General features: G+C 37.4%; 8 protein-coding genes and 1 pseudogene across 11 annotated transcripts; 5 read left to right on the top strand and 4 right to left on the bottom strand.

Moving 5' to 3' along the window:
* Positions 1-7,769: 7,769 nt before the first annotated feature.
* fech (ferrochelatase) lies at positions 7,770-26,179 on the bottom strand. Its single transcript, XM_088070954.1, has 11 exons — positions 25,952-26,179; positions 23,890-23,980; positions 22,132-22,251; positions 19,856-20,004; positions 18,155-18,289; positions 17,430-17,536; positions 16,851-16,949; positions 15,522-15,629; positions 13,028-13,192; positions 11,676-11,735; positions 7,770-9,040 (listed from the first exon to the last, which is right to left on the bottom strand). Exons 1-11 carry the CDS (start codon positions 25,989-25,991, stop codon positions 8,903-8,905), a joined length of 1,212 nt encoding a protein of 403 aa, XP_087927080.1. The 5' UTR covers positions 25,992-26,179; the 3' UTR covers positions 7,770-8,902.
* Positions 26,180-29,338: 3,159 nt separating this feature from the next.
* Positions 29,339-42,698, bottom strand: nars1 (asparaginyl-tRNA synthetase 1). Of its 2 annotated transcripts, none has more exons than XM_088071329.1 (15): positions 42,546-42,698; positions 40,606-40,688; positions 40,376-40,441; positions 39,719-39,811; positions 39,542-39,631; positions 38,218-38,296; positions 37,676-37,746; positions 36,511-36,597; positions 35,140-35,361; positions 33,764-33,963; positions 33,422-33,557; positions 32,545-32,658; positions 31,817-31,948; positions 31,560-31,691; positions 29,339-31,158 (listed from the first exon to the last, which is right to left on the bottom strand). In XM_088071329.1, the coding sequence occupies exons 1-15, from the start codon at positions 42,565-42,567 to the stop codon at positions 31,027-31,029; spliced, it is 1,659 nt and encodes a 552-aa protein (XP_087927455.1). In that variant the 5' UTR covers positions 42,568-42,698; the 3' UTR covers positions 29,339-31,026. The 2 variants fall into 2 exon arrangements, with proteins under 2 accessions (XP_087927455.1, XP_087927454.1); XM_088071328.1 differs by having other exon boundaries at positions 42,525-42,693.
* A 2,034-nt stretch (positions 42,699-44,732) lies between these two features.
* LOC148186230 (E3 ubiquitin/ISG15 ligase TRIM25-like) lies at positions 44,733-45,527 on the bottom strand (annotated as a pseudogene).
* A 1,460-nt stretch (positions 45,528-46,987) lies between these two features.
* txnl1 (thioredoxin-like 1) lies at positions 46,988-51,837 on the bottom strand. The gene is made up of 8 exons (XM_088071295.1): positions 51,559-51,837; positions 50,353-50,449; positions 50,089-50,262; positions 49,597-49,719; positions 48,731-48,800; positions 48,450-48,622; positions 47,358-47,462; positions 46,988-47,259 (listed from the first exon to the last, which is right to left on the bottom strand). The coding sequence occupies exons 1-8, from the start codon at positions 51,654-51,656 to the stop codon at positions 47,230-47,232; spliced, it is 870 nt and encodes a 289-aa protein (XP_087927421.1). The 5' UTR covers positions 51,657-51,837; the 3' UTR covers positions 46,988-47,229.
* Positions 51,838-53,703: 1,866 nt separating this feature from the next.
* On the top strand, positions 53,704-89,762 carry atp8b1 (ATPase phospholipid transporting 8B1). The gene is made up of 30 exons (XM_088071525.1): positions 53,704-53,993; positions 65,445-65,626; positions 66,431-66,528; positions 69,509-69,622; positions 69,717-69,815; positions 70,679-70,740; positions 70,822-70,894; positions 72,047-72,117; positions 72,772-72,854; positions 73,858-74,016; positions 74,200-74,288; positions 75,002-75,192; positions 75,324-75,408; positions 77,040-77,163; positions 78,715-78,758; positions 78,917-79,073; positions 79,232-79,420; positions 80,273-80,385; positions 80,560-80,724; positions 81,028-81,139; positions 81,805-81,880; positions 82,297-82,429; positions 82,571-82,699; positions 83,348-83,504; positions 83,596-83,819; positions 84,773-84,856; positions 85,751-85,996; positions 86,478-86,616; positions 87,034-87,164; positions 88,140-89,762. Exons 2-30 carry the CDS (start codon positions 65,464-65,466, stop codon positions 88,371-88,373), a joined length of 3,744 nt encoding a protein of 1,247 aa, XP_087927651.1. The 5' UTR covers positions 53,704-53,993; positions 65,445-65,463; the 3' UTR covers positions 88,374-89,762.
* Positions 89,763-91,972: 2,210 nt separating this feature from the next.
* On the top strand, positions 91,973-94,925 carry LOC121965781 (E3 ubiquitin/ISG15 ligase TRIM25-like). Its single transcript, XM_042515904.2, has one exon. It carries the CDS (start codon positions 92,110-92,112, stop codon positions 93,790-93,792), a length of 1,683 nt encoding a protein of 560 aa, XP_042371838.2. The 5' UTR covers positions 91,973-92,109; the 3' UTR covers positions 93,793-94,925.
* A 604-nt stretch (positions 94,926-95,529) lies between these two features.
* Positions 95,530-98,540, top strand: LOC121959497 (tripartite motif-containing protein 16-like). 2 transcript variants are annotated; one of them, XM_088071527.1, is made up of 2 exons: positions 95,847-96,029; positions 96,077-98,540. In XM_088071527.1, the coding sequence occupies exons 1-2, from the start codon at positions 95,978-95,980 to the stop codon at positions 97,540-97,542; spliced, it is 1,518 nt and encodes a 505-aa protein (XP_087927653.1). In that variant the 5' UTR covers positions 95,847-95,977; the 3' UTR covers positions 97,543-98,540. The 2 variants fall into 2 exon arrangements, with proteins under 2 accessions (XP_042364764.2, XP_087927653.1); XM_042508830.2 differs by having other exon boundaries at positions 95,530-98,540.
* Positions 98,541-99,738: 1,198 nt separating this feature from the next.
* LOC121959537 (uncharacterized) lies at positions 99,739-118,739 on the top strand. 2 transcript variants are annotated; one of them, XM_088071492.1, is made up of 5 exons: positions 99,739-99,915; positions 104,601-104,684; positions 115,777-115,798; positions 116,377-116,464; positions 118,058-118,739. In XM_088071492.1, the coding sequence occupies exon 5, from the start codon at positions 118,269-118,271 to the stop codon at positions 118,722-118,724; it is 456 nt and encodes a 151-aa protein (XP_087927618.1). In that variant the 5' UTR covers positions 99,739-99,915; positions 104,601-104,684; positions 115,777-115,798; positions 116,377-116,464; positions 118,058-118,268; the 3' UTR covers positions 118,725-118,739. The 2 variants fall into 2 exon arrangements, with proteins under 2 accessions (XP_087927618.1, XP_042364832.2); XM_042508898.2 differs by lacking the exon at positions 115,777-115,798.
* On the top strand, positions 101,177-104,277 carry LOC121959536 (tripartite motif-containing protein 16-like). The gene has a single exon (XM_088071491.1). The coding sequence runs from the start codon at positions 101,494-101,496 to the stop codon at positions 103,174-103,176; it is 1,683 nt and encodes a 560-aa protein (XP_087927617.1). The 5' UTR covers positions 101,177-101,493; the 3' UTR covers positions 103,177-104,277.
* Positions 118,740-128,750: the final 10,011 nt, after the last annotated feature.

Below are 128,750 nucleotides of genomic sequence, written 5' to 3'. Positions count from 1 at the left end.
CACACACACACACACACACACACACACACACACACACACACACACACACACACACACACACACACCGTTCGTCCTGAACAGCCCTTCCCCCACTGAGCTGGCGGGCCACCAGACAGGGAGAAGACAGTAAAAAGAAAATATTTCAAAATCATCCGAGAACAAATTGGAAGATGAAAAAAGCAAAAAGGAGAGGTGTGAGAGTCAGAATAGAGAGAAGACAACAGGAGGGATAAAAAAGAGGAGAAAGGAAGAAGTGAATAAGGAGGTCGAGAGAGGAGAAGAGGAGCGGTGAGACGGGACGAGGAGGAGCTCAGACAGAGGAGACAACAGCAGAGGTCTTTCTCAGTCTGTGTTCCTGGAGGTCAAACCATCACCAGGATAAACGCTGGTGTGTTTTTGTAAATGATGAAATGTAACATTTGGTTTTATGCAGCAGATACGTTGAAACTTTTGCTTTCTTTAAGCTTTGGTCAGCACATTTAGGCACAAAAACCACTTGGTTATGGTGAGGAAAAGATCATATTTTGGCTTTAAACACCCATGATTGGTGGTATAAACGGAGTTAAAAGCGTAGCTGGAAACAGAGTCAGCTCAGGAAAAAATAAAAATAAAAATTTGGTTTTCACTACTAGAAATGAAGTGATGACACGTTATAACAGCATCCACGTTTGGTTGTGCAATTAATGCAGGAAACACAGCAATGGCATACGAAAGAACATCTAAGTTTGGTGACATACTTGTCACTTGAAACTCAGCAACGGCTCCCTAAAAAAAACACCCATATTTGGTGCTACAATCGCAGCTGTAAAACAACAGTTCACTAAAATACACCAATGTTTGGGGAAGAAACACAGCTTGAAATGCAGCAATGGCTGGCTAAAAAACAGCCTTGTGCTCACTAAAAGGCACCGTTGTTTGGTGGCACAAATGCAGCTGGAAATGCACTGACTGCTCGGGTTCCAGAGTGTCATTTTTGGAAAACGTAACCCCTCCTGACGCCGTGTAAACTGGCAACACGCCAATCATTTGAGTACGGTGACGTTACGATTGCACTTTGCACGTGTGCATGGTGGTACGGCGTTTTCGGTTGTTTTTGCAGATCCATGAACACAAAGATCGTTCTGACAATGTTATCAAATGAACGTTGATTTTTTAAAACATGAGGACAAGCATTTAAAATTTGAAAAAAAGATCTAAAACATGCCTGGACTTTGACATGCAGACTGTTTGAAGTGTAACTGAACAGAGGTCACAGTGAGCGCAAACAGACCAAAAAAGCAGCAAGCTGACCTTTGATTTTCAGTTTTAGCACACAATAAATGTACAGGTGTGTGATCACGCAAGAGCTCAAAGACTGCAGACCAGAGGAGGGGTGAGGAAGAGAAAAGAGGAAAATAGGAGAGGAGAGGAGAGGAGAGGAAATAAATCAGAGGAGAAAAGGAGAAGAGAAGAGGAAATAAGGAGCAAATGAAAGAGGAGTGTTTATTTTCAGGCAAAGCGATTTGATAAATATATGTTTGGTAATTTGATTTGCAATAAAGCCCTCAGAAGGCGCTGGATACTTCCTGAACCTCCCACACTACAGGAGTGCATAGATATAATAAATGATATTTATGTTATAGAAAATAATCCTGTACGACATATGTAAGACCTTTACGGACAGATTTTGTAGAGGTATTGGATAAATGACTTTAATTTGTTGTTTTATTCTTACTGCTATTCTGTTTTCCTCCTCCCAAAATATTTTACAGAACCTTTACATGCACACTTTATCTCTCCCAAATTGTACAAAGTTCTTACATTTTAGAAAATCTACACAGTAGGTGAAATTTAACTGCCTCGATTTAAGTTCTGTAGCATAAATAGCTGTCCATAAAAAAATAAAAAAGAAAAGAAAAAGCTCAAAGGGGACAGCGAGAGAGAAGATACTATGAGATCTGGAGGAGGAGACAAAAAGAGGAGAGGTAGGAAATGACAGAATATCTCTGCGGAGGAAACCGAGAACAAGAGGGAAAAACAAAGAGACAAGAAAACAAGAGGAGAGGAGGCAAAGATACAAGAGGAAAGGGAAGAGATGAAAGGAGAAAAAAGGTCAGGGAGGTGGACGAGAGGAAAGAGAAGGTGAGGAGAGAAAAAAAGAAGAAATTAAAATGAAAGGAGAGATTGCAGCTGGCTCAGATGCAAGGGGGAGGGAGAAAAGGGGAGGAGGCGCCCAGCCCGGCGCCCTCAGGGGTTATTGGGTCGTGGACAGCCAATCTCTCTCAGCTTAATCAACAGCAGCAGAGGTGATTGCAACACCGCAGGGGACTGCTGGGAAAAAAAGATGGAGGGAGGGGGAGGAGGAGAGGTGGAGGGGGAGAGAACGAGATAGGAATGAATGTGAAGGTGTGGAGGGGAAGGAGGGGAGTCGGAGCTGGAAGATGAGGAAAAGATTGGAAAAGGAGGAAAAACAGGGGTGAGGACGGGAGAGGAGGTGGAAGAATAGGCAGGAGGAAGGAGGAGGACAGAAGATTGGAAAAGAAAAGAGGGTGAGGAGGGAGAGAGGTGAAAGAAGAGGTGGGAAAACGATGGGATAAAAGGAGGAGAAAACAGGTGAGAAAATAGAGATGGGGAAGAAATGAGTGAAGAAGAGGAGTGAAAAAGATGAGTTAAACCCTCGAATGTCCTCAAATCCTAGAAATGTCCTAAAAATTGAGAAATGGAGTAGAATCACAGAAATGTCCTGAAATCCTAGAAACGCCCTAAAATCCTAGAAAAGTCCTATGTCTGAGAAATGTCCTTAAATTTGAGAATTGTCCTTAAAATGTGAGAAATGTCCTTAAATCCTAGAAACGTCTTCACATCTGGGAAATGTCCAAAAATCTGAGAAATGTCCTAAAATGTGAGAAATGTCCTAAAATCCTAGAAACATCCTAAAATCCTAGAAATGTCCTAAAATTTGAGAAATGTCCTAAAATTTGAGAAATGTCCTAAAATGTGAGAAATGTCCTAAAATCCTAGAAACATCCTAAAATCCTAGAAACGCCCTAAAATCTGAGAAATGTCCTAAAATCTAAGAAATGTCTTAGAATCAGAGAAATGTCCTAAACTCCTAGAAATGACCTAAAATCTGAGATATGTCCTAGAATCTGAGAAATGTCCTAAAATTTCAGAAATGTCCTAAAATTTCAGAAATGTCCTAAAATTTGAGAAATGTCCTTAAAATCTGAGATATGTCCTAGAATCTGAGAAATATTCTAAAATCTGAGAAACTTCATAAAAACACAGAAACATCCTAAAATCCAAGACACGCTCTAACATTCTGGAAGCGTCCTAAAAACTAAAAAATGACCTAAAATCCCAGAAACCTCCTGAAACAAAAATACTCTCAACATCATCAACTTTCATCTAAATTTGTATTTCTGGGCTTCATGAAGAAACCACACAAAAGCCAGCAGTTGTTTTTCTTTTTTTAAATAATATTTTATTTTTAGGAAGACTCATCATTATGTGTAATCGCACTGCTAATACCATGTCTCTCAAATATTTAAAAAAAAAACAACCTGTTTGAACAGCGGAGATAAGATGGTTTTTGTGGTCTGGAACAAATAAAAAAACAAAAATAAATAATTCCAAACAACAAAAAAAGACTCCAGAGCTGCAGCAAAGCTGTAGCGCCTTTTTTAAATGTACAAACTCTGCATAATGAATTTCAGATAAACACACACACACACACACAGAGCAAACCTCTTAACACACGGAGGATTATTAAATAAAATGAGGAAATGTGTTGCTGGAGGAAAAACCCGCCCAACGCAGACGTCAGCACGCTCCTGCTGTGACCTCAGTTTGCCGGTTAGGTGAGTTTGGGTTTCAGAGGAATTTTAGTTTCGTCTCGCTGATTTGTTTGATGGTATTTTATAAGAGCCAAATCACTTTAGCTCAGTGTCTGTGGGATCAGCCAGCAGCTCTTGTTAACACGCAGCATTAAAATATTCCTCTGAAAACAAACGCAGCTCTTTCAAACCTGTGGAAGAGCGCTGAAAGCAGCGACGCTGAGTGCGCTGCCGTACGCATCGCACTGCGGAAGCAGAAACATAAACCAACCAAATCTGTGCAACTCATGCAAGCATCGCTGCCGGGTACCAATGGTTACAGCACATTTCCATTTTCAAAACATTTAACACAGAGGTGGAAATTTGAAGTACTTGTATGACGTCTAATGAAGCTACACATGAAGAGAAAAAGAGTTTTAATTTTAACGTCTCTCTTTCATCATGGCCCAATGTAGGACTGAAAAAAAGCTCCAAAAGCGAGACGCTAAAGGCCCCAAATGTCTTCAAGGAGTCTTTAAAACTGAGCAAAATGGCTTGATTTCTTCCAAAAACACGGGAAGAAGGCAGTGAGCAACTTTTTACTAAGAAATTACTTAAAGTTAGGAGAATAATTAAAATTAAAATTAAATTAAAATAAGCACACCAAAAAAGAAAAATTAATTAAATTTTAATTAAAAATAAATTAATTTTTTTATGTAACATGATCTATAAATATCTCATTACAAGACATTTTTTCTGTTTTGGGAGTTAATATCAAATTATCTTCCCAAAACTTATTTTCAAGTCAAGAAATTGCCCAAAAATTAGCAAGAAATCAGTAAAAAGTTACAAAAAACTAATTTTAGAAAGTACAAACAAAGACCAAAAGAGGCAAGAAAATGACCTTAAGAAAGTGTGAAAATAAAATAAAATAATTCTTTTTTTTCTGTAACATAATTTTGAAAATATAATACAATTACAAGAACTATAAATATAGCTCTCTAGACATTTGTTTCCTTTTTTTGTTAATATCAAATTATGTTGCCCAAGCTAATTTTCAAGTGATTACCTTTTACAAGTATTTATTTATTTATTAAATTTTCTTGGGATTTCCGCTCATTGCCGTCGCTCATTTCTTTCTTTCTGTATTTCTCTGAAGAAATCAGGCCAATTTGTTCAGGTTCCAAAGAGCTGAGCAGTCAACGAGAATGTGCGTGCACAATACAGCGACCCATAATGCCACACCCTAAACAGGCCGTCTGCGGTCATTTTGACCTGAAAAGCTGCTTTGCTACAAGCCGATTGGCCAATTAAACACGTGACGTGCTTCACGTTCTAAAACCAGCCGCCTGTGATTCGACTCGGTTGCGGGCGACAACGTCACATTGCTGCAACTTTCCTCTTTGCAACGTGGGAAGGAACAGCCGCCGATGGCCGAGATCACAGCAGCAACACGTGAACACAAATTTTGGGGCGGATTTTTCCCGTCAGCGTTTTGGTTAAGCGCATGTTAAAAAAATGAACATAAAGCACAAGTTCAGTATTCTAGTCAGCCAGTGTAAAAGGCACATTATCATGGCATAACAGGACAAGAACTGGAGATGAGGAGCAGGGTCAGAGGTCGAGTTACTGCCCTTTTTTGTCATTTACACATTTTTCGGGAGTGTCATTCAGACTGGGACAGCAGATAGGATCAAACTTGTGGATTTCAAGACATTTTCTGGAGCTTTAGCACCTGATGGCGAAAAATACATTTAATTAATGACTAACTACATTTCACATTAGTAACTGCATTGTGATCAGGAAGGTGTGAGGGGATGGAAATAAACTGCATTGAGGTTTAGGCAAAAACGAGGCCATCTACATTAAAACCACTTATTTGTGCTACTTCTCTCCACATTTTGTTTTCTAAAGAACATGAACTGCATCTTGCTATTAAAAGATAATTCCAGCATCTCTGTAGTTTTAGGCTCTTTTATGCTTTTCCCGCAGCCCTCGACAGTAAATTTTCTGCTCTTTTCGCGAGTATAAAGATATAATATCTGAAATAAATGTAAAAGCATTTCGTCTCATCCCTTCAGATTGAAACTGCGCGGCCTATTCGGTGTGTTCGCAGCAGTCAGCAAAGGCCTTTTCTGTTCTTTTACTAAATATGTTTGGAAATCAAACATCTGCTTTGATGCTGATGAATCGAAGCATTAGATCATTGTTGGTAATGAACAGTAGTTTCTGCACAGAATTAGCTTTGAAGCTCAAAGTGAGACGACTGAAAGACGAAACTACAGACGTCCCCGCGCTGCAGCTGGCTGGGAAAATGAAACATTTTAGGAAACTGTGCCGGCAGGTTTTGAAATCTGTCCACGAAGTCTAAAAAACTGGAGTCTGATCTCAACCGAAGCCTGAAAACGGGTCAGATCGAGCTGAAAATGTGCATTTAACATTAAATAAATGTGCAGAGCGCTCACTTTTTAAATATGATACAAAGCTTTGTGGGGTTTTTTGGGGTTTTTTTTTAACAAGTGAAGCAAAAGTTTCTTTGGGGAAAGACTTCTGTCGTGCTTGTACAGATTTAAAAACCAGCAGCATTTGTTCCCATCAATAATATCAATCAAAAACCCCGTGATGGGTATCATTGGACACACTGGCAGCTTCCTCCTCCTGCAGCTGGAATACTGCGGGACGTTTCGGAGGTGTAAACTTAAGCAGGAAGCTGCACTCTTCATTGCGTTTATTGTATTTTACAGCAAAAACATAACACGCCTCCTTTATATTCATATTGATTAACTGAGTCATTTCCTCCCAAATTTAAAAATTGTTTGAGTCCATTTGTTGTGAGAGACAACAGTTTTCCCTTTTTCACTTTTTGAGTTTTCAGCGGAGGCAGAGGCTCAAAATGATTAATATTTCAGCGAACAAAAAGCAAAAAAAAGAGTATAAATTAAACATATTCATGAATTTGTACAGAAACGAACTTGTAAACCATCTCACGATACTCCGAACATTATTTCGCCCTGAGAGGTCCCGACAGCATACACTCAGAAATCACGCCTTCGCTCGAAGCTTTTCGTTATCCCTGTAAAGCACCAACACAGAACAGATGCAGGATTTAGGATAGTTTTTAACTTTAACTCTTTTGAATCCCTAAAGCAGACGCGTAATTCCCTCTAAACAGCTTTTTTCTCTCGGTATAAAGGGTAAGTTTGGCATTTTTCAACCTGGCCAATTTCTCGTTTCTAAGCACCTAATGGAAAACAGTTTTTGGAAGTTGGTCCATTGTTGAGCGAGAACGCTGCAGCCGGCGGTTACGTCCACTGAAAGTGTTTCTTTTTGCCACTGACAGACTGTTTTTAGTGTCTGGCAACATTTTGGAAAGGATCTCTACAGCGACAGACCTTTTTTTTTTTAAACAAGAAACAGCCGCGATATCGCAGTCGTCAAACCCGCCAGACTGCATTTAAATAAACAGTATTTTAGTGTGTACAGAACCAGCATCTTTTCACCTCTAACTGGGTGAATTAAGGGTTAATTTAAGTTGGTGATTGTTGGAACAGTTAAAAGACGAACCAAGGCGGCTTTTGTTAGTTTTATCGCGGTTCTGTTGCCTTTTTAATGAAGTGTGTTTTAAGATGATGAATTAACTGTTTTTTGCAGCGGAGTCTGGTGATTTCACGGCTGTTTCTGGTTTTAAAAAAAGGATCTTACTGTTTAACCCTTTCAAGCCTGAGCAAATCCGCTTAATTTCTTTCACAAACATGGAAGCAGCTTCAGGATAAATGACAGAAAAAATAGCAAAGTTACCAAAAAGTTTCTTGAAACTAAGTAAAAAAACAAAAAAAAACAACAAGGAAATGACCTGAAAAAGTGCTAAAAAATAAAAAAAATCATATACTCTGTAATATGTTTTGAATAAATACATAATTCTAATAATCAAAAATATGAGTTATGGATATTTTCCCTGTTTTTTTTTTGGGGGGGGGGCAGTTTTATAATATATATTTCCTCTCTTCATTTTTCATTTTTAAACTTTTTTTTCTTTTTCTTTTCTCTTGTCACCTTTCTCCATTCTCTTGCGATTTGCTTATTGCCTTTTCGCATGTTTTTGAGGAGAATTAAACCTCTTTTTTCTCTGGATTTAACGGTTTAAAATGCTTGTGAAAGATGTCTGAATGTAGCACAAGAAAAACTGATGTCCATCCAGGTTTCAAAGGGTTAATAAGAAGGTCTTTCTCTGTAGGGACCTTTAATGTTGGTGATATTTAAATAAATATCTGAGCCCGTCAGTGGCAAAAATCACTTTTAGTGGACAGAAACTGACGGTTCCCTTCAGCCTCTTTTTCGGCTGCTCTCGGTCACTACTGGACCAATTTAGAAAACGAATTAGTCACTTAGACACAAAAACGGTTAAAAATGCCAGTCACCCTTTTAGCTCTGTGGTATCAACCTATCAGGCAGCAGCGTTCTGAGCAGCACCAGCCTCCTCCAATCACATTGCGAGGATCGCAGCAGGATGGGCGTGACGTGACGGGTGAGAAGGCTGAAGGAGAGAAGCAGCCGACCGATCAGATCCCTTGTGTGTGTGGTGTCGTCGTTATTCGTTTAGCACCAGCGAGAGGAGCAACAGGGTCTCTGACGGGGGTTTGCAGGGGCAAAGCAAATGGAATGTAACCAAGGGAGCTGAAATAAACAAAAATAAAACTAGTGCAAGGCTTTTTCCTGTAGCGTCGATGTGATGTGAGCGAGCTCCGCAGAGTGTCGGTTATTTAAATCTGGTCACCAAATGGCGTCTGCAAAACCCCAAATAAGGACGTTTGTTTATTTTAAGTTAATTAATATTTAAGTGCTGCTAATTTGTGCCTGGATGTTATTTTTCTCATAAAGTCAGGAACGTCTCGTGGTTAACGCCTCGCGTGTAAATACAATAAAACGAACGTCAAAATGATTGTGCAGACAACATTTGGTCTTCGTGTTTTCTCTGTAACCGACACTCTGGGTGCAGAGACGGTGTGCGTTTATGTGTGTTAATCGAAGAAGGCCTTAAGTTTCTTCACAGGTAGCATCGCTGCAGGAAGGGCACCAGAGTGTGTGTGAGTGTGTGTGAGTGTGTGTTTCTACGAGAGCGTCTGGCTGGCGAAGAAAGCCTTGGTTTCTCCGCAGGTGGGGTTGGTGCACAGCGGGCAGCGCAGGGTCAGCTGACGGGAACAGGGCTGGTTGGACTTCAGGTGGGACTGGACCAGGTCTGCCAGAGCCTGGACAGGACAAAAGACACACAATCAGTACTGAGACAGAGATGAGGACAGACAGTCTGCACCTTTACATGATGTTAGAAAAAGTTCAATTATTTAAAACTTTACTAAAAAACACATGTAAACGCGTCAGTACGACTGAAATCAGACTAAAGCGAATTTCTAGAAATCGGATAAAAACACCAGATAATGTGATTGGAGGTCGAGCTTTTCCGTCATGTAAACACCTCAGTTGGACTTAAACTGGACTCTGTGTTGAGTGTGTTCTTAGTCACGGTGTCAGCCTCCTCAGGGGTTCGAGATAGGGACTGTTCTTTATTTACAAATGTGAAAGGGGTGCTGCAAAACACGCAAGACATGTTTTTCTCTTTTACTTACTCTTCTGTGCCCAGCTGGACCTGAGTGACAAGTTTCGTTCTTTTCATGTGTGTACGTATATTGAACGACAACAAAATGAACATTGATTTAGTTAAAATAAAAAAGCCTCCCCCCCTCCGCTGTTAAAAAAAGTACAGTCCCATAACAGCGGCACTGAAGCTAACGATGTCCTGCTGTGGACGGGGACACAGAAGGACACACTTCAGAATAGATATCAGAGTAAGTGTCCACATACTTTTTAGTCCTTCCTTGTGGTACCTTTACTTTGTGTTCTTTAGTGTTTTGTATCGCTTATTTCCGTTTTGTATTTTTGCTCTGTGTTGTCTGTAACTTCTGCTGCAGCTGTCTCGGGTTTCTCCAGTTAAATAAATAAATAATAATCTGAGAAAATTAAATTCAAGTGCAAGAATGTCTAAAAGAGGCGTGAGCTGATTGTAAAAGATAGCAATTCATCACCAAATAAAGTCCTGACATCAGCGGCGCTCTGCAGCAAAAACTCTGATGAATGTATTTTTCTTTATTTTCCAGCAGCTGCTGCTCGCAGACGGCAGCAGACTGATGCAGCTCACTGAGAAACTAAAACCACACCGAGGAAACCATCCTTCAGTAACTACCAACTAATCATCCTCTGGATATTGATTTATACACTCTCTCACACACACACACACACACACACACACACACACACACACACACACACACACACACACGCAGACTCTCAGAGACTTGGCGAGGGGTCTCTGAGCGCGGCGGGTTTGACCAGCCAGCCAGCCGGGCGGTTCAGTTCTACTGTAGTCAGCTCTAAAGGTTCCCATTGATCTGCCCCCTTCCTTTAATAAACCCTACACACACACACACACACACACACACACACACACACACACACACACACACACACACACAGCTGGAGGAGTCGACTGTTGTGAGAAAGGTTGCAGGGTTGAGGATGAAGGGAAGGAGGAAGGAAGGATGGATGGAAGTGAGAAAGGAGACGAGGAGAGAAGGAAGGAAGGAATCCATTTATTGACCGTCTCCTGCCTGGAGTTCACTTACTTCACAAAACCTTCTGCGGCCGCCTCCTTTTCTATTATTACAGTCCTGCCTGCTTTCCTGCTGACTTCTCTGCTCTTATATTTCTGCCTATTTTTTAAAAATCCAGTCGGTATTTCTCATTATTAACATCTTATTTTATTTCCAGGCAGCGAAAAGCTTGACATGAAATGATTTGAGGAAATAAGCAGATTTGGAAAATTACTTTTTGAAAGGGAAGAGTGCTAAGGAACACCCCTGAACCTTAAATTATATTTATCATAATTACAATTTTTTAATTATTTTTATATAATTGTTACTATTTTTAGGTACTTTTTCCCAAGTAATTTTTTATTTGGTATTTATTTATTTTTTTTGCACTTTTTTTGGCTAATGTTTTTTTTTTTGGTTGTTTTTTGCACTTGTTGCTCATTCCCTTCCTGTTTTCGAAAGAGTTCAAACCAATTTGCTGAGATTTCAAAAGTATAAAGGGCCAACATTTACACACAAAAAAATACTTTTACAGAATTATTATTTTCAGGCACTGAAATTTCCTTTTTTGGATTATTGGGGGTTTTTTTGCGTAATTTTTTTTGCACTTTTTTGGGGTAATTTTTGGGTTATTTCTCCTTACAATGCTCATTTCCTTCCTAACTTGTTTTTGAAAGAATTAAAGCCACGTTGCTCAGATTTCAAAGGTATAAAGGGCCAACATTTTCACAAATAAACAACCCAAAAAACATTTAAAAACAAACATGAAAGCTGTACATTTTTGATTATTAGTACACACTGTTAGTTTTATATTTTGAAGGCTTTTAACACATTTTTTTATTATTTAGGACAAAAAATAAAATAAAATAAAACAAAATATTTCATACATCATATTTATTTTATGCATATAAATCTTTGAGAAATTATATTTCACCCCAGACACAGAATTATGTAATGTAAGTTATAATTTATTTATTTATTTATTTTTTGTAGGATGTGTTTCATCCAAATTTTTATGAATGGGCGTTTTAGACTTTGCCCCCTTTATACATTTCATTTGTCCTCTATAATATTCTGTGATGGTTACCAACTTTTATGTCAATATTTCTGATGTTTGTAGAGATGAGTCAGCTCCGTGTGTGTGTGTGTGTGTGTGTGTGTGTGTGTGTGTGTGTGTGTGTGTGTGTGTGTGTGTGTGTGTGTGTGTGTGTGTGTGTGTGTGTGTGTGTGTGTCACGTACCTTCATAAAGAGAGGGTTCCCGTTTAATGACTCAGCTCTCTTGAGGTTCTCCACTCCACACTGAAGACAAACAGAAAGACAAGTTGTCACAAAACAAACATCCAAACACAACAACCCTCATATGAACTTCATCAAACAGGTTATGTGCAAAAAACCCTCCAGATAATATTCATACTGAACAATATCCCTGAATTTAGTTCAGCAAAATGATAAATACAAACCTTTATTTAATCATGAAAGATAAAGATCTCACTCTCAAGAGAGGTGTGAGTACATATTAAAAAATGTCCAATTTAAAGTGTACAACATAAATTATTGCAAGTAAAATAATATAAAAATAATTTTAAAAAATACAATCATGCAATATAAAAGAAAAACAAGCCAATTTCACAAAAAAATAATCATAAAAAAATAAATTAAAAAAATAAAAAATATATTTTTTATTTTTCAGGCTAATTTTTTCAACAGCAGGACATTTTTTGAACAATGAGCAGATTTTGGGGTATTTTTTATCATGAGGTAAAAGCCTGGGAATGAATGGGATTTTGAAATGATGAAAGAATGAATGACGTGAATTTTTTTGTCAAGCTTCTCACAAATGTACAACTACAAACAATGGTGTGTGTGTGTGTGTGTGTGTGTGTGTGTGTGTGTGTGTGTGTGTGTGTGTGTGTGTGTGTGTGTGTGTGTGTGTGTGTGTGTCTTTGTGGCACCAGTCACATTGATTAGTGGTCACCTCACTGGTGCCTTTACACAAAGAGACAGACACACAGGAAACACGACTGCAGCTGACAAATACACTTTTGCCAACTTAAAGGAATATTTCACCAAAAAATGACCATTTAGCTGCTGAAGCACTTTGTAAACAAGTGTTTTTAAGGGTGCTGTATAAATGAAGTTATTGTTATTATTGATTTATATCTCAATTTCTCACCCTTTGTTACACTAAATTCGTGAGGAAAACTACTTTTTCTCAAATGCCTGCACGATGAACCAAGAATCCCAAAAATGTGAACATTCTCTATTAATTGAAGATTTAGGGGCAAAACTATATATAACTATATATAAACTATATCAAAACACCAGTTTACAAACTCGCACAAAACTTTTACAGCATAATCCAAGGCCAGTTTATCTAGTTGTATGCTCAGTACTTCACAAACACACATTTTCATAAAAAATTATTACTTAAAACACTTCTGCCTACATGTAACAAGCCCTGAATGTGGTTTAAGCGTAAATACATGACATGCATTTCCAACATGCCAAAAACAAGCCCAACAAAGTCCTCCATCTCAAACGTTAAAAGCAGCCTGGAGCTGCTGGAGAAGTTAAGTTTTGCTCGTGCTTACCTCCTCCCCCAGCACCTGTCCGTACTCGATGTCCAGCTCGTGTAAAGTCTCTATGTGGTCGGAGGTGAAGGCGATGGGCACCAGCAGGATGTTCTTCTTCCCTCGCTCACACAGACCTTTGATCACTTCGTCCGTCTGAGGGCCGAGCCACGGCATGGGCCCCACCTGAGAGAGCAGACACAGGACGTGAAAACAGCTCAGTACAACCACGGTGGAGGTGTGCAGGCGTTTGTGTCCAGGTATTTCCTAAAATTCACACCTGAATGTAAAACAAGCGTGTGATGAAATCAACAAAATTTATGTCTTAACCCCTTTAAAACCTGAGAAAAGTGGCTTGATTATTTAAAATAAAAAAAATTAAAAAACAGGACATCAGAGAAAAAAAGCTAAGGAACAAAAACAGGAAATTACCTGTAAAAAATGCTAAATAAAAACTATATATTTAAATATTTTTATATTAATCATCATTATTATTATTATTATTTATTTATTTTTTACTTACATTTTTTCATAGATATTTATAATAATTTTTCTTTTCTTGAATTTGAAATTGATTTTTTTTCTCTGGTTAGATAGTTATAGTTATAGATAGTTAATTTTAAATAGATCATTTTCTAATGATTTTCTCTCACTCTCTTTGTTAGCTAAATTTCAGGTTATTTTCATGTCACCTTTTACTAATTTCATGCCCTTTTTTCCTCATGTTTTAGAAAGAAATCAAACCAATTTGTTCACATTTCAAAGTCTTAAATGCTTATTAAAGATGTCTGAAGGCAGCACAAGAGAAGTGATATTGATGCAGATTTCAAAAGATTAAAGATAAAATTCAGACCAAAATAAATATTTTTCCTCTTACTTATAGTAATCTAGTGATCTTTTGTTATGTTTTTTAAATCTTACTGTTGTTTGTTTATATTTCCTTTTTTATTTCTCTATTTTAGGATGCCTGTCAACATCAGGAAGGGACTACCGATGAAAACGAGCACCGCAGCTAACTCGGCTTCATTTCCATTTGTTTAAATATAAATTAATGTACATTTTCCCTTCTTAAATAGATGAACTGCACACTGCATTGTAAATATGAGTCGCTGTGACCTGAAGGTTAAGAGTTTTGAGGTTTCCTGCTCTAATATCACTGCAGTATTAAACAGTCAAGTGGCTCCATCTTGTGGCAAACAGAGAAACATAAAACTGGCAGCACTGCTGTTCTCACACATCGTTACCAACGAATTTTCAAAACTTTACCGTCACTTATCCATAATATTTCACCCCATTTCCATGACTTTATTTAAGCAGTTTAAAAAGGGTGGGACATCATAATGATACAGCCATACATGCCAGACAGCAGCACAAAAAATGTTAGAGGTGTGAAGTAATGAGTCTGAAACGCAGAAGTACGGTTGTTTTTGCACTTCTGGTTCCCTCGTCTCAAAGTCTCTGGGTTTTTTGAATGGGTTTTTGGTAAAATGCCTTAAATAAGGTCTGTGGTTGACACAGGATAAAGGTATTTAGACGTTTTGTTCTGCAACATAAAGTACATCCGTAAACCCAGATTTTTGAACTTTTAAGGTTTTACGTGTCTTAAAAAAAGCAGACTGCAGTGTTTGTCGGGGACGTTAGACGCCATCACACTGACACACAAACACATTCAACCCACTCGCCACCTTTACAGCTTTACGGAGTCGCACTCAAACTTGTCGATTTATCTGTTTATAATATTTTTCAATTGTGTGCGCTAAATCAAACAACAAACAAACTGTGGAAGTATCATAAACTTGTGTTCGTCACAGAGCTTATTTTTGCCCATAATTGAAAATCCAATATTGTTTTTGACGAGGGAATTAGTGTGATGCCAACTTCCTGTTTGGCGTACAAAAATATGTCATCCCTTCACAGCTCTGTTGGCAGCCTCCTCTTTCTCTCTCCGAATCACTGGCTGCAATCCTTACTGGATATCACATATATGAAGACGTCAGTAGCAAAAATGCGTAACGCCGAACCATCAACCGTCCGTGTTTAGGCGTCCCTTGTTCACTAAATGAAATCATAATTTCTTCATTTTCTTAAATTGTAGATTCCTCTTTTGCATATTGACGTCAGCACAATTTGATGCGTGTTTGGATTACAATTTTGACAACTTTGCACTCGGAAAAAATCGTAGCACTCACTCACAAACTGATTGTTAGAGTGGCAGTTGTTTGGGCCGCTGTTGTTCACGATCAGCAAACAGCCACTAGATGGTCCCACAGCTTTATTTATATTTATATAGTGACACGACCGGTTATTGCCTAATAAATACGCTTTAATTTGATGGATCATTCACTCGGGCACTTGATGTGCTCCCTGTCAGGACCCAGATTTGTGAGCTTTGTGTGTGTGTGTGTGTGTGTGTGTGTGTGTGTGTGTGTGTGTGTGTGTGTGTGTGTGTGTGTGTGTGTGTGTGTGTGTGTGTGTGTGTGTGTGTGTGTGTGTGTGTGTGTGTGTGTGTGCTCACCCTGGACTGCCACACTAGTCTGTAAGGGTTACAGTGTCCCAGTCTCTCCATGACTCTCTGAACTGTGGCTCCCACCTCCTGAGGATACGGGTCGCCTCTGTTTACAACCTGCATACGAAACACGAGCAGCAGCGTCAGCAGCCACACGGACTTTTTTCCTCTTCATTTAAAAAGTCGACATTATTTTACAAAGACAGTGATGTTTCAGAAGAGACTCATATGCAGGTGAACGGCCCTCGCATACAATCACAGTGGACAGTTTTTGATAAATGGTGGTGGTTTTTTATTATTCAATATTTTTTTATATTTGTAATTATTTTTTACTATTATATTGTTCTTTTTATCCCGTACTATAGCTGCTGCTACTCTGCACATTTCCTCATTGTGGGACTAATTAAGGATTATCTCGTAGTAAAAGAGAGAAGTAACAACATAAAGAAAAAAAAAAAGACGCCTTTAAGAAGCATTAGCAGTATTTCCACTACAGTCATCGGCAGAAGTATTTGTCCACTTGTAGTAGTACTACAAATAGCAGCAGTAACAGTAGTTTTACCAGTAACATGAGCTGCGTTTACATGCACACTTTTTCTGATTGAAATCGATCTGACTGAAGATTTCGGGGTTAACCGTTTACACGGGATGTCCTCTGATACAATCTGATGTTTTCGTGCACCGATGCGTGTAAACGGTGCAGCTGCGTGACGTGACAGTTATCCGTTATTCATTTTTCACTGCGAGAAAACGCACTTGTGGCGTGAGAGCGTGTTGAAAAGTGTCGACTGTGTGTGTCTCGTGGTCAACGTGCGTGTTTCATGAGCTCTGTCTGTACCTGACACGCCAACATATGATTCGCTGATCCCAAAAAATGCCTCCAAAAGTGTATTAACGCAAAGGAATCAACTTTTTATAACGTGCACAAACTTAGTGTGCAGTCAACAAAAATACAGCGACCCACTTCCCCCTCTCTCCTATCCACCCGACACATGAAACTAATAAATAATAATATCCCAAAAATATAAACCATCTCAGATCAATATTAATATTACAAAATTATTTCCCTTTTTGAATGAATTCATGGCTCCTACACTGTTCTCCAAAAACAAAACATTTCCACACTGATGATTTACTCCGAGTAAATGGCGTTCTCCTCACCTGACGCTGCATGACAGTGACGCAGAATTTCAAAATAAGAGCGTGTGTGAAAGAGTATTATATGGATCGATGTTTAGACTTTGCACCAATGTTACATGATCATTGCTCATTTAATCGACCCCTAACTGACGTCCTTTTTTTACATAATATTAGTGAAGAGTACCTCACGGTACTTACAGCCATGGGGAGCGAATGTGCCGAGAACAGAATGACAACATCGTCTCTCTTCTCTTCTGGAAACTTCAGCAGCTCGTTACTGACGTGTTCTGCAAAACACTGCACACACACACGCACACGCACACGCACACATACACACACACACACACACACACACACACACACACACACACACACACACAGAACATTTGTATTTTATGTTGTTTTTTTCTCCAATTTTCTGTTTTACTGAAAAACCAAAACCATCATTTTCCTCAGAGCTTCTGACAGTGCTCGCTGCTTCCCACCATGAATGCTTCATGCTGAGATCTAAAAATACAGTCAGCTGTTCGTTGCTATGATTACCAAGCAGTGACACTTTCAGCTCATTAGTTGTCATGACAACTTTTTTGCCCTTTTCAATTAATGTTCCAACATTTGTTGTTTTTGTGCTCTGAGAGGAGGAGGAGGGGCCTGACGGGTAATGCTGTTTCGCTGTGTGTACGTGTGTGTGTGTGTGTGTGTGTGTGTGTGTGTGTGTGTGTGTGTGTGTGTGTGTGTGTGTGTGTGTGTGTGTGTGTGTGTGTGTGTGTGTCTGACCTCCACCAGCAGAGGGTGTGTGGGCCAACGGTCGATGACACTCCAGCGCATTTTTGGCCTTTCGCCTCTGTTGCTGTAGTAACGGTAGATGGCGTTCAGACTGCTGCCTGATTACACAACAAACAAACAAACAAACAAACAAACAAACAAACAAACAAAGACATTAATGTTATAAACATGTCCTGAGCTGTTTACAAAGATTTAAAAAAAGGGAGAGAAACAGATTTATTTCTTCTGTCTTTAAGAGTTTTAAAGCTTCAGTACGATGTTTGATCCATCAACACTGACTGTAGTTTTGTTTTTGTCAGCGACGCCATAAACAACAAAACAACATAACAATCACCTCTAATAAACAAAGATGCTGTCAAATGGCATCTTGCAAAAAACACAAAGAGTGTGTGTGTGTGTGTGTGTGTGTGTGTGTGTGTGTGTGTGTGTGTGTGTGTGTGTGTGTAGGAGCCAGTGTGTTTATCAGAGGGGAACAGGGTGGATTGCACTCTGGGTGCGGTCACACTAACGGTCACTTAAGTCTATTTTATCTCACAATTTTTCTTTTTCTACAAAGATTTAATGAATTCAGCACATATAGTCTTTGGAAACGTGTTAACTTCGAAACAAAATCACTGTATCATGAAGCAGCTGTGCAGAGGATATTAAATTTGTCTGTTTTTAATTGCGTATTATTTGATCTCGTTTCCTGTGTCCGTGCCGTGTGTGAGCGTCACCTGTGGTGGAGCAGCTGTACTGCGGGTACTGTGTGAAGGCCACAGCTCTCTCCACTCCGTCTTTCTCCATCTCCTCGATGGCCTCCTCCGTCAGCGGGTGAACGTACCGGAAACCGATGTAGAACTTGTGAGGAGCTGACGAGACATACGGAGTCAATTACTGCCGACCACGTCATATAAAGTCATTACTGTTTGAGAAAAAATGGTTATTAAAAAATACAAATATGATCTTTATTGCCATTTTTACACATTTTTATTTTATCTTTACAGTTGGTGTCAGTTATTATTATTATTATTATTCATAAGAATTGGAATTTTCAGTTGCCAGAGACGATATGATTGTTTGTTTATTTGTTGTTTGTCTAACAGATATGTGTTTTACATTTACACTTGTTAAGTCTTTTGTATATGTTAAATCAAAAAATTTAAAATAGTGTTCTATAAAATATATATATATACAGTATATATATAATTCGTATATCATATTTAAAAAAAATGTTTAAAAAAATGTATAATGTATGTATAAATACATAAAAACATAAATAAACTGGAAACAGCTATCAACCTCTTGTTTAAACACTGTTAGCATTAAAATGCAGCCCATCTTTTTTGTAGCTTCCATGTTGTTCCCACTTTCGACCTCGAAGCAAATAAACACAACCAAGCCGGAAGAACGACTTCCCAACTCGGAAACTGCAACGCAGCAAAAAGCCTGATGCACACCACTTAAATGAAAAATGTCTTTTAATCTGGAAACCGAAGCAAAGTGGAAAATTACTAAAATCTAATTTCATGCTTTTTCTGACTCTCTGAGAAGCTGAACACTAACACACACTAACACACACTAACACACACTAACACACACTAACACACACTAACACGCTACATGTGCTCAGTCTTCAGATGGCAGTTTGGTTTTTTTTATCAGTGAGGTGTGTGCAGCCATGTGACGAGACACTCCTCCACTGTGTCACTATCTGCACTTCACACACGCTTTGCTGCTTAAAAGTCCAGCAGCTGGAAACACAGCGGCTCTTTTGTCAGACTAAAGAAATGTTTACGTGATGCGTCTTCCCTGATGATTCGTACCTAATCTAAAGCCCGTGAGACGCTCGGACCTCTACGTCCTCCTGCAGTCTCTGGGTTTAAATGCAGAGTTTGACAGACAGGACCGTGCCTCTGAAACATGGATTGACATCCTTTTTTTGTCGTTTCTTCACTTAACCCTTTAAAATCTGAGCAGATTGCTTTGGTTTCTTTGGAAAACATAAGCAAACAAGAAATTGGTAAAATGTGAAAAGAAAACAACCTGAAAATGAGTTTTTAAATAGCGAGAAATAGAGAAAAATATTATTACAAAAAAGGGGAAAATGTCCAGAAACCTATATGATTATCATTATATATTTAAAATTATATTACAGAAAATATATGTATATATGATTTTTATATAATATATAAATATATATATGGTTTGTTTCAGCATTATTTTTCATTTGATTTCCTTTATTGTTGATTTTTTTAAACTTTTCTTTTATTGCTAATTTTCAGGGAATTTCTTGTAACTTTTTATTTATTTATTTTTGTTTGTTTTTGCAAATTTTTGGTCCCGGTGTTAAGTTGCTGATTGCCATCTTCCCATCTTTTGGGAAGGTTTCAAAGGGATAAGCGGCCGTGTCTGGACGGTCTCCGGGTCTGTCTCACCTGTCTCGGGACTCATCTCGTCCAGCAGCTTCACCATGCCTTCTCCCTGCATGGAGGTCCAGTGTTTGATGGGCGAGCCTCCTCCGATCTTGCTGTACTGCTCCTGGATCTTTGGCGTGCGGCGCTTGGCGATGAACGGGCCGAGCTTGCTGCAAAACAAAAGGACAAATCAAATAGCTACAACCACACTCGTGGACTCTATTAGAGCCCATTATGAACGCTGAGATTTTATAACAGTAGATTTATATAATAAATAAAACACTAGTGCTTTTTGCTGCTGCTTTGAAGTGACTCTTTGTTGTTCATCACGTCACCTATAAAAGCGAAAGTGTTTCCATTGCAGTTTGGTGAGATATGGCTTTTATCACCTGAAAGATCACCTCTGGCGAGCGTAAAAACTTCTTTTGCGATAAATGGGAGCGTTTTTTTGCCCGAAATGTACGTATTTCCATTAAGCGTATTTTATATTTGCAATTTCAATTTTAGTAGCATTTTCAGAGAAAAAACAGGGTGTGTCCCACGACACGTCTACAGTAAGTTTACTGCGTCCTTTTGTGCCGAAGAGGAAGATCTCGGTTTGTCCCAAACATGTTTTTATTGTCTGCTCTGCTTTTTAACCTGCACAGCTTAACGTGACACAACAGAAAAACACACCGCCATCATTGCCATCAGTTAATGCCATCTTATTTACCGACAGGATGACGGCAGTCAAGAATGTGAATATCAGGTGATTGCGGCGCTACATAAAAAGTCAGAGAAGTTATTGCATCTCACCCTGAAGGGGACATGCATGTCTGTGCATGAAAACCAGTTTATAAAACGTCTTTGTGCTTCTGGTTTCAGCCACAACCTTGATATAAAACCTAAAACTTTTTTCTATTTTTCAGTTTTAAGTCATGTCTAAAATCACACGTGCTGTGATTAAATCATTATTCTGGATCAGGATGTCTGTTCAGGACTCCAGATTAATCTGAGGGGGTCACAGAGGATTAAAAGTGCATGAAAGAAAAACATGTATTTATATTTCTGTTCCCACAGAACGCTTTCTTTCTTTTCTCTACTCTAATTTTCTTTTTCCCCTTCTGAAACACTGGATACTTTCACATCAGATGACAAATCTTTTTTGTTGATCTTCTTGTAACTCACACCCACTCTAAAACCAGAACCTGTGACGCTGGGTCACAAGAAATTCATTTCAGGGAGTCATGAGTCAAACGGGTTGAGACAGACTTCTTCAGAAGGATCAGTTTTTTCTTCAGGTTAAAAAAAGCAGCAACAAGAAACACTTTGTTGTTTGGTTATTGTGAAGCAGACAAACAGAGCGCAGCGCGCACCCTGACTTTACAACAGGGATCCTGAACTTGCTTTGGTTTGGGGCCACTTTTGCAAAATAACAGGATGCATTTTCAGGGGTCAGTGTTTCAACGGCTTTAGGACATTCCTCAAATTTGAGGATGTTTCTAGGATTTTACATGTTTGTGGAATTTTAGGTCATTTTTAGGATTTCAGGACATTTCTAGCAAGCAGAATAACGCCCCAAAGATAATTTTTGGCAATGGAAAAACAGCATGGCCATTTAACAGAAATCCCTTAACCTCTGACGTCAAAATATCTGAGGGCAGAACAGTGTTGTGGGTATTCATGAGTCTCCCCTTTACAGACTTGCCCACTTTATGTCAGCCTCATGCAGCTTTTTGTAGTCATTTAACTTCTAATTGAGATAATCTGGTAAAATTTGCTTTATCTTTTTTAATATGGAATTCAAAATAGTTTTGTAATGCAAAATAATGGAATTGAAAACGTGTGATTAAAAATGCAATTAGTTGTAATTAACTATAGAAATTCTGCGATTAATAGCGATTTTAAAGATTATCCTTTGACAGCCCTAATATTTTCTCACCTCCACTTCAGCCAAAATAACTTAAATCTCAGCATCTGAAAAGTTTTTCTCTTTTTCTTTGTCGATGTTCGCAGGTCGACAGGATGCAGAGTCATTTTCACCTTCTTATGAGCAGGTGTCTACGCTGCTGATTATCAGAAGCGTGTTGTCGATCTACGATTGATTAGTATCATGAACAAACACACACATATTTACAATTAAACACAAGTTTCCAATATTGTTCATATTGTTGAATCCTTTTGTAGTTTTTTAGTATCAAGACTTTCATGTGCAAACCGACACACAGATTTACTAACAATTCATGAATGAGACTTAATATTCTGAGTGTGTGTGTGTGTGTGTGTGTGTGTGTGTGTGTGCACGCGCGCGTGCATACTTCTGTACGGGAAGTTTCATCAGGTCTGTGTCCATGAAGAGCCGCAGCAGGAAGTCGTGAACATCTTCTAGTTTTTCGGGTCCTCCCATGTTCAGCATCAAGACGCCCGTCTTCGGCTTCCTGCAGGCGCAAGAGATTCATAATCAATAATTCATATCTCAGAGGGCCTCGACTCACTGCACAAACATGTAGAGCTTATTGATTATTAACGATGGGTAATTAATGAGTCCGTCTATAAGTAAATCTTGCAATGTATTGATTTATATCTGCTAATGCACAAATGAATTGTGGGTATTTGATTGCTAATGCCATTATGTTAAAAAAAACACAATTCATAGGAATTTGATATTTCTGCAAAGATAGTCTGAAGAGTGCTGCAGGCTTTACGTTATTTTGTTTTCGCAGGCCAAACTGGAAGTTAACATCGCTGTGGTTCTGTCATCAAAGAGCAAATGTGATTTTTCATTTAAATTTTGTGAAAACTGATAAACATAACATAACATGATGCTTACATGTTTACATCTTCACGCCACCTTTACGACTTTTGAAGCTTAAATGCTATTTCTGGAAGTTAAAAGCTAATATTAGGCTATAGTGGAACTACATCATGGTCGCATAGCTTTAACGTCACAATCAACCAGCTGATATGAACTTGTCCATAAGTTCTGACGTGTGCCGTAATGCTTTCAGCTGCTCACTTCAGCACCTGTGCAGATTCACACATGCACAACTCTGACTTCTGCTTCTTCATACACCTCTGTGCCTCCAATGTCCCTCAAGAATCTGCTGTCTCATTCATAATTATTGTTTGGTTATCATCTTCAAAGGGCAGATTACAGCCAAAAAAATGTTAGAAGCTGAGACGAGAAGGATCAAAAGACATCGAAAGAGAGCAGAAGAGCAAGGATCCACCATTGTCTGAGTCAACAGTGTTATAATCTGTAATTCTACTCTAAAAACATTACAGAGAGACAAATGAAACAAACTAGAGTTTTTCTACGTGCAGCTCCTGGTTTTTATTTGTCTTATGCACAGACAGAGGGTTGATGTGATACACGTTTCTGCAAATAGTGTCACTGAGTTACACTGATCTGCAGGTCGCAACAAAGCGCTGGCCTGCCATTGAAGAGGAAGACTTCCTGCAAGTAAACATGAAAGCAATGCTGGTTTTATTCTCTCCAGAACTGGAATTACTGCTTTGTGGTTGTATGCCTCCGCCAACTAATTAACACATCAGTCCAGACTCGTGTAAAATACGTAGTGAAATCTTCAAAGGAATTTAACAGAATGTATTAAATAAAATCCGGCAGACGACAGACGGCAAACCGGATGTCGTATTAGTGAACGACAGCAGGACGGTAAAATTAGGGAAGGCTGGCCGATAATAACGGTAACAGCAGACGGCATTGCTGTTACTGTAAAGTTAAAATATTTGAACTTTTTGGCTGTCCTTTTTAACCGGATATAGCATAGCTCCCACACAAGGAGGAAGCATAGCCGGTCTGGAAAAGGAAATACTCGGATTTGTAATATCAGAAAGTGAAATCCTACAGAAATGTTACAAGAAAAGCGGACATATGAATGAAAACATACAAACTGATAAATTCATGACTTTTGAAGGGAATTTTACTTTAGTTACCCTTTAGAGAGAATTTAATTTAATTTTAAGTTTACAATAAAATATGAGGAGAAAGCTTTCTTTTATGGTAATGCAAACTGCTAAAATAATTACATAAAACAGTGTTTAGTGCGGGTCACCTGTTCTCCTGCGTTTCTGGCGTCGCAGTCTGAGCTAAAGCTGCAGCGGTGGAGCGTCTCCGCACACTCAGACTGACGCTGCTCCTGGCAACTACGGCAGGAGAAGAAAACAAGTCATTCATTCATACATTTGCTTTATTAACCATTTGAAATTGAAACTGAAATCTTCCAAAAACATGGACAGAAAGCAATGAGCAACTTGAAAAGACAAGCACCCCTCCACCACCAAAAAAGGGGAACTGAACTTTTTTCTGAAGCCTAATTCTAATTATAGTTTTCTGGGCATTTTTCCCCCCACTCCTCCATTTCTAAAACAAAATTTTAGACAATTTTGTATCTATTTGACATCATTTTGTGTCTTCTTGTTTCTTTTTTGTCTCTTTGTCCTTGTTTTGTATCTCCGACTTATATTTTTTCTCTTTTTTTGAGTGTGATGTGTCTCTTGGTATTCGTTTTCTGTCTTCATTTGCTCGTTTTTGTTTCTTTGTGTCTTATTTAGGTAATTTTTGAGGATGATTTTTGATCATTTTGCATCACCTTGTAGTCATTTTGTGACTCTTTATAGTCATTTTTGGTCATTTTGTGTCTCTTGCTAGACATTTTGTGTCTCTTTGTAATTGTTTTGTGCTTTATGTAGCTATTTTGTCAGGGTCCGCAGATTATCGGCCTGACTGGTTTTTGGAATTATTTCTGGTTATTTCTTCTAATGATCAATGAAAAAAATAATTTATTAAAAAGGTGCAAAGAACTTTTAATTATATAAAGTTTTCACTTTATAAAAAAATGTTTCTGGGAACTTGCTGTACATGAAGTTTCAAGTTTTTGATTAAACACATGCTATAAACATTAAAACAAAGTTTTGTGTTGGTGTTTGTTATACTCCAAAATCTTACTATTGACAAAGATTTTTATTTTAAATGCATATCAGTTCCAAATATCAGTTATCTGTCTCATTAACTACTAATAATCAGTATCAGTATGTCGATTATTTTGCGTCTACCTACAGTTCCTTTGCATATTTTTGTGCCATCTCATAATTGTGGTTTTTCAGAAACGTATCTCAAGCAGAATTTTATTTAAGTTCTGTCGGTCTGAACAACATTTTAGATGCTAAAAAATATAGTCAAATATCAACTCTACGATGACCTCTGTGACATGAGGTCACACTGAGTAAACCTCAACACGTTTAAATAATAAGCACCACTGTCATAAAAGTTAGCGTAAAAAATAAATAAAAATACATATATTACGAGCTGCAGAGGGCACACCGAAAATATAATATTATAAATGTATTTAAAATAAAAAAGTTAGGAGCTGTAGTGTATCGCAGTGAGTGGTGCAGTACCTCGGAGCGCCGCCAGGAGGCCCGCTGCGATTATGCAAGTTCACAACACTGGAATTGTGTAACTCCGCGTGAATGTCTCTCACTCATCGCGTAAAACGTGCACCGTTACCGGCTGCGCGCGGTATTTACGGGTCCTGTAGCTGTTACTAAATGCGGTACAAGTCCGGGATAAGTCCATTATATAACATTAACATTAAACTGTAACCTCCAGTCATGCTGGGGGTGCGTCAAAACAGCGGGAGTTAGCTACATGCTAGCTACGGAAACGCTTATTGTTTGCAAAATAAAAGCACATAAACGTTCATGTTTTAATAAATATTTGATTTCGGGTTCATAAAGTAGTAGATATTGACATGTAGTGTAACACCGTGGTCGTTTAAGCAGGCGTTAAGAGAGTCTAACATGTTAAAAGCCAATTTAAAGCAGATTTAGGCGTTTAATTTGCGTTAATTATTATATTGTGAAAGTCCCGACAGGATGTTGTGCTTCCACATTTTTGCTAGCTTAACTTTCGCTTATGAAATGATGATACCAATGTCAGCGTGTTGTTGAGTTTAAACTACTAAACATCGCCGCCCCGTGCGTCCAAACTGCATTTTAACTGCGTCAAACAACAACAGCAACCTATTTTACGCTATGACATTAAATTCAAAGCTAAATTTTAAAAGTTGAATGTGTCCGCGCGCCGCTTAGACTAGGCTAAGTTAGCACACTCACATTGGATCAAGCGACCGGCGCTTCCCAGGACCGCCATCATGGTAGTTTCGTCTTCTCACAGCCGATTTAAGTCTCTTTTTCCGCCGCTGTGGAGGTCGGATGGTTGTGCTCTCAGCGGCTGAATCCACGAGGTTTCCCCTCACTGAGCGCCCCGTGAGCAGACCGATGTATCAGCCGGATTCCTTCAGCTGCAGCAGCTGGCTGCACGGACGTTAGTTCACAACGGTAACCCCGACACATCCGGTTTGCGATTTCACAATAAAACCACTGATGACAAACATGGTGCATCATTTTAAAAATAAGATTTGCATTTATTGTTCTCTATTTTGTTCACCTTTTCATTTAGTAATATTCGTGATCAAATTTTTGTGAATTTTTTTGTGATCGATTTTTAATTTTTCTTGTGTTTACAGAACCATGCAAATAATAAATGTTGATAGAGACATATTCATCAACTGTAAATCAAAACCCAAAAGGGACCATAACACCCCAAACAAACAGTAATGAACAGACCACATGAATCTACAACAAAAAAAGGACATAGATAATATGTAAAATATATGTAAAAAATATATATATGTATATGTATATATTCCCCAATCCACAATCCAAACACTGTCAATACAGACTCTGATGCTTACTTTCCACACTGTATTTAATAACATTGCATTGTATTTTCTGCACTTTAATATTCATTTATTTTGCAACTTTTACCCTTGAACTGCTGCAAAACTTGAATTTCCCCTCTGGGGATCAATAAAGGATTATCTTATCTTATCTTATTTTAAAGTAAATTACATTAATACATGGTTATACTGTACTGGAAGGCTTAGAAGTCAGCTATTTTTAAATGGCAACACTGAACCACACAGGCTGCATGTCTACATCACCAGCTCACAATGAGTCACAACCTTTTGGATATAAAATGTCATCACTTTATCATTAAATCCCATCAGACATTTATGTAAAATTTTGTCATAATTAGCGCATTAATTCTTGAGTTATGGCCAAAAACATTTTTGAGAGGTAATTTGACTTTTAACCACCAAATTCGAAGCAATTCATTGTTCTGTTCAAGTGGACGTTTGTGCCATGCCATACATATTAATATTAAAATTGTATGAATATAAAAATGTATTAAATCTAAATAGGCTAGTAAAAAAAAAAAAAACATCAATTGGCGTCTGTGTCAATTTGTCTTTTTAATTATTATTTTAACTTTTCTTTTGTATCGCGTCTAGTTTTTAGACATATTTTATTAAAAATGTGACGTTTATATTTTGGAGACAATTTTGCCATGTTTCCGGTCTGACGCTGCCTCACTCTGGTTGACCTGACGCAAATCCTTCACTTTGAGCATGACGTCACAACTACGTCTGCCTAAATGTGAAGAAAACCCCGCCCCCGCTCGTGCCGGTCACACCCACTTTCCGTGTGTGTGTGTGTGTGTGCGTGTGTGTGTGTGTGTGTGTGTGTTCAGAGATAGTTTATCAGTTTAACAGTCACTGTTTAAGCCTGTTTGTGGTTCTGGATACTGTTCTGAATGATACAGTATTTTGGAAAAAGTGTGTGTAAAGTAAATTACAGTGAGAACACTTAATGTTTTTAATAATTTAATAAATAATATTAAAATATGCTTAAAAAATAAAATAAAAAAAAAATAATAACAGTATGCAGAGAACCTTCTTTTCTTAAATCTGGCAACATCTAAAAGTAACTACCTGCAAGTCAAGAGAGTACATTAATGACGGACAGAAAAATGGTTAGTTTGAGAGAACAATCTGCAACTTTGAATACAAACTGTTTTATAAAAAAGAGATTTTTTTTTTTTTATAAAAGTTGTCTCCTAAAAAAAAAAAAGAAAAATTAAAAAAAATGAATAAAATTAAAAAGACTGAAATAAAATTTAAAAAATAATAATATATGGAACAATTTAAAAAAAGTTAGAATAAAATAAAATTGAATTATTATGGCACAAGATATTTTTTATTTATTTATTTAAAAAATGTTAAATGCAACAAAATAAAAACATGGAATAAAAGAATATATGGAACAATGTTTTAAAAAGTTAAATTGAGTAAAATAAAATAAAACAAGTTAGAAAAACATATCAAAAGGAATAAAAAGAAATAAAATAATGATTTTAATTAGCAGGACAGACTATATTAAGAAAATACAAGCAGCCTTTCAGTCCACCGGTGTGACTGTTTGAGTCTGTTTGTGAGGAAAAATCATTTGTCCTCCTGGAGAGGATTTCTCTGACCAGGTTGTAACAAAGGAAGTTGTTTTGAAACTGCTCAGGTTCCTCTGAAATGAGACCAGTTTTTCTAGAGCTGAGCTGCATTTCCTCCTGTTTCAAAATCACTTCACAAGAATGAAGCGAAAAGCCGAAGAGGAACGAGGAAATATATTTAACAAACACACAAAGCAAAAAAAAACAAACCCTGCTGCTTAGGAAGGAAGTCCTCACAAAGCATGTCTCTGTCTGCCTGAAGTTTGTTTTTTTTAGAACATTAAGACCTTTTGGATAAATAATGTCATCACTTTATCATTATATCCCATCTGACATTTGTGTGAACTTTTGCCATAATTAGCACACGATGGCCAAAAGCATGATGCCATAACATGCCACAACCTGACCTTTAACCATCAAATTTTAATTAGTTCATTGTTCTGTTCAAGTGGACGTTTGTGTTTAATTTGAAAAAACTCCTTCAATGCACTCTTGAAATATCACATTCATAAATATTCATTCATTAATAAAAATAAAGAACATATCTAAGAACAACTCAAAATGTAATAATAATAGTAAAGACATAGTAAAAATAATATTAAAGATAATTCCTCAAACCTGAGCAAGTTGGTTTGTTATTTTCAAAAACATGGGAAGAAAGCAGAAATTACCCTAAAAATTGCAAGAAATCCCCTTTTTTTAAAAAAAAAAAAAAAAAAGAAAAAAAAAATCCTGTGACTTAAAAAAAAAAAAGAAAAGTTAATCATATTTAAAACTGTTGTTTTCTGGACATTTTTCCCCAAGCTTTATCTTTATATGATCTTTTTCAACATATTTTTAAAAATATTTTAATCTCATTTTTTAACAAAATTTTATTGCAAAGTTGCTCATTCCCTTTTTCCCATTTCGTAAAGAAATCAAACCAATTTGCGTCAAATCCAAAGGTTTAAAAAACTGTGAAAGGAGCACGAAAAGTGATGTCATGTTTCAGAGAGTTAATAATAAAATTAAATACTCGGCGGGTGAGTGATGTTTTTGGCATTAGCAATCATTCAAAGAAAAGTCTGAAGAAGTATTTTCTGAAAAAAAACCCACAAATGATCAAAAAAAAAAAATTGTAACACCCAACTAGAAGAAAACCGCTCAGACAACCATCGGTTTGAGTCACATTTATTGAATTGCAGTTTATTGAATATCTTCAGATGAAGAGGCAGAAAATACAAACATGAGGCCGACGTCTCATTCCTAAATCATCGCGTCAGTTTGACGGAGACGCTGCAGCCAGCGTCATATTTCCACCTTTGATTTGCAGCCCCGGCTGTTTCTTTCAGGTAAAATGTTCCCACGTACATGAAAAGTGCACCACAGCAGCGCTGACGTTTCTGTGATTTTAGGTTTTAACCGAACAAACGAGGAGAATAAACGTCACCCGGCACCAAAACGATGAGGAGCGGAGTGTGTGTGAGGTTCAGATGCACTTTACCGTTTTTACACCGAAACTAATGGACAGAAAATATTACGAGTCACTGACAGACTTATCACAGCAGATATTTTTGTGGGATAAATATGGACGCAAATGTTTTTTTATCCATCGCTGACATTTGAACATTTGTTGCACATTTTCTACGTTTTCTACAGAAGTGCATCGCATTTTGTTTAAAAAAAAGGAAACTTAACCTCGTAATTATGACGTCCTCATCTCAGAATTATTTCATTAATTATTATTCTGAGTGGATGTGACTACTTACGTCCCAAATATGCTGTGACGTTTAAAAAAAACATGTCTGCACGCTCCATCGGTTTATGTTTAAGTTTCTAAGACTTTTAAAAGCCGATGACGATGGACGAAATACCAGCTGAGGAAAAAAGCTGCACAGTTGAACACCGAGTTAGTGTTTTTATATATAATTTTTCCAAAGAAATTTGCTAATATTAACTTAAAAATGTACGTTGATGCTGCTTTCATTTAATACATTTCCCTTTTAAAGTTCATATTAACAAATTCCTGTGGATAATTTGAATTAAACAGTAAGTTGACGAAAAATCTGAATTTGAGGTGGAACAGCAACTTAATGGGTTTTTTAAAAATATTAACTCAAAGATGTATATTTATGCAGCATTAATTTGATTAATTTTCATTTTTGATTACATTTTTTACAAATTCCTATGGATCATTTTAATAAAATAAACAGAAAGTTGAGGTGGAACAGCATTAAACAGTACCATAATGTTTTTTTGAATAATTTTCCAAAGGAATTTGCAAATATTAACTTAAAAATGTACATTTATGCTGCTTTAATTTAGTGATTTTTCATTTTAATGTTCGTTTTTACAAACTCCTATGGATAATTTGAATAAAATAAACAGTAAGTTGATGAAAAAATTGAATTTAAAGTGGAAAAAGCCATTATTTAGCAGCATCCAAGACCACATTTGAGACATGTTTACAGTTTTTCCAGGACCTTTACACAATCACAGGAAACGACAGTGTTTCTGACAGGTTAAATAATCGGCCAGCGAACACAAGCTGAGGCAGAAACGATCTGATTCAAGTCAGAACAAACGTTAAGGAGGCTGTGAAGTTTGAGGCACAGCGCAGCAGGTGGCGTCTCTTGCTGTCTGTGGTGAGACGTGACGGAGCTCACTGCGGGACTTTAACTGCTGAGGTCTGATACGTTAAATAAAAACAGCCAAAGGAAAAAAAAAACACGCAACTCTTTGTGATTTAATATTGTAGCGACAGATTTTACGGCTCGCAGGGTGCTGCCACATGCCAGGTCCAGATATACTAACAGAATGTGTGTGGGAGAGAGTGTGTGTGTGTGTGTGTGTGTGTGTGTGTTCAGGGTCGGCAGCGCTGGATGAATCGTGGGTAGAGGCAGACGTCTCTGATGTGATGTCGGTTCAGCAGCCAGGTGAGGAAACGCTCCAGACCCAGACCGTAACCGCCGTGAGGACACGTCCCGTACTTCCTCTGAGAAACACACACACACACACACACACACACACACACACACACACACACACACACAGCAGCCTGTTAAAAACATCATCACTGAGGTGTTTGCGTTTTTAGAAATATCTGCGTTCATCTAACATCGTGAGAGCGATCCTCGTGTTGTTTCACAAACGTTTCGGACTGATGTTCTCATTTTAAAGGTTGTGTGAAAAAGGGCTGAATAACTGTTATAATAAATAATTTTTTAAAAAGTGTTTTCCTAGCACAAAAATTATAATAAATACCCCAAAATAAAATAAACAACAAAACGTCAGTATTAGCCAAATTGTTCTTTTAAAACATCGATATCAGCCCAAAATTTTACTATCTATTCTTTTCCGAGCCGAGGTGCAGAAAAGAAGAGAGACTCTGGTTACCTGGTCAGTGTACCAGTAGTACGGGGTCGGGTCGATTCCCTCCCTCTTGTATCCCTCCAGCAGCTCCTCAGCGTCCCAGGTACGCATCGAGCCTCCGACGATCTCTCCGACATTTGGCATCAACACATCAACCTGCAAAACACACACACACACACACACACAAAATGAGTTCCTGCACGCCAAATCCATCCACAGGTGGAGTTCCCCGTTTTTCACATTTTGTTCAGGGTAACTTCGACTAGCTTTAAGACTCGTACCGACTCGGTGAGGCGTCTGTCGTCGGCGCAGCGCTGCATGTAGAAGGATTTGATCTCGGCCGGGAAACGGCAGAGCAGGATGGTCTCGTTGATGGTGTCTGTCATCAGCCTCTCTGGAGCCTCGGGGATGTCCTGCAGACGGGTCCAAACGCAGAATCAAGGATCAAACTCGGGCCACACAAATCAAAACGAACCTTTATTTACAATTCAAACAAGAATTACAAAAGAGATCAAATTAAACAAAATGTTCCTGCAGAACAAGGAAAGGATGAATGTGGTGACACAAACACCTGGAGCTCCAGGGTCACATGTTTCTGACACTGAATATAAACGCTGACAGTCACGCCCTCTACAGGTGAGACTGGAAACTGCAGGTGAGCTGAGCCTTTTATTTCTAAGTGAATCTGATGTAGAGCTTTGACTGTAGGCCTATTTTTACACTAGCACTATTTCGAGTTTTTAAATCAGGCTAGGGGCCCAAAACTGCTGCCGTGGGTCGGGGTCGGGTCCCAGTCAGAGCTCTACGAGAGATGAGGACATAAGCCGGACTACAGAGGTGAATCCAGAGTAATTTCTGGGCCACCAAGTTATTACAGGAGCTGTGTTGACAAGAACTAATTTGGAGAATGATGTGTGTGTTTGATATTCTGATGGATGTGTGTGTGTGTGTGTGTGTGTGTGTGTGTGTGTGTGTGTGTGTGTGTGTGTGTGTGTGTGTGTGTGGTCACCTCTCCAAACTCGTAGTAGGAGCCGTCGTCCTTCTTGATGTCGTGCTCTTTGAGCCACTCGATGGCTTCAGAGTAGTCCATCCTCTTGAACGGCCTCTTGGGAGGTTTGAAGTTCTGGAAAAATAACACCGTCAAAGGAAACTTTAACATTCATATCAAATTACAGAGAAATATAAAATATCTACTGAGTCTGTGTATGAAGAGCAGGTAGCAAAAGCTCCAGAAAAATGAGTGAATAAGTGTCCGGGGAGATTATGTCCGCTGTTGTTTCCATATGTGGGATGAACTTCAACTCTTCTGAAACCTGAGCAATTAGTTTTGATTTCTTTCAAAGATACAGGAGGAAGAAAATAAGATACTTCACAAGACACTGCCCAAAAAATTAACAAAAATATAGTAAAAAAAAGATACAAGAAAATTACCTGAAGATGAGAAAAAAAGCCAAAACAAACCAGAAAAGGGCCTAGAAAAAGTGCTAAAAAATAAAAGGTATATATATATTTATATATATATTTATTTATTTATTTTTCCCTGGATTTTTTGGGGGATTATTTTCTAATCGTCCTTCTTTTTAAAACAAATCTTTAGGTAACTTTTCTTGCAATTGTGGGACAATTGGTCATTGCCTTTTTTCCTATTATCAAAAGAATTTAAATCAATTTGCTCAGTTTTCATATGGTCCTACAGCTCGTAAAAAGGCGTCTAAAAGGGTTAAAAGCTGAACATTTCCACCACCAGTTTTTAACAATAAACTAAATAAAAGTTTTATCAATCATCAATTAGTTTGGATAAAAATTGAGATTTTTTGGGATTAAACGTGACACTCGTTATACCTGCTCCCATATATTAAAAAAACAAAGAAAAAAACGTGACGTACAGGGTTGATGTCGTAGAGCAGCTGTGCGGCGGGGGATTTGAGCACGCGGTCCACCACGTCACACACCAGATCCTCCAGTCTGTTCAGCAGATCCTCGAATGTCATGAAGGGACACTCGGCCTCGATGTGAGTGTACCTGAAAATAGAAAAAAATTATGATTATTATGATTAAATGTGGGGCTGTGGCGGTAAAGTTTTTTTTCTTAAAAGCAACTTATTATCTCTGGTTGGCGTTTAACAATACAGGAACTTGAAATCTGAAATGGTTCACAGTATTTATTCACTTTTTCCCCCTTTGTTTGCATTTCCCTCGTGGGGCTTTAAGTAAAATGCGTTGCTCACTCGGACAGGTGTCTGCGGGTGCGGGACTGCTCGGCGCGGTACGACTGGGCGATGCAGAAGGTGTCGCCCAGCGCGGGTATGCAGGTCTCCAGGTAGAGCTGAGAGGACTGCGTCAGGTACGCCTCCTCGCCAAAGTAGTTGAGGTTGAACAGCGTGGAGCCGCCCTCGACCTGAGTCTGCACCAGGGTCGGAGGAGTGATCTACAGCCAGAAAATCAACGAGAAGAGGAAGACGGAGAGAGAGGTGGTTAAAGAACGACCTTCGTGTTTCCGCAGTTTGACTCAGTGAAGCTGTGAGGGAGGCTTATCTTTTTAATCAAATCTTTTATCTTCTTATCTTGATTTGCACAGATCAATACACATTGCCATGTTAAAGGAGTTTTTTACATTTTTTATCCACCATGAGGGTGCTGTAAAGTCCTCTAAGGAAAATTGTGGATGTGATGTTGGGCTTTATAAATCAAACTGAGCTGAATGCTGCCGCTTTGCATGAAAGCCTTCAACTGGCAAAAGCACGAGGTTGCAGCCACAGCAGATGTGATGTATTGTGATGGTTCATTAAAAATGCTTAAAACACGTTTAAAGGAGAACGCTGGAAAGCAATTCACAGGTCTCCAACAGCAGCTCGACCGGAAGTCTGCTTCACATTCGGATGATTTCAAGCATTTTCAACTTCAACAAACCAGTTTTAATTTTTGTATGATTGTTATGGAACAATCACCGTGACCGATTTTTTAAAATCAAACACCGAGTGAAGTTTCTTTGGCTGTGCTATAAATGCACAAACCAGCTGCTCGTTTGGTGTGTTCCTGAGCTGCACAAGGAGTGTTTGCTGTCGTGTTTCTGTTACCACAATAACTGTGATTATCTGTGAATCAACCAGGACTAAAATCTTAAGGATTAGACATTAAGATTACTCTAAAAAAAAGTCAATAGTGGATTTAAATGGATTTAGATTTGATAGAGTGCTACTGAAACTAAATCCGACTGTAAAGTCATTCAAAGATACCAGATACGGCAATCAGCCAAAGAATACAAACATGAGCTACGTGCAGATATTTGCAGGTTAAATGTGTTGCCAACCTTAAAATCAGGAGCAGAAAAAGAAGGAAAAAAGCGGTTTAGTCTGCAGCCACAAAGAGATTTACTTCAGTAAAACTGCACTAATGCAAAAAGAAGATTTTTGGACAATAACTTGGGATTCATAAAAAAAGTTGATTATCATTTAGAGATTTCCAGCTGCACAGAACGTAAGTTCGCAGATTACGACTGCACACCGAGATTGTTAAATGAAGGTCAGTGATTCTTGTTGTGTTCATTCCTCTTTGCTAAAAAAAATACACACAAAATATTTGTTGTGTTGTGTGTGTGCTTCACCTCGTAGTATCCGCGGCTGAAGAAGTGGTCCCTGAAGCACTGCGTGACGGTGGACCGGACTCGGAGGATCTTGGAGACGTTCTCTCCTCTGATCAGCATGTGTCGGTTGTTCAGCTGGACGTCAACGTCCGACTCTTCGTTCAGCAGGTTGTCGGCGCCGCCCGCCGGAGCTAAGCCAATCAGCTCCCAGAAGTCACAGTGCAGCTCGTGGCCTCCGGGCGCCTGGGAGAGAAGGACGGGAACTCACTGCTGACTTTATTCATGTTTGTTTTTGGGGTTTTTTTTAAGTGCAATATTACTGCATGAATTTAATGTTCCAGTATTTCCTCATTTTACAATATCATTATTATTTTTTTTAATTTTAACCCTTAAATGCCAGGGTTTTGTCATGATGCAATTATGTTTTTAGATGAAAAAAAACAAAAATGAATTATTTTCAACATATAACATGAAAACTTGATTTCTTTTGATTATCACAGATTTGCAGTAATATTTATTGTGACAGTGCATGATTTTCTACTTTCATTTTGTTCATTATTTTAACCAACATCAGTCCTAATCATGGATATCAAATATTCATAAATTTTCAGAATATTAACTCTAAAGAAATGCCAGGTTTTTGACATGATGCCACTATGTTTTAGATTAAAAAAAAACAGTATTTTTTATTTGCAGTTGCCAAATATGGTTAAAAAAATGACATCATCAGGTGGAAAATAGTTAAGATTACAAATGGCCAAGGCAAAAGCCCAGAATGACATCCAGAAATAATACAATGCATGTTTTTATGCTTTGAGGGCTGTGGGATCGAAAATTGCAGTTTTAATTGAGTTTCAATGGTGAATCTTTTGCATTTATCAGTCTGAATGTAATAATTTTTGATACAGTGTATTTAAGACTTATTCTAGGGGCTGAGCTGGAAATTCCAAGATTAAACAAAAATACATAATCTTGCCAAAATTCATGCTACATGCACAAACACAGCCAAAATTATCAAAAAATTAAGAATGCAAAGCATGTAAAATGCACCAAACAGTCCTTAAGGGTTAATGTAAAGGAAATCGTTTCTCATAATCCTGGTATGTGATTAAAGAAACTTCATTTTCCGGCTTGATTTCTCTTAGAAAATAATGGCCATATTTACACGTAATCAGTTTTCTTTCATCAGACTTCACACTGGGAAGCATTTCTCAGACTTTCATCACTAAAATACACCCTTCCAAAAAAAGGCTCCAGTAACTATTTACAAAAATCTGTGTGAATTCAAGTAAACATTTTTTCTGATTTCCTGCACAACCTGATTTCTCAGAGTAACTTGGCTTCTCATACAGGTGCTGCAGGTTGTGTCTGTTCTGCAGCAGGTGTGTTTACCTGTTTGCCCTCAGGAACCGGAGTGACGGTCCCGTACAGAGCGACAGTGCTCTCTGTGGACAACACCATGCCGTTGTAGCACTGGCACTGAGGACAGGAAGGAGAAAACCAGTCAGTGTGAGTTTGAACCAGAGGGAAGAAAACAGCATTTCTGTTATTATGTGCATTTACCGTAAAACTTCAAATAAAAGCATAGTCCCAATTTAACGCCCAGTCCCCAATAATACGCCCCCGGGTGTGGCAACACAGGCTCGGCCTGGTTAGCATGAAGTTCATTTTTATAATCTTTTGGATGCATAAAACCAGTTTTTGACGACCTGCTGGAGATAACCTTAGTTAGCTGCTTGGATCACACACACAAATATTTATATTTGTTTAAACTTCTGTCAGTATAAACATGCTACACACATCTTTAGGTTGGTAAGATTCTCCAAAATTCAATCGTTCTCTTTATTTTACTGAAACCATGAGCACCAGAGAAAACTGTTTTACTGGCATGGTAAACAAGAAAGGCAAAAGAAGAAATTAGTACATGTAGAAGACTATTTTAACTATATTATTACTCATATATTTGAAATAATTTAGCAGAATTATAATTTTTTAAGCATTTTTTTCAGGTAATTTCTTGCTTTATATATTTTTGCTCTGCTTTCTATCTATATATTGTTTGTTTTTTGGGATTTTTGTTTTGGCAATTTGGGAAGTACTTTTTGTACTTTTCACTGATTTTTTTTGCTAACCTCTTTGTCATTTCTTCTTATATTGCTCTTTCACTTCCTCCAGTGTTTTTGAATAAAATAAAGCCAATTTGCCCAGGTCTCAAAAGATTAGACAAATAATTAACTTGTATTTCCATCTTTGCTGCACAAGCTTTGTGTGAAAGGAATTTGACGTCTATCCCAAATATAAGCCTGTTGAGTTCATTGATTCGAGCAAATAATAGCTATTAATTGAAGTTGTATTGTGTATCAAAATCAACAGTTTAACTTGAAAAATGTATCCTGAACAGAAGTGACGTCAGTAAACTGAAGTTTAAAGTTCCTACTCCGGTGATCAAATCAAGTCCTCCAAACTGTGGCAAACAGGCTCTGATTAAAAGCTTTATTTGTCTGAAGAATTCGTCTCAGCGTGAAAAGTGCAAAATAAGGAAGCTATAGAGCTGTACCAGTTTATCAGAGAGGACACACTGCAGGAAACCAGTTCCGTCTCTCAGCACGATGAACATCAGGTTCCTCCCTGCAGGACACAAAAAATACACAGACAACGTAAAAATCAAAAGACACATTTTGAATTGAAGCGCTGCTGTTTCTGATCTGAAGACAAAAACACAAACAAATATACCAGTGATGCACGATAATGATTATTTCAACCGATACCAATAAACTGATCATTTCCAGCTTCTCGTGGCCAATAAAATAATCATAACCGATCATTTGTTTTGTTTGTTTTTCCTTATCTGAGGGTATGAAAGGCTGAGATGTGCTGAGAACAGATGAATTTAATTTGTGCATTTTCATAAAAAAATGACATTTAAGACAAAAAGCTGGAAAATCACATTTTTGTAAAAGAAAGTCATTCTTAAGAGCAAAATCAATTTCATTTTTATATTTTTTTGTGTGTGTGTGTGTGCAGGGGGGGGGTCCTCTTATCTTCTTATGACATCTTTTATAAGACAATACGTTCTTATCTGTGTTCATGCGTCCTCACCCTGTCTCCTGAGGCGATGAACCCAGCCAAACACTTTGACTCTCTGACCTCTCTTAGGCTCCAGATGATGAATTTTAACCTGCAAAACACAGTCAACACTCATCTTTAGATCATTAGTACAATAAGGCGCAAGACTATTTGGGATTCAGTATCAACTGCCGTCAATTAAAGTTGGTATTGAATATCCGGTTTAATTTGTAATCTTTATGTAATCTATGGCTGCAACCTCTTTTTTTCATTGTCTATGAGTCTGTTGATAATTTTCTCGATTAATCCATCGATTAATCCCGTTGTTTGAACTATAAACTGTCAGAAAATGGTGAAAAATGTCAATCAGTGTTTCCCAAAGCCCGAGATAACGTCATCAAATGTCTTATTTTCCTCACAACCAAAATATGTTCAATTAACTTCCACAAAGTAAAGAAACCAGAAAATATTCACATTTTTAAGTTACAGCGCTGCTCACACGACGACCGAAATGAATCGCCTCAGTCATTAACCCCGTTAATAAACTGTGGGTAACTTTAGCCGTGTGCTGCTAACAGTTCGCTCTGTCACCAAACTGATCAATCGATGCTGCAGCTCTACAACGAAACGAGATTCTCTGTTTAAAATAGTCAATTTTGCAGTAAAGCTTTTATTTTCTTCCATGACTGAATCATTTCTGATCCATTTGTGAGTTTATATACATTTGTTAGTACCTGAAAATGTCACTCAGGTTTAGTATTAGTACATCTTCTCTGTAAATATATATATCTAAGGAATAGTATCCTTATAGTTTGTGGGGTTTTTTGTTTTGACTTGGTTTGGTTTTTGTTGCTTCTTTTAGTTTTTGGATAGGTATCTTTGTACTTTTACTTTTCAAAATTATATTTTCAAATGCACGAATGGAAACCTGACACATTTTTGGAACTGCACTGTAATTTGAGCATCTGTTAATAAAACCGAATCTGTGCAAAAAATTATTAATAAATAAAATAAAATAAAGCTGACAAAACTGCAATGTAACGCAAAAATCACAACAAATTATTGGCTGAATTTGCATTAATTGTTGCAAAAATTGATATAAAGATGTATAATGTTCTGAAGGAACTGTTTAAGTCATTTTATATATATACACATAATCTGTTTTATGTTATCAAGCATCCATCAATCGTTTGTACCAAACAGATACAAACACTTTACAAGTGGATTTATGATTCACGCACACACATTAATAAACACATGTAGGTTACCACAATAATCATTAAATGAAAAGTTTAAGTTGCACCAATATACAGTGAGTAAATTAGACTGATATAAAAGTAGAAACGTTCAGTCTGACCACTTCAGGCTCAGGCAGGCTCGGGTCCTTCTCAATCACGATCTTCTTGGCTTCTTCGAGGTTCTTCTCTCTCCTCTCGTTGTCCTCCGCCTGCACAGCGGACACGGAGCAAACATTTAAGACAATTATAGCTCATGGCCTTCACAGGAAATGACGTGAAACACATAATACACACACCTCCTTCTTTTCTTTGGCATCGCACTTCATCTGCTCGCGGTTAAAGGCCTTCTTTGCGTTCTTCATTTGCGTCTTAGAGATCACCGCCCAGCGCTGAAGAAGAAACAACAACAAAACAAATATAAAGAGGGAAGCAAGGAAATAAAAACAACGCACAAACTGTGTCATTGTGTTAAATTCTATAAATGCTATAATAATAACCTATTTATTTGTTTTTTCTATTTTATTTTTTAGCTTTTTTATTTCATTTCTTTATTTATTAAATTTTCATTTTTATTTGATTGAAAAGTCTTCATGTTCATTTGATTGTGTGTTTTGTTTTTGTACGTTTACACAAACCAATAAAAAAGGAATTACAAAAAAAAAGTTTTTTACAACATTGCTCACTGTAAAAGATCTTCAAATTATGACGGCGGGAAAAAAGGAAAAAAAAGTGAATTTCCCAATATAGAGCCAGTGTTTGTCTCCATATGTACATACAAGCGGCTCATTTGAGCGTCACAAAAATACAGAAATTCTTATTTTCAGGTGATTATACACAAAAGACAACATACTTACTATATTATATGATATTTCTACCAACATATCCCCTTAAATCCTATACACTGGACCTTAGAAGTGGAAATTAAAAAATGAGAAAAGACTTTTTAAACCAACCTCTCCCTCCTTCTGTGATTCTACGTAGATGGTCGGGAACGGCTCCTTCCCAGCGAACATCAGAGCCTGTGAGGATTTATTCATAAACACAATGACAGACATATCAGTGCAACTGGATCAACCAGTAGAGCAAAACTGCTACTACAATTAAATCCTGTAGCATGAAGCATTTTAAAAAACACATGCCGGGGTACAATTAAAGTAAGGGGTACTTATTGAAGACTATTAACCTTGAGAGGAGTTTTGAAAGGTTTTTGCTCCGTGCCGTCTCCATCCTGGTCGCTGCCACATTTGTCCGACACATACATCTCACCTGTGAAGCAGCAGCAAAGTGAGATGCAGCACAACCTCCTAATTATTTAAAATACCTGCAGCTACCAGGGATTTACACCTTAAAGTGTGAACTTTTGGGGCTCTCAGTGTCACAAGGCAAGTTTCCATTAACCCTCAAACTGCACAAATTTAAATTGCTAATATAAAATACTGGAAACACGTCAATTTTGAAAACAAAAGTCCCGTTGCAAAATGCCTTGCTATCGCATAACGCAGCACACGCAACGCGCGCTGAGATGCACAAATTTGTTATTAAAACTATGAATGCAATGATAAATTATGGCACTGTAGCGTTAACTAAGGCAAGTGCCACACTGTTAATTTATTCTCATTATTTTGTTGCTTTCCCATTTGCCACACCCTCACTGGTATCAATCTGTGTAATACTGGTAAGAGCCAGATAAAATACACAAACACATTTCCACATCTAGCAACGTGACATCTACAGAATTAAAAGGAGCGCTAAGGGATTTCAATTTGGCATGTTAAATCAGTATCAGCTGACACCTGATTTTGAATTTTTGATTGGCTTTATCCATATTACGCGATATGGATTTGGGATAAGTACGCCAAAATCGACCCAGCTGCAGGACACAGTGAAAAAAACTAAAATGACAATATTTCAAGTTTGGATTGAGGCTAATGTCTGATCATCGTTTATACTTTTTTTATTACACATGGAAGACCCCAAAATACAAATCAATACAGTTTTAGGGGATTTGGGTTCTCAGAGGCTTTAAAACATAAAAATTCTAGCTTGTGACTACTGACAAAAAGTAATCCTGTAAACCTGCCACCGCCTCACTAAGGAATGAGTCAGGTTTTGACCTTTTGCCTCCTGAGGCAATATTGAAACTGAATATTTTAAAGAGCCTCGTCGTCTGCAACTGCACCGGACTGGACAGAGGCAGACAGCCTGGTTGTTGTGTCTGTGATGTCACCAACACGCACACAAACACAAACACACACACACACACACACTATATCTATCTATCTATATCACAATTGATAGAAGTAATGCCATGTACTACATGGAACAACCTTGTTCTCAAGCCTGTTGAAAAAAATAAAAAATAAATAAAATTACACGGCAAAATTTATAAAAATAAATAAATAATTAATTAATTAATTTTTTTTTAAAAAACCACACAAATGCAAAAGTAAAAAAATAAACAACAAAAAAGAAATAACCCAAGAATAAAAATAATGCTTAAAATGTATAGTATTTTATAATATTTCTTTTAAAATTATATCAGATATATAGTTATGATATGACCCTATGACTTTAGAAACAAAGTTTTCTGGAAATTTCTCCCTAACTTTTTAATAAAATACATTTTCTACTAATTTCTTGCAATTCGCAAAACATTTCTTATCAGGCTGGTTATCGCCTTTTTCTCCGTATTCTTTACAGAAATTAAACCAGTTTTGCCTCAGATGGTTCAAAAGTTTAAATACTAGTGAAAATCGTCTAAATGCAGCACAATAAAGGTGTCATTTCGGGTTTCACAGGGTTAACTGCCTGACGCAGCCCCTTAGCTGCTGCACATCAACCTGACAGCTGTCACTGCTAACTGTTAGCCTACATTTCCCTCTTCCTGGCTCTGTTTTGATCTTTACCTTAAGTCTGCACATACGCTAAGTGTCTGCGTAAACCTGCTCTGTTTTAAATAAATGTAAATAAAACCGGAGACCTTCGGAAATCAGTGTTAGCCGGCGTGCTAACTGCTAACACCGCTGCAACTGATGCAATAAGCGGAGCACACATGTCTGCGGGAGCTAGCTGGCTAGCTGCGGTTAGCTCCTTCTTTCTTACCCACTGAGACTTGTTCCACACCTTTCGTTATCTCCGTCGCCATGTCAGCCCGCTTGCTACGACAGTCCGCCGAGGACGCTAAATGTTTTTAAGTCAGAGGGATGGAAATGAAGCCCCGGTAGCTGCCGCCCGGTGGTGTGTACGCTGCTGCGGAAATGCAACTTTACGTCAGCCAAGCAGCCGCAGGAGGCGGATCCCTTACTGGGAGCCCCAGTACGTCAGCGCTGATTGGTCAGCGCGGTAACGTCACTTGTAAAACATCGAATTCCATTGGTTCACTTTGTTGTCAATTAAGCGGCCGGTTTAATGAACGAGTCAAACAGGTCAAACATCACTTTAGTTTAGGAAGCACATTTTTAACCTGTATGTTTGAAAAATTTAAAAACAGTTGAATTATCTCAAAATTATTAGAAACCAGACATCTCATTATTTTATTGTTTTGAGAAGGTTTCTTATTATTTTAGACCAGGATAGCATAGAAATACTTTATTAACCGCGTGAGGGAAATTGTTATGTTGCAGTGGCAGATAAGACAACAGTGACTGAAATAAATATTCAGAAAATTAAGTGCCTTCCTCTGTATATATATACACAGAGGAAGGCACTTAACATAGAATAAAATAAAGTAGAATAGAATAAAATAAAATAGCAACAATAAGAAAGAGTACAGAGAACAAACAAACACCTAAGATATTAAAAAGAGCAAAAGAGCACTTTTTTAAAGATACTAAGTCATTACTTTTAGATACTACATCGTTTAAAGATAGGCGACTACTAGAGCCTTTTTTTATTCATACAATTTTCAATAAAACACAATTGCAACAAGTAGATACAAAAGACAGAATACCAAAAAAGAGCAATAAACAAACACATTTTATTTTTTAAAAAAGGACAGACTACAGCACTCAGTCAAACCAAAGAAAAATCATAAACTGGGAGTCAGATATGAAGTCCAAGAAACCAGTACCAAAGGGGATCTCCCGAATAATATTTTTTACATTTATTTGCCAGTATTTCTCACACATTCTCATTAAATGTATTAATTCATCTATATTTATATTATGATTTTAATATACCCTTTTAACAGTTGTTCCTTTTGTTATTTAAGTTTTCTGTTTTTGCAATGGTTCACTTAGTATTCAAATATCATATTTTGAATAATAATTAAAAAATTAAAGATGAAAGAAAATGAAAACTCACGGGATGAAACTCACCACATACATTTCTAAAAAAGTTTGTCATGTGTGGTGTGGTGTCTGGGCTCTGTGGATTTCAGTCTTTTGTGGGTTTCAGTCTTAAGGCTTACAGATTTTAACAGAGGATCCACTAACATAAATACCAAATCCTGGACAGAGCGGCTGAGTGAATGTGGTCTGGACTCTGTGGAGGAGCGTCATGGTCTCAGAGACGCTGTAGAAGGACAGAATACCTGCACTGTGATCCAGGTACACTCCCACTCTGGAGGACTGAGGGCCTGAGATTGGAAGAGTAAAGTTGTTATGTCTGAATTCATAACCATTGCTGAAACACTGTAAAGCCCAGGATTTGTCGTTGTTTCCAAATGCACTATCTCTTCCTGTTCTGCTAATACTCTTGTATGTGGCTGCTATAAAAATGTCTTCTCCTTTCCACTCCACCTCCCAGTAACATTGTCCAGTCAGACTTTCTCTACACAAAACCTGACAAAAGTCAGTGAATTTGTCTGGGTGACCAGGAAAAATAATCTTGCCCGAATCTTGAATGTATCTTGCAGTTAGGGTTTGCGAAACACTCATGCATCTGGATGCTGTGTATACATTCGGTGTGATTTTGCACAAATATTTGAGAAATTCATCTCTGGTCTTTGGCTCTGCCTGTGGCACTAAAACATCTTCAGACCCTGTCAGTGAGATTTTGGTCCATTCCTCACTGAGAACGTCCTGCAGTTTATCTCTGACCCCTGACACTGCCGCCATCATGTCCTCAGTGTACCTCAGAGGACGGACACTGACTCTGGACGAGTCTTTATTCTCACCGAATCGTGACAGCAAAATGTAACTGTTCAGAAACTGTGTGTGGTCCTCTGTGTGTGAGAGTTTCTCCAGCTCTGCGTCCTTCCTCTTCAGCTCATTGATCTCCTCCTGCAGCTCCTCCTGAAGCTCGTAGGCGTGAAACACTTCAGTTTTCTGACGAGATCTGATCTTCTGCTTCACATCTGTGAAGGTCTTCTCACTGTCCTCCACAGCTTTATCAGCAGAGCGATTGATCGCCTCCACCTCCTGCTGAAGCACCTTCACATCTTTCTCTCTGCTCTGGATTCTCTGCTGGATCTTTTGTCGACTCGTCCCGAGCTCTTTCTGCTTCTCAGCCATTTCTGCTGCAGCTGAAACTGTGTCGTGGCCTTTATGCTCATCCATGGAGCAGAGAATACAGATACACTGCTGATCAGTGCGGCAGAAAATCTTTATCACCTCATTGTGACGAGTGCAGACGCTCTCCTGAAGCTTCTTGGAGGGGTCGACCAGCTTGTGTTTTTTAAAGGCAGCAGATTCATAGTGAGGCTGGAGGTGCTGCTCACAGTACGAGACCAGACACTGCAGACAGGACTTGAGAGCTTTCAGCTTTCTCCCAGTGCAGACATCACAGCCCACATCTCCAGGTCCAGCATAGCGGTGATCAGCTGGAGCAGCTTTTGGTCCTGTATTTTTCAGCTTCTGCAACAAATCTGCCAACACGGTGTTTTTCACCAGAGCAGGCCTCGGCTCAAAGGTCTGTCTGCACTGAGGACAGCTGTATATGTCCTTCTGATCCTCTTCATCCCAGTAGTTTTTAATACAGCTCATGCAGTAGCTGTGTCCACAGGGAATAGTCACCGGATCCTTCAGTAGATCCAAACAGATCGAACAGCAGAGATTTTCTTGATCCAGTTGGATTCCTCGCTGCGCCATTTCACCTCGAAGAGACAGTGAGAGTATAACAGTTTCACTTTCGTGTAACCACCACCCTTTGATAACTCTGGCAGAGCTGTGAGGGGCGGAGGAAGCAGGAAACACGCAGACTGAGAGGACTGGCTGTGTTTGAGAGTATGAGGAAGAGGGAGGGACTATGACTGCTGTAATTATTCTGGGCAGAGAAGGCAGCTTCTTTATAGCCCGTGTTTACAATGTAGACAATTATCAACAGTGCAGAAAATATTTTAGTTGATGGATCTTAAAATCCTTTAGTAATCAGTTACTTTAACAATACTGAAAGATTTCATTTTACAGAAATGTTATGAAATACTGTATATTTTGTGCTGATTACAGATATCTCTGGATGAGTCTGCAGCTCCAATAAGACGCAATCATAATAAAACTCCCAGCAGAGCATATTTTGATGTAAATGACGACCATATTGATCTTGAGACATCAAAACTGAATCTGAAATAATTAAAAAGCAGATGATGCCTCCACTCTGGCACAACCTGAAAATTTAGCTCACTACAGAGACCCTTTATTACTTGTTTTCATTTTAAATGTCTTAATCCCCCCTTTTGTTTTCTTTCTATTTTACTCTAACTTATCATTATTATGATTAATAACCGATGAGTGTTGTTATATGTTGTCATTATTCCCCTACTTTTGGGTGGGAGTGGGGTGGTGTGGGTTCTTTATTGAAATGATTTGTAGCGATTCTTAAAATGCCCATAAAATATGTTTTAAAAAAGTTTAAAATTGTCCCCAAAGTGCTGCATGACAGGGTGGATTACTGTTAGAAATATAAATTTGAATTTGTTTTCCAGTCCATAAAAGCATGAAGTGACACTATTACACCTGCAGACACTAGGGGCTGAATTATATTGGTTTTTCAGGGCCGATAATGACTATTAGTAGTTAATGAGGCCGACAACTGATATTTGGAGCCAATGTGCATTTAAAATAAAAATCTACATCTTTCTGTCAATATTTAGAATTTGGAATATAACAGTGTCAGTGTCATTTAACCAAAACTGAAATGTTCAACATCGTATACAGCAAGTTCCCTGCAACTTTTTAAAATTGAGTCAAGTGAAAATTAAAATAAATCTCCCCGAGGTTTTATAAAGTAAAACTTCTTTCCATGCTGACACTTGCTTTGCACTTTTTAATTGCATCAGCAATCATTAAATTAAAATGCAGATACAGATAATGCGCAAAATGCCAAATATCGGCCCCAATAATGAGCCATACTGATAATCTGTCGACCCCTAATAGACACAGCCATATGAAGTCTGATTGATTTTGTGTTTTGGTGCATTTCTGTTGTTTTTATATACATTGTATCAATTGTTTTAACTGTTTTTGGCGTCTAAACAGTTTGAGCTTCTGGTGGTAAAATTGACCACACCCAAGGAGTTGTAAGAGCTATCCAGAAAGCCAGGACGAAACACAAATAACACATCCTCGTACACAAATGAACTCCTCCGCGTTCAGGAGTTCCCACAGAAAGCAGACACGACGCACATGCCTTTGAAAAAGGATTGTGTTTTATTTACAGTGAATCTCATCAGAATTACAATACAAATGATTTATAGACTGAGTTTCCACAGAGGAGGTCAACTGGAGGCTGTGTGTGTGTGTGTGTGTGTGTGTGTGTGTGTGTGTGTGAGTGACAGCAGAGTGTAGCGACTTTGGCAGAGGGAAAGTCCTTGGATGTATCTGCAGCCTCCTCTTCCTCTTCTTCTCATCCTCCCCTTTGTTTCTGCTTCTCAGTGACTCTCTCCTCTCTTTCCCGCAATCTACATGGCAAATTTTTTTTTAAAAAAAGATCCTGCATGAGTGCAACAAAAACAAACCTGAACATGAATGAATCCCGGCTGCTGTAACCGATTCTTACCCTCTTGAAGTCGCTCATGTTGGTGGCCTGTACTGGAGTGCCTATGAATGTCAGGTAGTTGATTTTTGTCGTCTCCTCGTCTCCTTGGTTTGACTTGACAAACAACTGGTGAGAATAAAAACACAACACAAAGACACACACCATCACATAAACAATACAAACCTGCAAGTTATTTTAATCACCAGATGAGTCGACCGCAACCATGTTGGTATAGAGAGGCTGATCAGGGCCCCGTTAATCAAACCGGTCAGAAAAACGTCACAGGAATCGCGCTCAAAGTTATCCTCGGACGATCACAGTAGGACTTCTTCTCCTGGTGACAGTGCAACGTGAATCCCAACTAACCCTTTAAAACGCCAAAGTCACACAGTAACACAAACACACTAACTGAAGTAGCGGTAAATGGATGTTTTGATATAATTTTGCTTTTCTTAAACACAATCACCTATGACCTCAGTTCATCAAAAACAGTTTTTTTAAAGACATTTAATACATTTAGTGTCTGCAGATACAAAGTCCCCATTTATTTTCCTGGATAATACAGCTGCACACTTCACGCCCTTAACAGTAGCCAACGGCCCACGGTAGTGCATGTAGATGTAGCAGCCTTTAGTTCCTCAAATCTTTGTTACTTTTTCGCTGTATTTTGCTATTTTTTCGACTGCATGGCCTCTTCTGCTGAAGCACAACTTTTCTACGATAGAGAAGCACTTATCAGCATTAGGAAACGCTGTGTGGAGTTTGGACTGAACGCAGCAGACCGCGAGAGGATCCCCAATGGCAAATGCCGAGCGGCCAGTCCGACCATAGAGGAGAAACGAAACCGAAAGTGCCAGATGAAGAGAGGGAGGAGAGCCGGCATCAGGGAGAGGCTGACCCGACTTGGACATAGAGCTGAAAAGCCGAGACGAGACAACAAGGTGGCATAGTGGCACGAAATTCCCGCCTCGAATAGGCCGTGAAAGAGAAGTTAATATGAGCATACGATTAACCGTATTAAAACGCATTAACAGGCGTATTTCAGATTCAACATGACATTTCTTATCAAGCCGACCCGTGACTGTGTTTCAGCAGTAATGTTGGTGTCCTCACCGTTACACTCTGTACATTCTGAAACTTGACATAGCGCAGAGGAATCAAACCGTCGTCTTTGTAGTCCTCCTCTGACAGCTCCAAAACTTGAGTGGCTTCGCTCCGCTCGGCATCGTCGAAACCCATCGACCGCGGCAGATTGATGAACACCTTCACCACCTTAGGGGCTTGGGCTGAAACAGAGCAGTACGAGGGAAGGAAAAAAATTTGTTTTTGGGGAACTGAAAATTATAAACTGTAATAAAGTTTCGTTTTGTGTAGAGAAGCATTAAAAAACTCACCAAAGTCTGAGGACAGAAGCTTCATAGAGAAGAGCTTCACGGGCTGGTTGAAGGCGATGGTTATCAACAACTAGACAAAATAAAGGACAAAAACACTTCAAATCATCTTCAAATTCGACTTATCAAACAGGTAAACTGAAGTACAATAAACTACCATGGAGTGCAGAGGTTAGTGGATTTTTACAAACCTTCTGAAAACCAAATGCACAAGTTTAAAAGTAAGAAATCTGTTAAATGAGTATACCCCAAGCACTAATGCAAATGAAAATGACTGATTTTGGACTTTTCCATGCAAGAATGATTGAACTATTTTGGAAAAATGTAGAACCAGCATTACTTGGAAAGTGGAAAATGGAGTTGACGAAATGTTTTGTGCTGGAGAGGTTGACATGTATTGTTAAAGGTTAACAGAAAGAGTTTGTTTGCCTTCTTGGCTGACGAAACGTATCACTGACTGAAAAGGAAGTGTTACAAAAGTAATAATCCTGTCTTTTATTTTATTACCTTGATGTTTGTTATATAACTTCACTGTTGTTTCTTATTTTTTATTATTTTCATTAATTATTTTTATTGTTATTTTTATAATTATTTTTATTGTTATTTTTATAATTATTATTGTTTTATCATTGTTCATTTTATTTTATTTGTCTGTGGGAATGTGCCACTGTATGAGGGTATGTATTTGTACATTGATGTACATGATCACACATAAAATTTTCAAAAAGAAATCTGTTAAAAAATGTGTTTGTCTACCTTGTATTTGGCTTTCTGACAACAGATTTTGTTTATTCTGAGTTATGTAATTGACTGAGTGAATGAAACTGCTGAGATTAATGCAGTAATGGGTGAGAGTGCACAGCTCGTACCTGTTCATCACAGTCAGACTCCATGTAGGTGGAGTCTTTGATTAAGCAGTTATCGAAGCCACAGTCGTCGCTCTCGTTGAGGCATTCGCAGCCGGCTTTGTTGACAAACGGCATGAGGTCCATCTGAAAACAAATAAAACGACACTAAATCAACCCACAGGCTTATTTTATATTTATACTGGATGAAGTACATGAAAGCCTTACTTGAGTAAAAGTACATATATCGCACCAGAAAGTGGTAGGAGTCGTAAAAGTCTTTTAAGTATCTGATATTTACTGTACTTAAGTATCAAAAAAGTAATTTTATGATATTAATTATTATGATATTGTTGATGAATCAATCATGAAAAAAAAACCCTGGGGGTATAAAAGTCTTTGTTCTTGACTTACTGTAAAGTAATGAAAAAGTAAAGTGACCTATTTCAGAGAAATTCATGCACACATACAACCAAACTCCTCCAGCACAGAGATTCGTTAACGCCGTTAACTCACGTATCCCTTTGGAATGTCCGAGTCCTCGCTGTTTCCCGGGTCGTTCTCTGTGTGCTGTCTGATCTTCTCCTCCAAACCCGCAATGTCCGTCCCCTGATACTGGTCCACCCGAACTCTGTTCCTGAAGAACAAGAACGTCGGTGTGGCTGAGATGTTGTTGGCTGCCGCTGTTGCCTGAGGAAAAACAGAAATGGGTTTTGTAAATTTTGCGATGCATCATCAAAACCTGGTCGAAACTAACCGCTGGAAGTAGATCAAACTCACCGGACAGACATGAACATCTACTTCGAGGAAGACGACCTGTGGGTACTTGTTACTCAACAAGTTGAAAGTTGGAGCTATTCTTAAACAGGGCTGACACCTGAGGAGGCAGAAGAGTGTGAATTATCGATCGGTTCTGGTCTCTCAAGTGGTGAAACAGTTGGTGAGTTTTTCAACAAGCCAAATCAAATTAAAGACACTGATAATAACTGTATAATCAGTGAAATGTCTCAGTTATATATCATGTAAAAAAAATTGTCAGAAGCTGCTTTGAGCTTCTTGAATCTCTAGTAAATCTTCAAAAATTGAAAAGAAACCCACAATCACGAATACATATACACATATATATAGTTTTTTACAAAATATGTAAGTTTTTTGATATGTTGCATATTTTTTATATTGCAAATGCTACTGAATTCTAGTTTAATATATGCATTATCTGGTTAAACTGATTTTCAAAGATTTCCACAACAAATCAAAATATTTAGATGAAGCCAGGTTTTTCTTTGCCGCAGTGAGTTGGCACAAAGCTTGAACTGACCCCAAATCCTCCAATTTTCGAGAGCATCTGTGCACATTAAAACATATTTTTCTATAGCTGAGTCCTTTATATTTTTTGCTGCCGGTAAGAGTATTTTAACATAAATAATCACAGAGAAACACAGAAAAAACAGCAAATACACACACTAAACAAAGTAACATCAGAATCACATCCTCTGATAAATAAAGGACAGTCCCTAAACAACATATAGTATTTCTAATTACTAGTCAATTACCTAAATAAGCCTGTCATTGATTTACTGTCATTTCGAGCAGATCTACATATTAACGCTTCGCTATTAAAGTGTACAGACATAAAGTTACATGGTTACATTTAATACAAACATATATAGTTGTTTTAGCACTTTTATTGGCGTTAATGTTGCTGTTTTTCATCATTAAAACCTCCGATTCCTCAACTGCCAACTTACTGTAATACTGCTATGTCATTGTAAGCAGTGGAGCTAACATGCTAACACGCTAGCCTACGGTTATGATACATTTCCTATCAATTAAAAGTTTTTAGAAAATGTAGCTTTTCAGCTCGTGTCAGCTCCTTAAAACACGCAGACTACGATTTTAGGGATGTTTATGTTGAACGTGGAGACAAAAGCGCTAAGCTAACGCCGGTTAGCCGCTGGGGCCTCGACGCCAGGGTGGTTCGCTTACGTAGCCATTGTGAACTTCACCACGGCGAGCCTGGAGCCGGCGGCCGCTAGCTCCGGCTGGAAGTCCGGGTCGCTCCCGATCACTTTAACGCCGACCATGGTACAGTTTGCGGCTTCTGGTGCGAGCTGGTTACCCGGGGTGTTGATCAGGACAGGGAACAGTGTGAATTAATAGATGAAAAGTGTTGTGTTTTTAGCTTTCTGTCAGTGTGTTAGCTCACTAGCTGCTCTCTGAGCCTTACTGTAGGTACACTGAGCTGTGCGGGATCTGACTCCTGATTGGACAGTAGACACCCGGAAAGGCGGGGCTTAATCTTCTTCTGCTTGTTTATTTCTGGCAGTTTAGACGCTTCTAGGCGTTTTACTGCCCTCCACGTCATTGGGGAAAAAACACTAAAATTGGATTATCTTTCGATTTTTTAAAATTTATTTACTGTTGTTTTTTCCAGTACTCGGAAATGTATAGAGAAACTTCTCTCTTGGTATTTATTTTGTGTCTTTTTGGTTGTTTTATGTCTCTTTGTAGTTATTTTGTGACTCCCTATAGTTATTTGGTGTCTTTTTTGGGGGGTTGTTTAATGTCTCTGTGGTTCTTTTGTGTCTTCTTGGAGTGCCTTTGCATCTCTTTAAGGTCATTTTGTGTCTTTTGGTTGTTTATGTCTTTTTGTAATTATTTGTGTCTATTTGGAGGTATCTTGTGTCTATTTTTTGTTGTTTTATGTCTCTTTGTTGTTATTTTGTGTCTCTTTGCAGTCCCCTTACATCTCTTTGACATCATTTTGTGTCTTTTGATTGTTTTATCTCTCTTTGTAATTACGTTGTGTCTTTTTTAGTTATTTTGTGTATTGTTTTATGTCTCTTTGTTGTTGTTTTGTGTCTGTTTGCAATCCCTTTGCATCTCTTTAAGGTTTTTGTGTCTTTTGGTTGTTTAACTGTATGTCATTTTGTAATTATTTGTTTCTATTTGTAGTTATTTTGTGTTTCTTTTGGTTGTTTGTGTCTCTTTGTAGTTATTTTTAATGGTTTCATTTTCAGTGGGAAAAAAGGTGCAAGGGTCTCCTTCAAATCTAAATCTCTTGTGAAGAAAATCATTCACAGAGTATTTTGCTTATACAATTTTAAAGACGAAAGTCTATTTTACTTAAGGAGCTTCCAGGCATAAAAGGTAAAAAGAAAAAGTTTTTTTTTCCTTAAGGGAACTTCAAAAGTATCTAATAGCATGAGTCAATGTCACCCAAAGGATTTTCTTTAGGTGGCACTGTTGGTCAATAAATGGAGTATATATGGAGCGTATAATATATATTTATATTTATTCATTTTTAACCATATTTGGCATATGGAGAAAAACATGCTGTTTCCACTAGGTGTACATGTCACAGTCAATGTTGCTACAAATCACTGACATATGCCAGGCTGTTATAAAAACAACAACAATAACTTTGCATATATACTGAAAATGATAAATTTTTTTGGTGTTTTCTTCATCAAAAACATAGTGGCATCATCACAAAAAACTGGCATTTAAAGGGTAGAAATTCTGAAAATTAATTAATATATAATATAATATAATATAATATAATATAATATAATATAATATAATATAATATAATATAATATAATATAATATAATATAATATAATATAGAATAAAATAACTGTTTGCACCACCCCATCCCTTCTCATAAATAGAGAACATCCCCTTATAGGCTTTGAAATGAGGGGATTGTGTTACATACTTACTTTTATTTCACTCAAATGTCAAACACAAATGCTCTTCTGAAGCCATTAAAATAAATAATGCTAATAATAATTATTATAAAAATAAACTTTAATTTTGCAGACTTAGCACTTTTTAAAAAAAGTTTTGAGACAGAAATACATAAAACAGAAAATACGCAGTGCAATTACAACATTATTAATTAATTCAAAGCAGTTTAAAATGGGAACAAAAATAATAGACAATGACTGAAAAATTGAGAATAATCAGAATTTGAGGACAGTCACAAAAAAGTCAGACATATTAAAATAAAAACAATTTTAAAAAATGAAATTGCTGGCAGCAGCAGCAGGCAGGCTCTCCTCTGCAAACGACCACCTGGTTTAATTAAGAATCCAATCACACACCTTTACCTGTGCGTCACGTGACCAGAGCGCCTCCGCTCGCTCCTCCTGCAGCTGCATCCTCCCTGAATGCCACGCGTTGTTTTTAACCAGCCGGTTGTCGTCGTTTTGAGCGTCGGACTTGCCGGACCGGTCGGGCAGGTTTGCAGGCGGCAGCAGCGGCAGGTGAGGCGGCGGGGGGAAGAAGGGCGTGGAGCCGCCGCCGGAGCTCCACAAGCAGGAAGAGAGCGAAAACATGGTGCGGTGACAAAACGCCCGGACATCGACTGAGAACAGGATTCAGCTTTTTATTAATATCATCTACAAAGGAGACCAAGTAAGTCCAGTCACACTTGTACCTGTGTGTGTTTGCTGTGAGGTTTTAGGGTTAAAAAGTGTTTAAAATTCACAGAGCAGATGAGTGTTTCACCTGGGCGGCTGCTGCTCACCTTTTCTTCGCTGCTTGTAACTTCTTTTGGGGCTAAAACATGAGTTGAAAACGTTCATTTTATAGCTCATGTTGGAGTTTTTAATTTAACTCTCCTTTTGTTTCTGTGCTCTGGCTTTAAAATGTGTTTCTGGCACCGCTATCCCTTTTTTAAAGTTTATTTTATGTTGTTTGTTGTAGCTAAATAAGGGTTAAGTAGTTCAACAGCAGTCAGTGTTGAATCGATCAAATAATCAAATTCTTTTTATATGGCACCTTTCAAACAAATCAAATGTATTTCAAAGTGCTTTACAGTTTGAAGAAACAAAAGCAACAGATGAAGTTAGCAAAATGGGTCTTAAAAATACTAGAATAAATAAGACATTACAATAAAGCCAGATTAAAAAGATAGATTTTCAGTTTACGTTCAAAAGTGCAGATATCTTACCAAAAAAAGACACTTTGGTAGCAGTTTAAGTCACCGATTACAATTTTAGCTGGGGAAATTATCTGATATTTACTATTTACTGTATGTAAGTATCAAAGGTAATTTTATGTTATTAAATGTTTGAAAATCAAAAGTAAAGGAAAAAGTTTCAGTTTTGATTAAACATTCATCAAAAGCATTTCAGTGAAGTTTTATGTTGGTGTTTGTTATATTCTGAATATTGACAGAAAGATTTAAAAAAAAAAAGATTATCAGTACCAGATATCGGTTATCGGTCTCACTAATTAATAATTATCAGTATCAGTATCAGCCCTGATAACCCAATATCGGTCGAGCCCTATAACAAAGTATTGCATTAATTGCGCAGCCATAAAATAAAGTGTTGTGAAACTGAATTTTAGGATTTAAATTTAGGTCACTCATTGGCAGTCCTGTTGAAAAAGCTTCAATGACATCCAGCCCTGCTGCTCCTGGTTTCTCTGTTGTGTTGCACAATCGAGAGTCGTACTCACAATGACTAATGAAAACCGTTGTTAAAAATAGCACATCTGTGATTTTGCATCGTTTTGAAAGGTACCATTGTTTAAATTTGATAACTTACTTAATGATTTTCAGAAAAAGAAACTTTACCTCAGTCTTTCTTTTTCTTCTTTGAGGCAATTTTGTGTCTTTTTTGTTGTTTTGTCTCTCTTTGAGATAATTTTGTGTCATGCTGAGGTGATTTTGTGTCTCGGAGGTAATCTAGTGTCTTACAAAGGTAATTTTGTGACTCTTTGAGGTAATTTTCTGTCTTTTTTTGTCCGTTTGTATCTCTTTTAGGTAATTTTGTATCTTTTTATTCATTTTATGTCGCTTTGTTGTCATTTTGGGTCTCCTTGTGATAATTTTGTGGCTTACTGAGGCATTTATATGTCTCTTTGAGTTCATTTATGTGTTTTGGTAAGTTTTTGTTGCTTATTAGTCATTTTTAGTCTCCTTGAGGCTGTTTTATGGTTGTTTTGGTCTTTTTCAGGTAATTGCGTGACCTTTTTTGGTCGCTCTGTTTCTCTCTGAGGTCATTTAGCCTGTATTTGTATTTATTTTGTGTCTCTTTGCAGCACCTTTGCATCCTTTTTAGGGTCGTTTTGTGTCTCTGTGGTCATTTTGAGTCTCCTCCATGTCGGTAAATCTTATTTTCAGTCGCATTTTGCAACTGAGGACCATGGGCCCCCCTGACACATTGGGCCCCCCCGGCATGTGCCTGAGTTTTGCATTATTTTGGCAAAACTTCTGCTTTGGTTTACCTCCTGCTGTGGAAACGTGTCTCCATTAGAGTCAGATTCAGCTGAGATAACCACAGATGCTACTTTTGCTCAAATTCCAAACTTTTTGCAGCCACCTCTGTCCTCTAAGCGAGATGTATCTTCTGTTACACCGTGCACATATGCACGAAGAGTGTAACACCTCAGGTAGGTTGTGAAACACACCCACGTTTGTAGCTGGTGTTGTGTGTGAACACAGCGACGGCTCCTGGGCGCGTGTGTCCAACCAGGCCGGGTGTTTTTCCATAAACAAACAGCGAAGCTTCCTTCTGCAGCCGAAGCAAACTCCAGTTGTTTGATTAGGAAATGTTTGGCTCCGTATGGAAATGGTTGACCTTGAAACCAGCGGCTGAGGATTTGAATTGTCTTAAGAGGCAAATGGATTGAAGGATCAGCTGAGGCGAAGGCGTCGTGGCTTCTCGATGTGTTTTTTGGGGCTGAAGGTTTCTGTCAGTTTGTGATGTTGTTGTTTTAACTGAAGAGCAGATCTGCGATCATCCATGTCAAAGTGTGCAAAATGCAGCAGCAAATATTTAACTCGAACCAATAAAAGGGAACATGTTGCACCAATTTTAATGAATTTACACTGGCTGCTCATTTCTTTTAGGTTAATTTTAAGATTTTACTTATTGCACTTTAACTTACTACATTTTTAATTTGCTTAAGGCATTTGAACAAATCTTTGCATTGGAGTTTTTTATATTCTAAATTTTGACAAATATTTGTATTTTTATTGTAAATGCATATCTGTTCTAAGTATCCTTTATCAGTCTCATTAAATACCATTAATATGTATCAACCAAGCAAAAAAACACAGGCACTTGTAATCCGGCCACAAGCATTTCTGCCACAAACGATTTCAGCCTGAGCTCTGCCGAGGTTTCAGTCATCACTCGTAAGTGTCGGCGGTACCGCAGGGAAATGAGGAATCGAGTAAAATTTGCCTGCAGAGCGAGCAATGTTTGTTTGCTGTTGGAGGAGCACTGCTCGAGCTCACGTTGGTATCATGGTTCCTGCTGAGGGGAAACAAAACGACTGTGGCTTTACGCCGAGATGAGAAAAGTCAAAAATCCAGAGCTGAACCTTTAACTGTGGCAGCATCGGTGCCTTGCTCAGGGACCGTCTGTCACGTTATGGACTCATCGTCTGGACTCCAGCTGTGAGAACAACACTGAAGCATCTCTGTTCACACTCATTAACCTTCATTAGGCTCCACTGACAGCCAGCGCACACACACACACACACACACACACACACACACACACACACACACACACACACACACACACACACACACACACACACACACAGTGGACTGGTTGTTTTTTGTGCTGCAATCAAATGCATTTCAACAGAAAAATTGGTTTGATTTCTTCAAAAAACATACTGAGCAACTTGGAAAGAAATGTCCCACAAACTGCAAAAGAATAGTAAAAGGTGACATGGAAATTATCTGGATTATTAGATTTCAAAAAATGGGAGAAAAATGCCCAGTAAACTGTATTTATAATATTGTTACTTATATATTTAAAATTGTTGCAAAAAAAGAAAAAATCTGATATTTTTTGCACTTTTATGAAGTCTTTTTTTTTGGTTGCAGCTTATTAATGAAATTTATTGTCTCCTTTCTTCTCACTTGACTTCTCTATTTTCTTTCCAACCTGTGCAGTGTGACACACCACTGATGTTATCACAGTTTGCACTTCAGGTCTTTTGGTTAAAATGCTCTAACGGTTCAGAATCATTGGATGATAACGCTGCCTTTTATTAACCCATTCAACCCTAAGCAAATTGGATTTATTTCTTTCAAAAAAAAAGAAGACATGACCCCAAAAAGATCAAGAATTTAGTAAAGAGTTACAAGAAAATTACCTGAAATAAGCAGAAAAATAAAGATAAAAAAATAAACAGGAATTTACCAGAAACATTGCTAAAATAAAAATTATATATATATATATATATATATATATATATATATATATATATATATATATATATATATATATATATATATATATAATTATAAATATCGTTTTCCTCTAGGCCTTTTTTCTTATGACTTTTAATTTTTTTTATTTTTATTTTTTTTTAGCAATTTGCAGGACATTTAATGCCAAATTGCCAATTGCCTTTTCTCATGTTTTTTGAAAGACATCAAACCATTTTGCTTGTGCTCCAAAGGTTTAAAGCACAGCCTCACATTGATGCTTTTACAGTTATTCACACTTCTCTGAACATTTTAAGAAAAAATATCTTCTAAGAAATGCTTCTGCAAAAAAGAAAAAAAAACAAACAAATTGCATCAATTCATGAAGAGAAAAGTTTTTTCCCGGTCAATTACGTTGTAAAAACTGCAAAAGTCAGTCCAATAGAAATCTGATAATAAAAGTAGGCCTAACTTAATACAATAAACATATACAAATAAGTAAACAAAAAATAGATACATATAAAAAAAATTCATATAAAATACTGTATATGGTAAAAAAACACATTGTCCCTGTTTTATAATAAAAAACAAAACAAAAATGAAAGTAACTTCATCAAATAAACAAACAAAAATAATAATTTAATTATTATACAAATAATACAAATAATAATGAATCAAGTAATAACATCTGTTCTGGTTCAATTTTTAAAATAAAAATAGATATAATAACAAAATAAAATAATTTGATACCATTACAGCATAATAAGAATACTAAAATGCATCGCATAAAACATCTGCAGTTTGATCGCAAAAAAAATGTCAAGCATGCGGTTTTAATGCCTCTTAAAGAGTTTGTGGTTTGCTGATATTTGTGCAGAGTCACTGTATTAATCCAGCAGAGAACAGGCAGCCGTTTTTCTTTTGCTTTCACACCTGTTTGTCACAGACGGCTCGAAACGATTCCCCTCAGGTGCTGCAGAAACCCGACTCTGCGTTCATCTGACTGATAGCATCTGTTCTCGCCGGCGAGCGCTCAGTCACGCACAAATACTTCACATTCTTCTCCGCTAAAACCCAGATCTCTGTCTCATCAGGAACTCATCCTGGAAATAATTAGTAAAATATATTTCATTTAAATATTTGCTTTTTACACGGAGGCTTCAGCAACAGACAAAAAAACAAAAACAAAAAAAACAAGTGAAAAAAGTGACCAGATATCCCTTTTTTGTGTCCTTAATAAAGTCGTGATCATATAAATGAATTAGTAACACTGTCTTACGTTGAATTTGTGATGATAAATCTTTTTGGCATAATATATATATATTTGCTCATACAATAAAGGCTGCCTTCAAAGCTCACAAGGAAAATTCAATATAAAAAGTTGTACTATAATAATAATAATAATAATAATAATAATAATAATAATAATAATAATAATAATAATAACAATTTATTGATGATAATAATGATATAATAATATATTTTTAATAAGAATTCTCATTAGAATTTTTATTTGTACAGCATCTATCATAAGTGCTTTACATGCAAATAAAATTAAAATTAATTTATTTAAAGTAAAAATCGATCTAATCTATCTAGTATATAATATACTTAGATATTTAAAAAGCTTATAGGCAATATATGTGTATTTTCTTTACAGAGCGTTAGAGCTGGATCATGAACAGGGAAACGTAAATCCACACTGTATTTTTATTGTTTTGGTCAAAAGCAAAGAAACAGAGTCTCTCCTCACGTTTAGCGTTTTTTTTTGGGGAAGCCTCCTCCTCCTCCTCCTCCTCCTCCTCCTCAGCTCGGGGGTTTGAACCTCCTCCCTCCTCTCAGGTTTCTGTGTCGTCTCTCAGGTATGCTCTCCTCTGACCCACTGCGTGACTCCCTCCCCCTCCTCCCAGCGCCTCTTTGTTGTTGTCATAGCGACACCCTGGCACAAATCCAAGACACCAAAACCTGTTTTCTGAGACGGGAGATCCTCGCAGCCGCTGAGCCTCCAGTCGTTTGTTGTTGTTGTTGTTGTTGTTGTTTGCGGTGTGCAGAGCAGTGATGAATTTGTCTTTTTTAATGAGGCTCTTTTTCAGACTCGGTAGAAAGATCTCTGCTGCAAAACCACCGGAGACATCTTAACTTTTCTAAACATCTTTAACAGTTTATCTCCTAAATTTCTTCAACTTTGTTTACTCCAGCTTGTTATTTTCTGCTCTTTCTTGTTTAAAGTTTGTTTATAGAAATGGGCCCTCAATGTCCCTAAAAAGTTTAAAATAAAGGTAAGTGATAGTGGATTTTTTTAGGTTAATATAAATAAAATAAGTAGGATAGTTTGGAACAGGAAAAAGTTGTTGGCATCGCCCAATATCTGAGGCAGATAAGAGTAGTTTGTAAAATTTATTATTTGCGCTGATTATTCAGCCAAATAGGTAAATCGGTCGACCTCTAGTTGAAAGTAAAAGCTGCGTACATAAAAACTCCAGATGTGTAAGAAACGCCCAATCGACAACCCTAATATTCTGCATTTTGGGTTTATTTTAGCTGAATTTAGCAACTATGGCACCATGTTTTGTTCCCAACTTTACCAGCTAGTGTTTCATCCCTTTGAAATCTGAGCAAATTGACTTGATTTTCTTCAGAAACATGGAAAGAAGGTAATGAGCAACAAAAGAAATGAGGGAAAAAAAAGAAAAAATGTCCAAGAAAATTCCTGAAAATTAGTGCTTAAAATAAGTCCTGAAAATAAGTGTTCTAATAATTCTAATAATAAGAATTTTAAATATGTAATTATGATAATTTTAATATGTTTTTTCCTTTGCTTGTGTTCTTTTTTCCCTGAGACATTTTTCCCTATTTTTTTTGAAAAATGAAACTACTTATTTCTTGCAATTTTTTGGAACATTTCTTACATAGTTGCTCATTGTCTTTCCCCCATGTTTTTGGTTTAAATGTGTGTTAAAAGTTCTGAAGGCAACATAAGAAAAGTGACGTTGCTCCATGTTTCAAAGGGTTAAAGTATTTCGGCTGGTGACTCGGAATACTGTCGAATTAGTACTTTTACTGTTACAAGTTTAAGTCCTGAACTGAAATTTTACTTAAGTAAAAGCAAGTAAGTATATTCAGGAAAAAAATGCTTAAGTGTTAAAAATAAAAATACCAAATGCAAAGAATCTTAAAATAAAATAAAGTAAAAAATATAATAATAATAATAATAATAATAATAATAATAATAATAAATAAACACCCCCAAAAACTTCAAATTGCAAAAGAATAAAAAACCAGAAAGAAAAAACATAAAAGAAAATGGGGAAAATTATTTTAAAAAATAATTATAATTATTAAAGAATAAATAAATAAAAAACAACCCACAAACTAAACTTTTAAAATAAAAATAAAAGCACCCAAAAAAAAATGGAATATTTAAAACCAAAGAAAAAAGACATACATGTTTATCAAAAATAATAAATTTCTGTCAATTAGCTGGTTGATTAATCAACTGATCTTTGCAGCTGTACTTGTATGCTGTTAATTTAATTTATCGCATTATACTTTATAAAGTCTTAAGTTTTTAATGCAAAAATCCTCATTTGTAAAGTAACTAAAGGGATTTTAATAGATGTAGTAAAGTAAAAAGTGCAATATTTCCCTCTTAAATGTAGTGGAATATAAGAATAAAGTGACATGAAGAGAAACAAGTAAAGAATTTGTACTTTATGTAGTACTTTGGATACAACATTTATTATACACCCAGCACCTTCAATAAATCGTGCATTGAGGCATGTCTCTAAGCCAGGTTAAACAGACAGGTTTGTTTTTTGTTTCACAATCAAGGAAACCTTTTTTTTAACCCTGTGAACACCTCCAGCGACGACGTGTCTCTGAAACAGACGAAAGCAGGCGTGACGCTGGGCTTTAGTTTGTGTACTCCTTTGGTGTGGCACGCTGTTTGACTGGATGTTGAGGACAAAACGCACGTCTATCTTTAGGTGAGGACCTCGGATGTCCTTTGGTTCAGTTTGACACAAACTGCAGAAGACTTGTTGCAGTCTGGGCGTGCTTTTTGTTGAATTGTTTAAAGGAGATTTTGCTCTGTAAACACACATTTATTCGGTCTTGACTGCTGTCAGCTGGAAGAAAAACTAAAAAGTGAAGTATTTAGTACTTTTCTGAAGTACGTGCTCTGAGTTGAGCTGCCAGGGTTCCCTCTTCTCATTCTTTCCCTCCTCTCGTCGTCTTTGTTTTCCTCCCCCGCCTCACTCACGTTTCGTGTACGGACTTGTGTGACCAGCCGGAGCTCATTCGCTCAAACTGTTCAGTTTTGATGATCAGTTACAGGAAGCTGCAGCTCTGCTGGTTTCACTAAATTTGCTTTTAATTTGAGCTTTTGGAAACTCTGACATCGAGCTGGATAATTAATTACTATGCAGTATTGTTTTATCGTGATACAGGGTATATATCTCTATTTTGAAATCTCTAAACTGAAACAATAAAGTTAAATAAAGCGCCGTTATTATAAAGTCAAAGTACTGCTGCAATAAAGGTTATTGAAGTACTGTCATAGTTACAGTTAATAGAGTACTGATACAAGTTAAATGAGGTCCTGTTTTCTAAAGTTAAATAAAATACTGTTATAATAAAGTTTTAATAAGTACTGAAAACTTTTAAAGACCGCTGTTGTCAAAAAGTTAAACTAAAGTACTGTTGTAATTAAGTTAATGGACTGTAATGTTAAATAAAATACTGTTGCAATGTACTATTACAATATGGTATTACTGTTATAATAAAGTTAAATTACTGGTATTATAAAGTTGAATTACTTTCAAAATTAAAGAGTTTCAAGAATACTGTTACTATATGGTTAAATTACTGTTAAAATACAGTCAAAAAGTACTGTTATACAGTTAAAGTATTGTTGCAGTACAATAAAATTAAACAACTGGTATGATAAAGTTGAATTACTTAAAAATACAATTAAAGTACTGTTACAATAAAGTAAAATAAAGAACTGTCATAATAAAGCTAAAATACTGTTAAAATTAAAGTACTGTTATAATAAAGAAAAACATAGTACTGTTATAATAAAGTTAAATAAAATTACACAAAATAGTATATATTTTTACGACCTGCACACCGTGCACCAGCAATAAACTATTTTTTTAAAATAAAATAAAATACCAACCAAGAAAAGCTCTTCAGTGATAAAACCGAAAATGAACAGATTGAAAAATATAAACAACCATTTTCTTCTGTCCAACTCTTCCATTTCACAAATTTGCGTCCTGAGTTGTCCTCGTCTGACCCCGCGGAGCCGTTTTTAGGTGCATTTGTTCTTGGAAACCGGATTAATGAACCTTATCAGCTGTTCTAATGGACTCCTTCACGCCATTAAACATTCAGCTGATGGGAAGTGCCAAACCGAAGCCGGCACCTGCTCACGTGGAGCTGTTCGTGGATGTTTTAGGATTCGCCAACGACATAGTGGATCTGTCTGCCAGGAACTCATTCTGCGCTCTGACTGTCAATTTTTTCTGCAAGACAGACAGTGATGTCTGAATATGTTCAGACGAAGGGCAAAATGTTTATGTGACTCCACGTCAACAGATAATTTATGAAGCTGCATAATTAATAAGTCATACTTAATTTTGTACTCAAAAACTGAAAGTTAATTCTGCTTTTATCAAACTGTGAAACACAAAGAATTTTCTCGAATTTCTTCCAATAATTAATTAAACAAACTAATTCCTCTTTTGTATCACACCATTAGTTCCTGCTGAAGGTGCAAATCTTTAAAAACAACAAATATATTGTTTCATTTGTAAGAAAGGCTCAATAATTTGCTAAAACTGCCAGACACTTAAGTTCAAATAAGGAAACGTTGCTTTTGTTTGGGACTATTTTCAACTGCGGATTAATATACATTTTGGTACTATAGCACAGTGGCGCAGTGGTGGGTCATGGTCCAGAAACTGGCTGTTTTTTTATTATTATTATTATTATTGTTGTTGTTGTTATTATTGTTTTTGTTTTTGTTGTTGTTATTTTTTATATGGCTGTTTTATTTATTTAAATTCAAATATTTTCCAGGGAAAATGCGTCCCACATCATGTGTTCAAGAAGCGTTTGAAATTTGAAAATCCAGTGATAATTTCTGTGTTAAAAGTCTCTGGTTGTGATAAAAGGTGTCATTTATTTTCATTTTATATTTTGTCATTTTTCTCCTTTTTTTCTTTCCCTCTCTTTTTTTACTTAAAAAACTTTTAAATTAAATATATTATATATATTATAATATATTAAAAAGTTATTAATAAAAAAAAATCATTTAAAAAACATTTTTAGAAATGTGCAACATCAAAAGTCCCGGTTTATGTGGGAAAAGCCGTATGGATTTAACGTGAGGTCTCCTGCTCACGCTGACACGTCTGCCGTCATGTTACTGATAAAAACGGTCAATCAGCTGAACGTTAGCGAGTCCTGAGCAGAAGGTGACGATGGACGAGAAGGTGTGTTCACATTCCTCAGAGCTGCAGATGTGTATGCATATTTATTATGACACTTTAACAAACAAACACACACACACACACACACACACACACACACACACACACACACACACACACACACACACACACACACACCATAGGATCAATAGGAGGTTTGGCAGAAACCTGCCTCTCAGAAACGCCGGTAAACCTGAACTGCAGCTCTTTATTTCCTGCATGTTCACTGATGTCTGTACACAATAGATCAAAGTTGATGTTCTTGTTACAAAAGCTTCCTCTTATTTTTGTTGGCTGTGAACCAATTTAACCCTTTGAAACCTGAAAAAATGAGCTTGATGTCTTCCAGAGACATTAGGAAAAAGGCAATAAGCAACGCAAGAAATTACACCAAAAAATTGCAAAATGAGACTAAAATGAGACTAAAAGCAAAAAAAGAAAATTATATGAAAAATTGCTAAAAAAAAATTAAATAATGTTTATAATAAATACAATATTTTGGACATTTTTCCCTAGCTTCTTTAAAAATAATTTTCCAAATCTACTGATTTCTTGCAAACTGTGGGACAGTTTTAAATGATGCATTATTTAACAGTACAGAAAGTAGATACAGTAAATCCATTTCTGCGTTCTGTTTCTGCTTTTTTTTTTGAGGATGCATTTTGATTCACAAAGTCACAAATGTCGGAGAATGTATTTTGTATTTTTAGCCGTCAGCTGACTGTCGGGGCGTTCCTTTTCTTCCTCCTTTTGAGTTTTTCATCAACCTGTCTCCATTTTTCAATCTATGAAACTTTATCAAAAAGTTTTTCTAAATCCTTTCTAAATTTCTGTGAAATTGCACCCAATAACGATATCACTACGCAGAGAGAGGCGGGCATTGTCTCGTGGATGAGAGACCATGAAAACGAGAAACGCCACGAGACGTCAATATTAATAGCGTCCTCCTCGGCTCAGCTGCAACATTAGCGAGCTCAGCGGTGCTGGCAGGAGATGCACGCTTCCTTCTGCACAGTGATACGTTTTGTGGGTGTAGTTTGGTAGAAAGAAAATAGTTCCTACATGAAACAGCTCACAGCAAGGCCTGTGGATTATCTCGAGTGACCGGGTCATGATTTCTTGTCTTGAGACTTGTTATGTGTATGTATCAAAAAATCGAAATTATTCCATATTGCGTTTATCTTTCAGAGACGCCTGAGCTGCAAAGATGAGTCGGCGGCGTGTAGACTCCAATGGCTCCCTGGGGCCTGACGATGAGGTCATGCCGTACAGCGACGATGAGACGGACGACGAATTGGACGCAAGCTCTGAGGGGGAACCAGAAGAGCCGCCAGGAGCCCCGCAACCCCCGGTGGACGCCAGACCGAGCGGTGAGTCACTCAAAACACATTAATGACTTTGTTTTCATTCATTTTGAATTATTTTTATCTCTTTTTCAAATTTCATTTTCAAACAATAGTATTTATTCTGTAGTTCCTTACATGTACGTTAACCCCTTGAAATGGGGAAAATTTTCTTTCAAAAAAACATGAAGAAGGAAACAAGCAACTTAAGAAGAAGTGACCCAGAATTTAGCAAGAAATTAGTAAAAGGAGGCGGTAAATTTCCTGAAAATTACCCCCAAAACAAACAAAGATGGACAGTAAAAACAAAGTAAAGGAAATTACCTGGAAAAAAAATACAAAAAAGATTATGATAATTCTTTAAAAATAATGTAAAATATAATATATACATATACATAATATAAATAAAAACATTATTTAAACATAGTTTTCCAGAAAATTTCCCATAGCTTTTTAAAAATAATTTAATTAAATAACTAATTTTTGGGAAATTTGCAGAATATTTCTTGCCTTTTTTTCCCATGCTTTTGAAATTATCTGGGGGAAAATGTGCTAAAAAGTTATAATAATTCTTTAAAAATAATGTTAAATATATAATTGATCATTTAAACCCAGGTCTCAAAAACAATTCCCATAACTATTTAAATATAATTATTATAATTATTATTTTAAATGTATTTTTTCGGTTTGCCTTTTTTCCCATGTTTTTGAAAAAAAAAAAATTAAACAAATGAACGTACAGACGTTTAAAAACTTGTGGCATCTGAAAGCAGCACAAAAAAAGAGTCGTGAAGAAAACAATTTTTAATAACGTTTTCTCTTTTTTTTCAGAGATGCCGTGGAAGGTGAAAGCCAACGACCGACCGTATCACCAGCTGCCAGAGTTTCAGAAAAAAGTCTTCCTGTGCATCAAGAAGAGCAGATACTCTGTAAGTTCAGCTGTTTACATGCAGCTTTCTTCTTTTTGTCTGGAGGCGTCTTTATTTTCGCTCCCTGCCGCTCACGGTAGAAACTAATCCTGAGGATATTGTTGAGCAGAGAAAGAGCAGAGCTTTTTTTTTTTTTTTTTTTAAATTAGCCATTTAACATACTGACCAGTTTTTTTAATCCTCTGAAAGTTATTCAATTTTTGTCCTTTAACCCTTTGAGTCTGTAGAAAATTGGTCTGATTTCTCTCAGAAACATGTGAAGAAGGCTGAAGAAATTACCCCAAAATGATCAAGGAATTAGAGAAAAAGTTAATAATAATAATAATTACCTCTAGAGGGACATATGCAGACATAATAAACAAACAGGACCAGTGAGGTTTGGGTGTTTGGGTGTTTAACATGCTCTGGAAGATCCGGAGCTCAAAACTCATATCAACACCTAAACACAAATCTTTAACTCCAATATGAAGGTGATGTAAAGATTGGAGACATGCAAAACGACAAACAGGCAGCAAAACAGATAAAAAAAATAAATAAATCAATTAGTCTGTTTTCTTACCAGGATAATATAACACATTATTCTCACTTTTTCAGCTTGTTAATATATCTTCTTTGAGTGCATGACACGGAAAATAAACTAAGTCTCTACAGAATGATTGTTTTTCTTTGATGGCAAAGTAAATATAAACCACCAAAAGCGATGTTGATTATGCACCGATCAGCCAAACCATTAAAACCAGTGATTACATCTTGTTGCAAAGCAAAGTGCTGCTGCACCACACGCACAAACACAGATACCGATGGCAGCCAGTGTGCCATGCCGCACCTCAAAAACTGTTCAGAAATGGCCCGAGGAACACCGACTGAGCGGACGACGCCGTGAGCTCTTCGTCATCGTGTTCCAGAGCAGTTTTTTGCAGCGTCATCGTCCTGCTGGATGGCGAAATATTGATTGTCGTGAACCAGTTAGTTTTTTTCTTAATTTGAGGTGAAATGAAGCAGCAGGTTACATTTTTCCACCAAAACTTTCTCCTTGTCTTTGAATTTGTAGCAGTGTGTTGTGATTTGCACTCATGAAGCCATTTTTCCGTCTTTATTTCAATGTTCAGTTCACTCTTGCATTTTGCTGTGATGTACAAAGTAAAGGAGGCATCAGATTCTTATTTATTAAGGAACTGAAATCACCTGAACTTAAAGTAAAATGCCAATAATGAAGCCTGTTGTGTGGATTTGATATTTTTTCTCGTCTCTGCTTCCTCTGGATGTAACCTCTCTGTTTCTGCTGAGTCATGTCAGACTCCATCAGGGCGCCCTGAGCTGCTGAAAGGTCATGTTTGAAGTTTATCAAGAGCTATTTGCTTTGCAGATGCTTTTTCGTTGTTTGTTTTTCGATGATGATGTAGATTAATGAAAGCATGTGAATAACTGACAACTGGGCGTTGGTCTAAAAACCTTTTCATACCTAAAATAGATCATTGCTTTTCTATGGCTCAGCTCTTTTGTTGAGTTGGTCACCCTAACACATGGAAAAAATTATAATTTGATATACTTTTCCTGTAATTTAAAACTTCAGCTGGTTAAATGCTGAGACTCTGTGCTGGGACGTTGTTTTTTTAGCAGCTGGTGAACAGTGTTACTGTGTCTTTGTGTCTTTGTGGACGCAGAAACCTGATCGTCAACCTGAGCCGATCTCAATGACAGACACATTAGATGCGGCGAGACTCAGTCGGCCTGAAGCCAGAACAAGTTTCTGACAACTTCAACAGTAACCTGCTGCATATTTAGGGTCCTAAATTTAACAGGAAGCTGCTGGAGAGATTGCAAAAACTGATGAATGTTTTTGTTTGTCCTGCAGCTGATTCGAGGATATAACTGGTCAGAGTTTAGATGGTTATCTGTAACGATAAGCAGCTTCGTCTCATTACCGACGTCCCCACAAACTGGGCCACCGCCTGCACAGTCAACCAGGACACTGGCGGCTAATTTGGGAACCACTTACTCTCATTAGTCCTTGTTGACGAGGACGTTTTTCAGTAAAGAGAGCCTGCTCTGGGGATGCTTTTCTTGCAGTATTATAGGCTCCTTAGTCCAATTAAAGGAAATTTGAGCTCTGCAGCATCCCGTTGACACTGACTTGAGTTTGAAAGCATGGTGGCAAAAAAAAAAATCATGCAATTAATGCATTAGTTTCACTCTAATGGTGTGTTAATACTACCTTAAAAAATATAAGTATGAATTTTAAATGTGCATAGTTTTTGATACAAGCGTCACCTTTTTTTAATGAATTCGTGTGCAAATGTCCTGGAACCGACAGCCAAATCCTAGGAAATTAATTTACAGCAAATTTAAAAATCTTAATATAATTTATTATTTCTCCTCAGACATTACTCGCCCGTTAACAAGCTGCACAATTGAGCGTTAACCGGATCAAAACAGGCCACAGGATTGAACAGTTCACCCATTTATGCATATTTAGCCATCTGAAAGTAGTATATATTTCATGCATGACATTATCTACAGCTCCATAATATCAATTTTATTGATAATCAGCATAATCACTTTTTTCACCTCTTACAGATTAGGGTTTACTGATGACAGTTCACTTGTTTTCCATTTAAAAAAATAATTTCAAACTGGTTTTTTTTGTACATTAGTAAAAAAATCTTTTTATTTTTCAACATTTTTTATATAGTTTCTGTTATGGGGACATGTGTATTAATGTTCCTGTTTTAAATTATAATTTACATCTCAGTTTTTAAACAATATTTATATTTTTTGTATATTATATTGTATTTGAGTACATTTTGTTTGTGTGTGATTTTGTGCTAAAAAAACCATGAAAAATGATATTTTTCTGTATTCTTAAACTTTAAATGACCCGCAGTATAACAGGAGGGTTAAAATGTATATTTTATGCAGTTTAACAGCTCGGGACAAAACACTGACTTTGCGCTCATTATTTTGTGTTTCCTCTCTGCAGGGAAACGCCATCAAGACGTACAAATACAACGTCCTCACCTTCATCCCTCTGAATCTGTACGAGCAGTTCAAGAGAGTCGCCAACCTCTATTTCCTGGCTCTGCTCATCTTACAGGTACATCAATAAAAAAGATTAACCCTTTTTCTTCTGATTGACAGTGTTACAACAAACAAGCGTTTACAAGCGAACTCTGTTGTTTGTTTGTTAGATTATTCCCGACATTTCCACTCTGCCGTGGTACACCACGCTGATTCCCCTGGTCGTCGTGTTGGGAATCACCGCCATCAAAGACCTGGTGGACGATCTGGTGAGACGACCCCTTTTTTCTGCTAAATTCACCTCAGGGTTTTTGTGCTGTTAGCAGGCAGGGCAGCTTTATTTGTTTAGCACATTTTGTACAACATGGCTATTCAACGTGCTTTACAGGGCAATAGAAAATAAAAACATAATTAAAGATACAAATTTACAATAAAAGATAAGGAGATAAGATATACAAGGTAAAATCAAGAGGCAATTCAAAGTGCTTTACAGAGCAATAAAAAATAATACATTAAAATAAATAAATAGAATATTTACTAAAAAATGTAGAATCAGTCTAATATAAAATAATATTATATAGAATAAACATAATATAATGTAATATATTTTATATATTATATGAAATAATATAAAATAATTGATATATATAAAATAATATAATATAACAATGTAAAACATAGTAAAGATTTACAATAAAAGTAAAGAGGTAAGATATAAAAAGTGGAATTTATTTTTAAAAAGGTAAAATTAATTAAAAGATTTCTTTGCACCTTTCAACCACTAAGTGGAGCTTGAATTTGGATTTTTGTTAATTTTTAAAAAAAACTGGTTCAAGCTCAGGCTTTAGCTACCTGCATTTATTCATCAAACATTGATAAAAAAAATTACCAATAACTTGAATTACATTTCATTTTATACAAGACGGTTTTTATTTTTTTTTAAACAAATGCAGATGTTTAAGAGATTTTTCTTTCTTATTAATGGTTGATGTAGATAAAATATATTTAAAAAAAAACCTTTCAAGCAGAGATTCATAAATTGACTGACTTGTCATTTGTTTATATATTAAGTTCTATATTTTATGGTTTATGGTTTCCCCTGACGTCTCTTTTAATTTTTTTTTGCCTCCAGGCGCGGCACAGGATGGACAAAGAGATCAACAACAGGAAGTGTGAGGTCCTGCTGGACGGCAGGTCAGAACAAAGTTAATTTTCTATCATTTTGATTTATAAAACGAGTTGAAACCGTCTTTAAAACCATTTTCTGTTTCTTAGGTTTCAAGAGTCAAAGTGGAGGAATATCCAGGTCGGAGATGTGGTTCGTATGAAGAAGAACGACTTTATTCCGGTAAGATGATTCAGCCTGCTGCATCATTTTTGGTGGCTGACTGAAGCACAGATCATCGTGCACGTGTGTCCTCCCGCCGTTTCAAACCAACCCAAGAGACGCCCTGAAAAAGTCCCCAAAACATCCAATAAATACAATGACAACTTTTATAAATTCTCATAATTTTATTTCCAGTTTTCTTAATCTCAGTTATTATCTGAACATTTTTGGGTAAAAATTGAGCGGTTTTTACATCACCTGGTTACACGTTACAGCGCCGGACACCCATCTGTCACTCATTCAGTTTGCATCCCACGGCGTCACGTAAATTCACAAAAAAATTAAGAAAAAACACAGAACTGATGAGCCAAATTCTGGAGACAATCACCAGAGACCAGAGACCGCTGCTCCTTTAAGTAGCAGCAGTCAGTGTTTAAAGAGAAGGGGTTTCTGGGAAATTGAGTTTCGGGGGATCGTTGACGGCTTTACCGGCAGGTTAACTGTGAGCTCGTGTTGTTGCTGTTTTAAAGTCTTCATCTCGTCGTTCCTTCACTCCCAAACTAACCAAACTACAAAACCACACTTTAAATAACACAAATCGCTTTAGAAACTACAAAAAAGTGGACGCAGTGCAGCAAATTAATTGTTCACTGTTTTACACAGGAAGACTGAGGCTGCTTTAAAAATAATTCGCTGATTTAAACGTTGACACACGTTCGGGAGGTTTTTATCCATAAAGGTCGTTTCCTCTCTAAAACAAGTGTGTTCGGTGATTTAAACCACTAAAAACACTTAATAATGCACTTTCACGTCACAAACAGTGTAACTCTGCTGCTGTTGTGATTCTTTATAACAGTTGCTAATGCGAAAATGCGACTGTATCTGTAGCCAGAGTTTGATTTGTCCACTCTGGGCTACTGTAGAAACGTTGTTTTGATACAAACAGCTCAATCTAAGGAAACAAAAACACATCGATTCTCATTTCCAGATGATTATACACTAAAGAAAACATACTTATTATAATATATTCCATTTCTGCCAATATATTCCCTAAATCCCACACACTGGACCTTTAAAGCAGGGGGGAAATACACCAGATGTGGTCAGATTTTAATGCTAAATTTCTAATTGTACTTGTTAAATTCATGTGGTTATATTTTTTATTCTCCTCAGGCTGACATCCTGCTGTTATCCAGCTCCAACCCAAACAGCCTGTGCTATGTAGAGACAGCTGAGCTCGACGGGTAAGACTCCTTCAACTTATCATAATTCACTGTAATGCACACGATGTATATATATATATATATATATATATATATCGTGTGCATTACAGTGAATTGAGCAACTGGCGGAGCGGCGTTCTTTGCTCCAATAAGATTTTGTTTGAGTTGTCTCAAGAGTTCAGTCAACAAATTACTCGACGGTAAGAGGAGAGTAAATGTGTTAAGAGCTGAAAAAAAGCCAGAGAACCTCAGCCAGGCTCGGCCACGTGACGAGTGTGACCGTACACTCTGTGATTTACGGGAGAAACGCCCTCAAATCAAACAGACCCCTGCGCAGGAGTCTCCGATGGAAATATTTTACACGAAACAGCAACTGAACTGAAATAGACATCAGTATCTGCTTTCTTTGTGTTTTTTAGAGCTTTTTGGCAGGACATTTGCATCAGAGAGCGAATTATGAATTAAATTATTGTTGTAAATAACATTATTAATCCATACTGACTTTAACAACATGTAGATAATTTTATTTTTTTTAAAAATCCATCTTAATTCAAATTTTATTCATTTTAATTCGACTTTGATTCTGCATTCATCTGAGCTTTTTCAGCCCTTTGCATATTTATTTATTTATTTATTTTTAAATTTAATTGATTAATTTTTCATTCTCCGCTGCAGAGAGACCAACCTGAAGTTTAAGATGGGACTCAGAGTGACGGATGAGAGGCTGCAGGAGGAGCGTCAGCTGGCTGAGTTTAACGGTAAACGTGGTTCACAAATACAAGCCATGTTTATTTGCATGAATTTAAATCACTTGACCTCACTCAAGTGTTCACTTTATCACTCATTTTAAGATATAAAATATAAATTATAAAATACAAATAATTGTAAAATATGATTTTTTTTAAATTATAGATTTGTGGTGCACTGAGAGGAATAATAATTGTAACACAAATAGAAGAACTTCTTTAATCTTTTACATCCACATCACCACGAAAAATGAATAATGGCATTTTGGATAAATGTCAATAATGATAAGCGTGTTTGCATTATGCAATGTGTATTTTATTTTATGGTATATCGGTGTGTTTATAACATTTTTGATATTTCTGTGTTAATTTTCCCCTTTAAATTAATTTCCAGACTGTCTTTTTTAAAAAAAAAGATATATATATATATATATATATATATATTCAACTTTTTAAATATAAAAATGCAGTTTTAGGTATTTTTTATAGGCAGTAGTTTATTTGTGCTGCTCAGAGATGAACATTTCTGATTTAATTTGTTTTAACCCTTTAACATCTGAATCGTATCAGTTAGCGTCCAGATGCCTCTCACACGTATTTTAACCTTGCACAAACTGCAAAAAAATTAGTAAAAGGTGACAAAGGGTGATGATAAGATATTATCAAAAAAACGGGGTGAAAATGGGAAAAGGGAAAAAAATTACAATTCTTAGAATTAGATGTTTAAAGTCATGTCACACAAAAAAAAGATTTAGCATTTTCATGACTAATTTGAAATATATATATATATATATATATATATATATATATATATATTTTATTTTCAGGTAATTTTCTCATAACTTTTTAATGATTTTTTTGTTTTTTTATGGGGGGGGGGTTCTTGTTAAGTTGCTTGTTGCTATCATCTGTTTTTTTTTTAAATTTTTTTTTTTTAAAAAGACAATTTGCTCAAGCATCAGAGGTTTAAAATTTTGACCGATGCCGTCTTTGTGTCCTTTAATCTCTTTTGAAGCTCTGATCGAGTGCGAGGAGCCGAACAACCGCCTGGATAAGTTTGTGGGGACGATGCTGTGGCAGAGGGAGCTTTACCCTCTGGACCTCGATAACATGCTGCTGCGAGGCTGCAAGATCAGAAACACCGAGGTGTGTCACGGCCTCGTCATCTTCGCAGGTAGATAAACGACGTCTTCTTTGTTCCTTGCTGAGAAAATGGAAATAATTGTCAGCACTATTCAACTTGAATTTCTCGTCACCAAATACAATTTGACCGTGATTTTAAATAGTTTAGGATATTATCGATAACCGATAACTAATAATGACTGATAGCAATGGCGATTTTGATTTGTCGTCATAGGAGCCGACACCAAAATCATGAGGAACGGCGGCAAGACGAGATTCAAGAGGACCAAAATTGACGAGCTGATGAACTACATGGTTTACACAGTAAGTCTGAGAAACATAAAACTCCTCACCATTTTCTATAATTTATTTAAAAATTCATCTTCTCATCATTTAGATGTATATGCTACTGTACGGTGTATTTTTTATTTACAGTGATGTTTACAGTGACCTAAAAAATTTGGCTTGATTTCTTAAAAACAACAAAAACATGAAAAGAAGGCAATGATCAAGATATAACCCAAAAATAGCAAGAAAATAATTAAAAGTTAAAAGAAAATTACCTGAAATTAAAAAAAAAGACGAGAAGTAAAAGAACAAAAACTGGAAATCAAAATAAAAGTAAAAATAAAAATGATTTTTTTTAAACATAAAATTATAAATATATATTTCTTGATATTTTCCCCCTTTTTTGTAGATTGTTACTCTGTCTCCTTTTTAAGATAATTTTTAGGTAATTTTTTTAGTCACCTTTATCCAAGTTTTTTGCAGTTTGCAGGACATTTCATGCCAAGTTGCTGATTGCCTTATTTTCCCCGTGATTTTAAAAGGAATAAAACCAATTTGCCCAAATTTTCGGAGGTTTTAAATTCTTGTGAAAGGTGTCTGAACACAGCACTAGAAAATTGATGTCAATCCAGGTTTCAAAGGGTTAATGAGACCCCCAGTTTCTTCCATTTAAAAAAAAAAAAAAAGAATAATAATTGGCACCTTTTTTGTAGTCTCGTAGTGTCTCAATGTGTTTCTGTTCCCTGTAGATCTTCGTGCTCCTGATCCTGGTGTCGGCGGGTCTGGCCATCGGTCACACCTTCTGGTACGAGGAGATCGGCTCTCAGGCCTGGTATCTGTACGACGGCAAAAACCAGGGCGCCTCCTACAGAGGCTTCCTCAGCTTCTGGGGATACATCATCGTCCTCAACACCATGGTGCCCATTTCTCTATACGTCAGGTAAGTAAAACATATATTAGTCATATTTGAGTCTTGGAGTAATTCCATTTTTCAAATGTATTTTTTGCTGCTTTGAGCCGATATCTCACAAAATGATTGTTTCATCTCCTGTCTGTGCGCTTTTCTTTCAGTGTGGAGGTGATTCGTCTGGGCCAGAGTAAGTTCATTAACTGGGACCTGCAGATGTATTTCTCAGAGAAAGACACACCGGCAAAGGTACGTTACTCCTGCTTTGATAATTATTTTTATGCCTCTGTGCCGGCGATAGCCGAGGCTGGAGGTTTGATGTTTTTGGGATTGTCTGTCTGGCACATTCTTGTGAACATTACATGTCAAGAATGCCTCGAGGGAATTTCTTCAAATTTGACACAAACATCCACTTAAGCTCCCATCGGCATTGATGGGAATACAACATCCGGCTGAACACACTAATTTCAGCTCCTTAACCAGCGAGTTGCAAAAACACATCGACACTAATTACCATCCGTTGCCTCCCAAGCTGCACTGACATATACATATACATATACATATACATATACATGTAGGTTAGTCTGCATCAAGTTTGAAAGGGAGCCCTATTAAGTAAGAGAGATGGAAAGAAACCACTGAAAAATAATTAATAATATTTTTCCTGCTGCTGGTTACTTTTCACCCGTTCTCCGGCCTGTCTGTGACATCACACAGACACACCCACAAAACAACCCACACACACACACACACACACTCAAGCTGACAGAGAGTCAGACTCATGTAATGCAGCGGTGTGTTCACTGTCAGTGGGAATGCAGTCGATTGCCTGTATTTGTTTACATGTGTTTGAAAAACCAAGCTACGAGCTAATTTTGGGAAAGTGTTATTGGACTCAACAATGAGCTGATTAAAATATGGTCAAAGGTCACTGTGACCTCGTCTGTCTCATTCTCGTGAACGTGCTATCTCAAGAACGCCTTGAGGGAGTTACTTCAGATTTGGCACAAACGTTCACATGGACTCTACGATGAGCTGATTAGATTTTGGTGTTCAAAGGTCAAGGTCACTGTGACCTTGCATTTGTCTAATTTTTGTGAACGCAATATCTCAAGGACACTTTGAGAAAGCTTCCGCAGGTTTGGCACAAACGTCCACTTTTTCTAAATGTAACACAAATGATTGTTTTTATCATCAGTTTGGTTTCAGAGAGTTATTAAAGTATACAAAAGGGTGATTTTCCGCCATGATTGACAGCTGTGACAGCCAATCCGAGCGCTCCCATTCAATGCAGCTTTTCACGATTGGGGAGAGGTATTTTGGCAAGAACTCCCCCCACTACAGATATCGTTACTGTGCAGAGTCCGGCTCTTAATGGCATCACCCCGGCAAGATGGCAATACCCGTATCTCGGATATTTTAACCTCTCTTAAGCAGAGCATAGTTAAGTGAGGGTGCAGCATTCGTCCTATACACAGTCTATGGTCCAGAGAGGTTGCATTATTTTTTCCGGGAAAGAAAAAGAACTAACAAATGCCTATTTACAATGTTTCAGTGTGTAGACCTTTATCAACTTAAATACATTGTGCAAGGGCCAAATTTGAGTACACATTGAGTTTTTCTATTCAGCCCTTTATCAAATGAGCAAATATTAGGATTATGTAATGACATCTGACAGGCTGATAGTGTCTCCTGAAGCTGGTAAATGGACCGTGAGTTGAAATCAAAAATTATTTGATCAAACTACACTCGGCTTTGTTTCCTCCCTTTTTAACCAAACAGAGCTGAACTGCAGCAGCTCCAGTACAAGAAGGATTTGTACCAGCTGTGATGTTTTTGCCCGTGCATCATTTTTTAACTCAGTTGTCGCCCCTGTGCAGGCTCGAACCACCACCCTGAATGAGCAGCTCGGTCAGATCGAGTACATCTTCTCCGACAAGACGGGAACTCTCACACAGAACATCATGCAGTTCAAGAAGTGCACTATCGCTGGACGCAGCTACGGTACTGATCTGCCGTATTTCACCAAAACTGAAAAATAAATACTCTGCTATGACAGATTAACATTTCAGTGGTTTAACCCTTTGAAATCTGGAATAGCATCACTTTCCTTGTGTTGCTTTCAGATGCCGTTCACAAGTATTTAAACCCTTTTAATCCTGCAAAAACTCGTGCAATTTCTTTGGAAAAAATCTGAAAAAAGGCAACTTGGTAATAAATGTTTAACAAATAATTAGATTTAGATTTTTTTTTAAAGCTATGAGAAAATGCTTAGGGAAAACTATGTTTATAGTCACCGTAATTACATTTTTAAAATTATATTAGAAAATTATTCTAATTTATTAGCACTTTTCTTATGTCATTTCCATGTTTGTTTATTTTTTAAACTTTATTTTAATTTTTTTCAAATTTTATTTTGATTTAATTTGACTTTTTTTTTGCAAAATTTCAGATTATTTTCCTGCACTTTTAACTAATTTCTTGCTAATTATTTGTTCATTTCTTTTGTTTCACATGCCTTCATCCTTAAAAAAGTCTTAAAGGGCACTGAATTTCTCATCTAAAAATAAGGTCTTAATTGGCATTAAAATGTCTTAATTCTTAGTCTTAAAAATGTTTAGACATTGAAGGAGGGATTTTTATTTCTTTTTTTCCCTGACATTGCATTGAAAAAGATAACTGGATACATAAAAAAGTACAGAATGCCCCTTGCATTAACATTCCCAAAAATTCATGTTTTTAAGTTACAAATGATATTTAAAATTTAAAAAAAAAACAAACCCTAACCGTAAATAATTAATGTTCGTGCATGTTTTTTTTTTCCTTCAGTATTGGCTACTGTATAATATGTCATTAAAAAAGTCTAAAAAGGGCTTAAATCCAACTTGCCTTAAGCAGTAAACCTTCTTTTAAAAAGAAAAAAAACAATGCGTGGAAAAAATGGAAAGAAAGTCGGAAGACGTCGGTGTGAAGCTGCAGAGATAAAAGAAAGGAGAGAGCAACACCTGCTGCCCTTTATTGCAATTGCAACTGTTTAATTGATACCAAAAATGGCAACAGTGTACCTGAATATACAGAACCAGTTTTTGCAGGAACTAAAGGCTTTTTATTGTCTCTGCATGAACCTTTTGACAGCATTGTGTTATCAGGAAGATGAAAAATGAGCCTTTAATGGTCCCTGTGGGGAAACTTGGTCACTGCTGCAGGAAAAGTTGAATTTCGATAAGAACAGAGCAAACAAGACTGTTGAGTAACACCTACATCAGATACAGATTGGAAATGTGCAAATGACTTTGCTGTATTACTGTGTGGGTCAAAGTGCTTTACAAAGGAAAAAAACTGCAGAATCTAACAGGGCGATAATTGCAGTTGGTTCGGGCAGGTATGACAAAGCATGTAAGGCTATGTGTAAACCAACAGGAGACAACAAAAGAAAAAAAAACACCACCACCCGTCCATGCGTATGTGTTCTTTGTTTGTTTTAACACACGATGTGTGCCTTGTGTTTTTTATCTGCAGTTTTGTCATTTCAAGTGTTCGCTCTCCTCCCCACAGGTGAACCGACCACAGCTGAGGGAGTGGTGCTGGACCGAGGAAGGGTAAAATATGTGCACACTCAACAATTCAGAAAAATATGTATACGCACCAATGGCACATGGAGGATAATTGCACTTGAGAAATTGCATTGCCAGTTGGTGTGTGTGTGTTTGTGTGTGTGTGGTTTACTTTTAATCCGTTCTCATGTTTTGCTGTTTAGCCGGTGGACTGGAGCTGGAACCGGCAGGCTGACAAAAAGTTCCAGTTCATGGATCATTCCCTGGTGGCCTGCGTGCGATCCCAGAAAGATAAAGATGCTACAGATTTCTTCAAACTGCTCTCCCTCTGCCACACCGTCATGGTGGAGCACAAAGACGGTAATGCTCAAATCCTAATATGCAAACGCCACGGCTGCAGCGCCCGTCAGTCAACCCCAAAATAACCAAAGACAACTTGTCCTTTGAGTTGCATTAAGTAGTATTTTGATAATGTCACTGAAACATCTTTCGTTTTGGGGTTCTTGTCTTTTGCCCAGGTGAGCTGGTGTACCAGGCGGCGTCTCCGGATGAGGGCGCTCTTGTGACGGCCGCTAGGAACTTCGGCTACGTGTTTCTGTCTCGCACGCAGGACACCATCACCATCAATGAGATGGGGCAGGAAAAGACCTACGAGATGTTGGCGCTGCTCGACTTTAACTCCGACCGCAAACGCATGTCTATCATCTGTACGAGTGCACACACACACACACACACACACACACACACACACACACACACACACACACACACACACACTATTGCACATACAAATACACAAGTGAAAGTACTGTCATATGCTAAAAACCTGCTGAGGCGCTTGACTCCATGCTGTTTCTACAAAAAAGGGATCAGCTGCACAAAAGAGCCCAGGCTGCAAAATATTTTGCAAAAGCTGTTTATTAAAATATATTCAAAAAAATGAATTAAAAAAAACACAAGTTTTAGCTCAGATGAGTAACAGGTAAAAGTATTAATTAATTATTAATTTATCATGTTGGACTTTAACATATATATTTTTCATGGGAACTTTAAAGCATCGTAGCTTTTCACAGATTATATTTCGGTGATCATGTAGTTTACGATATTCACTTTGATCGACATACACACTTAATAACAGTGCTGCTGCCATGTTTGTAGTGTTTTGATAGCATCATATCCATGTTTCTGTGCCAAGATAAGATTTTTAAAGGTTTACTTTCAGTTTTATTTTATGAAACACTTTGTGTTACTGTTTTGCTTGTATGAAAAGTGCTATATACATAAAGTTTGATTTATTGACTGAATAATGACGATAATAATAGCAGGATCAAGAGTAAAAGATAAATTAAAAGCTAAAAGTAAAACACAAACTAAAAGACATCATCACATAAAAGCAATAATTCTGTGCGTCACAGAACTTTGTTTTGTCCAAAATATATTAAAAACACATCAGGGAGCTGCACTGTGTCTTCTTTGTCCACACAAACTGTCTTTTTTCTACTTTTTTGACTCAGTCCAACAGAGACCTGTTATGTTATATCATCTCTTCTGTCTTCCAGTGAGGTTTCCTGACGGGCGTATTCGTCTCTACTGTAAAGGAGCCGACACCGTCATCTACGAGCGACTTTCCCCGAACTCCAGACACAAAGAAACGACCCAGACTGCTCTGGATGTGAGTTTGCACACTTTTATCTTTATTTATAATGGTTTTATTTCCTGCCGCCTTCAGTCTGTCTTTGCACAGCAGACTTACAGTCTGTAAAATGACGTGCATGAATTATGACATATGCATGTGTGTAGCTTTTGTTTCTGTGAAAGGACTCACTGTCTGCGTTTTGTGCTGCAGATCTTTGCCAACGCGACCTTGCGGACGCTGTGTCTGTGTTACAAAGACATCAGCGTGGCAGAGTTCGAAGCCTGGTCCAGACAGCACAAAGAAGCCCAGGTGGCCACGGCGGACAGAGACGCTGCCCTCGACCGCGTGTACGAGCAGATCGAGTGCAACCTGATGGTGAGTGGAAAACACTTCAGCGTGACAAAAAAATCAAAGACGAACTTTTCATGATGAACAAAAGTTGAGGTTGAATTTACATTTTCTGATATTTTACAAACCAAACAACTAATAGATTAAATAAGAAAACTATTATTTGTTGCAGCCATCAGTAGCAGCTAAATAATCCAACTAAAAACTGTTTGAAGCTCTTAAACCTTTACTGGAAGTGTAGGCGTTTTTTTTTTTTAATAAAAATTAAAAAAATAAATAAAAATGTAAAACTACCTCAGTCATATCTGACCTGTTTATCTGTCTGTCCAGCTGATTGGAGCAACTGCCATCGAGGACAAACTGCAGGACGGAGTCCCAGAGACCATCGCCAAACTGGCCAAGGCCGACATCAAGATCTGGGTCCTGACCGGAGATAAGAAAGGTACCATCAGTCGTACTGTTAGTCAACTGTGTAATCATCATAAGTCAGTAAGAGCCAATGTCTCAATTAAAAAAACAATTGTTAAACTATTGAAATGTAAGCAGATTGGCATGATTTCGTTCAAAGACATGGGAAGAAGGAAATGAAAAACAGAAAACGGTCCAAAATTTAGCAAGGAAATAATTTAAAAAGTTACAAGAAAATTAAATTTAGCAATAAAAAAGTAAAAAAATAACATAACATCATTTTAAAGATACAAAAAAGTTCCCTAGCTAATTTTTCTTGGCAACTAATTTTTTTTGTTGCAATTTTCGGGCCTTTTATTGTCAAGTTGCTTATTGTCTTTTTTCACACGTTTTCAAAAGAAATCAAATGATTTTTTTCAGGTTTTTGAGTTTTAAATAATGTCAAAGGATGTTGATCCAGGTGTAAAAGGGTTTTTCCAATTTTCTTTTTAAAATAATACATAAAATTCGATTGGATTCAATAAAGTTGCTGTTAAATGATGGTACGAAAACTTGAACTCAGTTTCAAAGCTACTTCTTCCTTAATTGGTACGTAGAAAGTGAGCACTGGAAAAGTTACAGATTTAACATTTAATCAGCTGCTTTAGCAGCTAAAATTAAACTTTAAAAATTGAACTTCGTGTTTTATCTTTCTCCCAGAAACAGCAGAGAACATCGGATATTCCTGCTCGCTTTTGACCGACGACATGCAGATCCACTACGGAGAAGACGTCAAGTGAGTTGATCATAACGTCATAGTCTTAGTAATAAAGATTTAGGAAAATATCTCCACGCTCGAGTAATGTCATTTTGTAAAAACAATTTCTGGTGGTTCATTTCCAAATTTTTGGTTCATGTATGAAATAGGGTGATTTTTTTTTCTTTCTTTTTGGTGAGGATAAAAAAAAATTGGGGGTGAGGAAAAAAAATGGGGGAGGGTTATTGTTCATCTGTGAAATTTTTTTTTCCTTGGACAAGAAAAAAAAATGGGGATCAGAGAAAAAAAGCATTGTTTTGGGTGAGAAAAAAAAAGTTTTTGGCCAAGAAAAAAAAAAAATTGGGCAAGAAAAAAAGTATTATTTTTTGGGTGAGAAAAAAAGTTTTGTTGCGTGATGCGTATCATATTGTCAATTTTTTTTTCTGTGTCTCCAGTGAGAAGCTGAGCATCCGTCAGGCCAACAGGAGAAACGAACCTCAAACTGTCCGTCGAGGCAAAAAGAAAGCGCCGGAGCCTTTCTTCTCCGGGACCAGCAAAAACGCTCTCATCATCACCGGAGGATGGCTGGTGAGTTCCTTTCAAAACCAACACTGCTATTAAAATGATTGATTTTTATTATTTAGTTATTTGTAGAAGTGAAGCTACAAGAAAAAACTAAATTTTCTGCTGGATTCTACTGATACATCGTGTTTTTTACTTTTCTTTAAGAACGAGATTCTGTACGAAAAGAAGAAGAAACGCCGCCGCCTGCGTCTGCGTCGTCTGGGAAAGCGACCGCCTCCCAGCAGCCCTCAGGACGGACAGCCGATGAACGACTGGGAGAAGGAGATGAGACAGGTGCAGCTGAATAAATAGAACATTTAAGCTGATTAAATAATTGATATATTACTGTTTATTATGTATGCTGCTCATTTTTAACCCTTTTAAACTTGTATCGACATCAGTTTTCTTGTGCTGCATTTAACAGCTTTTAAACCTCTTTTAAAAACGGGGAAAAAGGCAAAAAGTCAATTGGCAAGAAATGTCCCACAAATTGTTAGAAATAAGTAACAGGTGAGAAAAGATTAACCCAAATTTTGCATTTTAAAAACAAGTTAAAATGTCGAGAAAACTGTATTTTCTTAAATGTAAATTTTTTTTAAAAAGTGTTATTTATTTTAATGTAATTTTAAGCAGTGTATTCAGCTAATTTTATTGTTTGTTTTTTCTTAACATGTTTTTCCGCTGATTTTTTTGTAATTTTCTTTTAACTTTTTTAGAGCTATTTCTGAAGTTGCTCATTGCTTTCTTCACATTTTTGGAAAAAACAAGCAAATTTACCCAGTGTTCAAAGGGTTAACTGTGTCTTGTAAGGTGTCCTTGAGTGCTTTGAAAAGTGCCAACAAATAAAATGTATAATATGTGTAAAAAATTATTATTATGAAAATGACTGAATGGAAACTGGACAGGTTACATGATAATCAACATGGCGGGATGTCTCCACAGATTGACTTTGTGGACATGGCGTGTGAGTGCGAGGCTGTCATCTGCTGTCGCGTCACACCGAAGCAGAAGGCTAACGTGGTGAGTCTGGTGAAGAAGTACAAGAAAGCCGTGACGCTGTCCATCGGAGACGGAGCCAACGATGTCAACATGATCAAAAGTAAGGTCACGAATGACCCCAAGTGGAAGGTCAAACTGTATAATTTTATGGACTTGACTCTGTAATCTGTCCCCGTCCTCTGTCCCTCCAGCTGCGGACATCGGTGTCGGTATCAGCGGTCAGGAGGGGATGCAGGCCGTCATGTCCAGCGACTACGCCTTCGCTCAGTTCCGTTACCTGCAGCGCCTCCTGCTGGTGCACGGACGCTGGTCCTACATCCGAATGTGCAAGTTCCTGCGTTTCTTCTTCTTCAAGAACTTCGCCTTCACGCTGGTTCACTTCTGGTACTCCTTCTTCAGTGGATACTCCGCACAGGTCAGCAGCATCTGTCCTGTTTCAGGTCATGTGATCTAAAGCCCGCTATACCCCAAAATTAGTGTGCACGCAGGTTTTTAAACACAAGTAAACCTGTTAAAAATAGGCTATAGCCTGCATTCCCACTGCCTGTGAACACACCGCTGCAGCAGAAGAGTCTGCCTCTCTGTCAGCTTTTGTGTGTGTGTGTGTGTGCGTTCGTTTGTGCGCAAGGTTACAGAGAGCAGGTAAACAATAAACAGCAGCAGGAACAGAGGTCTTTTTTGTGGTTTCTTCTCTTCATTTATGTCGTACTTATTCAGTCTTTCTGTCAAACCCGGTGAGGACTACCTCGGAATAAAGCGGTGTTTCCGCCCAGACTGTCAATATCACACGCCGCAAAAGTAACACATTTTTTTCAGAAGGAGGTTAATTTTTTAAGCTTTTGCACAACAAATAAAGGCATCGACCCATCAACTTTGCGCCGATACTGAGCGGAAACCTCCAGGGCTGAAAAACAAAGCCGATGCCAAAAACTGCAGTTCCTCGAACGACCTGTTAAGAATTCATTCTTGAGGACAAAACATACTCTCACCTAGTTTCATGACAATCAAGACATCAGCATCCTAAAATAGCTTGACTGAATAATCTATTTAAAGATCCACTTACTTGCTTTAATCTGGAGCTTTCAGCCGTATCTCCAGATCACGGAAAGATTCTGATAAAGTCAAAAATTTACTTTCTTTGTCAAAACCTAAAACTAAAAACATACCTTTATTCATATTTTAAACAATATTTCAAAGTATAATGAATAACCAATACAAATATCAAATATCAAATAAAGAGTAGAATGAAGTGTGAGCACTGCATGTTACATTTACATTAAAGCTATGACAAAATTATTGACATGCACAGGTGATTATAAGATTTCAGGCACCAACAGGTGGACTAAAACAGTGTTTCTCTGTCTGCAGGTCACCTATGAAAACTGGTTCATCACTCTCTACAATCTGTGTTACAGCAGCTTACCGGTTCTGCTGGTTGGACTTCTTGACCAGGTAAAAACGGGCTTTATTTTACACACAAAGAGCGTCACATTGTACAGGTGCATTATTCATTTTACACATTTACATTTTTTTGCATTAATCTTTGTCCAAAATATCATCATTCCAGTGTCGTTGCTCTGTAAATTCATGGCAAAGTAATCAGTCCAGTTAACAGTGTTCACGCTAATGTATTATTAGCTGAGATGCAGTTTGATGTGTTTATTAGTGACAGAAAAACAAAATGAATCCAGATCTCTGTGACAGTTGAAGTTTGGTTACTGGGACTCTATTTTCTTTATATTTTTGTGTCTTATTCTAAGTGTCTGACAGCATTATTGAAATGATCCTACAGTGAAAAACCTTTTTATTAAACAGTGAAATCCTTTTTCTTTTCCAGGAAACACTTGAAATCGTCATCTTCAAACCCACCAAACTCCGTTCAAATAAACAGTGATTTTTTCAACATGATATACATATAAAATCACAAACTTTATTGGTTTGTCTTTCCACTGTTCAAACAGTCAAGAACCCCGTTTTAGGTCAAAATAAACCTTTAACTGACCCACTTAGATGTGAAAATATGCTGCCTCTGTACACACTAAAATTACTGTGTTTTAAATGGGGACTGGTGAGTTTGATGCTGTTTCTACTTAAACAAAACAAATCTTACTTTTTAACAAATATGTCTGTAGAAATTCTTTTCATAATGTTGTCAGAAACTTAGATCCTGTCAGTGACAAAAACAAACACTTTTACTTGATGTAAAGTCAAAACTGTACCAATTTCAGTCATAATAGTTGTGTCTATTTGTCACTGAGACATAAAAACTCTGGGAAAATAGGGTCCAGGTTAAAAAATAATTAACTATAACTATTTAACTGTTTCCTCCCCCTCCTCCCGCTGCAGGACGTTAACGACAAACTGAGCTTGAAATTCCCTAAACTCTACCTGCCCGGCCAACAAGGTACATTATTCAACTACAAGAACTTCTTCATCAGCTTGTTTCACGGCATCTTCGTCTCCCTCATCACCTTCTTCATCCCGTACGGAGCCTTCCTGCAGACCATGGGGCAAGATGGAGAGGCTCCCTCCGACTACCAGTCTTTGGCCGTGGTCACCGCCTCGTCGCTCATTTTTACCGTCAACCTGCAGGTTAGTCGCGACTCTAGCAAGAAGCTGTAAGATTTGGTTTCCTTTTTTTTGTTTGTTTGATTTTCAGGTAATTTTCTAATTTCTTGCTAATTTTTTTTCATAAATTGCTCATTACCTTCTTCTCATGTTTTTTTTAAACAAATCAAGCCAATTTGCTCAGGTTTCAAAGGGTTAAATCGGCTGATACCGATGACATGCCGATATTATCGCAAATCCCTGGTCTTTTTCCTTGTTTTTATATGGAAATCTATTTTCTTTAAATGACTAAATACAAAAGTGATATCCAAAATATGTTCTTTATGATTATTTGAAGCACTGAAATACAGAAAACATGTGAAGCTCTCATTGTGGAATATTAGATTATTTCCAACCTTTGAGCTCCACCAAGAGAAATACAAAGGAGGATCTGGATTTAGAAAGCGTATAAAATGCGAATGCAATGAATTTTATTTGCTAACTGTTGTCACTTTTTGTCCGTCAGATCTCTCTGGATACCTCCTACTGGACCTTCGTTAACTGCTTCGCAGTTCTGGGCAGCATAGCCATCTACTTCGGCATCATGTTCGACATCCACAGCGCCGGGATCCACGTCATCTTCCCCTCAATATTCACCTTCACCGGTCAGTCACCAACCTTTCACCGCAGTGGGACGCAGTTAAGAAAAAAAAACAGGGAAAAACTAGAATTATATACTTAATTACATATTTTGAATTATGTAACAAATTATTAGGATTTTTTAAAACACTTTTCCTTGTTTTTGAACCTTTTTTTCCCTTAAAAAAATTAATCAAATTTTAGGGTAATTTTCTTGTACTTTTCAATAATTTCTTGCTAATTTTGGGGTTTTTTCTTCTTTCACTTCTCATTGTTTTTGAAAAAATTCAGGCCAGTTTGCGCAGGGTTTTCAAAGGGACTTTTTGAACTGATGATCTATCTGACTCAATCTTTATTTCCATTCAAGTTTTAAAATGTTTTCGTAGACGGTCGACTGGACCATTTAAAGTCACGTGAAACTCATAATTTTTTTCTGTTTGCAGGTGCAGCGTCAAACGCGCTGCGTCAGCCCTACCTGTGGTTAACCATCATCCTGACTGTGGGCATCAGCCTGCTGCCCGTCATCTGCATCCAGTTCCTCTATAAAAACATCTGGCCCTCTGTGGGAGACAAGGTGAGACTTCTGGGAGTCGAGGCTACCGACCTGCTGCTGGGCTTGTTTGAATTATCACCAATATCAGGAAACGTAATCAGAAAAACATGTAGATGTGGCTTTTAGTGATTGTACATACCATAGTTTTACAAACAAAAAGGAATGAGGACAATAATCAGCATAAGTGTGTATGTTTGATTTTTAAAAAGGCAAATGGTCATGGTGTTATTATTCTAGTAGCAAAAGAAGTCTCTAATAAGTCACATTTATCACAGAGGGAGGTGGAAATAGCAATGCATGGAGAATGCCAGTATTCAGGGTTTCCCTGCAGAAAATTGCATTGTAACATGATGTTCAGTGTTAGTCACTTATTCACCCACTGGTTTTAATGTTGTGGCTGAAAGGCGATAATACAACAAGAAGATTTTGTGCAAAATAATAATTTCATGGAGGCCAATTTCTGCTACTTAAGGAAAAAACTTAAATTAAATGGTCATAAAATGTGACTGTAAATGCATTTCGCTAAGAAAATGTGTGTGAATGCTGACAGCTGAAATTGCAAAGCATTGCTGAAAATTACAGGAATTTTAAACTGCAAATACAAAGCAGCTGCTGAAAACCTTAAACTGAATTGTAAAGCTTGTAGAGTTGCAGAACTACAGTACAGTACAGTACCTGAAAAGTAAACTATAGTACTGTGAAAGGTATAAGTTTAAATTCATTAAGTGAAAATGGTGAATAAAGAATTCTTTGTAATTAAAACAGCACAATAAAGTTAAATATAAGCATAAATAGCCGTCAAGAGCAAAACGTTTTGACATTTGAATGGTTTCTGTAGCTGAAAGTACGCAGAGATCGTAGTCACTTAAAAAAATGATATTAGAATAAAGATTTGAGTAACAGTTGTGTGAATGCTGGTCTCAGTATTCACGCTTATTAGCTGAAACACAGCAGTGATTCTGTAATTTTACTTACTTATTTACCGTCACTCCTCAGATCCAGAGAAACAGAAAGAAGTACGAGATGGAGCTGGCAGAGGAGGAGAAGAAAAAACCATCAGCCTTCCAGCGTGGCCGGCGCTCCCGCCGCTCCGCCTATGCCTTCTCTCACTCCCGTGGCTACGCTGACCTCATCTCGTCTGGGCGGAGCATACGGCGGCGCCCGACGGGCCGTGGCGGACCCCAGGACAGCATCAGGGAGGCTCCCCAGAGAGAGGCCGAAAACATCTGAAGGGGGCAGAGCAGGAGATGGAGCAAAACTTTAGCCAGTGGGGTTGTAAATATTTGGAAAAGTCAGAGGAGCGCTTGGTTTATCTTTGTTTTAACTGTGGAGTCGCTGCTGAAATGGTCAACGTTGGAAACTCTGCACAGAAATGACTCCTCTTCCAAGGTTTTCAAGCCCCATAGAGGGAGATGAAAGAAATAAGCGCTCCGAAAGTGGCTCAACTTATAGAGATGAAATGGCAGGCGTTTGCTCCGGTCTGTGACTCCACTGCCTCCAGTTCCTCCTCTATGCACAGACTCTTAAAAAAAAAGAAGAAACAAAACAAAAGCTCACCGAAGAACCGACCGCCGTCACCGGGGTTTGAGGTCATGCAGTGATTGCCTGACTGACAATGTTGTTTAACTCAGGATTTTTAAAATAAAAGCCTTATTTTTTAGTCAGTTTCTCCCTGCTCACCACTTCTGTGGCTGGATTTGGAGCTGTAACGTTATTTAATGATACTTTTTTTGACATTCACAGTTTTAGCCCGGTGTCTGCGGAGCACTTTATGTGTTTTATCAAAAAATTCAAAAATATAAATTCCAGTCGATTTGTCCGTTATCTACATGAAATCAGTTTTATTTCTGTCCGCTGAGATCCAAAGATTTTCCTCAGCATTAAAACCAATGGGCTAAAGCTAAACATGTCAAGGTATCCCCTTTTAATGTTTTATTATATATAATGGTGGGATGTTATTATGCCAAGCTATGCAAGGTGGTCAGATGTTATAAAGTGTGTCTTAATTTAAAAATAAGTTGTAAATAGTAATCTTCTGTCCTCTGTTGCACCAAATGTCCAAAGTGTCCTCACAGACGTTTTAGTCTCTAATTTGAGGGGGGGACTTTGTTTCAGCCTTAAAACCTTTTTAAATGCCTCTTTCAAACCTGAATCCTTTGATTATTTGTTCTATGTACATCATCTTTTGTTCTTTCTTATTTACCTAAAGTGCTTTAAACGCTTTAAGGAGCCTACAAAGTTTGAACCTTCACTTTGTCTTTTCTATTTTTTCTTGAACACTAAATCACACATTACTTAAATCTTGAAAAACATATTTTTCTGTATTTCTGTGTGCATCACTGGTTGTTTACAGCAAACCCAAAGATTTTTGTCTCTTACAGTTAGATTTAGGGTATCCACTAAAACAGTGCTAAGCCAAAACTAACACATCCCTGCTCTGACTGTTACTGTCCCCTTCACTCTAGTGTTACTGTATGCAGATGATGTCTTTTTATTACTGAATGAATGGAGACGAGGACTGCGGTTGACTCTCCCAGCAACAGTTTGGTCTCTGTTGTATGACGGTATTTTATCATGTGGTTGTTAATAAAAGCCAAGGGCACATTTAGCAATCTGAAACGAGTGCTTATTTTATTATGGTGACTCGTGCTTCTTGGTTTTTGTACAAATGGTGTTTTTTTTTTAAAATTTGTATGATTAAGTCAGGGAAAAATTTGCCTTTTGACACCTTAGCAAATTGGCTCGGTTTCTTTGAAAAACATGATTAAGACAGTGAGCAAAAAAAGAAAAAAGAAATGACCCAAAAATTTGCAAGAAATTAGTTAAAAGTAGAAGAAAATTACCTGAAAATGAATACAATATTAGGAAACGATGTAGAAAAAATTCTTTGAAAATTAAAAAATAAATAAAACAAAATAAACTTACTAGTTTCTTCAATTACTGAAACATTTATTAGGGGTAAAATATTTGTGAAATGCATCTGAAAGCATCTTAAGAAAATTGATGTAGCTCCATGTTTCAAAGAGTTTAAAAAAAATCCCAGCATTTCAACCAAATTGCACGTTTTTATACAGATCTACTTCATTCGAAAGTATTTCCGATGAAAATTGTTAATTGTCCTCTATGGATTGTCCAGAGTAACAGGGATATTAAATAAATAGATATTGCTGCTAAATGAGTTAATACATTTTATTACAAGAGCAACAAGTTCACAGCTGCAATCAAATGTTCAAACAGAAAACGCTAAATATTAGTACAATGTACTGTGTACTTAATTCAGTTCCAACTACTGGTACTACTAGTATACCTCCGGTTCCCACAGAATCTAAAAAAAAGGGGAAAAGTATTGATAAATTAAAATCAATAGGGTTCATGTTTAACAACAGTAAAACTTTATCAAAACTCTTAACACTCTGCAACTCACACCCAAACAATCTGATAAAAACACTACAGGTAATATATGTATTTTTGACTTTTGGGATTGACTATCCCTTTAAATAATTTCTTTTCATGTCTTCACAGTTATTTAAACAAGCTTCTCACACACAAGTCCAGTCACTGTAAAAGTGATAAAATAATTTACGGGTAGATGTACCTCGTCGCGGTTGGTTCGAGATGTGGAGAAACTTTGTGATATCATTAACAAACACATTTTATACTCACGTTAAATTTTGAATTATTGTTTAAAGGTGCATTTTGGAAAATCTGGACATCATTTTTGTTTAAAACTTTCAAAAAAATATGAACTAACTCAATCAACAGAGTGTGAAGAAGTAACACCTTTGACATTATGTCCAAGATGCCTATGAATTACATGACAGCCTTCTGTAATAATACATCCTGGCCTGAGAGGCAATAGTGAGTCACTGTAGCCTCTAGTAGGCCGCGGTAGAGGATGAAGAAATCAAGCTGGCTGGAGCAAATTGTCAATGGATACGGAGCAAAAGTTATGGTTTTTAGTGAATTAGTGTGAAAGAAACAGTGTTGGCAGGAGCTCCAGGAAAACAACCTTTATCCCGAACACATGCAGCTCCCGGAAAGAAAGAAGCAAATCCAGAGTAAATATTGGTGTTGCTTTCCAAAGCTGGAGACAGCTCTTGGAGAGTAAAAAGATGTGGCTTGATGCAGAACTCGTTTCTTTTAGAAAGGTAAGTAACATCTTATTTTGGGTATGTACCCAAACATATCTTTAGTGTAACTAATGGCAACACAAACTATAGGCCTACAGTGTTGTCAGAACCTTTGTACTTTTGTACTACCACTACTACTACTACTACTAATTTTAAGTAATAGCTGAATGCCATTTAGCTGCTTCAGTTTTCAGCATCCTGGTATTGTGCATGTTGGCTCACTGTCATACTGTCATGGCTTTTTGGGACACTTTAATACAACAAAGCATTTCCTAATGTTATTATAACTTCTGTGCTTTTCCTTTTGTCCAAATGTCCATCGTGATTAAGGCCACCAAATCCAACCAAACTAAAGAGTAAAGAGGCCAGAATTGAAAAGCACAATAACAGCTGCTTTCACTTCTACAAAATTGTAATACATATTTTATTTTGATTTGAGTTTTAGATCAATTTTTGTCTGTTTTTGGTGCTCTCTGATTTTTAAGAATTTGTAAGTCTTTCAGAGTCCGAGGCTCTGAGTTAATTCTGTGGTGGCAGAGTCAATTTGTTAAAGTGAACTTTCTTTTTTAACTGGTGTTGACTCCTGGTTGATTGCCAGCCCTGTGGTTACATCTTCCTCTCCCTACAGCCAGTTCTGTTCAGTCCACGTATTTCCCACCTTATCGGACCTCCACAGATCTGCAAGTTATCAGATGGGCGTAACCTGCGTGCTGTGAAGAGCAAGTGCTCTCACACCTCATTCGGTGCAGATCAGTGTGTCACCATGAAGAGAAGAAACTGGACTTGAATAAGTTCGTAGCTTTCTTGCATGAGAAAGTGAAACTCTGAGAAGTGAAATGGCGCAGCAAACAATTCAGATGGACCAGAAAAATCTCTGCTGTTCGATCTGTTTGGATCTACTGAAGGATCCGGTGACTATTCCCTGTGGACACAACTACTGCATGAACTGTATTAAAAGCCACTGGGATGAAGAGGATCAGAAGCAAGTCCACAGCTGTCCTCAGTGCAGACAGACCTTTGCACTGAGGCCTGCTCTGGAGAAAAACACTGTTTTGGCAGATTTAGTGGAGGAACTGAAGAAGACTGGACTCCAAACTGCTCCAGCTGATGACCACTATGCTGGACCTGGAGATGTGGGCTGTGATGTCTGCACTGGGAAAAAGCTGAAAGCTCTCAAGTCCTGTGTGCAGTGTCTGGTCTCGTACTGTGAGCAGCACCTCCAGCCTCACTATGAATCTGCCGCCTTTGAAAACCATAAGCTGGTCGACCCCTCCAAGAAGCTTCAGGAGAGCGTCTGCACTCGTCACAAAAAGGTGAGGGAAATTTTCTGCCGCACTGATCAGCAGTGTATCTGTATTCTCTGCTCCATGGATGAACATAAAAGCCACGACACAGTTTCAGCTGCAGCAGAAATGGCTGAGAAGCAGAAAGAGCTCGAGCTGAGTCGACAAAAGATCCAGCAGAGAATCCAGAGCAGAGAGAAAGATGTGGAGGTGCTTCAGCAGGAGATGGAGGCGATCAATCGCTCTGCTGATAAAGCTGTGGAGGACAGTGAGAAGACCTTCACAGATCTGATCCGTCTCATTGAGAAAAGAAGCTCTGATGTGAAGCAGCAGATCAGATCTCAGCAGGAAACTGAAGCCAGTCGAGTCAAAGATCATCAGGAGAAGCTGCAGCAGGAGATCACTGATCTGAGGAGGAAAGACGCTGAGCTGGAGCAGCTCTCACAAACAGAGGACCACACCCAGTTTCTGCAGAACTACCCAGAGCTGTCAAATCTCACTGTCCGTAAAGACTCATCCAGAATCTATATCCGTCCTGTACGATACTTTGAGGATTTGACAACAGCTGTGTCAGAGGCCAGAGATAAACTGCAGGACTTTCTCCCTGATGTGTGGACCAAGATCTCAGAGACTGAAGTGGATGTTTTACTGCCACAACCTCTTTCCAAGACCAGAGACAAACTCTTAAAGTATTCACATGAAATCACACTGGATCCAAACACAGCACATAGATGGCTGTCATTATCTGCCAGTAACAGGAAAGTAACAATGATACAGAATCCAGTTATTCGAATTAAAATGATGTATTTCCTTGAATCAGATCCAAACATTGACATCCACAGCCTTCAAGTCCTGAGCAGAGAGAGTCTGACTGGACGATGTTACTGGGAGGTGGAGTGGAGAGGGCGTTCAGTTTCAGTTGCAGTGACATACGGTTGTATGAGCAGACCAGTGTCTGAGAGTGAATTTGGGAATGATGACACGTCTTGGGGGCTGTATTATTATAGTGATCATTATGAATTCAGACACAAAGACATCAGAACTCGTGTCTCAGGCCCTCAGTCCTCCAGAGTGGGAGTGTACCTGGATCACAGTGCAGGTATTCTGTGCTTCTACAGCGTCTCCGAGACCATGGCGCTCCTCCACAGAGTCCAGACCACATTCACTCAGCCACTCTATGCTGGACTTGGGTTTTATCATGGTATCTGTGCCGCTGAACTGTGTGAGCTCAAGTAGAGAGGCGTCTTAAACAAGGCAAAGGGTGAGAATAACGTTTTAGTTTAGTAGTTTTAGGCCTGGGACATTTAGTTGGTGCAGCTATCTATAGTAGTGACATGTTAATACTTTCACTTTCACGCAGGATGTATCATTGTACAGTTTTTCTCGTGAAATAGTCTTTAAGAACTAACAATTTTTCAGATGATGTTTGTATGTTGAGAAAATTCCTGTTTAAAGAGGAGAAAAGAAAGGGATTTGATTTATTAGAAGAAAAAGAAATACTGTTTACAGATTTTAGATTCATTTATTTATTAGAGTAAAACTATGAGAGCAGAGAATCAGAATAAAATATGACTATTAAGATATTATGAGGAAGTCTTTTATTACAAATAAAAACAAAGTAAATTGTAAGCTGATTCCGAAACACAATAATCATCTGCATCATCCATATATATGATTATCAGTAAATTAAGACACTGGATAAGTTTAATGCAACATCTTGAAACACACTTCTGCTGTTTGTGAAAATTACAGGATATCTGCAGGTAAAAATCAAGATGTTTTCATGAGTTTTTTTTTTTGTACTTTCAGATGATAATTTGAGTGTCTTATTACATGGATTGTTAGTTTTTTTTAAACATTGTATAATTCTTCATTTTTATGTGTATTTGTGTAATTATAGATATACATAATAGCTCTTTGTTGTATTACTTAAGTTCTTTCCCACTGATGAACAGATAATTGTGATGGTCTTCATTTGATTCTCTCCTGATATTGTTTTAGTTTCAGAAAGTTAATTAAGGTTATTTCAAGCGAAGCTCTTACCATTATTATTAAAAATGGTGACATTAAAGTAAACTAAAGGTATTTTCTGTTGTGTTGAAAGTATATAGTTGTATTGTTATGCAATTTCAATGAAATATAATTGTCTATTGCAACTGTAATTCACATATTTACTAAAATTTATGAAATGTCAATAACATAAGTTTGATACTGGTTGATTTTTTTCTCCACACAGTGACGACATGCTGGTTTAACAGACTGATTCTGTGGATGATATGAATGTGTAAACAGATGGATTGAATCAGTCCTATATCGTTTGTATTTAGTGATTAAATGTAAATAAAATATATCAATAAAGCTCTTTTTTTAACCCACAGAATGACTGAAGTTTTTCTTGTGAGATAATTTATGCAATTCCATCAAAGCAGCTGGGGGGAAAAAAGAGGCAAAAAAAGGTTTGTGCACTCAGTTTTGTATTTGCGCTGCTGTCTTTGAAAAAAATAAAGAGCTAACAATGCTATAAAACAAAGAAATACACCTAAAAGAGAGAAACAGCAGCAGTTCATCCTGCAGTAACATTAACTTTATAAGTTTATGGCATCACTTAAAATGAATATTAAATTCATAAAACTATAGGTCACCTGTGAATAACACAACACCAACAACAGTCCACTGGAAACTGTTGGAAAGCCAATCTCACTAAGTCCCACCCAGTCGAATAAAAAATAAACAATGATGAAAAAAGGTGTATTGTATATGTGTAAATATATATATATAACTTTATATAGGGATACTTCAAAAATGAGAAAAAGGCATTTTTGATTAATTGAAGTAAATGCAGCATTTAATCGAATGAGTACTGAACTTTACTGCAGTTTTTGCAGGTATTGCAACTTTCACTTTTTTTTTGTTAACTATGCCCTGCTGATTTTAAACAAACAAGTCTTTCAGAGTGCTGGGCTCTGAGTTAATACCCTGGTGGCATGGTAAAAGAAACTAAAAGTAAACTTCTCTTTTGTTAAGTATTGGATTGACTGCCAGCCCTGAGGTCACAGCCTTTCTCTTCCCACTCTTACAGCCATCTTTGTCCTGTCAACATGTTTCCTGTTTCCTCTGCTGTCCACAGATCTGCAAGTTGGCAGATAACTGAGAAAATGAACCGTAAGTGCTCTCTCATTCCCATTTTATGCAAATCATTGTATGAAGAAAGGGAACTCAGGAACTTGCATCAGTTTGCAGCTTCTTTCCTGAGAAGTGAAAGTACTTGACTCAGTGTCTTTTCGGTGCGAAATGGCGCAGCAAGGAATTCAGATGGATGAGCGGAAAGTCTGCTGTTCGATCTGTCAAGATGTACTGAAGGATCCGGTGACTATTCCCTGTGGACACAACTACTGTATGAACTGTATTAAAAGCCACTGGGATGAAGAGGATCAAAGGCAAGTCCACAGCTGTCCTCAGTGCAGACAGACCTTCATACCGAGGCCTGCTCTGGTGAAAAACACTGTTTTGGCAGATTTAGTGGAGGAACTGAAGAAGACTGGACTCCAAACTGCTCCAGCTGATGACCACTATGCTGGACCTGGAGATGTGTGGTGTGATTTCTGCACTGGGAAAAAGCTGAAAGCTCTCAAGTCCTGTGTGCAGTGTCTGGTCTCGTACTGTGAGCAGCACCTCCAGCCTCACTATGAATCTGCTGCCTTTAAAAAACACAAGCTGGTCGACCCCTCCAAGAAGCTTCAGGAGAGCGTCTGCACTCGTCACAATGAGGTGAGGAAGATTTTCTGCCGCACTGATCAGCAGTGTATCTGTATTCTCTGCTCCATGGATGAACATAAAGGCCACGACACAGTTTCAGCTGCGGCAGAACGGAGTGAGAAGCAGAAAGAGCTCGAGCCGAGTCGACAAAAGATCCAGCAGAGAATCCAGAGCAGAGAGAAAGATGTGAAGGTGCTTCAGCAGGAGGTGGAGGCGATCAATCGCTCTGCTGATAAAGCTGTGGAGGACAGTGAGAAGATCTTCACTGATCTGATCCGTCTCATTGAGAAAAGAAGCTCTGATGTGAAGCAGCAGATCAGATCTCAGCAGGAAACTGAAGCCAGTCGAGTCAAAGATCTTCAGGAGAAGCTGCAGCAGGAGATCACTGATCTGAGGAGGAAAGACGCTGAGCTGGAGCAGCTCTCACAAACAGAGGACCACACCCAGTTTCTGCAGAACTACCCAGAGCTTTCAAATCTCACTGTCCGTAAAGACTCATCCAAGATCAATATCCGTCCTGTACGATACTTTGAGGATTTGACAACAGCTGTGTTAAAGGCCAGAGATAAACTGCACAACATCCTTATTGATGTGTGGACCAAGATCTTAGAGATTGAAGTGGATGTTTTACTCTTTCAACCTCAGCCTAAGACCAGAGCTGAATTCTTACAGTATTCACGTCAAATCACACTGGATCCAAACACAGCAGGAAATTGGCTGTCATTATCTGAAGGGAACAGGCAAACAACAGTGAAAGAGACCCTCAGGGTTTTGTTAAACCCACCATCACGATTGTACCCTTTAGCTCAACCAGGTTCCCACACTGATTTCGACAGACTTCAGGTCCTGAGCAGGGAGAGTCTGACTGGACGATGTTACTGGGAGGTGGAGTGGAGAGGGCGTTCAGTTTCGGTTGCAGTCACATACAGGTATATGAGAGGACCTGTATATGAAAGCGGATTTGGCAACGATGCCACGTCTTGGGCAATGCATTGTCTTAGTCATCGCTATAAATTCAGACATGATAACATCAGAACTCCCATCTCAGGCCCTCAGTCCTCCAGAGTGGGAGTGTACCTGGATCACAGTGCAGGTATTCTGTCCTTCTACAGCGTCTCTGAGACCATGACGCTCCTGCACAGAGTCCAGACCACATTCACTCAGCCGCTCTATGCTGGAGTTGGACTTTATTGTGTTGATGGCTCTGCTGATCTGTGTGAGATCAAGTAGAGAGGCGTCTTAAACAAGGCAAAGGGTGAGAATTGAGGTTACGTTTCTAAATGTACTCCCCATCCTCAGCTCTCTGTGTGTCTCAGTGTCTGTGGGGGAACATTGAGTTTGTGCAGATATCTATATTAGCCTATATGGCTATACGTTAAATATCAAATGAAGACAATGTATAATTTTACTTTCTTTTTCATAAAATCTCTTAAATGAAATCGTGTTTAATCCTTAGGGCCTACTATAATATTAATCACACTTGTATCGCTTTGTGCTCGAATTACGCTTTTCAAAATTAAGTTTTAAAATATATTATACATTCATATTATTCTGCACTTTCTTTTCTTAATATTTTAACCAACATCATTCCTAATCATAAATAACAAATATACATTAATTTTCAGAATTTTTACCTTTTAAATGTCAGGTTTTTGTAATGATGCCACTATTTTCTTTAAGATGAAAAAAAACAAAAACACACGAAAAAAGATTTATTCCCACTACAGTATATGCTATGTAGAATATTACTTTTTGGTTATCACATCCTGCATATGTCACTGACTAACAGCAACACTGAGATGATAAAGTATCAAGATGTTTTTGTTTTTCTGCATCTTTGTTTTTTGTATTTTCAGATGATAATTGGAATGTATTATTACATAGATTGTTCAGTGTTTTGGAACATTATATAAGAATAAGTGCAATTATAGACATACATAATCATTCTTTTTGTATAATTGAAGTTTATATCATCTGGATAATGCAAACATTGTTAGCTGCAACGGTAATTCACATATTTACAAAAATGTATGAAATTTCGTTATCATTATCATCATTATCATCGCTGATTGATTTTTTCTCCCCACAGTGACGACATGCTGGTTTAACAGAATGATTTTGTGGATGAAGTGAATGTGTAGATAAAAGACTGGATCACTCATATATCTGTATTTACTGATTGTATGTGAACAAAATTTATGAATAAAGTCGATTTTTTTCTTACAGAATGACTAAAGTATTTCTTCAGAGATCATTTAAGAAAATCAAAGCTGCTGGGTAAAAAAAAGAGAACAAAAAAATGTTTGTGCAGTCAGATTTATATTTGCGCTGAAGACTATTGTGAAGGCAACTCTTAGTAAGAAGACACCAAGTATAATAAAAAATAAACAAAGATGAAAAACTGTGTATAAATATATACTTTAGAAAGGAATACTTCAAGAATTAAAAAAAGACAAAGATATAGATATTCTCGTTGTTGTATGTAATATATATTATAATTCTCTTTTGTTTTCTATTTATGTCAACTTTCACTTTTACTCACATTTCGCCTATACATTTTGGTTACTCACCACAAAATACGGAAGGAGCTGAGGAAGGGAGGAGGACAAAAGAATGAACTGGAGGGAAGGAAAAACTGGAATTTTTCTTTAAATATAACAAGTTGTAAAAATAGACCCATTTTTTAATATGTGTGCTTCATTTTTAAGGTGGTGTATGTTGCTTAGAAATAAGCTTCATAATTCTCAAAATTCTGAATGCTTGCTTTTTATTAACAGCATTTACTTGTACTTTTACTTTCAGTTCTTCAGTATTTCTTATTATTGAATATTTTTATAAGTGAGTATTTTTTGAGTTTTTATTATTTCGCGTTTATTTTACAGATCTTTTTTTCCTGAAGATATTTACAGACGTGTCTTAATATGTGTGGTTGAATATGGTTCGCTTTGAAAGAACTGGTAACAAATGTAATTTCCCGTGAAGGATTAATGAAGTTTTTATTTTGATTTAATTACTTTTGATACTTCAGTACAGTTAACTGTCAGAAACTTAAAGACTTTTACTCAAGTAGGCCAATACTCTAATAGATGACTAACTTTTACCAAGTCATTTTCTACTATAGATATCTGTATTTTTACTGCAGTGTGGACTTCATCCACCTCTGAATAAACTATATTAAAACATCTGTTTACAAACTCTCACTCAGCGCGTGCAGAATAATCCATGTCTCATTTATGCAGTCATATGCGCAGTATTTCCCAAACACGTGCATTTTCGCTAAAATTGATTGATTTAAAACACTTCAGAGCAAACAGTCTCGTGCACGGCCGAGTAACGCGCCTGGGCACGCGCTCAGGCGCGCTGCTCCCAGGCGGAAGTGTGTGTTTATTGTCACTTTTTTTTTTTTTTTTTAACGGAAGTGCACGTGTTTAGGAAGCACCGAGCAAACGACTGGATGCATGAGGCTGTTATTAAACTGCGCGAGCTGTGAGAGAGTTTAACAAAAACACGTTTTGTTGTTTTTGGATATGTGTCTTCAGTTCCTTCTTTCTGCTCACTAAAGTCTGCGTTCACTGGAGACCTGAGGAATTCAAGGTACACCTGGTGAGTAATTAATGTACAAATGGTCATTTGGCAGGTGAAGTATTTTTGTGATTTCACCAAAATGGACAGAAATACATCTAGAAACAATTTTGTGGTTTGATCACACCAGCCAATATTCTTTCCTAAAAGTACAATGAAATACACAGTAAAATAAAATCAATAATATATTTCGTAGATGGAGGATTAAAGCAAGCATTATGTAGGTGCGTTAAATATTATTTGAATTATAACTTAATCAAAAATTAATATAATACATTTTTCCCTATAAAATAGGGAACATTTCATCAATGACATGGACAATCTTCCATCCCATATGATTGAATAATCTCCTGTATGATCTATTTTCAGCACACTCGTGTTAATAATCTAAAATGTCATTATGGTTAATGCTATTCTGTCTCTCATCATGTTTCTCCTTTTATTGTATTGTTTGTACTTTACTAGTCTGATAATTTATTTTTGAGTTATTCATATTATAAATTGGTGTTTCCACACCGTCAATTTGTGACTGTATTCTTTGTATATTTAAAAATAAATAAATAAATAAATAGGTACATTTCATATATATATAGAAGAAGTGACATATCTCTTTGCTAAATCTGTATAATATGAAACAAAATTTCATCTGTTTAATATGGCCTGAATCAGTCATCACTAATCAATAGTCAATAGTTTCCAGTGTTTATATATATATATATATATATATATTTCTGCCCAATGACAGCTGGGTTTGGCACCAGCCCGCCCACGACCCTTACAAGGACAAGCGGTTATGGAAAACAACATACATAATGCATATATAATAAAAAGTACAGAGTTAAACACAAGACAGAAACTGATACTGACACTGGGTTGGAAAGATTAAGTAATGAATTTATCAAACTAAGGAAACTGAAACTGGCCTAGTACACACTACTACTGCTAATAATAATAATAGTAATTTTAAGTAATGGCTGAATGCCATTTAGCTGCTTCAGTTTCAGCATCCCTGTATTGTGCATATTGGCTCACTGTCACGGCTTACTGGGACACTTTAATAAAACAGAGCCATTCCTAATGTTATTATAACTCCTGTGCTTTTTCTTCTGTCCAAATGTCCATCGTAATTAAGGCCTCTTCTGTCACTGTGGGAAGACAAAGTCAAGGGAGACACCTGGTGGTGAAAAAATTATATGACTAACAAATCCAACCAAACTAAATGGTAAAGGGTCCAAAACAAACCCCCACTTCCCTGATTTGAAGGAAAATCCTTCCTAGTCCTAGGCTCTGAGTTAATTCCTTGGTGGCATAATCTTTTTTTTTTTAAGTGAACTTCTTAACTGGTGTTTTTAAGTTGCAGCCCTGCTGGTTACACCTATTCAGCCCACATATTTCTTGCTTCCTCCATCCTCCATAGATCTACTATTGAACAGATGTAACCCGCATGCTGGGGAGAGCAAGTGCTCTCACGCCTCATTTGGTGCAGATCAGTGTTTTAACATGAAGACAAGAAATTCAGGTTTGGTTAGGATCAGTTTCCAGCTTCTTTTTGTATGAGATAGTGAAACTATTCAACTATTACTGTCTCTTCGAGGTGAAATGGCGCAGCAAACAATTCAGATGGACCACAAAAAACTCTGCTGTTCGATCTGTTTGGCTTTACTGAAGGATCCGGTGACTATTCCCTGTGGACACAACTTCTGCATAAACTGTATTAAAAGCCACTTGGATGAAGAGGATCAAAAGCACGTCCACAGCTGTCCTCTATGCAGAAAGACCTTTGCACTGAGGCCTGCTCTGGAGAAAAACACAGTTTTGGCAGATTTAGTGGAGGAACTGAAGAAGACTGGACTCCAGACTGCTCCAGCTGATCACCGCTATGCTGGACCTGGAGATGTGGGCTGTGATTTCTGCACTGGGAGAAAGCTGAAAGCTCTCAAGTCTTGTGTGCAGTGTCTGGTCTCATACTGTGAGCAGCACCTCCAGCCTCACTATGAATCTGCTGCCTTTAAAAAACACAAGCTGGTCGACCCCTCCAAGAAGCTTCAGGAGAGCGTCTGCACTCGTCACAAAAAGGTGAGGGAGATTTTCTGCCGCACTGATCAGCAGTGTATCTGTTATCTCTGCTCCATGGATGAACATAAAGGCCACGACACAGTTTCAGCTGCAGCAGAACGGAGTGAGAAGCAGAAAGAGCTCGAGCTGAGTCGACAAAAGATCCAGCAGAGAATCCAGAGCAGAGAGAAAGATGTGGAGGTGCTTCAGCAGGAGGTGGAGGCGATCAATCGCTCTGCTGATGAAGCTGTAGAGGACAGTGAGAAGACCTTCACAGATCTGATCCGTCTCATTGAGAAAAGAAGTTCTGATGTGAAGCAGCAGATCAGATCTCAGCAGGAAACTGAAGCCAGTCGAGTCAAAGATCTTCAGGAGAAGCTGCAGCAGGAGATCACTGATCTGAGGAGGAAAGACGCTGAGCTGGAGCAGCTCTCACAAACAGAGGACCACACCCAGTTTCTGCAGAACTACCCAGAGCTGTCAAATATTACTGACTGTAAAGACTCATCCAGGATCAATATCCATCCTGTACGATACTTTGAGGATTTGACAGCAGCTGTGTCAGAGGCCAGAGATAAACTGCAGGACTTTGTTAGTGATGTGTGGACCAAGATCTCAGAGACTGAAGTAGATGTTTTACTGCCACAACCTCTTTCCAAGACCAGAGACAAACTCTTGACATATTCACATCAAATCACACTGGATCCAAACACAGCAAGCAGAGGACTGTCATTATCTGAAGGGAACAGGAAAGTAACAATTATACATAATTTATTCATTTGGATGAAAATGATGTTAAACATTCACTTAATTTCATACAGTGACATGTATGGCCTTCAAGTTCTGGGCAGGGAGAGTCTGACTGGACGATGTTACTGGGAGGTGGAGTGGAGAGGGCGTTTAGTTTCAGTTGCAGTCACATACAGGTATATGAGTGGACCTGAATGTAAAAGTGTATTTGGGGATAGTGACACGTCTTGGGCGCTGTATTGTTATCATGATTGTTATGAATTCAGACACAATGATGATATCACTACCATCTCAGGCCCTCAGTCCTCCAGAGTGGGAGTGTACCTGCATCACAGTGCAGGTATTCTATGCTTCTACAGCATCTCTGAGACCATGACGCTCCTCCACAGAGTCCAGACCACATTCACTCAGCCGCTCTATGCTGGACTTGGGTTTTATCATGTTGATGGCTCTGCTGAACTGTGTGAGCTCAAGTAGAGAGGCGTCTTAAACAAGGCACAGGGTGAGAATCGAGATTAAGTTTGCATATTTACTCTCAGTCCTTGCTGTTCAGCTCTCTGTGTGTCTCAGTGTCTGTGGGGCTGAGACATTTAGTTTGTGCAGGTATCAGTAGTAGCGTACATGTTTATACATTCAATATAAAACACACAGGATGTGTCATTGCTCTGTTTTTCTCGGGAAATCTCTTGAGTGAAATAATGTAGGAACTGAACATTTTTCAGATTATGTTTGTATGTTGAGAAAATTCTCTATTAAAGAGAAGTGAAGAAAAAGAAATACTGTTTACAGATTTTAGCTTCATTTATTCATTAGACTAAAACTGTGAGAGCAGAGAATCAAACTAAAAATGTGGCTATTAAGATATTATGAGGAAGTCTTTTATTACAAATGGAAAAAAAAGGAAATTGCATGTTTATTCCAAAACAGAAAAATTACCTGCGTCATCCATATATATGAATATCAGTAAATTAAGACACTGGATAACTTTAATGTAACGTGTTGAAACACACTTCTGCTATTTATGAAAATTACAGGATATCTGCAGGTAAAAATCGAGGTTTTTTCATGTTTTTCTTTAATTTTTTTATGTGTATTTGTGTAATTATGGATGTACAGAATAATTATTTGTTGTATGATTTAAATTTTTGATCTTAACGCATAGATTTTGGGTTAATTGTGGATCCACAGCTGAGTTCAAGTATGCTTTGTGTTTAAATCTTTTTATTTTTTCCATCTTTGTTGTGGTTTTTCTGCTCAACTCACTGACGACCAGATAATTGTGAAGGTCTTCATTTGATGCTGTTATGATGTTGTATCAATTAAGTTTATCTTAATCAGAGTTTTTATCATTCTTTTTAAAAAATGGTGAATATACATTATATTGAGGGCATTTTCTGTTGTGCTGAAAGTATATAGTTATAATGTTATGAAATATCAATGAAATATAATCATGTGTTTCTTTCAGTAACTGTTAGTTGCAACTGACATTTAACAAAATGTATGAAATGTAACATAACTTGGTGTTTTGGGCTGTCAATTTGTGACTACATTGTCTGTATATTTTGAAAATAAAAACAAAATAAAAACAATATATATGATTATATTATTTGAATTTAAACTCAAATCTGAATCTGAATCAAATCTGCTAAATCTGAATAATAGGAAACAAAATTTCGAGCTTTCATTATGGAGTAAATCAGTAATTACTAATTATAGTTTCCATTAATGTATATTTTAATATCTATATGATGTAAGCATAAGTGTCCAAAGGTCATTGTGTGTGTGTGTGTGTGTGTGTGTGTGTGTGTGTGTGTGTGTGTGTGTGTGTCTCACTATAGCAGCAGTACTGTGTGTAGTCTCTGGGTGTCACTGCAGGACTGTGTCTGTCTCTTGTCTCTCAGCGGCTCCAGTGGAAACTCGGTGTGTAGTTGAGCTGCAGGAGCGGAGGATGGCAGATCGCACGGCACCGAAAAACATCTGAACAGGTTCAGTCTTTCATATTTCCTCATAGTTTCCTGCATCTTCACCTGACTGTGCAGTTTAAGGGCTCTGCAACACTTTATCATCAACATATTTATCTGAACAAACTTAGTCCTTGCACCAAAACAGAATCAGATTTTTATTTTTTTATTTATTTGACCACATTTGACATTTATGTGCCTGAGAGGTACATCCAGCTGGCTGGAGCCACATTACAACATTTTTAATATATGTCTCTTTAATTTATAGCTTTTTACTGACGTTTTTACTTTTTTATTATTAAATCAATCATGTCCTTATTGATAGAACGGCCTCATTTGATCATCATTCAAGTAGAAGGTATCAGTGTTATGCATGAGCAAATATGTGATGAGCAAATATACATGTTATGATAACCATTAATGGTCATACCATGGTATACTTAAAACAGTTTACAGCTGCAATCCTAGTGTCCACCTGAAAAATCGAAGTCCAATATTTAATCTCTTTTGTCTCTGTTTTTGGTCTCCACCAACTTCTGAGGGGTATTTTTTTGTCTCTTTAGCTGCTAAATGCTTCACTTTGTCAATTAGTTGTGACTGTCTTCTGTTTGTTACTGAGCAGGTAATGCACAGTGAGTTTTTTATAGTTGTTTTTACTAAAAACATCTGTCCACTGTGGCTGATAATGCCATGAGAGCGGTGAGAGTGAAGCTAAAAAGTACACAAACACTTAAATGACTGAAACTCACTTTTCGTTTTTATAATTCTCTACATTAGGGTTGCACAATATTGGATTTTTTTGCAGATATCAGATAAATATAACAACTCCTTTGGTCGATAACTGATACCATTATATTCGAGTTTTTTTCACTTATTTTCTTGATCATCACGTCTCTTCAATAGTGGAATTAACATCAAATTATGGCTGCTCTTATCGCGATGACCCACTCGCAGATAGAGACATAAAATACAATGCTTTTCAATGTGTATAATAGTCATGCATTGTGCAAAATGAACGGGACAATGAAGCCTTTATATTTCTCTCTCAAAAGCCAGACTCCATTGAGAAAAACAACGATTTAACATCGCTGAATATGTGAGCTGCTGGTCTACTGCTGTTATGATCAGTTAGTTTGTTTGCATTTTTGTGAGACTTTAGTGTTTAAAAGTGTTTCTTCGGTTTCACCAAATAACACAATAATGCAAATAAACAAACGGATCAAAGCAGCAGTTGACCAGCAGCTCCAGTGTTCAGTGAAGTAAAATTATTATTTTTCTTAGTGGAGCCTGGTGGCTTTGACAAGAGCGTTAACGGGCTATCTGACGGAGAGGTTGTGCGCGGTAAAAATGCTCTCAGTATAACATATACCTAAACTGATCTGCTTTTAGGCGGCTAAAATACTTCTTCTGCTGCTGCCCGTTGCTCCTGTGTCCATCGTGTTTCACCAAACTGGGTGCGTGCCGACATCGGCTTTATGTAATACAGTCACAATGGACAAGATCATTATACAACCCACTTAAAAAATCCAATCTATCCCTTTTAAAATAATCTACAGATTTCTATATTAACATTTAATGGTAACTGTTCGTTAAAGCTATCCTGCATTGATGACAGCAGGCTCCATCGGGGTTTTAAAAGTTAAAAATTTATTCAATTCATCCCTACAACCAATAAAATTACTGCTGTAACACTGCTAACAGCATGTTAAATCACCTTTTTTTTTTTTGGCCGCTATCTCTCAGTCTCTCTGTCAAATCTGCATCAGTTCCACATCGGAGGCCTCCAGGCGGACTTAGATAATGCTCTCCATATTTACAGTGGCAGGAGGATTGGGAGGTTTTTGACTAGATCCCATTTGTGTGAACCTATTAGTGCTGAGCGCTCTGAGCTCCCTCTGATACGCCTCTGAGATTAGGCAATGGTATTACTGTAAGAGGATCGACTCGCCTCGAGGTGAGGGCCGAATATACAGCGAGAGCGAGAGAGAGAGAGAGAGAGGAACACACACAAAGGCGGGAACGTGCTCACACAGATAGGACCACACACTCCCCAGAAAAAATCAGGACCTGGCAGTGACAGCGGGGAAGAGATAGAGGGAGGAACACACACACTTCAAAATGAAGAACTGAAACCAAGGACTTGCAATGATAACGATGGTAATGAGAGAGGAAGTGTGTGTGTGTGTGTGTGTGTGTGTGTGTGTGTGTGTGTGTGTGTGTGTGAGAAAGAGAAAAGACAAAATTGTTAAATTAAAAAGATGTTTCACTCTCCTGAACATGGGCGATTGTTATTTAAACCCCACTTCCGAGGCCTTCGCAGGACCAAAATCCTAACGCCGACGGGCACACCATGAATTAAATTAAAAAGAAAAGATATAAAATGGACCCGAGGACAGTCAAACTCGATTTGAGTAAACCTGAGGATTAACCCTTTGAAACCTGAAAATTGGCTTGATTTCTATTAGAAACATAGACTGAAGGCAATGAGCAAAGAAAGAAGAACTGAACCAAAAACTAGAAAGAAATTAGTGAGAAGTACAAGAAAAATACCTGAAAGTGAGTAAAAACAAACACAGTAGAAATATTTCGTCATTTAAACACCTTAGTCGAACTTTGACAAGACTCTGCTGGTTTGCTCCAGCCTCCCTCAGTGGTTTGGGATATGGGGACTGTTCGTTATTTATGAGGGTGGACGGAGGGGGCCGGAGCCGCCCCCACAGATAAATAAAGTACAGTCCCACAACACAGGCATGGAAGTAAAATGACTGAATTTCTTTAGGTTATATCATAAGATTAAATGTTTATTGACCTTTTAAGGTGGCTTTGAGAAATTGGATTTAGTCCCAGACTAATATGTTAACCCTTAAAAACCTAAGCATATTGGCTAGATTTCTTTGAAAAGCATTGGAAGAAGGCAATGAGACACTTAATAAGAAATTGCCCCAAAAAATTAAAAAAATTAAATTTGTATAAAGTTACAAGAAAATAACCTAAAAATAAGCAAAAGAAAAAGAAATTAAAATAAAAAAGAAAAGAAAAAATAAACAAGCACAAACAAACAAGAAAATGACCTCAAGAAAGCGATAAAAAAATCTGTAATATAATTTAAAATATATAATTATAGCAATTATAAGAACTATCGTTTTTTCTAGCTAATTTTTAATAATTTCTTTGTCACCTTTTGCTGTTTTTTTTCAGTTTGCTGGATTTGTTTTTTTTTGCCAGGTTACTCATTATGGTTTTTTTCTGTGTTTTTGACAGAAGTCAAATATTTTTTTCAGGTTTCAGAGGTCAAAACGACTGTGAAAAGCATCTGAATGCAGCACAAGAGAACTGATGACAATCAAGGTGTTAAAATGCTCATTTTGAATATACTATAATTGTAAGAATTACAGACTTTTCCCTATTTTTTAAATAATACCTAATAATGCCACCCAAATCCCATTTTTTATTTTTATATTTTAGATTTTTTATATTAATATTGTTTTTGCAATTTGTTTTTGCTGAGTTACTAATTGCTGTTTTCTCATGTTTTTAAAAGAAATCAAACTAATTTTCTCAAGTTTAAATAGCTTGTGAAAGGTGTCTAAATGCAGCACAATAAAACTGATGCTGATCCAGGTGTTAAAGGGTTAACATGTACTTTAAATGTCGAGTTTTTGTCAGAATAACACAATAACTCGACTTTTTCTCAAGTCGCGTAAACGTACTGACTGCGCGACAAATGAATGTTTACAACTGACAGTGAGTTCATTGTCATTATTACTAGAAATGATGGACAAAACTATGAGAATAAGTCCCAAAATGAACACCACCAGTTCAGATTCTCTGTCATCTCCATCCATGTAACTCGGAAAATAAACACATCACACCTTTAATTCTGCGTGTGTGTGTGAATGAAACAGTGAACCTCAATCAGGAGGAGGAGGAAGTCGCAGCAGAGGGAGAGAGCACCGTGTCATAATTTATGCCTTAAAAAGCATGAATTTTTCAGCACACAGTGGCAGAGATGGCACTTCATGTTTACGACAATCATTTCCTTAGTGAATGATTCATGTGGATGTGGCGCTTATGAATCTTTCAGGGAACAAACAGAAACACTGATGCTCCCAGCTTTAAACTACCGAGCCGAGTGTCTGTGAATGAAGTGAGTGTGGGAATAATAACCCCACCTGCATCACTTTTTCACAGGAAAATTAATATAGCTTGACAGACGTGGACAATTTGGATATCCTCCTCTCTATATTCTGGACAATGTTGGTGCTTTTTTTGCTCCTTTAAAAAAATAAACTCACTTATTGCAGATTTCAACATAAACGTTGACGTATTATGCTGTGTTTGTGTCCACGTCATACATTTATATTGTTGCTTTTTGTTGGAATAAAAATCATATAAACTGCAGTTCCCCTAATGGCCACTAGATGCTGCTCTCAGAAAACTGCATTGAAGTGATAGAAAGATTTGGTGTTTAAATATGTATTTTAAATTAATTCTGAATTAATTGTGGTGATTCAGTCCAAATTTGCTGTTACTCAGTACAAAGGGACAGTCTTGATGTCATAGTTGCCACCTGCAGGAGAGCTCTGCATTAAATGCATCAAATTTTGTGTGTTGCTGTCAGTCAGTTTTAATGACTTAATTTTAAATTCCTGAGATTTGATCAGATTGGAAGCAGTGAGGCATGTCGGTAAATATGGCCAACATGGCGGCAGGCTATTATTAGTTCATATAAAACCGTCGGACTGGCCGCTGTCACCCTGATATTCGGCGTCGCTCCTCTGCTCAGTGGAAGCATGTCCTCCTTTAAAAATCACATTTATCTGTTGCCTGGAAGCTGCAGTCGCCTGGTGGAAATCTTTCATCTTGCCTGTGTAGTGCCCTTCAGAGGGCCCTACCGGCTGTTTGGATTTTAGCCAAGGTTACTATAGAAACACAGAGAGGGAGAAGTGCAGGAAAATGGGAAAGGCTTGCTCATGCTAATAGAAAACACGCTTACCGAGTCCCGTAAAAAAAAAAAAAAAACACACACATTTGAAAATGTGAACAAAATGTAAACATCAAAGGTTTTTAGTTTTGTTCGCGATCAAAGAGTTTTTTATATCATCTCCTGATGAATAAGGACCGGTTTCTATAAACCTGGAGGTGCTGAAAAAGCTGGAAAATGCAGTGATTGATGGTTTAATTGATTGTTTGTTGGAATGATTCATTCACTAAACGCAGCAGCAGATCAGCTGGTGATACAAAGACTGCTCACAACAGAGCTGAAGCCTTTAAAGGGCTGTTCTGCAAATTTACTCTTCACAACAGACTCTTTGTGTGCAGTTTGAAATTACATTTAGGACAAATAATACGTTATCTGTAGCTAAAAACAAATTATACCACATTTAGTTATTATCTTATTTGTGGTTCATCTAAACCAGGAGACTCAGCTTGCTTTGCTCGGGGGCAGGAGGCCGGGGGCCAGTTGCAGGCTCCTGATGTTTCTAGGATTTTAGGACATTTCTTGGATTTTTACATGGATCTAGGATTTTAAGACAATTCTAGGATTTTAGAACATTTCTAGGATTTTAGGATGTTATAGGAATTTAGGACATTTCTGGGATTTTTACATGTTTCTAGGATTTTAGGACATTTTGAGGATTTAAGGATGTTTCTAGGATTTTAGGATGTGATAGGTTTTTGGGACATTTCTAGGATTTTAGGACAAGTCTAGGATTTTAGGACATTTCGTGGAATTTAGGATGTTATAGGTTTTTGGGACATTTCTAGGATTTTAGGATGAGTCTAGGATTTTAGCACATTTCTAGGATTTTAGGATGTTATTGGTTTTTAGGACATTTCTTGGATTTTAGGACGAATCTAGGATTTTAAGATGTTTCTAGGATTTTAGGAGATTGTAGGATTTTGGGACATTTCTAGGATTTTAGGATGAGTCTAGGATTTTATGACATTTCTAGGATTTTAGGATGTTATAGGAATTTAGGACATTTCTAGGATTTTAGGATGAGTCTAGGATTTTAGGACATTTCTAGGATTTTAGGATGTTATAGGTTTTTAGGACATTTCTTGGATTTTAGGACGAGTCTAGGATTTTAGGATGTTTCTAGGATTTTAGGAGGTTGTAGGATTTTGGGACATTTCTAGGATTTTAGGATGAGTCTAGGATTTTAGGACAGTTCTAGGATTTTTACATGTTTCTAGGATGTAAGGAAGTTTCTAGGATGTTAGGACATTTTTAGGATTTTTCGGTCAATTCTAGGATTTTAGCTCAATTCTAGGATTTGAAAAACATAGGGGCTTAGCCAACCCCTTTTTGCGGGGTTGCAGGAGATCCTCCATTGAGTATGGTCTAAACAGATAAAATTTGCAGATGTGTGATCGAGTGACTCCATCCAATCACAGGCTGACACTGGCAGTTTGTTTGTGTGTGTGTGTGTGTGTGTGTGTGTGTGTGTGTGTGTGTGTGTGTGTGTGTGTGTGTGTGCGCGTGCGACCTCAGTGGAGTATTATTCTCTTTGAGGTGAGCTTGATAGTCGTGGCAGACACCTGCACAGATCACAGCTGAAAGATTTAAATCGTGTCGACTGGGAGAGTATGGGACCGACGAACGAACAGATGAATTCATTAAACTGCTGATCAAACGCATTAAATTAAAATGTATGTTTGATTGAAGTCAACCACACCGAATACACTCAACATGCATATTAAAGGAAAACATCATTAACATGAATAAATGCACACGAGTCAGGGAGCGATGAATGAATGGATGAACAAATGAGACAGAGTGAATGGGTTAGTAGACGTAGTAGAAAATGTTTAGAAATGTTCTCTTGATATCCCTCAAAGTATAAATACAAATGTGATGACGGCAACATTTTTCCTGGGAATCAACTGTGCAACATGTTAAAATTCAAAGTGATTAACCCTTTGAAATCTGGATTGATGTCTGTTTTCTTGTACTGCACTCAGACGCCTTTCAAAAGCATTTGAACCTGTGAACCTGTGAACCTTTCAAAGACATGGGAAAAAAGGCAATCAGTATTTTGGAAAGAAATGTCCTGCAAAATGCAGGAAAATTGTCGAAAGGTGAAAAAGAAAGAGAGGGAGAAAGCATTATTAGAAAATTATAAAAAATAATAAAAATTAAAAAAAGTGGGGAAATGTCCCACTTTACCATGTTTTACCATTATTAGTATTTTAAATAATAGTAAAAGAAAAAATATATTCTTTCTGTATCATAATTTTAAATATATAATTATATTATTAGAAGGTCATTTCCTTGTTTGATCTCTTTTTTTTTTAAACTTTTTTTTCTTACAGTTTTTCCTGGTAATTTTCTAATAATTTTTTATGAATTTCTTGCTAATTTTGGGGTCATTGCCCCTGTTCTGCCTTTTTCCATATTTTTGAATGAAATCAAGCTACATTGCGCAGGTCAAGTTTAAGGCAGTTTTGTGCATATTTGGCCTCCCCTGCAAGAGTTTAACAGGATTAATAATGAAATTAAGAACATTTTGGGCTGATCTAAAATTTTTATGAAGATGTTTTTAGAGAAGTAAAAAATAAAATAAAATAAGAATAAACTCTGTTTCAGACTTTGGGTGCGACAGATGCCCGCAGCATCTCCTGTAAGAAGTACCTGTGCAGCAGTGATCCACTGGATCTGTCAGACCTGCATATTTAAAGGCATCAGTTACTCAATGAAGTCATGTTTTTAGAGATTTCAGGATTTTTTTTATGCAGGTGTTTATATGTGAGGAAAATATGAATATGCATCCATGACTTTGAGGATATTTAGGGATTTTATTTTTTACATTATTACGCTCAGAGGTGTGGTACAGCATGTAGATGTGGAGATGCAATTACATTAAATACGCTCTGCAGGCTAAACTGTGCGTGTGCTTGTGTGTGTGTGTGTGTGTGTGTGTGTGTGTGTGTGTGTGTGTGTGTGTGTGTGTGTGTGTGTGTGTGTGTGTGTGTGTGTGTGTGTGTGTGTGTGCAGCTGCAAGGAACCCCTGCAGGGCCTGATTGCCCTCTTATACCTGTTGACAACATCCATCCATCCATCCATTCATGGTCCTTTAACCTTTTGAAAACTGGGCACATTGGCTTGATTTCTTCCAAAATCATGGAAAAAAGGCAGAAAGCAAGTTATTGTCAGAAGAAATGACCCAAAAATTAGCAAGAAATTACCAAACAGTTACAAACAGTTATAAAATACATAAAAATCAGCACAAAAAAGGAAAGAACAGTAAAAACAACAACATTTTCTGAAAAATTGCTCAAATTAAACAGAAAAAAATCTGCAACATAATTAAATATGACATTTCGATGATTATAAATATAATTTTCTTGACATTCTTTACTGGGTTTTTTGGACAATATTCTTACAAATCTGTCCTTTTTTTTGAATTTGTGGTACATTTCTAAACCAGGTTGCTTATTGTCTTTTTCCCATGTTTCTATGTTTTTGAGATTTTTAATGCTTGTGAAAGACATCAGCACAAGAAAACTAGTGTTGATCCAGATTTCAAAGGGTTAAAGCTGGAGTCAGCAGTTTTCTTGAAAGTGGAATTTTAAAAAAATACACTATAGACCATTTTTTATAAATACTCACTACAACTCTGATTGTGTGTTTATCCACTGCTGAAAATAGTTCCTAACAAACTATATAACAACTATTTCCTCCTTTTTGAGTAAATTTGCTAAAATCTACAATGACCAGATATTTCAGACAATAACTGGATCTTCTTTTAAATTTTATTTTTTTAAATGGAACTATATTTTTGTATTTGTTAACACAAACAAAACGATGTGGCAACAGCCTTAATATTTTTCATAAATACAAGAAAATATTCCTGTTTTTAATGAGATGTGATGACACTGAAGAGTACAACCGTTTACATTCGCATTATTTATAGATGCAACACAAATGCCTCTAGTGCTTTAACACTTGCACTACAGGATATGCACCCTGAAAATGCCCATTTTTTCATAACAAAAGATTTCTAACCTAATTCCTCATCACATTTCAACTCCCTCTGCGCCCTTCATCCCCCGAGGGTTCCCCTAAGACTCCCAATCTCTTCCTCTCATATTCAAACACTTTAATATTATTAAACATTTATAATATTATGTCCCATTTAGCTGGACAAAGTTAGCGCTCATTTTTTAGCATGTGTGGCCCCTCTGGGAATCGAACTCTCACCCGGGCTGTGTTAGTGCCTTGCTCTGCCGATTAAGGACAGCGGATCAGTAAACTGCTTCACCCAGGGGATTAAAAACAGCAACAAAAAAACAGAGGAGGTGTGGATTTGAACCGATAAATCAAACTGATACGGCATCGTTATGTAAATTTTAACCTCGGAGGGCAGTTTCACTTAGTACTGTGTGTGTGTGTGTGTGAGTGTGTGTGTGTGTGTGTGTGTGTGTCCGCATGTATCTCTCTCTCTCTCTCTCACACACACACACACACACACACACACACACACACACACACACACACACACACACACTTTGCACTCTGCCAGCTGAGACCCAAACAATAAAAATAACAAATAATAAAACTATTCTCCATCTCTGCCTTGTCCCTCCAGGACAGACAGCCCCTCTCTCTTTTCTTTCCTTTTCTCCACCTCACTTCTTTTTCTTTCTTTCTTTCTTTCTTTCTTTCTTTCTTTCTTTCTTTCTTTCTTTCTTTTTACTGTCACTGTCTCTCTGCTACTGTTTTAATATCATCATCACCATCATTATCATCATTATCATCATCTTCATCATTATTATTATATGTTTTTTTTGCAGCAGACACACAAATTTACTGGATTTTTTTCATATTTTGCATATAAAGCAGCTCGACTCGATATATATTAACAATGGATCAAACAAAAGTTGTCTCCTGCACAGAAATATCAGCCAGTCTCAGTGTTCCCAGCAGCTGTTTTCAGGACACTAAAAATCCTCTGCACACGACCTGCTCAGCACCAAACACACTAATGCCTCATTTCCACTGCCCGACTCGACTCGACTCGACTCGACTCGACTCGACTCGACTCGACTCGACTCGACTCGACTCGACTCGATTCACTTTTGGTACCAGGTTCTGTTGCTGGAATAGGAGGACCGAGCCTTTTTGTCCTCCCACTTTTTTGGGCATTATGAGGCTGTTTTACAAACGTCTGATGTTGGTTATACAAAATATAACTGACTTTGACTGAGGTACCAAAACAACAACAAACAAAAAAGACAACAAACAAAAATGACAACAGCAAAAAAAAAGAGGCTATTATTTCCAATTTTTTTTATTTCCAATAACTAAATAAAAAGAAATGCTTTTTGCAAAGAAATAATAAGAATAAGAATAATAAGAATAAGAATAATAATAACTTTCTGTATATAGTATATTATTAAGCGAAAAGACCAAAAAAGCTCTTGCAAACAGACAAATATTTAGAGACTGTTTTTGTATTTGTTTTTTTGCTTAAAGTCGAAGCAGCAAAGGTCTATTTGACTGCAGCAGCAAGAAATGACTGTTGACTCTGGTGAAATCTAGTTATATCGCCATGTTTGGGCTTTTAATGTTCATATATTGTTTTTTTTTCACTCTGATCTCCTGCTTCATTAGATGCTTTGAAGAGCAACAGAGGAGAGAGAGAGGGAATATTGCTGTAAAGCAAACCTAATAAAGGACAAACAATATGCAAAGATTTATGGTTCTCATCAATAATAATAATAATTCTGTTGAAAACTTGAAAAAAATATCAGGCTGACAGAATAATACCAATACAGATTCAGTTAGCTGCATCGTTTTGTCTGCATTCGTCATTTGTTTCCTGTCAGTCCTTCTCCATGTGTGAATTTAAATGTTGTGTCTGTTTTCACCTTTCATTCAAATTCTATATAAATCGAATATTTATGATTTTAGCAGTATAAGTTTTTTCTCTTTTTGAGGTTCATCCAGGGACACATGAACTTTTCAGCATTTTGCTGGTCTTGTCACAACCTTTTAGGTTTTTTGAATTCATGTTTATTTGTCTCCTGTGTTATTTTACAGTTTTATTTTGGTAACCATTGTTTTGTCTCATTTCCCTCCTGTATGATCACTCATCCTGCCCTAAAGTGATTCACCTGTGTCTCAGGAGGTGGGTTTCCATTACAGATTTGTGCACAAATTAAACAAAGTTTTCAAAATGTCGATAAAACACAATAACGACGTGACTGTGTTTCCACTGAGTGATGTTATGTGACTTCTCCTAGCATGATAATACTCTAGTAACCATAGCGATGGATGTTCAAAACATTAGCAGCTTTATTTCTATTGCAGCCACCACACTTGCCATAATTAGCTCAAATTGAAGGCAATGTAGGCGTGTTATGGAGCGATGACGGAAAGGCAAAGGGAAGCCGCTCCCACGTATGAGGGGCTTCTGGGACATGATAGTTCACGATTTCACAGAGGAATTGTGGATTCAAAACTTTCTGATGATCTGCTCAATGTTTGCAGAGTTATGTGATGCAATAACAGCTCTTGAAGCGCCAGTTCCTACAGACAAGCACATAGCCATAGCATCATGTGACCTATAAAAGCAAAAAAAGAAAAAAAAACCTAGTTGACCTCATGGCTACATTCTTGAAAAGTACATTATGTTAAAGTTGAAGAGGAATTTAAGTCTATTATTGTAATTATTGCATTTATTTACAATTGTTTTCTCCTCAAAAGAACTGGCTGACCTGGAGGTTTGCTTACAACCCGACAGCTCGTGGTTGTTGACATATCGCCATTTTCCCAGATTTCAGCTCTTAACTTGGTGAGTACACTGTTATTATTACTGAGCGGAATATATTTCTTTTTCTACTATGTATATATTGTTTTGTACGCTGTAGCATAATGCACACCATTTTTATGTGTCGTAAACCTTACATACAATTCTGTATATTGTAAATCAGCTTAAGGCATATATTTGTATCTTTACACATTTTACATATTCAGCATATTATTTATATTTTACATTTTTTATTTTTTTCATGCGTATGAATTGAGACACAATGCAGATATTTTTTTTTAATTTTATATTTTTACTATGTTTTTATGCACATATTGTATATTTTCTACTTGGATTTTTCTTTTTTAATCTTATTTACTAATGCATTTTTTTATTTTACTTTTTTTACACTTCTCATTTCTACGTCTGTTTTGTTGTCGGTTCTCTAAACTTGGCATCAGAGCAACTGTAGGAATCACAATTTTCCCAGGGAATCAATAAAGTATTTCTGATTCTGAAATGATGATGAGATTAGTTGCATGAAGACCGGCCCCACCCTCCCCAAAAAAACAGAATTTTTCTTTATTCCTTTAAACTATAACCACTTTGTCCAGGCATCAGGACTCACAGTGAAACCAGGCTACAGTGATACTTCCTTACATAGAAACTCAGTGCATGTGTGTGTATTTGTGTGTATCCTCAACTCTCTCACATGCACACACACACACACACACATACACACACACACACACATGATCAGTGAAGGATGCAGAGACATGAGGCTCCTCTTTCCCTCTTCGGCACGTCAGAAGCATTTTGCCGGGTGATTAATCGCAGCGGCGAGCGTTCGAGCCCCACGGTTGGCCCGGGGGCGTCGCCACGATCCCTGCACCTGCCACTCTGATCCACTGACCCCCCCCCAAACACACACACATTTATGCACAAACATAAAGCCGCAGATAAATGTGGAAATGAACAGGATATGCAGAAGGAAAAAATACACACACAAAAGACACAGCTACATAATACAGACTAAATTCACTAAAAAAATCCAAAAAAAGTACATTTTACAAAAACCTTAATGGCTGAAATCAAATTCAAATAAAACATTAAGAGACACATTTAAAGCCTGAAGACAGAAAAAAATAAGCGTAAAAAATAACACTTGTAGAATTGATGACACAGAGGAAAATTCAGCAAAACTAAAAATACAAGTAAAGAGAATATGTGAATGTTAACATATTTAATGATTATTTTAAAATATGGTCTATAATGGGGCCATAGGAGCCGATAAATCCTGGCCTATGACAGGGCTAAAGCTTGGAGACCATGATTAACCCTTTAAACCCTGCTTAGACATTGGTTTTCTTGGACATCTTTCACACACATTTAAACCTCTGAAACTTTGAGAAACTGGTTTCATTTCTTTCAAAAACATCAGAAAATATATATAACGAACTTGGAGAGAAATGTCCTGCACAACTTAAAAAATAGTAAAAGGTGACCAAAAAAAGACCTAAAACTAGGAAAACATTGTCCAGAAAACTAGGGTGTATTCATATTTGTTCTAATTAAATGTTAGATTATTTTTTAAAACATTTTCTTTGACACATTCTTTGACTTTTTTCTACATCTCAGTGGCTGTGTGGGAGATGCGCTGCTGCAGATCCGTGCTCACAGCTGCTGCGTAAGAGATCCACGCTGTTGGAGATCCGCGCTACCAGACGCTGTGTAAAAGATCCGAGCTGCCAGCCACCTTGTCGGAGAGTCTTGCTGCCAGCCGCAGGACCTTGTGGAGATCTGCGCTGTTGGAGACGCACGCTGTCGGACATCTGGGCCGCAAGCCACCATGTCGGAGGTCCTTGCTGCCAGTCCCTGTGACGGAGATCCGCGCTGCCAGCCGCTGTGTCAGAGATCAGTGCTGTCGGAGATCTGCGCTGTCAGCCACTGTATCGAAGATCCCACTGCCGGTGATCCGCGCTGCCAGCTGCTGTGTCAGAGATCTGCACTAACAGCTGCTGTGTCAGAGGGCTGCGCTGTCAGCTGCCCTTTCGGAGATCCGCGCTGTTTGAGACCCGCGCTGTTGGAGACCTGCGCTGTTGGAGACCCGCGCTGTTGGACATCCGGCCGCAAGCCACCATGTCGGAGATCTGCGCTGCCAGCACTGTGCCAGAGATCCAGGCAGCAGGAGATCCGCACCGCCAGCCGCTGTATCAGAGATCCACACTTTTGGAGATCCGCGCTGCAGCCCCTGTGTTGGAGATCCACGCTGTTGGAGATCCACACTTGCAGCCATTGTCAGTGACCTGCACTGCTTAAGTTCTGCGCTGCTGACTTTTACTTCTAGCAGTACTTCTCTGTACTTTTATTCGTGTCAGCTGCTACTTCTGCATACTTTCAGCTACAGAAACCATTCAAATGTAAAAATGTCATGCTCTTGATGGACGTTTATGCCTCTCATTTTCCCTACATTTTATGCCTCAAAATATTAAATATTTATAATTCTAACCTTTTCAGTTAACATCAACTTCTTCCTTCCAGTTCAATTTGAAGCTTCTTCAGTTTAAAGCAGTTCAGCTTTCATTTCTGCCAAGTTTTTAGAGATTTCCAACCATTTGTAATATATTTCTGTATTTTCAACTATATATTTCTGCATTTTCAGCAATGGCTTTGAACTAATTTCAGCTTTAAACATTCACACGCATGTTCCGCAGGAAATGCATTTTCTAGTCACAGATATCCTTCTCTCATTATTCCAAATCAGTTATCAATAATGACATCTCAAAAATATAGATTTAAGTACTAAAAAAGCAGAAATCTTCCTTTTCTCTCACTCTCTCTCTCTGTCTGTGTCACATCCCCTGCTCTCTCACCACCTGAGTTGGAGGAGGGCGAGCATGTGTCTCAGGCCCACACTACATCTGTTACACTCCAACGTGTGTGTGTCGCACCACCGGTTAGCATGTGTGTGTGTGTTTATATATACTCTTGGTGGTAGTGAGGTGTGTGTGTGTGTGTGTGTGTGTGTGTGTGTGTGTGTGTGTGTGTGTGTGTGTGTGTGTGTGTAGCAGCAGATGTCATTTGTTCTGAAATCAGCAGCTGGATCCTAAGTTCCCAGTGGGACCTTTAATGTCTACTACACACACACACACACACACACACACACACACAGACAGACACACACAGCCAACCACCAGCCCTACCTGTGTACTGTACACACACACAGGGGATGTCATGTGGGACAGTTTGTGTGTGTGTGTGTGTGTGTGTGTGAGTCCAAGATCAACAGGTTCTCGGATGGTTGTGAAGGTGACGTGGTGGTGTATGTGTGTGTGTGTGTGTGTGTGTGTGTGTGTAGATATTAGAAGAGCTGAACTGCTGACCATTAACATATGGAGCAGGTTACCCGCATACATTAACCACAGGTTACTTACACACACACACACGCACACGCACATGCACATGCACACACACACACACACACACACACACACACACACACACACACACACACAGATTTTATTTTACAAACAAACCTTTGATCAAAGTTTTCCAGAGTTCAGAGCGCAAATTAAACTTCATCTGTAAAAACTTCTGTTTTCTTTTTTACTACTCAGCAGAAACAGTTGGAGGAGGAAGCTTGAAGTTCAGTAAAAATCACACTTCATCACATGAACAAGTGGTAAGTAAAGATAATTTAATAATTTCTATTTGCATCAGAAAAATATGAATAATTAAATCCTAAGTGATGACTTTTAAAGCACTGTGTCAGTGTAATAATTTATTTTATTAATTCATTTCATAATTATTTGGTAATGTAAACCTTCTTATGTTACTACTACTACTACTACAGAAATGCTCATTCAAAGTAGTTGTCTTATTAGCACATCCATTATGGCCAAATTGTTTTGAACATTATATATATATTTTTTATTCATTAGATTTTTAGTCATTATGGCACAATCAAGGTAAGAAGTAACAGTGCCAGACCTAGCACATTTGTTAATAATAATAATAATAATAATAATAATTAGTTCCAAAGTCCTCAGCTACCTTTATGGTTTTATTTGGGGAGACATGTCACCTGGGTCCGCCACTCTAAATCTATTTGGGGAAAAAAACGACCATTTTCTTGTCCTGCACTTTGTGGTTACTCAAGTCGAGCAGCCACTAAAGTATTTTTTAGGGGTGTAAGGTTCTTGAAATAGGACAGTAGCATGCTGTATTGCGGGTCGACTCTTTGCATGCCTTGCTGCCATCTGTGTGGGGGTTATTCATAGAAAATAATATGGAAGGTTATTTTGACGTTTAGCGGCGGTGTATTTTTGTCTTCATACGTTACATTTCCAGTGTTGCATTTGTAAAATGAGGTATAAAGACTATTTGTGTAAATTTCCAGCTGTGCCGCTTTTCCAGCTAAAACCTTCGTGTGGTCCTTTAGTAAAAAAATAAGGAAAATTTTGACTTTTAAGAACATAAAAACAGTCACAAATCCTCAGTGAATAATATATGTTTAGTATTACCTGAATGTTGTTATTCTGAAGTCTTTATACTGTTGCTTTGTCAGTGATTTCGGTGAAACATACCATCGCCAAAAGCCACCCTCTGCCACAGTATGATACACTGCCCGGCGACGTGAGTTTTTAATGTGGCTGAGTGTTATAATATCTGGCCAGTCGGCTGGATGACACCTGGCGTGCCCGTGTGATTCGCAGATTAGCAGCGTCAGTTGATAACAGCCAACACACTGCCTGCGTGAGCAGCGTGTAAGTGCTATGGAACCTGTTTTTTAAAAAAATATTATTTTCTTTCAGCGCCAATTTAAAAAAGTTAGAGCAAACTTGTGGTAAATATGCAAAAATTATGATTAAATATTTTTCACCATTTCACTAAATCTGTTGTCCGGGATGCCATGAGCTCACATATATGTAATTTTCCTTTGCAGTGTGGCCATTTCACAACCATTCACCTTAAAACGCCCAGGGAGTTTCGCCCTGTAGCCAGGCGCCATATGGCCGTCTCATACAGGATCTAGCCTCGTCCTGACAATTAGGACCACGGGCTAAAACCCTGCTGGATCTGGAGCACAGCCAGATGAGAGGAGGACAGAGAGGAGCTGAGAGAGAGCAAAAAAGAGAGCAAATTCATCATAAAAACAGAAAATGAAGTCAATGCGTACATAAAGAAAGTGGTAAAGATGGAAAGAGTGAAGACACAAAAAAGCATAGAAAGTGAGTGTGAGGAGAGGAGGAGGAGGGGATGGGGTAATAATAATGATAATAATAATAAAAAGAATAAAAGTAGAGAAGGAAAAACTGACTAAGTGGGCTAAACAATGTTTAGCCAATTAAGCGTTGCAGAGGAATCCATGTGCACAATGAGCCACCCATGACTGAACGCAGAGACAGAGGCAGAGCTGCTTAATTACAGCCCGAAGAGACAAGAGTCTTCATCAGAGCGGAAACAGAGCGAGGGAGGAAGGAAAGAAGGAAGAATGCAAGGAAGCAAGGAAGGAAATCAAGACTTATGAGCCTATCTGACTATAGTTTGTCTAAAAAACACTCATAATTCCTACCTATTTATTAGGTTTTCCTTCCAATGTACCTGTGAAAAACAAAAAAGACAAACATAAATCACCTCATGAAGTCACACATACTTGTGAATAAACAGAGAGAAGGGGGGAGCGGATGAATTATGGTGTCGAAATAAAAACACAACAACCCAGGAGGCTCATAAAAAAAAAAAAACATCTCACCTTCAAACCAAAATAACACACACAGAAAATAAACATCAACACGACACGAGCGGATTCAGCTATAATTTAACCAAGATCTAAAAATGATCAAATCTAACAACTGAGAGCAAGAAGTCCAAGTGTGTTTGGAAGCTTTTGCATAAATATGAATAAACGTTTCAGTGAGGAATCACAGTGAGTGTGAATAAATACCAAACTAGACAGCGAGGCGGGTAAATGTAACCAATAAACTCCACAGTGTACAAAGAAATAAAATAAAAGGTTGTGCCAGCCACATATCATAATTTACATGCATCAGCTTCTTCAGGGGACCTCAATGTCAAAATATGACACGTGTCAGTTTATGTGTCTCACAAAAATGCAACAGTTTGTGTGATATCTAACAGCAAAGCTCCACCAGATAAAGTAAATTGATGTGAAAGACCACGTCTGGACGAGTTTCACTGACTCTTGGGGCTGTTACTCTAACTACAGACTCTGCTTCTGCATTTTCGTATTCCAAAAAAAAAAGAAAAAAAACCCAGATCAAACAGTAAAAGCAGCGCTGGCTGAACATAAACCTAAAATTTTGTGAATGAGTTGCATATTTATCACCTCAAATATTCAGAAACAATGTTTCAGCTTACTGTTTAACTGTAATACAAGATCGTTCTTTTCAGCAACTAGCAGGAGTTTTTATTGGTCCGGTGCAGCGCAGTGCATTCTGGTAGTTATAGTTTTTTTTCCCTCTTGAGCAAAAGCATCCTTTTTCTTTGTTTCTCTGGTCATGTAGCACCATTTTTTAAAAGTATTTTCATCTTTCGGCTGCATAGACAGCCGAGGTTTATGTGAGACTATGGTGGAAATTGTCATTACTGATTACATATTTTCACATATCTACCACACACTATTTTGTTTTAACTTAACTTGTTTTAAATTAATGACACATTTTAGGTCACTGTAACAGGTTGTGTTACTCCATCTTCATCCTGGAACAAACATCTGAAGTTCTGTTTATTGAACGAACGTGTTTTTATGGGAACATGATCAGATGATTTTAGGGAACGGTTAAAAATCAGGACAAATGAATCCAACTTCTTTTTTTTTTTATTGGTGTGTGAAAAAGGGCCCGCCTCTATGAGAGGTTATATCACTGTCTATCTTCTTATAGATCTTTATATTTCTCATGACTACAAGAAGTTTTATTTTGAGTTAAAATAAACACAACATAAACCAGATATGACACTTTGAGGCAGTTAAATCAAATAATATGACAATATATAGATAGACGCAATCTAAAACATGAACCAGATACAGACAGTTAAATAAACTGTGGACATTAAAACAAAAACAAAAAAACAAAGTACTACCCATAGGGGATAAAATTAACTCATTGTGGTCTGGATTTAGGATTGCACGTATTGTGTTGAAAATTGAGCAACATATTGTAAAAAAGAGTGCTAGAAAAACGCCTTCGTATACGAAACAACTGAGAATGAGTGGTTAATCTTCCACCAGTTAAAAGCAGTTTGAACCTGGTTTAATGTTTCACATTTAATGCACAACACAGTGGATTCACTGCAAACGTCCGTGTGTGTGCTTAATGTGGGGAAATTAATAATACTGAATGTTTAAGTTGATGGTATGCATCCCTGTCCACCTGATGTATGAGGGTTATATTACAGTCCACTGGAGGGGAGGAGCGAGAGAGAAACTTCTCTATTTATTTTCTGCTGTGCTGCCTGGCACACATGTTTAGCCCCGGGTGACGGCGAGCAGGAAGTATTTCTAAAAACAGGGTAATTCTGGAAAAATCACTGGCAGCTAAACCCCCCCTCCATCCCTCCATCCCCCGCCATGTCTTTGGCTGGGTCATTGCATAATTTAGTAATCAACTAAATTAAGGTACGGAGAGATGAACTTGCAGCTCGTGAGCATTTGTGTCAAGTTCATCGGCTTTTGCAGGAAAACGGCGTCCGGGCAGCCGCCGTGCTTTAATGAATCTCAAACCGCCTCCGATTTTCATCTGCAGCGGCGAGGGAGGGAGCTAGCTGGGGCCCCTGCGCACACACACACATGCACATGCACGCAAACACGCACACACACAGGAAACAGGCACCATTTGGTGTTTATGTAAATGTGCAAAAACAAAATGGCTGACTGCCAAATCCTGTCAGTAAACAAAGCTTGTTTAAGTGCCAGGCAGAGTGTTGTTAAGGTGGACCGCTCAGGATGGCGTTGAGCAATAGGTGGCCCCGTGACGCTGAAACACCTTAAACGAGGGTGCCGGTGACCATGTAAAACAGCCATTAACTTGTGATCGGATGCAGGAGTGTTGGCCTGCATCTCTAAAACAGGAACATTGTTCCCGGGCCTCTTGTTTTTGTTTTTTTTGGGAGGGGGATATGGTTGGTTGTCATGGCAGCTGAACAGCCAATAGTCACTCAGAGCAGTGGATCTTATCTGCATCAGTGTGGAGTTTCTGAGTGAAGGTCCATTCAAATCATCAGAAAATCACTGTGATCAGAGTTAGGCTGCAGCACAGGGGGGCAAGGCCTGTCCAACTGAGTTTTTGGCCCCCACCACCACCAGACCTGCAAAATTCATTATATTATTTCATAAATTAAGTATAATCGGGGTGCCTAATAGCTCACAGGGCAGAGTGGGCACCCTGTGCCACAGGTTTGACTCCAACCTATGCCCTTTGCTGCATGTCATCTCCTCTCTCCCACTTTCACACTTAAATTTTCCTCTCAAATAATTTATTTAATAAATAAATGAATAAATAAATTTTAAAAAAAAACAACAAAAGCAAATAAAGTTTAAAAACATGTTTTGATGATGAATAAAATTTTTAAAAATCCCAACAAATTCATACGATAAAAATACATATAAAACAAGGAGGCATCAGTTAGGCCTCCCTCCATCAAATCTGACGCTGCTGTACGACTTGTGTGGGTTTACAGTGCCCCAGGTGTGAGTCCGAAAACCTGGAAATGAGTTAGCATTTCAGTACTCACGGTTCCCACAGTTTTTAAAGTCAATGTTTTTTTTAATGGGTTTTTTGTTCTGTGCCTGAAATAATGTCTGTGGTTAACACAAACTGAGGGACTTTCACTTCTTATTTATGCATACGTGAATTAATTAGAGGTTTTTGTTGTGTATGTAACTGTATTATTATTATTATTATTATTTTTTTTTTTTTAATTATTATTTTTATTAATTTATTTACTTTTAAAAAAAAATATTTTATTGATTATTTTTATTAATTTTTATTACTGCTAGTTTCTGTTGTAATGTAATGTTATGTTGATTTGGACCCCAGGAAGACTTGTTGCCTAGGTGTCAGCTAATGGAGATCCTTATAATAAACAATAAACAATAAAAAGTAAACGTTGAGGAGAGTATTGGACGAATTAGACACCAAGGACAAGACAGAGCTGAAGAGACTTTTTTTCTACCAGAGTTAGGAGTAATAAATTCACTTCGCACAGCAGAAAGTCAAAATTTTAGACTTCCTGAATGCTTGTTGAGTGACATCAGCAGTTCATGTTACTATTTGTTATTTGCCATTGAAGATTTAATGAGGGTAAAGATAGAAATGGTTTATGTGCAGTTTGAAGGTAATAATTTAAACTCTGCAGTTGCACACATTTATTATACATTTTCTTAAATGATTTTTTCCAAACTTTGCGTTAATTTTGATAGTTTTCTCAGTGCCGTTTTTTCTCCTCCTGATATGTTAGGAAGCACATTCATCTGCAGTGCATGGTGTATTGAGCAGATGGCTCTTTTGTTTCAATCATTCTGTGCCGTGTTGGTGTTATTTTCCTGCATTTTTGTCAAGAGATTGCACTGCTTTGTATTAGAGTGCTTCTGGAGTGGCTTTAAAACCGCAGAGAGGTACAGGTGGAAATCTGTCATGTTGTCATGATGACCCAATCCCCATGGAGAGAGGAACTAAATCACTGATTCTGAGTTTTCTTTGGTGTTTTTATTTAAGTTTTTGAATAGAAAAAAATTCTGTTTAAAAATTAGGCTATTAACAAGATGTTGAATTGTAAAAATGTTGGTCCATCTGTGTTTTTCACATTGATAATAATAATAATAATAATAATAATAATAATAATAATGATAATGATAGTAATATGACAACAACAATAATAATAATTATATTAAAGAAAAAATAAGCTCAGATTTTAAAAATTAATTCATAATATTAAGAGTAAATAATAAAGTTGAACTTTTGTTCACAAGCAAATGTTTTGCAGGTTTAATGTTTTTTTTTTTTTTTTTTTAATTTTCTTGTTTGATGCATCCATGACAATCTTCTCCCAAGGGAGACAAATAAAGTAACCTTGAAACTTGGTTGTTCTTCAATTGGAACTTGATTTATATTTTTTAAATGTCATTTTTTGTATGTATTGGAGATTATTCCCTTAACCTTAATTTAATACAACTTTGAACGTAGGTGATGTAGACTGAGGATGATCCAAGCAGGACTGAAATGCTGTCTTCAATAAAGTTTTGTGGCATGGAGTGAGTGTGCAGCCGTTACTTTTTTCCCCGTCTGGAAAACTGGGCAAATTCTCAGAAGGCCTTTTGGGCCTCTTAGACTGGGTTTACATGACATTGATTAAATAGATTAAAATGATAATCATAATAAAAATTACAAAAAAAATAAATAAATAAATGTAAAAAAGAAAAAAGAATGACTAAATATATGAGTAAGTAAATAAATAAATCGTCTTATTGTATTTATTTCTCAGGGACAGTGCATATTAATAAATATTAACGTGAATATGCCATAATTAGCCAGATGACTTATTTTCTGTCAAAGTTTGGCAGCCTGAAATTAAGAGGTGAGCTAAAAAAGGTTAGGTGCCTCTTAAATGAATAAATTAATAAATAAATGAAAAAAAACAAGAATTAATAAATAAATAAGTAGATAGAAAAATAGATAGATATTTATTAAAAAATAATTTAATACATGCATCCCAAAACACTAAAAACGTTTTCTCCCATGATCCTCCTGGTGAACCATAGCGAGTGGAAAGGTCATATGAGGGCGGAAACCGGAAATTTAGCGGGTACGAAATGTACCGCAACACCAGCTAGCGTCGCCGGCTACAAGGAAATGAACAGGGGCACCTTTCTGTTTGAGAAAAAATGCGGTTAAAATAAGGACGGCTCTGTAGGTTGAAGACAAAAATACGCTTAAATAACAGTTTTATTCTTGTTTTATGCCGCCGTCGAGGCCGCAGGTGGAGGACGGTGCTGCTTCGGCTAACGGTTAGCAGCTAACGCGGGGGACAACACGGACATTGCAGAGACAAAAAAAGAGACAAACGAGACGAAAACAAGAGAAGGAGGCTGAAGACGGATTTGGACACGGGATATGTGGCGTAAACTATTAAAACGCCGTGAAAAGTGGACTACCGGTTTCGGTAACGTTAGAGGGGAATACATTGACATGGAAACCGTCTGCGACGTAACACCTGAACCGACGCACCTGGAGGAGGGAGGACCAACAGGTGATTAGAGGCTCATTTTGACTCTTCAGGCGCCCTAATAAGTTTATTTTCACATTGAAGTTTATAAAGCGTCGCTACAGGATCATTTTGAGGCGATGGAGTTATCTGGACTCACAAAAATGATGTGATGTGACTCACAAAGTTATGAAGAAAAGTAAAATCCTTCCTCGCTGGTGGACAACATAAAGGTAAGACACAATTATTTATTGTTATATACCGTGGCTGTGCAGTGCTCTTTTCATGCATTGTAGCCCTGCAGTGTTTTGCTGTAATTTGCACTTTGGCTGAGTGGGGTTTTATAATAATATGCAGAATATGCACTATGACATTATAATATGGACTAATACATGCGCTATTTCTGTTTCTGACATGTTTCTGTAATAGTTACTGTAATGTGCTCTGTCTAAGCCGTGTTGTACTATATTATGCACTTCAATTTGCACTGTGGCTGTTCAGTGCTTTACTATGATATGCTCTATATTATGCAGTGTGACTGTGCAGTGCTCTTCTGCATTATGCACTAAAAATGCTCTGTGGCTGTGCAATGTTTTAACATAGTTTTGATTGATTGGTTGGTTTCTTTGTTTTGATAGTGTAAGAAACAATAAAAAAACAGTCGTTAAACATTTGAATAAAAAAATGAATAAATTCCATCTACAAATTCCTCCATTTTACATTTACATAAAAGACTAGGAAGAAGTATAAACTCTAATCCGACCACTTTAATATGCACTGTGACTGTGCAGTGTGTGCTGTAAAATGCACTGAGGCTGTGTAGTTTAACAGTAATATGCAGTGTAACATGTACTACAGCTGTGTAGAGTATAACTTTATATGCACTATAGCACTGCAGTGTTTACTATAAAATGCACTGTAATATGTGCTGTGTCTTGAGCAGTGTTTTACTATTATAATTACTGTAATATTATCTGTCTGAGCCGTGCTTTGCTATGCAATGTGGCTGTGCAGTGTTTTACTGTAGTATACACTGTGGTTGTACAGTGTGTACTTTAACATCATTGTGACTGTGCAAAGTGTTACTTTTATATGCACTGTGTGGCGG

This window comes from Plectropomus leopardus, chromosome 20 (genome assembly GCF_026936395.1).
Source record: "Plectropomus leopardus strain MGB_pleo_1.0 chromosome 20, ASM2693639v1, whole genome shotgun sequence".
NCBI lineage: Eukaryota > Metazoa > Chordata > Actinopteri > Perciformes > Serranidae > Plectropomus > Plectropomus leopardus.
The sequence above is the reverse complement of the archived record's forward strand: the minus strand, read 5'-3'. Positions and strand labels throughout refer to the sequence as shown.

Excerpts from the sequence above, each read along its gene's own strand:
- fech (XM_088070954.1), bottom strand. The coding sequence starts at position 25,991 with ATGATGGCGGTCCTGGGAAGCGCCGGTCGCTTGATCCAAT. Across the intron at positions 17,537-18,154 it reads GTACAGCTGCTCCACCACAG|GCAGCAGTCTGAACGCCATC; the intron begins GTGACGCTCACA and ends TTGTGTAATCAG. Across the intron at positions 13,193-15,521 it reads GACTAGTGTGGCAGTCCAGG|GTGGGGCCCATGCCGTGGCT; the intron begins GTGAGCACACAC and ends CTGCTCTCTCAG.
- nars1 (XM_088071328.1), bottom strand. The coding sequence starts at position 42,567 with ATGGCGACGGAGATAACGAAAGGTGTGGAACAAGTCTCAGTGG. Across the intron at positions 40,442-40,605 it reads CTTTCAAAACTCCTCTCAAG|GCTCTGATGTTCGCTGGGAA; the intron begins GTTAATAGTCTT and ends AAATCCTCACAG. Across the intron at positions 38,297-39,541 it reads GCCTGCCTGAGCCTGAAGTG|GTTAAAATTCATCATCTGGA; the intron begins GTCAGACTGAAC and ends TGTGTTTTGCAG.
- txnl1 (XM_088071295.1), bottom strand. The coding sequence starts at position 51,656 with ATGGTCGGCGTTAAAGTGATCGGGAGCGACCCGGACTTCCAGCCGGAG. Across the intron at positions 50,450-51,558 it reads GTGAAGTTCACAATGGCTAC|GTGTCAGCCCTGTTTAAGAA; the intron begins GTAAGCGAACCA and ends CTGCCTCCTCAG. Across the intron at positions 48,801-49,596 it reads AGTCTGACTGTGATGAACAG|TTGTTGATAACCATCGCCTT; the intron begins GTACGAGCTGTG and ends TATTTTGTCTAG.
- atp8b1 (XM_088071525.1), top strand. The coding sequence starts at position 65,464 with ATGAGTCGGCGGCGTGTAGACTCCAATGGCTCCCTGGGGCCTGACGAT. Across the intron at positions 72,118-72,771 it reads GAGACAGCTGAGCTCGACGG|AGAGACCAACCTGAAGTTTA; the intron begins GTAAGACTCCTT and ends TCTCCGCTGCAG. Across the intron at positions 85,997-86,477 it reads TTTTTACCGTCAACCTGCAG|ATCTCTCTGGATACCTCCTA; the intron begins GTTAGTCGCGAC and ends TTTGTCCGTCAG.
- LOC121965781 (XM_042515904.2), top strand. The coding sequence starts at position 92,110 with ATGGCGCAGCAAACAATTCAGATGGACCAGAAAAATCTCTGCTGTTCG.
- LOC121959497 (XM_042508830.2), top strand. The coding sequence starts at position 95,848 with ATGGCGCAGCAAGGAATTCAGATGGATGAGCGGAAAGTCTGCTGTTCG.
- LOC121959536 (XM_088071491.1), top strand. The coding sequence starts at position 101,494 with ATGGCGCAGCAAACAATTCAGATGGACCACAAAAAACTCTGCTGTTCG.
- LOC121959537 (XM_042508898.2), top strand. The coding sequence starts at position 118,269 with ATGTCGGAGGTCCTTGCTGCCAGTCCCTGTGACGGAGATCCGCGCTGC.